This window comes from Gossypium hirsutum, chromosome D07 (assembly GCF_007990345.1).
Source record: "Gossypium hirsutum isolate 1008001.06 chromosome D07, Gossypium_hirsutum_v2.1, whole genome shotgun sequence".
In the NCBI taxonomy this organism is placed as follows: Eukaryota; Viridiplantae; Streptophyta; class Magnoliopsida; order Malvales; family Malvaceae; genus Gossypium; species Gossypium hirsutum.
In genome coordinates this window covers 52,600,709-52,744,887 of record NC_053443.1, presented here as the reverse complement: position 1 = coordinate 52,744,887, position 144,179 = coordinate 52,600,709, and the positions used below count along the sequence as shown (strand labels likewise).

Below are 144,179 nucleotides of genomic sequence, written 5' to 3'. Positions count from 1 at the left end.
TCCAGGTCGAGGCCTCTCAAAAATGGCCAGTAATCAGATATACAAAAGGAATAAAGATGAATGACTAATGTGAGAATGGCGTCGACGTATTCTTCTTCCTCAAAACCAGGTCCACCATCTGCTTTCCCTTCTCCCAAGTATCCTCGTTTAAAGATCAACTTTTTTATCACATTGCAACAATAGTGTCGGGCAACCAGTCTTAAGTCCACTAGGCCACCTTCATCACCATTTTTGCATTGGTTAAGTACGTAACTGTTAAATAAACTTAAATGAAAAGTTAAGAGTTATGTAAGTGAATGGTCAAGAGTTGAAAGGTCAAGAGTTATGTTGTTTTTTTAATGGGTTTAAATTAGTAGTTTTTGTTTAGGAGAATGAAAGGTCAAGAGTCATTGGTTATTATTAGATTTTAATATTTTCAGCTTTTTTGTTTTAAAGGGTTATCTATAATCTATAAATAGTTTGTAAGCATTTTATATGAATGTGAACAATTTTTACAATTTGGTATCTGAGCTATGGAGAGTGTGACTAGTAATGTGCCATTGCCTCGACTAACAAAGGTGAACTATGAGAATTGGAGCATCCAAATGAAAGCTCTGCTCAGGTTTCAAGATGGTTGGGAGGTGGCCCAAGAAGGCTTCGTAGAACCGACAACTACTGCGGGATATACGGCGGGGCAAAACAAGGCGTTGAAAGAAATGCGATCAAAAGGTAAGGTGGCATTGTACATGTTATTCCGAGCTGTTGTCGAGTCGGGGTTTGGGAAGATTGCAAGTGCGACAACTTCAATAGAAGCGTGGGACATTTTAGCAAAGGTGTACAAAGGAACTGACCGAGTTAAACAAGTCCGCATTCAAACTCTTCGTGGCGAGTTGGAAGGCATGAAGATAAAGGAATCGGAAGGTGTCTCTGACTACATCACGCGTGTTCAAACCGTGGTAAACCAACTCAACCTAAACGGAGAAACGTTAACCGATGCACGAGTTGTGGAGAAGATTTTGAGAACATTAACTGACAGTTTCAAAAATGTCGTATGTGCCATAGAAGAGCAAAGGATCTAGCAACACTCACAGTCGATGAACTCGCCGATTCTTTCGAGGCATATGAACAACATAAGAAGAAGAAGAAAGAGGAGACACTCGAGCAAGAACTTCAAACCAAGGCATCAATCAAAGACGAAAAAGTTCTCTATTCTCGGAGCTTTCGAGGTAGAGGTCGTGGTCGTGGAGATCAAGGAAATGGTCGTGGTGGAAGAGGTTGAGGTCAAGAAGGGAATTATGAGGAGAAGGAGCATTCAAACCAAAAAAATTGGCGTGGAGGAAGACGTGGTTGTGGAAGAGGCGGATGGTCGAATTATTCCAATGTCGAGTGCTACAAGTGTGGCAAATATCGTCACTATGCGAAGGATTGTAACTCTGATAAGTGTTACAATTGTGGTAAGGCGGGACACTTTGCGAAAGAATGTCGTGTCTCAAAAAAGGTGGAAGAGACAACCAACCTAACCACGGAAAATGAGGAGGCAAAAGAAGGTTTTCTCTTGATGGCACACAACAAAGTCAACACTAACAACAACAGGTGTGGTACCTTGACACGGGTGCAAGCAACCATATGTGCAGGCTCAAGCACCTATTCAAAGAAATGCGAAAGGTTGAAACGGGTCATGTGTCGTTTGGAGATGCGTCGAAGGTTGAGGTAAAAGGCCAAGGTACCGTTTGTTATTTACAACAAAATGGGTTAGTTGGGTCAATCCAAGATGTGTATTACGTACCAGACCTCAAGAGTAACATTTTGAGTATGGGGCAACTCATGGAAAAAGGTTATTCGGTATTTATGAAAGATCGGGTGTTACACTTGAAAGATAAGGAAGGGCGTTTGGTCGCTCTAGTTGAAATGGAGAGAAATCGCATGTTCAAGTTGAATTTGAAAAGCATTCGAGGAAAATGTTTGCGAGTCGATGTTGAAGACAAGGCGTCGCTGTGGCATCTCCGTTTTGGCCATCTACATTATGGTGGTCTAAACGAGTTGGCGAAGAAGAACATGGTGCATGGGCTACCAGATATGAACTATGGGGGAAAATTTTGTGAAGAATGTGGGCTTGGCAAGCATGCGAGAATTTCATTTCAAAAGAAGGCAGAATATCGGGCTAAGCAACTTCTCGAATTGATTCATACCAACATATGTGGACCAATCACCCCTAAATCTTTTAGCGGTAAAAGGTATCTCATTTCTTTTATCAATGATTTCTCACGAAAAACATGGGTTTATTTTCTTAAAGAAAAATCTGAGGCATTCGAGGTGTTCAAAAAGTTCAAAGTGATGGTGGAAAAAGCAACTGGTAGACACATCAAATCTGTACGATTTGATAGAGGTGGCGAGTATACTTTGACGGCTTTCATGGAGTATTTTGAGGAGCAAGGCATAAGACGATTCCTAACTGCACCGTACTCTCCCCAACAAAATGGTGTGGCCAAGAGGAAGAATCGGACTATTCTCGACATGGTTCGATCAATGCTCAAGAGCAAGAAGATGTCGAAGGAATTTTGGGCGGAAGCCGTGCAATGTGCCATCTATGTGCAAAATCGATGTCCACATGCGAAGTTGGAAGATCAAACACCACAAGAGGCTTGGAGCGGAAAAAAACCATCAGTTTCTCATCTCAAAGTATTCGGTAGTGAGGCCTATGCACTTGTACCGGATCAACGAAGAACGAAGCTCGAAGACAAAAGCAAAAGGTTTATTTTTATTGGGTATGATGAGAAAAAAAAGGATACGAGCTACTCGACCCGATAAGTAAGAAGGTTGTGGTAAGTCGTGATGTACGATTTAATGAAGCAAGCGAGTGGGATTGGAATAACTCAACTGAGGTTATCATCAAAGATGGAGGATCATCAATCGCTACACCAACAATCATACCGACAAATCCTGAAATTACCAATGATGAAGATGAACCGCAACAACGAAAAATGCGAAGTTTGCAAGATTTGTATGATTCAACAAATGAGTTACATATTGTATGTCTTTTGGCAGATTCCGAGAATATAAGTTTTGAAGAGGCGGTGCGAGACAAGAGGTGGCAAACTGCTATGGATGAGGAGATTAAAGTAATTGACCGCAACAACACATGGGAGTTAACAAAATTACCGAAAGGAAGTCAACCCATTGGTGTGAAGTGGGTGTTCAAAAGAAAGATGAATGCTGAAGGCGAGTTAGAACGATACAAGGTGCAACTTGTTGCAAAGGGATATAAGCAAAAGGAGGGGATCGATTATGATGAGGTATTTGCTCCCGTTGTAAGAATAGAGACAATCCGGTTGCTCATTGCACAAGCGGCACAATTTAAATGGTCAATATTTCAAATGGATGCCAAGTCGGCATTCTTGAATGGTGTGCTCAAAGAAGGAGTCTACATCGAACAACCACCCGGATACATAAATTATAGAAAGGAGAAGAAGGTGCTAAAATTAAAGAAGGCACTTTATGAGTTGAAGCAAGCACCGCAGGCGTGGAATACTCGTATCGATACATACTTCAAGGAGAACGGGTTTAAACAATGTCCTTATGAACATGCCCTCTACGTGAAGAAGAATGGAGGTAATATGTTATTTGTTGCTCTTTATGTCGATGACCTCATTTTTATGGGGAACAATGGTGAGATGATACTAGATTTTAAGAACAAAATGACACAAGAATTCGAGATGACAGATTTGGGTTTAATGAAGTTTTTCCTGGTTTGGAGGTTAGACAAGAAGAGACAGGTATTTTTGTGTCACAGGAGGCATATGCAAAGGAAATTTTGAAGAAATACAAGATGGAACATTGCAACCCGGTATCAACACCAATGGAACCAAGTGTAAAACTCTCGAAATTCGATGGAGGAGAACGAGTCGACGCAAGTAAATACCGAAGTTTGGTAGGAAGCCTTCGCTATCTCACTTGCACAAGGCCTGGAATTTCGCTAAGTGTTGGCATTGTAAGTCGGTTCATAGAGGAGCCGATTTATTCACATTGGAAGGCGTTGAAGCGAATCCTACGGTACATTCAAGGAACTGTGTCACTTGGGTTATTTTATTCAAATATGGAAGATTACAAGTTGATTGGGTATTCCAACAGTGATTGGTGTGGAGATTTAGACGATTGAAAAAGTACATCGGGATATGTGTTCTTTTTGGGTAACACAGCATTTTCTTGGCTTTCAAAGAAGCAACCAATCGTGACACTATCGACATCTGAAGCTAAATATGTGGCAGCATCTTGGTGTGTGTGTCATGCTATATGGCTCAGAAATTTGTTGGGTGAGCTGGAGCAACAACAACTCGGTGCAACTGAGATACGAGTTGACAATAAATCAGCGATTGAGTTGGCAAAAAACCCAGTGAATCATGAGAGAAGCAAACACATTGACATTCGTTTTCATTTCATCCGAGATCATGTAAAGGAAGGAAGTGTGAAATTAGTGCACGTGGCAAGTCGAGACCAAGTCGCGGATATCTTCACAAAACCACTACCGATGGTACTCTTCGACAACTACAAGAAATTAATCGGCATGAAGGATGGCAGAAGCATTTAAGTTTACAGGGGAGTTTTGTTAAATAAACTTAAATGAAAATTTAAGAGTTATGTAAGTGAAAGGTCAAGAGTTGAAAGTTTAAGAGTTATGTTGTTTTTTTAATGGGTTTAAATTAGTAGTTTTTGTTTAGGAGAATGAAAGGTCAAGAGTCATTGGTTATTATTAGATTTTAATATTTTTAGTTTTTTTGTTTTAAAGGGTTATCTATAATCTATAAATAGTTTGTAAGCATTTTATATGAATGTGAACAATTTCTACAGTAACGCACGAGGTTATCAGCTTCTTCAACTCTTTTCTCGTGAAGCCATCAATGTCTTTCATGTGAAAGCATCTCGCTGACCATAACTCTCTTCATTTTTCTCCACTGATCTCCTAAGGGTGAAAAAATAGTGGTTAAGTGCCCTTTTGAGAGGACATCAGTGGCCATGGTAAGGGGTCTTGAAGCAAAAATAGCATCCTGTTTTCTCATGAATTGGAGACTGATTTTCAGAACAAGTAACGGGAGAATAGCATTACATTGTTTAGGCTTTTGGGCATTGCGCTGCCATTGAAGCTTAAAGAGGTGACTCAAAGCAAAAGTGATGAAAGCAAGTAAGGTGGAGAAGCTTAGCATTGTTGTAAAAGGAGCGATGAACATAGAGTAGTAGATTTTCCTAGCGATTTGAAAATGAAGACCAATGAAGATACTCATATTAGATTTCCCTGGTAATATATATATTCACATATACATATATCCAATTTTTCATTTGGAGGCTTCGATGAATTTAATTGAAGTAAAATATACAAGAGACAACTTACACCGATATAATTATTACCTTTATAATCTTTTTTTATGAAATAATAACAATTGTATATTAATCATAGTACCCTAAGCTAGAGGAAGAATTCTCTCTTCATAATTTTTCATGTGGACCTTCATAATTTTTATCCTAATGTTATTTTAACAAATTATAAGTACAATTTTTTCAACAAATTATATGTACGACTTAATAAAATAATTCCACCTGTTGTACATCGAAATTAATTTGATATTTTATATCATATAATTTTAGAAAATATCTTTTATAAAAAATTACTGTGATTAACTAGTATAAATAAGTTTTGTGACCAAAGAATGTTAATCAATTTCATAAAAGATAGTTGTGAAGTCTCTTTCGAGATAAAAGATAAAATTATGAAAAGGGCCAGGACCTTTGATAATTGTTATAGTATGTGAAGTGTAATAAGGCAGTTGTCTCTAAGTTAGGATTGTGGCATGAGAAACTTGGTCGCATGCATTACAAAGGACTTCAAATGTTGATCTAGTCCGAGGTTGTCAGGGGTATTCCTATATTAATTGGTGGTGTCCATAAAGTTTTTAGCAGTTGCTTGAAGGGTAAGCAACATAGGGAGAAACATCAAAGAGTCACTCAAGACCAAACATTCGAGCCACTAGAGTTGTTTTATATGGATTTGATTAGTCCTATGTAGATACAGAAAATCAGTGGCAAAAGATATGTGCTAGTCTATGTGGATGACTATTCAAGGTTCACATGGGTGAAATTTCTTAGAGAAAAATCAGACACCCTTGAAGCCTTTAGGAAGCTGTGCAAGTCCTTGATGAATGAAAAGGGGCGTGTCATTGGAATGACTAGAAGAATAAGAAGTGATCATGAAAGGGAATTCAAAAATAAAGATTTTGATGTTTACTATGAGGATGAAGGGATCAAGCATGAGTTTTGACCGCCTCCAAACGTACGAGCATTTAGAGTAAAGATTCTACAAATAAAATATATATAATTATAGTGCGATATATCCAAGTGAATAGGTCAAATTGTAATATAGTTTTCTGTTACAACGAAATACCAGTAAGTATTTCGAGGATTAGACCTAAGAGAGGCTGGATTAAATCTAAAAATATCGTCTATAATAGCAGGTCTAAACAGTAATCACTAAAAATTATATTACATTGATTAATACTAACAATTAAGGTCATAAAGTAAAAATTAAATTACTAAAACAAACTTGAAAAATGAATAACTCTCAAAGAACAAGAAGAATATTAACTTGTTTCAGTGGTTGCAATTAACTTTAGAATTCAAGTTTTATTAGTGAATTAGTTATTAACTAACCAGTATTACCTCTCGACCTCTACTATTTAATTAACTAACTAGTACTCACCTATCTCTCGACCTCACTTTCCTGATTGAGATAAACTCACGATTTACTCGGCAAACTTATGTCTTGACCTCGTTTAACCTAGATACTTCCTACGATCGTTAATCCTAGGGTTTAAGTACACATAAATTTATACCAGCTAATTCGTATGGGATGCCCTTTAATCTCTCTAAAGGACTTAGCTACTCATGAATCCCATTTCCATATTCCCTAGAATCAATTCAATCACGCACAATACACAAATAAATTAAAATGAGAGTGAGATAGAAATTGCTCTGTTTGATAAACTAGATGTGCTCAATTTTACGAAATCCTTTAACAACTAGCGAGATATCACCGTTGACAATCAAGAAGGGAAAGAAAATTATAAAATACTTTAAAACAAAGTCTTGGAATCAAATCAAATAGAAGTTGAAGAACAAAAATAAATAAATTATTTTAAAAAGTAAATGTTTAAAATCTAATTAAAACTAAAATATAAAATGCTTAGCGTAAGCTTGCTATCTATAGGCGAAGTTAGTTGCTTCATAAGATCAATTACAAGCCTTAATTAAGCCAAATATGGGTTGTGTAGATAGAAGCACCCTTTATGAATTTTTTTCCCCACATCGGACTTGTATCGCAACACACGACTTTGAATGTAAATTCTTGAATTGGTTTGGTTGTGTTGCGATCATGGAAGCTTCTGTTGCGACTCAACTATCACTCGTGATGCTTTTTGGCTTAAAAATAGGTGCCATGTACACTCAATTAAATCTTAAAACTATCTTAAGGCCGATATTGGCCCAATGGGTCAACTAACACAAAATATTGCAGAAAAACCCTTATTTTGCAATAATTTAACTCTAAGTTAAGAAAACTTAAAATGCAATAAAATATACTAAAATAGCTAGAGAAAAACATGTTAAGTGTCGAAAGTACATAAACTGGCACTATAATTTGTGGCAGGACAAGTTTTCTACTCCAAATACTCCTTAACAAAATGGAATTGTAGAAAGAAAGAACAAGGTGGACTTAAGGCCAAAGACTCAATTCACCTTGTACGAGTTGTGGAAGGGTAGAAAACCAACTGTGAAATACTTTCATGTCTTTGGAAGTACCCGTTTTATCTTGAAGGATCAAGAGCATCAAGAGAAGTTTGATTCCAAGTCTGATGAAGGTGTGTTTCTAGGGTATGCAAAAAATAATAGAGCCTATAGAGTCTACAATAGGAGGACCCAAAAAGTAATTGAGTCCATCAATGTGGGGATCGATGATGAAGGTTCATGTGGAAGAAATCCGATTGAGTATGATCCGTTGAAATCCTTAATGGAAGTTGTAGTGTTTGTTAGCTCTGGTACCCTAAGTGTAGTATTTTCGTCTAAGTACACTTGTAATTTTTTTAAAAATAGATTGGTTAATAAAATTATTTATGAATTACATTAATACTTTTTACAAATTTCCTTATGTGGTTTTTGCATGCAAAGCAAATTAGAAGCATGTGTCTTACTTGTTGTCTAATGCTTAAACTAATGCTAAGAGGTATTGCGTGGTTAGATTGTAATACGAAAAATACATCTTATATTAGTAGATGAACCTAAACATGTCCTTAGTCTAATTGGAAATGAGCAAACTGATTAAAAGACTAATACGTCATCTATCAAGTCTAATTGGAGAGATGCTTTGTCTTGGGCATCAGAGCAGACGACTCCCAAAAGATAGGACATAGATTTGACTGACTAGACTGACAGTACATCGAACTGGACCCAAAAGGAATAAATCCTAAATCCATTTATTGATTTATTCACTTCTGACATTCATAGTGTGACATACCTAAATCCTGAGTGGATGACAAACTATGTATGCATGACTAGTATACTTTAATGTAAGTAAAATCTTGAGTTCAAATACATAAAGAACCGCAAGCTATTGCCTTGGGTAGACAACTTTTTTAGTATGTAGCGTCATTCACAATAGTGGATTTCATAGCCCAAGACATGGGTAAATAATATCCTCTCATTAGCATTACATGGTTGATGAAAAGTAATTGTGGCAACGGGTCGTTTGTCTTTGTGATGAATGACTTGATTACTATTTGATAGTAATTGACTTTTCATGAAGGAAGATGTAATTTTTTAAGAATAGATTGGTTAATACAATTATTTATGCATTACATTAATACTAAAAAACAACGTATTCTCTGAAAAAATATTGAAAAGGAATTTTTAAAAATGTAAAAAAATTAACTTGTAATTCGTATAATTGATTGCGAGCTTAAAAGGTAATTTATTCAACATGTGAATAAATTTAAGACTTTTAATAATATAGATAATTGAAAAAAAAACGTAAATAGGTTGCTTTTAAATTAAAAATAAAAAGATTATTAAATTAGTCATGAAGCATAGTTGGAAAATGCATGAACATTAAATTCGAAAAATATGGGGATTTCTCTTGTAACTTTGTAAATATAGTTATACTTTGTGAAAAATAAAGCTTAAAAATTAATTCAAAATAAGATTTATCCCGTAGTTAAAAGACTTAGTCAATAGATACAATGAAAGGTTGTTTTAGGAGCCTTGGTGAGTATATTGGCAACTAGGCAGTGGCATAGATATGATGAACATCAAGTTCCTTACTATTAACATATAAAACTAAAAAAGTGAACACCAATTTCAAAATGCTTAATCTTGCTATGCAAAAAACGATGATGACAAGGTAGAGTGTCACTCAAATTGTCACAGAATATTTTAGGTCGATTCAAAAGGTATCTAAAGCTATTTGAGTGGATGTTTGACTCAGAGAGTTTCAAAAGTAGCCACAAGAGCACGATACTCAGCTTCAGTTGAAGATTGTGCAATAGTAACTTTTTTTTATGTCCAACTAATTGAAGTGAAACTATAATTAAAATATAGTCTAATGTGGATACACAATCATCGAGATCACCAGCACAATCGCCATTTTTATATATGTAGAGATTAGAGTCACAACAATCAAATATTCAAAGACTAAGATTTTTTGTTTGTTGCAAGTAACGCAATAATCGTTTGTCTATTCTCTAGTGTAAACCAAATGGATTGTGCATGAATTGTGATAATTTAATGACAAAGTAACAAATATACGACCTTATGAATGTCAAATATTGTAGTTTTCCAAGCACCATCGTAGCTCTGAAGCATCAGTGGAATTAAATCCATCATTTGAGATTAAACTTCTAAAGAACTCATGGGCTTTGAACACATTTTCTCTGATGCATATTTGTCTTACGAATAATAAGTTGTTCTTAAATTTTATTCACAATATTTAGAAAATCATAACCTTAAGTTTCTTGATTAAAACTAAACAAAAGAACTAATGAATAAGAAAGTTCACATATTGAAGTCAAAGAGCTTAGGTTCTTTTGTTGTACATTTCATACATATTTCAACATGGCTAAAAAAACCATCACTAGTTGTTGAGTGTATATGTGTGTGTGAATGTGGAAGGTTTTGGTTTTGTTTTTTGTTTCATTATTGAGTTGTGTGGACGGTTTTCATGGTTCATTCAAATCACATGTTTGATGCAAAAATAGAACTATTAATGGACCTACCTTTTGCCTCATCGTATTCTAGGTTTTTGTTGGATCTTCTTTCTACTTTTTTTCATTACCACTCATTCATGTACCTTTCTCTGATTTGAATAACAGGGGCTTTTGTTCCACTGAATTAAACACATTAAATATGAATTAATATCCTTGAAATATTAAAATAAGAAATTAACATACATAATTGAGAACAAGAATTAAGTATTTATCATGTAAATGAAAAATTAAAAAATAAGATTTATCCTAAGTTACATCATTCCTAGCTATCTAGGGAATTAGTTCATAATCGTAAATAGAAACATCTCAAAATCAGAAAAATCACAAGAAACAAAGAAACTCATAAAAACTTCAGAAGAAATTAAAAGGAGGTCATCGATCTTGATGGAGACCTGCTTCCGATTTGATTCCGATGGTGTTCTTTAAGTGTTTTCTTTGATCTTCTCTTATGGCTCCCTTATGTCTTCTTCTAAGTGGTATTTATAGACTTTAGAATGCTCAGAAGACCTAAAATTTGTGTTTTTCCGCGTATTTGGGAAGCAAGGTGCGAAATCGACATAGACTTGTACATAGGCGTGTGTCCAGTCGGTGTGGAAATGCCCAGCCCGTGTGGCTCTTGAAAACAGCTTTATTTGTCTGATTTTGGCTCATTTTTTGCTGCTTTCACTCCCAAATGCTATCCTAAGTGCAGAAACATGAATTTAAAGGATTAGGAGCATCAAATTCACTAATTTGCAAAAATACTCATCTAAAAATGCATTAAGAATAGGATTAAAATATGTTACTTTTAGAGCTTATCATTTGTGAACCATTTTGAAACTATTTTTAAGGATTTAACCTGAAAGGTTTTTTTAGTCATTTTACCAGTTAAAACTAAACTATCCCAATTTTAATTCTAAATGATTACGAACTTCCTTTTAATCAATTTTGGGAAACCCCTAAAATTCATTTTAATTAACCATTTTCCCCTAATTCATTTACTAATTAATGCTATATTAGCTAAGTTTTATTACTTTAATCATATATATACAATTTTAATTAATCTAATTATAACTAATAAACAACATGTATTCATAATTTAAACATTCAAAATCATGCTTAACAAAGAAAAATAAAATCATACAATACACTTACCTTAGCCACAAAGTTATCCACTGATAACACTCTAGAATAACGTATTTTTATGTATTAATTATGTATTTATTCTGAGTATGATCCTGCTAATTTGAGCTATTTATGATCTTTTATCTCATAGGGACTAAATTTGAGGCAAAAGTAAAATTAAGGACCAAAAGCGTGAATTTAGAGATAAAATGGGCCAATGTGCAACACAAGGAAAAGTTGGTGCCAAAAGTTCAAGCATGGAGGACACAAGGGTTGAAATCCAAAAAGAAGAGATTTTATTCTATTAAACTCTATTTTAATTATATTAGGATAATTAATATTGAGATAATTATTAAGGATTATTTTTAGGATTTTATTTTATCTTTATTTATCTTCAATTAAATGTATTTATCTTTTAGGAATTTAAGTAGGATTAGACTATCTCCCCTAGCACTATAAATAGGGGGTGAAGTAACTAAAAAGGGGATCCCATCTTTTATTTTTTTCTGTAAACACTCTCCCCAAAAGTCTGGGCTTTTTTTCTTCTCATATTTCTTTTCAATAAAATCTTTATTTTTATTTTATTTGTTTTCTTTTCTACCACAACCATGAGCCACTAAACCCATCTAGCCAAAGGTTGTCAAAAATCCCCAAAAGGATTCATGAGGCTTAGAATTCGTACTTAGCCTCCTCGCTGAATATTCATTGCTTCTCCGCACTACGGGGCTGACGCTTCCGTCCATGTCCCTTAAGAAGTAAGCTTTTCAACGTATGCAAAGGCGGCCGCTTTGTATGTTTTGGGAAGGTTGCAGAGTCGGTTCGTTAGCTTACTGCGTCAGAGGTTGGCGAACCCAAGAGACAATGGCGTGGGATTCGCCATTGAGAAGTGTTGATCTAGCATAAGACGATCCCACAGAAGCGATTGTTGGCTAGAGTCAGGTTCCACTAATTCGTAAGTCTAAATCCTTGGAGTTGGTGGTCGTAGGCGTCCTCTTCTACTATAACTGGCTTATTAGGTTTGGGAAGGATCATCTAAAAGCCAAGGATTGAACCCAAGGCGGAACGAGACAACTGGAGGCTAGAATCTCCCATAAGAATTTTCTTCCTCTTAAACTCTATTTTTAATTTCTCAAATTTTCGATTCAATATTCTTAATTCTATTTTTATTTTATATTTTGTTTCCAGATCCAACCTTTTAATTTTGTTATTGTTTTTATTTTCATAAATGCAGGTTTCTTGGGCAAGATTCTGCCTGAGATTTCACGGAACAAGATATTGTGCAAATCCAGTCCTTGAGGATTTGACCCTACTTCTCTTTTACTATTCTTTTTCATTATTTATTAGGGATAGGATATTTTTGGTACTTTCAAAGACCGCATCAAATTATGGCGCAATTGCTGGGGACTGGCAACGTACTAATCTTGTTTTCTGTTTCTTATGAACAGATCTGCTTTAGGTACTCTTGCGTTTTATTCAGAAATTGAGAAGACTGCTAGAGCTAATCGCAAGGAGACAAAGTTATGGAAAAGGCAGTCAGTGGTGGTTGGAACTCAAAGTAATCCACCACTAGAAATCGAAGTCGACAACGAAACTGAATCTAGGGTTAATGAAAACCCTACTCGAACACTTGAAAGCGAAAAAGTAGAAGTCAACTCACCAGAAGAAGTGCTTAATGCTAGGGTTAACGAAAACCCGAATCTAGCACAACAGCCAATGGCTCAAACGATTCTACAATTGGCCGAAGCTTTGATAGAACAACCGCCATTGTGCATCGCATATCCTACTGTGAATACTGATTTTTGAGTTGAAGTCAGGTTTAATCCAGTTACTGCCAACTTTTCGTGGGTTGCAAAATGAAAATCCCCACAAGCATCTGAAAGAGTTTCATATGGTTTGTCTTAGCATGAAACCTCAGGGGGTAACTGAAGATCAGATTAAATTGCGTGCTTTCCCTTTCTCCCTAGCAGATTCCGCTAAGGAATGGTTATTTTATTTACCCTATTGATCTATTAGAACTTGGGCTAATCTATCTCGTTTGTTTCTGAACAGGTTTTTTCCAACATCGCGAATAGCTGAGCTAAGAAGAGAGATCGTTGGAATAAGGCAAAAATAAGCTGAGTCCCTTTATGATTATTGGGAGCGGTTTAAAAAGTTGTGTGCAAGCTGCCAACAACATGGTATAACGGAGCAATCTCTCATTCAATACTTTTACGAAGGTTTGAAGCCCATGGAGATGAATATGGTAGACGTCGCTAGTGGAGGAGCATTGGTCAAAATGACTCCCCAACAAGCAAGAAACTTGATCTCTACGATGGCTGCAAATTTTCAGCAGTTCCGAGCCAATACTGAACCCCCTAGAAGGGTTCACCAGCTAAGTAATTCAACCTTAGAGGATAAAGTTGATAGACTTACTAATGTAATGAACTCTCTTATTGCAGAAAAAGCGAAGACAACTCGATTATGTGGAATATATGCTACACCTGATCACGCAACTGATGCATGTCCCAGTTTATATGATGATACCACGGCCCATCTGGATGATGTGGGAAATTTCCCTAGGCCGCCTCAAAGGCAGTACGACCCCTACGGTAATACCTACAACCCAGGGTGGAGGGACCATCCTAACTTAAGTTGTGGGGAAAATCCACGAAATAACCAGCCATACCAAAATCGGTTTCCGCAATAGCCACAAGGTTCAGGTAATTTTCTAGAAAGCATGGTCAATAAGTTAGCAGCCAATGTTCTTGATTTCCAGCAGCAAAATCTTAATTTCCAAAAAGAGATGAAGGATTTTCAATAGAAAATCGAGGCGTCCATCAGAGAGTTGACCACATCGATTGAGAAATTGATCGTTCAAGGGAAGCTACCGTCACAAACAGAACCAAACCTTAGGCAAAATGCAAATGCAGTGACGTTGCGAAGCGGAAAGGTACTGGAACCAATTCCTGACAGGAATCTTGCCTAAGAAATTGCCCAGGAAAAACCCGAAAAAGATGAACAGGTCCGACCGAAGCCTCCATTGCCTAAAATTCAACCTCCATTTCCAGAATGATTCAACCAATGTCGAAGAGGTAAAGAGGATAAGAAAATTCTTGAAACATTTAGGAATGTCGAGATCAATATTCCGCTGTTGGATGCCATCAAGCAAATACCACGGTATGCTAAATTTCTTAAAGAGCTTTGTACTAACAAGCGAAAATTAACAGGTAATGAAAGGGAGAATGTTGGTGAGAATGTATTTGCAATATTACAGGGAAAAATGCCGGCAAAATGCAAGGATAGGGGCATGTTTGCAATACCATGCAAAATAGGTCATTTGGGAATTAAGAAGGCTATGTGTGATCTAGGGGCTTTTATAAATGTAATGCCATATTCTATTTATGAATCACTTAACGCGGGTTTTTTGACAAAAACAGGTGTTATCATTCAATTAGCGGACAGGTCTGTTGTGCATCCAGAAGGAGTAATTGAGGATGTTCTGGTAAAAGTTAACGAGCTTATTTTCCCTACAGATTTTTATGTGATCAAAATGGAGGAGGATAGCACTCCTGGATCTTCAGATCTCCTGTTGGGTCGACCGTTCCTTAGTACAGCTAGTACTAAAATTGATGTTCGAAGTGGAACTCTCACGATGGAGTTTGATGGGGAGATCGTAAAGTTTAATGTCTACAAAGCCATTAGCCATCCAAGCGAAATCTTGAGCGTAAATCATATCGACATAATTGACTCTTTGGTGGAAGAGAATTTTGAGTCAATTTATGGAGATAATTCTGAACTTAATGAATTTGAATTTGTTAATGAGTTATTATCTTCAAATACTAAACTGCTAGCTTTGGTTATACAGGTACCAGGGTTGGAGTTAGAACCCCCAGGGAAGGCTAGGAAATTAGACATCCAAGAGTTAGAAGAAATTCGCAATGATGCTCACAATTATAAAGATAAGACAAAGTTGTTTCACGATAAGAGAATAGCTCAGAAGCATTTTTCAGTAGGACAAAAAGTTTTACTTTATAACTCCGTGTTAAAGTTATTCCTAGGTAAGCTTCGATCACGATGGCAAGGCCCTTTTATTGTTACTAAAGTGTTCACACATGGAGCGGTTGAAATAGAGAGTGAAGAATCTGGAAAGCGATTCGTAGTCAATAGCAGCTGTTGAAGCCGTTTTATGAGAATTTTCAAGCCCACACAGTTAAGAAAATCCATTTGGAACCACCATAGAACCAATAACGACGTCGAGCTAACAACGTTAAACAAGCTCTTGTTGGGAGGCAACCCAATTTTTATTTTTATTATTTATTATTTTTTCCTTTATTTTATTTTATTATTTATTACTTATTTGGATATTAATAAATTTGTCTTCTTTTGCTTAGATAAAACAGAGCGAAAATGCGAATAAAACCATTAAGCAACTCTTAGAGCGCATTGAGGCCCGACTTGAAACCTTTGGCCAACAATTGACTAAGCTCATTGCCATCATATGCGATCGACAGTAACAACACGGGGAGTTTTCTAAACTTTTCTACCTATTTATTTCTTTTCGTCCACATTGAAGACAATGTGCTTTCAGTAGGGGGAGGTACTCTTCGTTATTACTATCATTTTCTGCTGTGATTTTGGTTATTGGTTCTGGTGTTGCTGCTTGAGGCTTTATTTTGTCCATATTTTTTTTTTGGAATCTCTTGCCTCTTTTCATGCCCAAGATTTTTACCAAGAATTGCCTATTGTTTGACCTACAAGCATGATTCTTGTTTTCTGAGAAAATTATGAATTTTCCATAATTGATGCCATCTCCACTATTTTATTCTTATTAGACTAAAAATAATTGTGATTCATAAAGTTAACTTTATCTTGCTTTTCGTAAAATTGATCAAGTTTAAATACAAAGTGGACACTTAATATGTTTGCATGCTAAAATATGTTGATGACTATTAAGGTAATTACTGAAACTTATTTTTGACACTTGGTTATTATTATTATTTCTCTAAAGTCCTCATAAAAAATTATTATTAAAATGTCGTTTAATGTTTCCGTGGTTATGAGTGCAGCTTAAAAACGTGACTGACTGAGTAACCGGGGTAGGGTGCTTGGGTTGTCATCCTATTTCGCGTCAAAAGGTTGTGTGACGTGTTAGGTAAAACTCCGCTAACCGAAATTAATTTTTAAGAACATGTTGGGCTGAGTAACCGGGGTGGGGTGCTTGGTTGTGATCTCTCTTCGGGTCAAAAGGCTTGATGTGTTCTTAAGAAAAATTATAATAAATTAGGAGTTTGCTGGATTGAGTAACCGGGGTGGGGTGTTTGGCTGTCATCTCTCTTCGCGTCTAAAGGCTCAGTATATTCCTAAAGCATAATAAAAAAAAGAGAAAAAAAAAGAAAAAAATATATAATTTGGAGACTAAAGGAGGAAACAAATAGGGTGTCTTGGTAGGTTTGGTAATTTACCTAATTTTCATTAAATAATTCAAGTCGATTCTAATTTTTGTGTGTATTAATTGGAAAACTTTTTCTATTTTACTTAAAGCAAGCTTAGGGTTCTCTTTATTTTTCATATGCATTTTTGACTGATTTTTATAAAACTTTGGAGTTGTATTTCTTTTATGGCAGAATCTAACTTTCACAGTAGATAGGAACCATACTTGAGGGCAAGCATGAGCTAAGTAGGGGGAATTTGATAACACTCTAGAATAACGTATTTTTATGTATTAATTATATATTTATTCTGAGTATGATCCTGCTAATTTAAGCTATTTATGATATTTTATCTCATAGGGATTAAATTTGAGGCAAAAGTAAAATTAAGGGCCAAAAGCGTGAATTTAGAGATAAAATGGGACAATGTGTGGCACAAGGAAAAGTTGGTGCCAAAAGTGCAAGCATGGAGGACACAAGGGTTGAAATCCAAAAAGAAGAGATTTTATTCTATTAAACTCTATTTTAATTATATTAGGATAATTAATATTGAGATAATTATTAATGATTATTTTTAGGATTTTATTTTATCTTTATTTATCTTCAATTAAATGTATTTATCTTTTAGGAATTTAAGTAGGATTAAACTATCTCCCCTAGCACTATAAATAGGGGGTGAAGTAACTAAAAAGGGGATCCCATCTTTTATTTTTTTCTGTAAACACTCTCCCCAAAAGTCTACGCTTTTGTTCTTCTCATATTTCTTTTCAATAAAATCTTTATTTTTATTTTATTTATTTTCTTTTCTACCACAACCATGAGCCACTAAACCCATCTAGCCGAAGGTTGTCAAAAATCCCCAAAAGGATTTATGAGGCTTAGAATCCATACTTAGCCTCCTCGCTGAGTATTCATCGTTTCTCCGCACTACAGGGCTGACGCTTCCGTCCATATCCCTTAAGAAGTAAGCTTTTCAATGTATGCAAAGGCGGCCGCTTTGTATGTTTTGGGAAGGTTGCACAGTCGGTTCGTTAGCTTACTGCGTCAGATATTGACGAACCCAAGAGACAAAATGGCGTGTGATTCGCCATTGAGAAGCGTTGATCTAGCATAAGACGATCCCACAGAAGCGATTGTTGGCTAGAGTCAGGTTCCACTAATTCGTAAGTCTAAATCCTTGGAGTTGGTGGTCGTAGGCGTCCTCTTCCACTATAACTGACTTATTCGGTTTGGGAAGGATAATCTAAAAGCCAAGGATTGAACCCAAGGCGAAACGAGACAACTGGAGGCTGGAATCTCCCATAAGAATTTTCTTCCTCTTAAACTCTATTTTTAATTTCTAAAATTTTCGATTCAATATTCTTAATTCTATTTTTATTTTAGTTTTCGTTTCCAGATCCAACACTTTAATTCTGTTATTATTTTTATTTTCAGAAACGCAGGTTTCTTGGGAAAGATTCTGCCTGGGATTTCACGGAACAAGATATTGTGTAAATCCAGTCCCTGAGGATTTGACCCTACTTCTTTTTTACTATTCTTTTTCATTATTTATTAGGGATAGGATATTTTTGGTGCTTTCAACGACCGCATCATCCACTCCTTGACAAGCTACAATTAATGTAACACCTCAAAATTTTATGTTTTGATTTACTGGTTGTTGTCGTGTGATTTGGTTTGATTGAGTGGTTAAGTGTTTAATGTATTTGCTTAAGGTTTTATGTTTGAGTCTCTATATGCATAAGAAATATTTTATCTTTTGCATTCATTAGGAAGATGGCGGAGGAGTTTGAATTAGATTTGAACTATAGGAAAAAAAATACAATTAGTTAGTGGGATAGAATTTGATTTCTTTTTGAAGATAAACTGATTGTTAATAAATTAATTAAATTTCTTTTTCCAAAATATCCCATGTTTTCCCTGTTTCAAGTCCATTTTGTTTTTATTTTATTTTTATTCATTTTCTTTTCCTATTTCTCACGTTTCATTAATTGCTTTTCTTTTTCTTTTAATTTTCTTGCTCCCTTCCCACGTTATTCTCCTATTCGTTTCCTTTTTGTTCTTTTGTTTTGTGTTCTTTCTCCTGTTGCCATCACTTTCAATTAGTTTTGGTTCTTTTGTCTTTGTTTAGTCGGGTTCAATTCATAGACGTAAAGTTTTTTTTTTCTCAATTCCCTTGTTACAGTTGTTCGTTCGGCATTTGGCCTTGCTAAAATTTCGAGATTGTAGTGTAAAGATTCATATTTTAGGTTATCTAATTAATTTGATTCGTTTTAGGGGAAGTTCATGAAATGATTTGTGATCCTCTAGTGTCCTAAATTTCATGTGATTGTTATCAGTTAGTGATAAGAATTTCGAATGTGTTTTTGGAGGGTTTTTAAAAAATATTGAATTTTTTTTCTAAATGTAAAAAAAAAAACTAAGTTTTAATTCATATAATTGATTGTGAGCTTAAAAGGAAATTCATTCAAAATGATTTTGAATAAATTTAAGGCTTTGAGTAATATAGATAATTGAAAAAAGAGAGTAAATATGTTGCTTTTAAATTTAAAAATAAAAAGATTATTAAATTAATCATGAAGCATAGTTGGAAAATGCATAAACATTAAATTCGAAAAATATGGGGATTTCTCTTGTAACTTTAAGTATAGTTATACTTTGTGAAAAATAAAGAGACTTCTCTTGTAACTATTTCTAATAATTTGTGCATCAAGATAGAATGTAAGGCGAGGAAGCAACACTGACAAAGTTTTAAAATGAACATTAGTTAATTACTAAGAGAAATAAATGGATCAAATTAAATAAATTTAGCACTGTAAGTCAAGTTTTATGAATTTAAATTATAAAAGGCCAAAGAAAACACAAAGTGACCGATCCACCAAAGTCAAAACAAAAGAAGAAAGGACAAAACATACGACAAAGCTAAAACCAGAGAGTGGAACGTCTCATGGTACTGGAAAAATGGAATGTCATCGTCGGCTTTTATGTACAGACGCGTGGACGTAAACATAGTCCGTTGCTATTTAATGAGAAATGGAAGATTAAATTATACAAGTTTTGAATATGATGAGTACATTGTTATAACTTTATTGATTGACCAGCTTCAATATTTATATACAATAAAAGCTAATAAATCTTAACTAATGAAATTTAAAGAATCTAAACAACAAAATTCTAGAAGATAAAAGGTTAATTCAAAATAAAGCTTAAAAATTAATTCAAAATAAGATTTATCTCGTAATTAAAAGACTTAGTCAATAGATACAATGATAGGTTGTTTTAGGAGCAACGGTGACTATGCTGGCAACTAGGCCGTGGCATAGATATGATGAACATCAAGTTCCTTACGATCAACATAAAAACTAAAAAAGTGAACATCAATTTCGAAATGGTTAATCTTGCTATACAATAAATGATGATTACAAGGTAGAGTGTCACTCAAATTGTCAAAAATATTTTAGGTGGATTCAAAAGGTATCTAAAGCTATTTGAGTAGATGTTTAACCTGGAGAGTTTCAAAAGTAGCCACAAGAGCACGATACTCAGCTTCGGTTGAAGATTGTACAGTAGTAACTTTTTTTTATGTGTAACTGATTGGAGTGAAACTATAAAATAGAATATAGTCTAATGTGGATACACAATCATCGAGATCACCAGCACAATCGCCATCATTATATATGTAGAAATTAGAGTCACAACAATCAAATATTCAAAGACTAAGATTTTTTGTTTGTTGCAAGTAACGCAATAATCGTTTGTCTTTTCTCTAGTGTAATCCAAATGGATTGTGTATGAATTGTGATAATTTCATGACAAAGTAACAAATATATGACCTTGTGAATGTCAAATATTGTAGTTTTCCAAGCACCATTGTGAACTCTAAAACACCAGTGGAATTGAATCCATCATTTGAGACTAAAACTTCTAAAGAACTCATGGGTTTTGAACACATTTTCTCTCATGCATATTTGTCTCGAATAAGTTGTTCTTAAATTTTATTCACAATATTTTGAAAATCATAACCCCAAGTTTCTTGATTAAAACTAAACAAAAGAACTAATGAATAAGAAAGTTCACATATTTAAGACAAAGAGCTTAGGTTGTTTTGTTGTACATTTCATGCATAGTTCAACATGGCTAAAAAAAAACAATCACTAGTTTTTGAGTATATATGTGTGTGTGAATGTGGAAGATTTTGGTTTGTTTTTTGTTTCATTATTGAGTTGTGTGGAGGGTTTTCATGGTTCCTTCAAATCACATGTTTGATGCAAAAATAGAACTGTTAATGGACCTTGCCTCATCGTATTCTAGGTTTTTGTTGGGTCTTCTTTCTACTTTTTTAAATTACCACTCATTCATGTACCTTTCTCCAATATGAATAAATTGTTGTATTATTTACCTTTCTTCGGTTGTTGAGACTCTAATCTCTACATATATATTGATGCCAATTGTGTATGTGACACCCCAAACCAGGCTGATAAGGATCGATCTAAATCCGAAGTGACACATTAGTCAGTGAAGTGACTCTTCAACACAAAACCACCCCAAAACACACCCCAAGCTTATAACACCTCAATTCTAACTAATAACTGTCTAACCTTATTCTAGAAACGATTTATTGATGGTCACTTAACTAACTATAAATACGACAAAGGCAAGCACACCTATCAAACAATAATATAGGCACGGTGAGTAAAGATATTGTATCCACGATGACTAAAAGTATTAGTAATTACCGTTTTCTTATTATTTAGCCGACAAATTGGAGTGATGTGTTTTAATCTAAAATTACTAAACTAATTTAACTAAGAACGCAACAGAGAATAAATCAAGGAAATAATTAAATATTAACCAATAAGAGAGACAATACCCAAGAAAGAATTCACCTAGACTTCACCTATTATTATGGATCTGAATTAAACGATTTATTCACTTGGTGTCTTGATTCGTAGAAATCCCTAAATTATGTTAATATCACTTTCGAGAGTAAGAACAATTGACTCTAGGTTGATTAATTGAAATATCTTCCTAATTAAAACCCTTATCGTCGCATTAACTCGATCTATGGATTCTCCTATTCGATTTGGCTCTAATCCGGTAGATTTATGCCATCTTATTTCTAGGATTGCATGCAACTCCACTCAATTATGCTAGATCTACTCTTAAATAAGGACTTTTGTTCCATTGAATTAAGCACATTAAACATGAATTAATGTCCTGGAAATATTAAAACAAGAAATTAGCACACATAATTAAGAACAAGAATCAAATATTTATCATGTAAATCATAAATCAAAAAATAAGATTCAGCATAGGCATTCTCTTTTCTAGGTATCTAGGGAATCAGTTCATAATCGTAAATAGAAACATCTCAAAGTTAGAAAAACCACAAGAAACAAAGAAACTCATAAACTTTAGAATAAATTAAAAGAAGGTCTTCTATCTTGATGGAGATCCGCTTCCGAGTTGATTCCGATGGTGTTATTCAAGTGTTTTCTTTGATCTTGTCTTATGGCTCCTTTATGTCTTCTTCTAAGTGGTATTTATAGACTTTAGAATGTTCAAAAAGCCTAAAAATTGTGTTTTTCCGCGTATTTGGGAAGCAAGGTGCGAAATCGACATGAACTTACACATGGGCATGTGCTCAGCCCGTGTGGAAATGCCCAGGCCATGTGGCTCTTGAAGACAACTCTATTTGTCTGATTTTGGCTCATTTTTTGCTCCTTTCACTCCCAAATCCTCTCATATGTATAGAAACATGAATTTAAAGGATTATGAGCATCAAATTCACTAATTTGCATAAATATTCATCCAAAAATGCATTAAGAATAGGATTAAAATATGTTACTTTTATATCTTATCATTTGTGAACCATTTTAAAACTATTTTTAAGGATTTAACCCTAAGGGTATTTTAATTATTTTACCACTTAAAACTAAACTATCCCAATTTTAATTCTAAATGATTACCAACTTCCTTTTAATCAATTTTGGGAAAATCCTAAAATTCATTTGAATTAACCATTTTTCCCTAATTCATTTACTAATTAATGCTATATTAACTAAGTTGTATTACTTTAATCATATATATACAATTTTAAATAATCTAATTACAACTAATAAACAACATGTATTCATAATTTAAACATTCAAAATCATGCTTAACAAACAACAATTAAATCATATAATGGACTTCCCTTAGCCACAAAGCTATCCACTCCATGACAAGCTACAATTAATGTAACACCCCAAAAATTTAAGTTTTGATTTGTTGGTTGTTGTCATGTGATTTAGTCTGGTTGAGTGGTTAAGTGCTTAGCGTATCTGCTTAAGGTTCTATGTTTGAGTCTCTATATGCGTAAAAAAAATCTGATTAGTTAGTAGGATAGGATTTGATTTCTTTTGAAGATAAATTAATTGTGAATAAATTAATTAAATTTCATTTTCCAAAATGTAATGCCCCAGAATTTGTATTTTTGTCCTTGAGAAGGTGTGACACAACTGTGTATCTACTTTAGTGGTTAAGTGTTCTGGGCGTGTGAGAGGTCCCAAGTTCAAGCCAGGACTTGGGAAAATTTTGGTATTTTTATGAATAAGCCCTATCTTTGGTCAGTAGGCTTTTAAGTAAAAGTTGACAAATAATTAACAAAATGGGCTTGCTGGTCTAGTGGATAAGTGGAGTGTTGGTGTGAAGCAGGTCATGTGTTCAATTCTCTGTGATGGTGTGAAGATAGTATTTTTGCTCCAATTTCGGCTAAGAGTTGTATTGAGGCAAAATTCTGAGTAGTTGTGTTTTATCGGGTTAATAGGGAGTGATTTTAGAAGATAATGGGGGAGAGATTATCAGAAAATAATCTGATTATCGTTTTTTGCAGAAAAAAGTAGAGTTTCAGTTTTCTCTCCAATTACCAAAACTTTTTTTGACGTTTTCATCTTTTTTTTCCCCTCATCTGCTGATTCTTTCCCCTAGTTGCTGCCGAAATTTCCATTTCTTTTTTTCCCTTCTGTTTCTTTCTTTATTTTCCAATTGATTTGGTTGTTCATCATTGGTTGCGTGTGTTTGGTAAGCAACGGTTTTGTCTATTGTTAATCGTTCTTGGTTAATCTCTGAAAGGGTGATTCCTTTTTGGTTTTTAGGAGTTAATCAAGGGGCTAAAGGGTTTGAATCAACGCTTGGATTGTACGGAGTCGTGGTTGCTCAAGCAAGGTAAAGGTTTTGTTAGGTTTTTAGTCGAGTTCCTTCCAAAATTGGTTGATTAAAATGAATTAAGTGATTAATCTGAAGATTTTTTGGTCAATTTTTACGCATCAGAAATGATACCAGGTGTGTACCTGAAATGCAGAAAATGGGAAAATGATGCGAAAAGTTGTAGAGAAAGGAAATAATGGTGTTATAAACTTGGAAATCAACATTTTGCACTAAAATAGTTTTGGACAGCAGTAGTAGTCTAGTTTATTGAGTTAGAGGTTGAATAAAATATGAAATTAAAGTTTATTGAGTCTAGTTTTTCATGGAAGAAACAGTGTTAGTAATGAAAGTGTAAGTTATGAGATATAATGAATTTTATGAGATAATGTCAGAATGGGTTTGGGTTCCCCTGTTCCGTATTTGGAAAAATCATTCAAAATTGTAAAACAATAATTAGGGGCTTAATTTTATGTGTTTAAATCTTTAACGAGTCTATTTTCAAGAGAAACAAACGGAAACATCATCCGAATTCCATAATAAGAGATAAATAATTTTTAGTAAGGAAAGGTTGAAGCTGTCAAACAACAGAATCAAGATAGATTTGAAGATTTTACTGTACTTATTTTATGAACTATAAAATCTAAAAATTTTATGGTAGAAATTTATTTGAATCTTGTTTCAAAAACATAAAGCATATCTTAATTTGGAATTCTATAGGTCAAGATATAAATAATTTAGTGACAATGACTCAAACAGATAGCTTTGAATGAACATATAAGTAAATAGTGAAAACATATAGGAATATTTAGCTAGCATGGGATACATTAAAAATGGATCACATGGCCAAGGCCAATTTGGGACGAGTGGGCCACACGGGCACACGCAGGCGTGTGGGCCTATTTTTACTGAAATGTTTCTATGGTTGTACGGGTCACCCAAGTCGACTGTGAACCTACTATAAGGTCAATAAGCGCTATTTAGACCCCTAAATGGGTGAAATTGACTGAATGGTATATGTACTAAGCATGTTAATATCTGAACCAAATATATGTACTAAAATTGCATAATAGCATATCATCCATTGTATGTTGCATTACATTGGGTTGGGGGTTGTTATTCAGAGAAAGTGTACTGAAAGGCTTTAAGCCTAATTTACTAGCAGCTTAGCTGTAAACTACTGTTTTGTGCCGCATATGGTACTACTTGGAGTGAAGGGATGGGTGGGTTGATTATATCCCCACATAGAGTGTAGGGTTGGACGGAGATGGTGTGTAAAGGCTGGATGGGTAGGATTTTACTGCTGCATAAATGTTACTACTACTGATAGTATGATGGGCTAAGGTCCTACTGCATTTTTGACACTGACGAAGATAGGCTAAGGCCCAAACTGTCACTGATACTGAAAAAGGCTTAGGCCCAATACTGTTCAACTATGCACAGTGAATACTAATTGTTTGTTTGTTTCTGTGAGATTACACACTGAGTTTACGTAAACTCACCCTTTTTGTTTAATGTGCACAAGTAATCCCTAGACTTAGACGGATCAGTGCAACTGAGGACGTAGGAGTGACCACAATAATTTTTGGACTTCATGGTTTTCAATTTACGTTTTATGATTTAATTATTATTGATTGTTTGGGTTGTAATTTAAGGACCCTTTGGGACTTTGGTTTTAAATTTGGGGCGTTTATTTATTTATTTTACTCTATGGATTTATACCTGCTGGTCATAGGAAATTCGATTTTTAAAATGTTAAAGTAGTTTCTAAACGCATAATTACTTAGACTATTTTATTAAAGCTTTTGCAACGAGGGATGTTTCAAAACAAATGTTTTAAATGAATAAAGACGACTTCCTAAGTTCTAACAAATGTTTACTAAAGATAAGAACATGGAATGTTTTCAACGTAACAACGAGGTTTCAAAAACACTATCCTGTGACATTGCCAGATATGGCCATAACTTCTAGGCTGGGTTTGGGGTGTTACATTTAGTGGTATTACGGCCAGGTTGTAAAACTCGGCTGTGGATTATGGGTTTTAAATTTTTCTTTCAAAAATTAGTTTTTAAATGATATGAAATATTGCTACTGGGTATGTGGTGCACCAAGTCTCCGAACCCCATCCTGTAAGTGTTCTGAAACTAATACATGCTATGATGTTCTGAAACTGATATATGTTATGATATTCTAAAACTACTGTAGGTAGTATACTGTGAAAACACTCTAGATGGTGTATATTGAGACTGTAGCAAAGTTGACAGAGACTGTAGTTTACGAAAATCACTCTGAATTACTGAAACTGTTAACATAAAACATTTGCTCGTAAATACTGAAACTGAAACTGATGCATAAAAATTTGTAATCACTCTGAATAGACATGAGCGCACGAGGTATTCGTAGACGTGATACTTAAGGCCGAGGTAGAGGCCATATGGGGTTCGATCTGAGTCTTCTTCCCTGGGTAATATACCGAATTTGGACACGAGTGAGAATCCAGTGTCGCCTGCTATTCAGACTGAGTTTCATGATCGCATGGCTGGGGACGATGTATTGTCCCATGCTATGTTGAGGATATTTGAGAGGGTTGTTGGGCCTAATACTAGATTTGGGAGCTATGGGTCAGTTATGGAATGACTTCAGTTCAATAGAACTGAGCTCTTTAGGGGTGTCACTAGGGTCGCCCCTAATATGGCCGAGTACTGGATTGAGGCTATGGAGAGGATCGTGGATGACCTGGATTGCACCTCTGAGCAGAAATGAAAGGGTGTAGTCTCGCTGCTGCGTGATAAGGCTTATCAGTGGTGACTTATTGTTAAGGAGGGCACTAAGCCCGAAAGTCTAACTTGGGAGCTCTTTAAAACCGCCTTCTAGGAGAAGTATGTGAGAGCTAGTTATGTAGACGCTTGTAGGAAGGAGTTATTGAATCTAACACAGGGAGATCGATCAATGGCCGAGTATGAGGCCAAATTCCTGCGACTGAGCCGCTGAGCGCGAGGTATAGTGGCGACTAAGTATGAGCGTTGTGTTTGCTTTAAGGATGGCTTCAGAGATAATTTGGGAGTCTTGATAGCTCTATAGAGGGAGCGTGATTTTTCTTTACTGATTGAGAAGGCGAAAATCACTGAGGACGTTAAGCGCGTTGAGCGCCTAAACCGCGATAGGGAGAGAGGTAGGAGGAAGAGGGATTCGGAGCCCTTGAGTTCTGTGCAGAGGCATAAAGAAATGGCCAGAGTTGATAGGCTAGTTAGAGCTGGGCCTCTTGTTACTGCTATTAGACTGCAGCCATGTGTCGATTATGGTAGACGCCATTAGGACGAGTGTTGGAGAAAGACTAGGGCGTGTCTAAGGTGTGGATCATTGGATCATCTCATTAGGGAGTGTCCGTTGAGGGCCGATCAGATGCAAGCTCAGGATACTGGTACTGCACAGCTATAGAGGGTAGCACAATAGCCATATAGAGGCCGTGGTCAGGTTAGGGGTGGTAATGGCATGGGTCGTAGATAGAGAACACTGGGCAGAGGTGTTGGACAAACTAAGGTGAGGTAACCTGCTTTAGTTTATGCTGCACGTCGCCGAAAGGACAAAGATGCTCTGGATGTCATCACGGGTACATTTCTTATTTATGATGTACCTTACGCTGCATTAATAGATTTAGGATCTATGCATTCCTATGTTGCCTGTTCTGTGTCCAAAAACCTAGGGATTCCAGTTGAGAGTACTTCTAGTGAGGTGATTGTGTTGAGCCCGCTGAGGCAATCTGTTAGAGTTAGCAAACTGTATAGGGATGTTTCTTTAGAGGGTCAAGGGACGGTATTTCTAGTTGATTTGATGGAGCTTCCATTTGGGGAGTTTGATATGATATTGGGGATGGACTGGTTGGTCAAGCATCGTGTCAGTTTGGACTGTGTGACTAAGAGGGTCGTATTAAGAACTGAGGAGGGTAATGAAGTCGTTGTGGTTGGGGAATGTCGACATTGCTTGGCTAACGTGATCTTTGCACTAGTAGCTGAGAAATTGGTTCGCAAGGGATGTGAGGTGTATTTGGCCTACGTAAGTGTTTCTGCTTCTGGGGACTCTACTGTAAAGAACATCAGAACTGTGAGGGATTTTCTGGATGTGTTTCTTGAGTAGCTACCGGGTTTATTCTGAATCAAGAAGTGGAGTTTGGGATTGAGCTTTTCCCTGGTACAGCTCCGGTGTCTATCGCTCCCTATCGAATGGCACCGAAGGAGTTTATGGAGCTTAAGGCTTAAATTTAGGAGTTATTGGATCGTGGGTTCATCCGCCCTAGTGTGTCCCCGTGGGGAGCACTGATACTGTTTGTTATGAAAAAGGATGGATGCATGAGGATGTGTATCGTCTACTAACAACTAAATAAGTTGACTATTAAGAACAAGTATCCACTTCCGAGGATTGATGATTTGTTTGACCAATTCCGAGGGGCTTCTGTGTTCTCCAAAATTGACTTGCGTTCTGGGTATCATCAGTTGAGGGTTAAGGAGACTGATGTGCATAAGATGACATTTAAGACTTGTTATGGTAACTACGAGTTCTTAGTGATGCCATTTGGACTGACTAATACACCGACAGCTTTCATGGATCTGATGAACCGAGTGTTTCAGCCCTACCTGGATTGGTTTGTAGTGGTTTTCATCAATGACATATTGGTTCATTCGAGGACTGAGGATGAGCATGATGAGCACCTTAGGATTGTTCTTCAGATTTTGAGGGAAAATAGCTCTATGCTAAGTTCAGCAAGTGAAAGTTCTAGTTACATGAAGTAACATTTCTAGGTCATGTGGTGTCTACTAAGGGGATTCGAGTCGATCCTCAAAAAATTGAGGCTATATTGGATTGCAAGCAGCCTAAGAATGTGTTTGAGATCCGCAGCTTTTTGGGGCTGTAGGTTACTACCGAAGATTTGTGGAAGGATTTTCACTGATTGCAGCACCCTTGACTAAGCTACTACAGAAAGTCGTACCATTTGACTGGACTAATGCGTTGCAAGAGAGCTTTGATAAGCTTAAGACTGTATTGATTGAGGCTCCTGTTTTGGTACAGTCTGAACCTGAAAAGAAGTTCATGGTTTATAGTGATGCATCATATGTCAGTTTGGGATGTGTGTTGATACAAGATGGTAAGGTGGTTGCATATGCGTCTCGTTAGCTTAAGACATACAAGGTGAACTATCCGACGCATGATTTAGAGTTGGCTGTCGTAGCCTTTGCATTAAAAATCTAGAGGCATTATCTGTATGGTGAGAAGTGTATCATCTACACTGATCACAACAACCTTAAGTATCTTCTTACTCAGAAGGAGCTAAATATAAGGCAACGAAGATGGGTTGAGCTGTTAAGGATTACGACTGTACCGTTAAGTACCATCCTGGCAAGGCCAATGTGGTGGCCGGTGCATTGAGCCCTAGGGCCATGACTGATATGAGAGCGATGTTTGCTCGACTTAGCTTGTTCGATGATGGGAGTTTATTGGCTAAGCTTCAAGTCAAGCCAACTTGGATTGAGTGGATTAAGGGTAGATAGTTGAAGGATGAGTCTTTGGGTCTTCGGTTCCTACAGATTGAGAGTGGTAGCACTACGGACTTTGGGTTGAACTCTGAGGGTGTGTTGTATTTTCGAGGTCGAATTGTGTGTCGAATGATTCAGACTTGAGATAGTCTATTTTGAGAGAGGCGCATAGTAGTCCTTATGCTATGCACCCTGGCGAAAATAAGATGTATCAAGATCTTCGAGAGGTGACGAATTTTGTGGGTAGATGCCTGACTTACCAGCAGGTTAAGGCTGAGCATCAGTTGCCTTTGGGATTGCTGCAGCCGATTAAGATTCCACTATGGATGTGAGAGTGAGTAACGATGGATTTCGTTACTGGGTTTCCTTTAACACCCACTAAGAAAGATTCAATATGGGTTATCGTGTATCGATTGACTAAGTCTGCACACTTTATCTCAGTTTGGACAAATTATTCTTTGCAGAAGCTGGTAAAGCTCTATATTTCAGAGATAGTGAGACTGCATGAGGTACCAGTTTCGATCATCTTTGATAGGGATCCTCATTTCACGTTTCGATTTTGGAAAAAGGTGCTTGAGACTATGGGTTCAAGGTTGGACTTCAGTACTACGTTCCATCCTCAAACCGATGGTTAGTCAAAGAGGGTGATTCAGGTACTGGAGGATATGTTGAGGAGCTATGCTATTGATTTCTGAGGCAGCTGAGAGAATTATCTGTCGTTAGTGGAGTTTTCCTATAACAATAGCTTCCATTCTAGTATCCAGATGGCACCTTACGAGGCACTGTACGGTCGTAAGTGTCGCACTCCTTTATGTTGGACTGAGTTGGGCGAGCGACATGTTTTGGGTCCTGAGTTGGTCTTTGAGACAGAGGATAAGGTTAGATTGATTCGGGACCGTTTGAAAGGGGCTTCTGACAGGCAAAAATCTTATGTGGATTTGAATAGCCGTGAGATCGAGTATTCTATGGGGGATTTGGTTTTTTTCATGGTCTCACCATGGAAGAAGGTACTAAAGTTTGGTTGTAAGGGCAAGTTGAGCCCTAGGTTTATGGGACCTTACCATATTCTAAAGCGAGTAGGACTAGTTTCTTATCATTTGGAGCTACCTCCCGCATTGGATCATATCCATGATGTGTTCCATGTCTCTATGTTTAGGCATTATCGCTCTGATCCTACTCATATTATCCCTGTTGAGGAGATTGAGGTTAGGCCAGACTTGACCTATGAGGAGGAGCCTACCCAGATTCTGGATCGTGACGTAAAGTTTCTGAGGAGGAAGTCTATTCCTTTGGTGAAGGTTCTATGGTGTAATCATAGCACTAAGGAGGGCACGTGGGAGCCTGAGGATGCGATGTTTAATAGTATCATTATTTGTTCTGGTCAGGTAAATTGCGAGGCAGAAATTTTCTTTTAGAGGGGTAGAGTTGTAACGCCCCAGAATTTTTATTTTTGTTGCGAAGGTGTGACACAATTGTGTATCTGTTTCAGTGGTTAAGTGTTTTAGGTGTGTGAGAGGTCCCAAGTTTAAGCCAGGACTTGGGCAAATTTTGGTATTTTTATGAATAATTCGTATCTTTGGTCAGTAGGCTTTTAAGTAAAACTTGGCAAATAATTAACAGAATGGGCTTGCTAGTTTGGTGGATAAGTGGAGTGTTGGTGTGAAGGAGGTTCTGTGTTCAATTCTCTGTGATGGCATGGAGACAGTATTTTTGCTCCAATTTCGGCTAAGAGTTGCGTTGGGGCAAAATTCTGAGCAATTGTGTTTTAGTGAGTTAATAGGGAGTGATTTTAGGAGATAATAGGGGAGAGGTTATCAAAAATAATCTGATTATCCTTTTGTTGCAAAAAAAAAAGTAGAGTTTTGGTTTTCTTTTTAATTACCCAAACTTTTTCTGATGTTTTCTTTTTCTTTTTTTCCATCCTCTACCGATTCTTACCCCTAGTTGCTGCCGAAATTTCCATTAATTTTCCCTTTCCGTTTCTTTCTTTATTTTCCAATTGATTTAGTTTTTCATCGTTGGTTGCGTGTGTTCGGTAAGTAACGGTTTTGTCTATTGTTAATCATTCTTTGTTAATCTCTGAAAGAGTGATTCTTTTTTGGTGTTTAGGAGTTAATCAAGGGGCTGGTGATTTTGAATCGACCTGTGATTGTGCAAAGTCGTGGTTACTCAAGCGAGGTAAGGGTTTTTTTAGGTTTTTAGTCAAGTTCGTTCCAAAAATGGTTGATTAAAAATGAATTCAGTGATTAATTTGGAGATTTGTTGGTAGATTTTTAGGTTCTGAAGGCTTAGCAGTGCTTATGCATCAGAAACGATACCAGTTCTGTACCCAAAACAAGGAAAATGGGATTCGGCTAAAATCCAAAATTGCTTGCTGTTGAGAAATAAGAGAAAATGATGCGAAAAATTGTAGAGAAAGGAAATAAGGGTGATATAAACTTGGAAATCATCATTTTGCACTAAAATAGTTTTAGACAGCAACAGTAGTCTAACTTTGAGAAATCATCAAAAATAGTGGAAATTGAGTTAGAGGTTGAATAAAATACGAAATTAAATTTTATTGAGTCTAGGTTTTCATGGAAGAAATAGTGTAAGCAATGAAATTGTAAGTTATGAGATATAATGAATTTTGTGAGACAAGGTCAGAATGGGTTCAGGTTCCCCTGTTTTGACTTTGGAAAAATCATCAAAAATTGTAAAAAAGAATTAGGGGCTTAAATTTATATGTTTAAATCCTTAACGAGTCTATTTTCAAGAGAAGCAAACGAAAATATCATCCAAATTTCGTACTAAGAGATAAATAATTTTTAGCAAGGAATGGTTGAAGCTATCAAACAGCAGAATCGAGATAGATTAGAAGATTTTACTGTACTTATTTGATAAACTATAAAATCTAAAAATTTTATTATAGAAAGGTATTTGAGCCTAGTTTCGAAAACATATAAGTAAATAGTGACAATGACTCAAGTAGACAGCCTTGAATGAACATATAAGTAAATAGTGAAAACATATATGAATATTTAGCTAGCATGGGTTAAATTAAAAATGGATCACACAGCCAAGACCAATTTGGGCCGAGTGGACTTGTGTGCGCCCATTTTTACTGAAATGTTTCTAAGGTTGCACGGGTCGTCCAAGTCGTCAGTGAACCTACTGTAAGGTCGGTAAGCATTACATAGACCCTTTAATGTGTGAAATTGACTTAATGATATCTTTACTGAGCATGTTAATATCTGAACCAAATATATGTACTTAAATTGCATAATACCATATCATCCATTGTATGTTGCATTGTATTGGGTTGGGGGTTGTTATTCGTAGAAAGTGTACTGAAAGGCTTTAAGCCTAATTTACTAGCAGCTCAGCTGCAAACTACTATTTTGTGCCGCATTCGGTACTACTTGGAGTGAAGGGATGGGTGGGTTGATTATATCCCCACATAGAGTGTAGGGTTGGATGGAGATGGTGTGTAGAGGCTGGATGGGTAGGATTTTGCTACTGCATAACTGTTACTGCTACTGATACTGTGATAGGCTAAGGCCCTATTTCATTTTTGACAATGTACGGAGATGGGCTAAGGCCCAAACTGTCACTGATACTGAAAAGGGCTTAGGCCCAAGACTGTTCAACTATGCACTGTGAGTATTGATTGTTTGTTTGTTTTTGTAGGATTACACATAGAGTTTACGTAAACTCACCTTTTTGTTTAATTTGCCTAGGTAATCCCCAGACTTGGACAGATCGGTGCGACAGAAGACTTAGCGGTGACCACAGTAATTTTTGGACTTCATGGTTTTCAATTTACGTTTTATGATTTAATTATTATTGATTATTTGGGTTGTAATTTAATGACCCTCTGGGACTTTGGTTTTAAATTTTGGGTTTTTATTTATTTATTTTACTTTATGGATTTATACCTACTGGTCGTAGGAAATTCAGTTTTCAAAAAGTTAAAGTACTTTCTAAACGCATGATCACTTAGACTGTTTTATTTAAGCTTCCGCAATGAGGGATGTTTCAAAAGAAATGTTTTAAATGAATAAAGACAACTACCTAAGTTCTAACAAATGTTTACTGAAGATAATAACATGGAAAGTTTTCAACGTAACAATGAGGTTTCAAAAACACTATCATGTGACATAGCGAGATACGGCCATAACGTCTAGACTGGGTTTAGGGTGTTATACAAAATATCCCATGTTTTCCTTGTTTCAAGCCTATTTTATTTTATATTATTTTTATTCATTTTCTTTCCCTATTTCTGACATTTCATTAATTGCTTTTCTTTTTCTTTTAATTTTCTTTCTCCCTTCCCACATTTTTCTCCTATTCGTTTCTTTTTTGTTCTTTTTTTTGTGTTCTTTCTCCTGTTGCCATGACTTTCAATTAGTTTTGGTTCTTTTGCCTTTGTTTAGTCGAGTTCAATTTGTAGAGGTAAGGTTTTTTCTCAATTCCTTTGATACAATTGTTCATTGGGCCTTTGGCTTTGCTAAAATTTCGAGATTATGGTGTAAAGATTCATATTTTAGGTAATCTAATTAATTTGATTTGTTTTAGGGGAAGTTCGTGAGATGATTTGTGATCCTCTAGCGTCCTAAATTTCATTTGATTGTTATCTGTCACTGGTAAGAGTTTCGAATGTGTTTTTGGAGGGTTTTTAAAAAATATTGAAAAGGAATTTTTTAAAAATGTAAAAAAAAATAAAAAGAAATTGTAATTCATATAATTAATTGTGAGCTTAAAAGGTAATTCATTCAAAATGATTTTGAAAAAATTTAATACTTTGAGTAATATAGATAATTGAAAAAAAAGAGTGAATATGTTGCTTTAATTCTTAATTTTGATTTTCATGTTCTTTTTTGTCCATGTTTCAATACAAGGACGTAAATTACAGTAAAATAGGTTTTTAGCGTAGTTTTTTTCCCTTTAACTGTTGCTAAAAAAATTTGCAACATTTTGATAAGCGCCGCAAAAAACGCCACTATAGATAACGCCATTAAATTTTGCGGGGTTTATGTGGGAAAATGCCGCTATAGAACATGACCTTTAGCGGCGTTTGTAGGAAAAGCACTGGTAAATAACATGATCTTTAGCGGTGTTTTTAATAAAAGCGTCACTAAAGGTCATGTTCTTTAGCAGCATTTGTAGGAAAAGCCTTGATAAAGATCATGTTTTTTAGCGGCGTTTGTGGAAAAAGCGTCGCTAAAGATCATGTTCTTTAGTGGCGTTTTAGGTAAAAGCGCAACTAAAGGTCATGTTCTTTAGCGACGTTTGTGGGAGAATGCCACTAGCTTTAGTAGATTTTACCAAACTATTTTAATTCATATAAAACCTGAATTTTCAACATAATTTCCTATAACATCAAATCCAACCAAAAACTTCAAACCTAAATGATATTATCACGAAAGGAATATGTATATGATCTAAATTAATAAATGAAATAACAAAATATATTATATTCAAAAGTTATATTGTTAATATATTCTCAAAATAAGAAAACATCTTCATCATATTCTGAAGCTGTAACTGGAGTTCGTTGTATTTTCTTGTTATCTCTGCTTCCCTCGTTGCTGCCTCTACTTTAAGTTTTAGCTGGAGCTCATCATATTTTCTTTGAGCCTCTACTTCTCTCGATTCTACCTCCGCTTTAAGTTGAGAAATTTGCTCAATTGTGCTTGCTTACATTTGATCCATCTGGTATCTTAACCTCTGAACTTCAGCTTGAGTCTGATTCACCGAATACATGTATTGCTGCGGGTTGGATCCAAAATATTGGATTGGGTTAATAAAAGATCCTTGAAATCGAACCCGAACATACCATTTAGGACCCAAAACTTTTGTAATAATTCGGTTATCAATGTCGTCCAGATTAATAGAACTATCACTTGAAGAAATCACTTCATACTTATCCCTTTTATCCTTTAGTTTCTCCTAATAAATCAATCAATGAGTTAGAAACGAAATATATAGTCAAACAAATGCAACATAACTTAGCATTATTTGCATTACAAACGACGAATTAAACCATTATAATTAAACATGATAAATATTTAAAATAATTCAAATTTTATTAAGTAAATATACCATAATTTCTACAACTTCAGTAGTCATAGGAGATCTATCTTTCTTTCTATGTGTAATGTCAAAAAATTGAAGGCGTCCAACTTTTTGACCAGACGACAATTCCTACAATATAGTAGGAAAATATTATTTAGTAGAAAGTAATTAATAATTGACACAATTAACAAATTCAAAATATCTTGTCATCAGCTACACAAGCAAAACTTTTCGACCCAACTGTGTGCGTGAATTTTTGTTTTTGCCTACTTGTAGTTCCAACTCGCTCACAATCCTACATTATGAAATTATTATTACGTATATAGTAAAAACTATAAACCGAAATAATTATAAGAGTTTGGAAGTACGTAATACCTCTCCTTTCTTTGAATTCCAAAATCTAACTGCTTCTTCCCATCGGTACCTTAGAATTCCCGGTGGGACATTTTGCAATTTCTTTTTGAGGCTTATATTTTTCTTAAAATATTCATTCTTTAAAGTACTTTTATGGTCTCTCCATTTCTTTCCTAATGCCTTCTTCACATAATTATCTAAGACCTCTAAAGTAAATCTCTCATGCAAATAACACAAGTTTAGAAAGTAAATATAAATGAAATTTAAACCAAAGTATTATAAATTACATTCACGTTATTACCTTAATATTATCGAGAGCTTGATTTTTGTTACTATCGGGCATATGATGCCATGACTCGTACTTGATTGGCAGTAGATTGGTATTTCATGCTATAATGCCCAAGTATCCTGCTAAAATTCGAGCTTCTGATCCAATAGGCTGACCATGACTGTTTCTAGCTACTTTGACATGCTCGAAAAAATTTAGATCGTATAAATCTCTTAATAGCGTACGTCATCGAGTTTTGCGCCTTCCACCACTTTCAGCTAAAAAATGGTATATGATAATATAAGAATTTGAAACAAAAATCAATAAAAAAGTCAACATGCATGAAAATTAAAGTTAACATTACTTTGAATTTCTACAGGATCGTCCGCTGTATTCGGAACATTTGAAGATCCAATAGCAGTCTGTTGTTAACTATTTGTTTTTTTCTAAATTTGGAGGATTTTCAATAATACTTTGATCTCTCAATCTTCTTCTAGGCATATTATCTGAGATAATGAGACTACATTGAGTACCGATTTCGAGAACCTCTGATAGGGATCCTTGTTTCGTGTCCTGATTTTGGAGGAAGTTACATGAGGCTCTAGGTTCAAGGTTGGACTTCAGAACTACTTTCCATCCTCAGACAGATAGTCAATTAGAGAGGGTGATTAAGATACTGGAGGACATGTTGAGGAGCTGTGTTATTGATTTTCGAGGCAGCTGGGAGAAGTACTTGCCGTTAGCAGAGTTTTCCTACAATAATAGCTTCCAGTCTAGCATCCAGATGGTACCTTACGAGGCACTGTACGGTCGTAAGTGTCGTACTCCTTTATGTTGGACGGAGTTGGGCGAGCGACGTGTTCTGGGTCCTGAGTTGGTCTCTGAGACAGAGGATAAGGTTAAATCGATTCAGGATCATTTGAAAGTGGCTTCTGATAGGCAAAAATCGTATGCGATTTTGAAGAGGCGTGAGATCGAGTATTTTGTGGGGGACTAAGTTCTTTTCAGGGTTCCGCCATGGAAAAAGGTTCTGAAGTTCGGTCGCAAGGGCAAGCTGAGCCTTTGATTTACTGGACCTTACCGCATTCTGAAACGTGTGAGACCTGTAGCTTATCAGTTGGAGTTACCTCCACATTTGGACCGTATTCATTATGTTTTCATGTCTTGATGTTGAGGTGCTACCACTCTAATCCCACGCATGTTGTTTCTGTTGAGGAGATTGAGGTTAGGCCAGACTTAACCTTCGAGGAGGAGCCGGTTCAGATTCTAAAGTGTGATGTAAAGGTCTTTCGAAAAAGTCTATTCCCGTAGTGAAGGTTCTATGGCATAATCATAGCACTGATGAGGCCACGTGGGAGCCTGAGGATGCGATGCGTCAGCAATATCCTCATTTGTTCTGATTAGGTAAATTTCGAGGACGAAATTTTCTTTAGGGGGTAGAATTGTAACGCCACAAAAATGTATATTTTTGTTTGTAAAAATATGACACAAATATCTATCTGCTTCAGTGGTTAAGTGTATAGGTGTGTGTATGAGGTCCTAAGTTCAAGCCATGCCTTTGGCAAAATTTTGGAATTTTTTCTGATTAAAGCCTTATCCTTGTTCACTGGGCTTAAGTTTAATTATTTTTAAAACCATATCAGAATGAGCTTTCTGGTTCAAGTGGTAAGGGAGTTGGAGTGTTGGAGGTTCTGTGTTTGAATCTCCGTGCGAGCAAGAATGTTAATCTTTTTACTCGATTTCCTGGAAGAGTTGTGCAGAAGATGGATTCTGAGTAGTGGATTGCTAGTGGGTAATTAATTGAGAGAAGATAGGGGAGTTGGGATTTCAGATTTGGGGAGTTATCAGGATTATTTTTGTTCTTTTTTATTTTATTCTTTTAAAAATTCATTTCTCTCTATTTCTCTCCAAAATTCAAATGTCGACTTTCTTCTTCACTTTTCTTCTTTGATTTTTCGTGGCTTCCTGTTGGATTTTTCGCAGTCAATCACCGCTCTTGCATTCGTGGCCCTTTTCATCTAGTAAATGATCTCTTTTGGCCTTCTTCCTTTGGTTTGGGGTATAGCAACATTAGTGTATGGTAGTTAATTGATGTATCCTGTGTTTATGAGAAGATCAAGGTGCCCCAGTCGGCACTTTAAACGTGCGGATTAACGTTGCTCGACCTAAGGTAAGATTTTAATCAATTTAAGTGGGTTGTCCATCACTTTTGGTTCGATTTAATGTCATTCTAAGTGTTTAATTCTGGGTTCGTTTGGTCAATTTTAGGTATTGGAGTGCTCGGGAGTGTTTTTACAATAAAACAAATCCAGGTGTGTACCCGAAACACAAAAATAAGGGATTCGGCGAAAAGCCAAAATTGCTTGCTATTTGGACAACAACAGTAGACTAAATTTGAAAAATCATAATAAATTGTGGAAATTGAATTAGAGGCTGAAAAAAGTATAAGATTAAAGATATCTAAGTCTAGTTTGTCATATAAGAAACGAATTAAGTAAATGAATTTCATATTATTAGATATTTAAATTTTAGTGAGATAGGGTTAGAATGATTTTGGAATCCCCTATATTGAGTTTGAAAAATTATTAAAAATTGTATAAAAAGAATTATGGGTTATAATTTATATGTTTAAAATTTTGAATGCATCTACTTTCAAGAGAAATAAACGGGAACATCATCCAAATTTTGTACGAGAAGATAATTAATTTTTAGTGCAAAAGGTCAAAACTGTCATATAGCAGAACATGGGAAACTTTAAAGAATAAATTGTACTTATTGCCTAAACCAATAATTTTGAAAATTTTATGGAAAGAAGATATGTGAGTCTAGTTTTAGGGAAAATTTTCAAATCTTAACTTGGAATTTTGTAGCTTAAGATAAAAATAATTTAGTAACAGTGAATCAAGTAGACAGCTTTGAAGGATCATATGATTAAATAGTGGAAACACATGAAGAATTAACTAGCACGGGTTACATTAAAATGGATCACAAGGCCAAGGCCAATTTGGGTCATGTGGGCCAGGTGAACATCATGGGCGTGTAGGCTCATTTTCACTATTTGTCTAATAAGGTTGCACGGGTCGCCCAAGTCGACTGTGAACCTACTGTAGAGTCGGTAAACTTACCTAGACCCCTAATTGACTGAAATGACTGTATGACTGATATGATTAAGCCCAATGATATCCCACTGATTTGATACTGTATGCCATGTTTACATGCATGATATTATGTTATAGCATTTATATTTGTATATTGTATTGCATTGGGTTGGGGGATTGTAATGTTCAGAGGAAGTGTACTGAAAGGCCTCGAGCCTAATTTACTAGCAACTCAGCTGCAAACTACTTTCTTGTGCCACATTCGGTACTACTTGGAGTGTAGGGATAGGTGGGTTTATTATATCCCCACATAGAGTGTAGGGTTGGAGGGAGATGATGTGTAGAGGTTGGATGGGTAGGATTTTTGTGACTGCATATCTGTTACTGCTACTGATAATGTGATGGGCTAAAGCCCTATTGCATGACTGTTTTTGTACTGAGATGGGCTAAGGCCCAAACTGGACTGATACTGATACTGAAAAGGGCTTAAGCCCAAACTGTGATTATCTGCTTACTGTCTGTTCATTTGTATGGGGATTACACATTGAGTTTACGTAAACTTACGCCTTCTGTTTAATATGTACAGGTAATCCATAGATTTAGGCAGATCTGTGCGGCAGAGGACTCAGTGGTGGCCACACGACTTCTTTTACACTGTTTATTACCTATTTATGATTTTACTTTTATTTGGGATTATTTTGTTGTAATTATGATCTTTACAAATCTCGGTTTAAAATTTAAATTTTATACGGTTTTATGATTTAAATTTACTAGTGTTAGGTAAAACTCGAGTTTTTAATTGAAATTAATATTTTATCAAAAATAACTCAAATAAGCAAATTGTTTAAAAGGTTCCACAATAAAAAGAAAAAAATGTTTTAAAATTGAATAACGATTTGTAAATGAATAATATTTTTGAAACGAACGACACAATTTGAAATTAAAATAAGAAAATGAAAAAAATGGTTAAATAGAAAAGGGGATTTAGCGATGACATATTTTTTTGAAAATGGGATTCAGCCATAACGTCTAGGCCAGGTTTGGGGTGTTATATTACTACTCTATTCGGACCTTGGGAAAGCCATTTAATTTCATTATTGACATCCTTTCCACTCCAAACCTATTGAATTGAATGTAAATTGATTAATTATAACTATTATACGAAAACATTATTTTTTGTCAATGAAAGCTTCAGTTGCGTACCGTTTGCACTATTATATGAAAAGATGCTGTGAATAACTTATGAATCTCTCGATGTTGTAATCTTCGGGAGCATGAACGAGATCTCAAGACTTGTTTGTACTTACAATGTTAAAAAGTGGATTACTTGGTTAGAAGATAAACAAATTAAAAAGATAAATATTTACCAAATTCTAAAACTTGCTTGCGTAATGGTTCAATTGAATCATGGTAAAAAAGAACATATCGGTGCTTGTACCCAAGATCTATCATCTAAGTGTGCAATTTCAACTTTATCGATTGGTTGTCCATAACTTCGAAATAGATAAGTTTCAGCTAAGTTATGATTAGTGAGCCCAACATTTCTACTTGGTCTATTAAGTCTTGTTTCAACATCTTCTAAATATCTAGAGCAGAAAGTCATACACTCATCTGCCAAGTAACCTTCAGCAATTGATCCTTCTGGATAACCTTATTACAACAATAAGACTTCAAATTGCAGAGGAACCTAAACATAATATACAACATTATCAAAAGTTGTAATTAAAGGTATTTTCATGAATGAATGCAAACTTTGCAAATAAATTATCACCTCTCTATAGGATACATCCACCGATAGAAAATTAGTCTACCAAGTTTTGCTTCATGAGGGAGATGGATTAGCAAGTGCACCATAATAGTGAAAAACGATGGTGGAAAGATCTTCTCCAAGTTGCATAAAGTCAAGGCGGTTTGATCTTGTACTTTCTCAAGTTCTTCAACAATCAAAACTTTTCCACAAATAGCTTTTATTATATTGGATAGTTCAATTATACAAGACGTCACATTTTTTTACTTACAACACCGTAAAACAACTGGCAGTAAATCTTGCATCAAGATGTGATAATCATGTGATTTTAGGGAATATAGTCTTCGATTTTTAAGATTCACACATCTAGATATATTTGTTGCATACGCATCTGGGACCTTTATATCCTTCAACACCGTGCAAAACACTTCTTTTTCTTTCTTCGACATTGCAATAATAGAAGGTGGCAACCAAGATTATCCATTTGAAAGTAATTGGGGATGAAGATTATGCTGAATTCCCATGTCAACTAGATCAAGTTGACTTTGAATATTGTCTATCGATTTTCTATTGACATTCAAAATTGTCCCAATGATGTTCTCGCAAACATTCTTTTCAATATGCATAACATCAAGATTGTGTCATAAAATGTGATGCTCCCAATAAGACAACTCAAAAAAATTACTTCTTTTTTTTCACAAGTCTGCCTCATTAGGATCATCCTTTTCATTAGATTCATCATCACTTTGCTAGTCAACACCGCCAACATACGCCTCCCTCGGTCTTCTCTTTGTTTGTGTGTTGGGTGGTTGATTCATCTTCCCATAACTGAAATTAATATCTTTTAACATGAGCAAGATTTCAGATCCAATGGTCTGCTCATGAGTTTCTCTGAACTCTTCAGTACCGTAAAATAGAGTCCTCTAAAATCTAAATCTATGATTTCCATCTAACAACCGATGATGCCCTATTTAAGAGAACTTCTTCCCATTATATAAAAACTTTGAACATGTTTGCACCGTACAATAAGGCCAAGCATAACATTCTTTGGTACTCCAACCAGATAAATTGGCATAAGCCAAGAAATCATTAATAGTCCACAACAAAGCTGCATATAAATAAAAGTTCTCCTTTCTCAAGATATCATATGTTTCAACACCCACCCATAATTGTTTCAACTCTTCAATAAGTGGCTGTATATAAATGTCAATATCATTCCCAGGACCTTTCTCTGTAGGGATAATCATAGATAAGATAAAAGAAGATTTCTTCATGCAAATCCAAAGAGGCAAATTGTAAGGAATAAGCACTACACTGTATGAACTACGCATGATTTTAAAAGGATTAAATCCATCAAATGCTAGCTCAAGCCTTACATTCCGAGGATTGCTTGCAAAGCTTGGAAATTTACTGTCAAATGATTTCCAGGCTAAAGAATCAGCAAGATGCCTTAATAATCCATCATCGGTTTGTTGATCATGATGCCACCTCATAGACTTGGTTGTCTTTGATGACATGAAAAGCCTTTGAAGCCTTGGTATTAGTGGAAAGTATCACAAAATCTTTACTGACTTCTTTCTTGACTGTGCCTCACCTTCATCCTTGTTCACATATTCTACATTCCTATTCATCCAACGAGATTTATCGTAAACATGAGAAGACAATTTGTATTTTCAATTACCCCAATACAACATGCAATAATTTGGGAAACTATGAATTTTTTCGTACCCAAGGTCTAAATCCTTTACCAATTTCTTCATATCTTTGCATAAATGAAGGATTTTTTTTGCAAATAGAAACATATCTCTCAAAAGCTCTAGCAACAGTGTAAAAGAGTTTCCAGTCCACCCCCCAAACATTTTAAGTGAAAAAGACGAATGTAGAAGGACAGTTTTGAAAATTTCGATCCCTTATAAAGTTCTTCATTCATTTCATTAAGTAACTTGTAGAACTTTGCCGGTTCTCCATTTGGCTCTTCACTAGGTGCACTTCTTCCTGTTTCGGTAAAAGCATTTTCACCAATATCAGAATCATCGGATGCAATAATTTTAGGTGGAAACGATTGCAAACCATGGCTATGCATATTAAATGGATCCTGCAACATACATTCCATGTTATCTTCTCTAACAAACTGATGGTAAGGATTATGAGGATAAGTCAAATTAATCGTTGAAGAGGTTCTACAAAGTGTACACTCTCCATGGAAAATCCATTTTTTATACCCCAGAATAAAGCCATCAATAATTAGAAATGCAAAATTTAGAAAAGTTTGTACTCCATTCCGATAATCGTTGCTTACCCTTGACAAATCCATCCAACTCTTATCCATTTCGTAGTTCTTGAAGTCTAAAGTTGACAATAAATTACGGTTACTTAAATGTTCTAAATATATTTAAATCATGTCATTGTACTAAAATAGATAATATATATCAAGTATCAAGTATCTAATTATTTAAAAGATATATATTAGTGACAACATTTTACGTTTTGATACTCCAAATTCGCTATAAAAAATTTACCTTGAAGATTTAATGCATTGTATTTTAATAGGTGTAAACTAATTCAGGTAAGTTGTTTATTTATAAGTACAATTAAAATTAGGAAAAACAATAGTGTTGCCCTAATTTCTGTGATTTTTATATATTTTGATCCAAAGTTTTATGTAAGTTATGATATGATATATATTTTTTATATTCTTTAAATGTTAGAAATTACATTTTTTTTATATTGTTTAAACGTTTATGTAAGTTATGGTTATCATATTTAAATATTAACTTTAAATATTGACTCTTTTAATTATACTCTTTTAATTTTTAAATTTGTGTTTTTTATCACCTTTATGTTTACTATACTAAACATTAAAATGGACCAATTTAAATTTTGAGTTTAAAACAAAAAAATATTAAAATTAAAATTGTGTTATGGATTTTATGAAAGGATAAATAAATTTTAAATATATAGATAAATAATATTTATCTTTATGATAATTAAATATATTTATATTTATGATAACATTTATGAAAAATATTAAACTAATTTTAACATTAAGATAAATATTATTTTCCTTTAAAAAATTTATTTTAATTAAATAATATATATTTCTATGATAAATATTATATTATGTTTTATTTTTGAAATTTGAACTTTAAGCTATATACTTTTAAGGATAAATAAAAAATAATATTTAAATTAAATTTTTCATGAAAATTTTAACTTTAAAACTAAATATAAAAATTAATGAATTGAAATTTAGAATTTAAAATAATAAATTAATAACACAATTAAAATCCAAAAGTTAGAACTCAAGTTATCTTAAATTTTAAAATAAAAATAAAAATTTAGAATCAAAACTAAAATAAATAATAAAAATGGATTAAATATAAAGATATCAATAAAATAAGATATTATAATGAAGTTACTTAAATGAAATAAGGACTTAAGTCATAACCATGTAAAATATAAGATGATCTAAAATAAAATTAACCCAAATGAAATATTTGAATATCCATTCCCATGTGAAATATCAACATTGATTATTTAAATTGATTATTTTGTTTTTTATTAAAGATATTAAAGATTTGTTATTTCTTTTGTTTATTTCCTTTAATTTTGTTGAAAATAATAGCCCACAATAAGGGAAAGAATTAAATTCATGGACAAAAAAAAAGGGGGATCATCTATACAGAGATGAGCCAAGCAATATCGTTTTTTATAATTTACAAGTATAAAATAGTAGCCCGCAGATGACATAGACAAGGACTAAGTAAAGACTCTTCATATTATCCAGCCAAGAGGAAACCCTAGTTAAAAGTAGTCAATATGAAGTAGCATGCCATTGCAATCCTAAGGAGCAAAAGATATCACATACATCTTCCACGAGCATACAGGTTAAACAAATAAAAACCTGCTATATGTTTACTTGAAATGGTACCCAAAACATTCAAGCAAACAGTTTGCAAGTATAGGACAATGAAGGCTTTAACAGTTTTCAAGTAGCATATCCAGAGAAAGACAATAGCATGCTCAATGTAATTGTTGTCACTCATCTTCAATTTCATGAAATGGAAAAGCATGCAAAAAGGTTTACAACTAAACAACCTATTGAAATTCAACTCCATTCTCAAAGTACCTACCAGATAAAATGTAAGGTATTTAGCATATTGCAATATTTTCAAGCATTAAATATCAAGCGAAGAGAAAGCAGCAGTTTTAAATATAAGGGTGAAATTCATTGCTATTACCTTTACAAACTTTGGCCTGCTTAATTTGGTTTGACCAAAAAAGAGAAAGAAATAGAAAATTTGGAGCTCAGTAACTGCCCGGCAAAACCGTGCTTTATATCAAGAACTTGTTGATGTAAAAACTCAACTATACTAGCCTTAATCAACAAGGGAAAATGATTGTCTACACTGATATGGACTAAACACAATTGTAAAACACATATTTATACATGGGAAGCCCCTAATAACTTAAAAGCATATCTGAGTTTCGGTAGGTAAAAATTAAAAAAATGATTGTCCACCAAGAAATCAAATCAAAGAAATAAACAAAAGAAATATAAGACTAACGAAAAAATAAAAAAAATTCACAAATATATCTATATGTCGCTATTTTAATCACATAAGAAACTAAATAAGTGAACTGAAAGCCAGTTACACCAAAGTTGTCACCACATTTGCTTGTTCCACAAGATAAACCGAAATCAAACATTATTAAATTACTAATTTTTGTTTGAAGAATAACAAAAAGAGTGAGGATGACACAAGATTCCACTTATGTCAGACTACTCCATTGAATTTGTACCATTACTTAATCTCAAAATTCAAATTTTCAAAAACATTTCAACACTCAACACTCGAGGATAAAAAGCATGAATCAGATTCCCACGGGACGAACCACAATTAATTTTCTAAAAAAATTGTTCAAATTATAAAATACTAAACAAGGATTCGTTTACATCATATATCAGGCATCAATCAAGAATTTGCAGGAAAATGGAAAAAAGAAAAAGAAACAGTGCTACTAAAAAATTTAGTAAATCAAACACTTATGTTCCTATTACACCAATTTTCTAAGCATCGAACCAGCATAATAATACAATGTACTTAATTGAAACATCAATGAAAACCCAAAATTCAGAAGAAAAGAGAAAATGAATTACAGCAGATAACCAGATTAAAGAAAAACATAAAAATAAAAACCTAATAGGAAAACTAAAAACAAACAAAGAAAGAAAGTAGAACTGTCTTACTTGAGACAATGTGGATTGAAGCAATGCAAACACACCAAAAAGCTATCTTCTCAATGTCAAGAGCAACTAAAATAGAATAACAAGGTCAGCGAAAAAACTGAGAAAGAAAAGGGACAGGATTTTATTAAATGAAATAATAAAAAATAATTGTTAAATGAAATAATAAAAATTGAGCTAATAGAGACAAAATCAGAAAATAAAGGATTTCTAAATGCAAGAACAAATGAGATGAGAAATGAAATAAAACCTGCTTATCATTCTTTTTTCCCATCAAAATCAGATAATGAAGATAACTAAAATTCATTACTAGCTTGTTACTGGATCATATAGAAATTAAATAAAATAAGATAAAATAAGTGAGAAACTAAGCGAGAAAGCCTTCCTAAATGGAGTAAAAATAATGCTTAAAACCCTAAAATGCAAATTCACAAAACTACTTAGTTCATAACATAAAATTTGTAGATGAAAGTAAAGTAAATAATCGTTCAATTTCTCACTTGTAACACTTCCTGGTTTTCTAAACAAATTTTGATATTGCACAGTCGATTTTCACTAAAAACCTGAAACAAAACAAGAATCTGAATATTTATCCACTTGATATTCAAGTTGATTTCAATTCTATCAGTCAAGTAAACAAATCTGCAATCTTATATATACAATAAAAAAATCAAAGAACAGACGAAAATGCTCAACTTCTTTTTAATTTTTCTCGAGAAAGAAACAGAAATAAAAAATAGAATGGAAAAAAGAAAAAAAAGGATAAATTTTCCTAAGACTCACGGAGGCTGGTGAGTGAGTTGGCTACTGGGTAAAGTGGCTAGGTGTCGGTTGCTCGGTTATAGACTCTGAAGAAATAGGGCACAATGGATTTTTAGGGTTTCAAGAAATCAAATAATGTGGATGGGAGATGATATTGTGGGAGCAGATATAGAGCAAAGAAAAAGGATATTGAAGTAGAAAGCAAACTGAGAAAGAAAAAACATGAGAAAGAAAGAAAAGGGATCAAGAGACTGAGAAAGAAAGCAGGTAAGTCGTGGGAGATGATATCGAAGAAGAAAGGATCTTTGATATCTTTGTGAAAACGGCACCATTTCAATAAAAAGTAAATAAATTCACGGTATTTATGGAAAAAACGCCACTATTGCCTTACCTTTTACGGTGTTTATGGGAAACAAGTTGCTATTGCCTTACCTTTGGCGGCATTTATGGGAAAAACACTGCTATTGCCTTTTGCGGCTTTTATGAGAAAATGCCACTAATGGTATATATTTGCAGCGTTTTCGGTCCAAACGCCACTAAAAACGCCGCTAAAAGCTTAATTTGCTGTAGTAGTAACATGGTATTGGAAAAATGTAATGTCATCGTTGGCTTTTATGTACAGACACGTGGACGTAAACATAGTCCCTTACTATTTCATGAGACTTAAATGAATTCCTTTAAAATATAATAGTTTCTTTTTTCTTTTAAATAGTTGAAATGGAAGATTAAATTATATAGGTTTTGAATATAATAAGTACATTGTTATAACTTTATTGATTGATTAGCTTTAATATTTATACACAACAAAAGCTAATAAATCTTAAGTAATGAAATTTAAATAATCTCAACAAGAAAATTCTAAAAGATAAAAGGTTAATTCAAAATAAAGCTTAAAAATTAATTCAAAATAAGATTTATCCCGTAATTAAAAGACTTAGTCAATAGATACAATGAAAGGTTGTTTTAGGAGCCTTGGTGAATATATTGGCAACTAGGCAGTGGCATAGATATGGTGAACATCAAGTTCCTTACGATCAACATAGAAACTAAAAAAATGAACATCAATTTCGAAATGCTTAATCTTGCTATGCAACAAATGATGATGACAAGGTAGAGTGTCGCTCAAATTGTCACAGACTATTTTAGGTGCATTCAAAAGGTATCTAAAGCTATTTGAGTAGATGTTTGACTCGAAGCATTTCAAAAGTAGCCACAAGAGTATGATACTCAGCTTCGGTTGAATATTGTGCAATAGTAACTCTTTTTTGATGTCCAACTGATTGGGGTGAAACCATAAAATAGAATATAGTCTAAATACACAATCATTGAGATCACCAGCACAATCGCCATCATTATACATGTAGACATTAGAGTCACAACAATCAAATATTCAAAGACTAAGAGTTTTTATTTGTTGCAAGTAGCACATTAATCGTTTGACTATTCTCTAGTGTAATCCAAATGGATTGTGTATGAATTGTGATAATTTATTGACAAAGTAACAAATATACGACCTTGTGAATGTCAAATATTGTACTTTTCCAAGCAGCATTGTGAGCTCTGAAGCATTAGTGAAATTAAATCCATCATTTGAGACTAAAAATTTTAAACAACTCATGGGTTTTGAACACATTTTCTCTCATGCATATTTGTCTCATGAATAATAAGTTGTTCTTAAATTTTATTCACAATATTTAGAAAAACCATAACCCTAAGTTTCTTGATTAAGACTAAAGAAAAAAAAACTAATGAATAAGAAAGTTCACATATTGAAGGCAAAGAGCTTAGGTTATTTTGTTGTCCATTTCTTACATATTTCAACATGGCCAAAAAAAAAATGACTAGTTGTCGAGTGTATATGTGTCTCTGAATGTGGAAGGTTTTGGTTTGTTATTTTTTTTTATTGAGTTGTGTGGAGGGTTTTCATGGTTCATTCAAACTACATGTTTGATGCAAAAATAGAACTATCAATGGACCTACCTTTTGCCTCATCGTATTTTAGGTTTTTGTTGGGTATTCTTTCTAATTTTTTTTATTACCATTCATTCACTTTCTCCAATTTGAATAAATTATTGTATTATTTACCTTTCTCTGATTTTTGTGACTCTAATCTCTACATATATATCGATTTTGATTTTGTACGTGACACCCCAAACCCAACCGAAACAGACCGACCCGAATCTGAAGTGACACATTAACCATCAAAGTGGCTCTTTAGCACAAAACCACCCCAAAACACACCCCAAATTTATAACACCTCAATTCTAACTAATATCTGTCTAATCGTATTGTGGGAACGATTTGTGAACCATTTTAAAACTATTTTTAAGGATTTAACCCTAAGGGTATTTTAGTTATTTTACCACTTAAAACTAAATGATCTCGATTTTAATTCTAAATGATTACTAACTTCATTTTAATTAATTTTGGGAAACACCTAAAATTCATTTTAATTAACCATTTTTCTTGAATTCATTTACTAATTAAGGTTATATTAGCTATGTTTTATTAATTTAATCATATAAATACAATTTTAATTCATCTAATTACAACAAATAAACAATTTGTATTCATAATTTAAACATTCAAAATCATGCTTAACAAACAACAATTAAATCATACGATGGATTTACCTTAGCCACTAAACTATCCAATCGTTGACAAGCTACAATTAATAAAAATGCCCCAAAAATTTAAGTTTTGATTTGTTGTAGGTTGTTGTGTGATTTGGTCTAATTGAGTTGTTAAGTGCTTAGCGTATCAGCTTAAGGTTTTGTATTCGAGTCTCTATATGCATAAGAAATATTTTATCTTTTTCATTCCCTAGCAAGCTAATGGAGGAGATTGGATGAGATTTAGACTTTAGGAAAAAATATTGATTAGTTAGTGGGATAGGATTTGATTTCTTTTGAAGATAAATTGGTTGTTAATAAATTAATTAAATTTCTTTTTCCAAAATATCCCACGTTTTCCCCTATTTCAAGTCCATTTTGTTTTTTATTTTTTATTTTATTTTTATTCATTTTCTTTCATTAGTTGCTTTTCTTTTTCTTTTAGTTTTCTTTCTCCCTTCCTACATTTTTCTCCTGTTCGTTTCTTTTTGGTTATTTTTTTTTGTGTTCTTTCTCCTGTTGTCATCACTTTCAATTATTTTTTGTTCTTTTGTCTTCGTTTAGTTGGGTTCAATTCACAGAGGTAAGGTTTTACTATTATTTTTTCTTAATTCCTTTGTTATAATTGTTCGTTTGGCATTTGGCTTTGCTGAAATTTCGAGATTGTGGTGTAAAGATTCGTATTTTGGGTTACCTAATTAATTTGATTCATCTTAGGGGAAGTTCATGAGACGATTGGGGATCCTCCAGCATCCTAAATTTCATGTGATTGTTGTTCGTTAGTGGTAAGAGTTTCGAATGTGTTTTTGGAGGGTTTTAATTAGTTCATTTGAGAAACTTTCGTTTAAATTCGTTAACCGTTACTGATTTGGGTTGTGATTAACTGCTGGTTTAAGTGTAGGATTATTCATTTTTAGGATCTACATTGGAAAATAAGAAATTGTGTATCAAAAACATGAAAAAAATAGCAATCGACGAAAGTCAAAAAAGTTTACTGTCGACCCTACACGGCAATGGGCTGTGTGATAGAGGGTGTGCTAGATTGTGTGTGACACATGGTCTAGGCTATTTGGGCCGTGTGGACCACATGAGCATGTGGGCCGCACAGGCTACACTTCTTGGGCCATGTGGGCCACACGAGCGTGTAGACCCAAAATTTTGAAATTTCCTCTAGGGCCATACACGAACCTCGATCGACCGTGGGTGTTCCATAGGGGCGATATGTGAGTTATGTACTGTAAAACATGACATCTGGACATTTGTTAGTATAGTTTCTGTTATCTGTAAGAGTAATTAAGGTGCCAAATGATTAATAAATCTAAACATTTATGATAAGCATGTGATATTTATCTGATACGTTGTGCATGTAAAACTGTGACATGTATAATTTATGCTCTCAATTTATATTATATTTATTGTTTTTTGTATCTACATCTGGGTTGGGTTGTAAAGGTTGTATGGAGGAAGTGATTCTATAAAAAGGTGATAAATCACCTATTGATCCGGCAACTCAGTTGCAATTGTTCTGTATAGTATCTTATTAACACTAAGTGGTGTGTAAGGATGGATAGGTGTTTTATACCCATATAATGTGTTGGGATGGTTGAAAATGGTGTGTAGCGATTGGGGGTAGGATTATATGTCATATTTGGTCTGTTTTATTTTAAATCTGTCTTATATGCATCTAACTGCTTTTAGTTATTCAATGTACACTGAGTTTCAAAAACTCACTCTTTGTTTGACTAATATTTTCAGGTAATCCTCAGACTTAAGCGGGTCAGTGCGATGGGAGCTGGTTATATTGGCATTTCGTTCTTTTTAACTATATTAAATTAAGTGTTTTGTAGAATTTGGATAGTTTTGGGACTGTCTTGGTTTTGGATTTTATTTTTTATTTTCACATGATATTGTTAAAACGATTTACCGAATATGACTTTTTCTGCAAACAACGATTTTGAGAAAACAAACTTAGTTTTCCAATTTATAACGATCTAAGAATTTCTGCATCAAAGTATCTGTTTTATTTAAAAAAAAGTACACAAACAACGTTTTCAAATAAATAATTATGTCAAATACGTTTTCTAATAAAAAAAATTTAGTAACAAAAGTTTATGAGGTATTTCAAAATATACGAAAACCAGATTTACAATTGTTTTATGTACCATCTCCAAATCTAGCCATAATGTCCAGGCCGAGTTTAGGGTGTTACATTTAATGATATTAGAGTCAGGTTACAAAACTCAGGTTGTGAAATTTTGGGTTCAAAATTATTTTTGTGAAAATTGTTTGTTCGGGTATAGTTTATTTTTGCCTGAATTTGAAAAAATATAATAATTTCATGAAATATTGAGTCTCCAGTGCCGCGCCGATCCTGTAAGTACTTCTGACTTAGAAATACTTTAGTTTAGGAAACTTTGAAATGATTGGAATTGTACTGTGATAATTAGAGATTGAAATATTTATGAAACTTCTTTTGGTAACTTTTAAGCATAAATTATCTGCTAATAAATGTTGGAACTGATACATAAAATTTTTAATGTAGACATTATATACAATGAGCATTCGTAGATCTTGTGGTCATGGTACTCGTGGGCGCGGCGGGCGTTGTAGAGGAGCTCCAGCTGAGTTATCCTCGATGGGTAGTATGCCCAATCTAAACATGAGTGAGACACTGGCTACACCCACTGTTGAGACCGGGTCTCAAAGTCGCTTGACTGGGGACAACGTATTGTCCCAAGCAAGGTTAAGAGTTCTGGAGAGGATCGTTGGGCCCCATTCTTCTTCTGAGAGCCGTAGGTCAGTAACTGATCTCGGGTAATTGAGTAGAGTTGCATGTAATCATAGAAATAGGACGACATAAATCTATTAGATTAGAGTCAAATCTAATAGGGGAATCCATAGCACGAGTTAATGCGATAATAGAGGTTTTAATTAGAAATAAATTTCAATTAATCAACCTAAAGTCAGTTGCTCTTACTTTCGAAAGAGATATTAGCATAATATATGGATTTCTATGGATTAAGATAGTAAGTAAAGAAATGCGTAATTTAGATTGATAGTGACAGATGAAATCTAGGTGAATTATTTCGTGTGTATTGTTTCGCTTCTTGGTTTTTACTTGATTATTTTCCTTAATTGTTCTTTTTGTGTTTGTTAGTAATGAATTTAGTTAATTTTATTTTTTAATCAATCACTCGATTTATTTGGTTAAATAATAAAAATATAGTAATTACTAGTACTTCTAGTCTTCGTGAGAAGAATATCTTTGCTCATTATAGTTTCATTATTAATTAATAGGTGCAGTTGCCTTAATAAATTTTTTTGTTAGTTTTACGACGCAATCAAGTTTTTGGCGCTGTTGTCGGGGACTAGAATATTAGGAAAATTTTAGTTCTATTAATTTAGCCATTTTTTAATTTAATTTTTACATTATAACTTTTTTTTGTTTGATTTTGACTGGTTCTTTTGGTTTATGACTAGGGGTAACCCATTGAAACCATTAATTTTTTTATAGTGAGATCGAAAAAACTACTCTAAAAAATTTAAGAGAAGTTAGAGAAGCAAGACAAGGTCAACAGATTTTAATAGACGATCAAGAGAAAAAGGATATTACTATGGAGGTGGATGATAATCCAAATAATCAACAACTTCCTACACTTTTTGCTTCTCGGGCTACGTATGACTATTTAAGCACACTCTGATTGGGGTTGAACCGAGTATTGTCAGACCGACTATTGCTGTAAATAATTTTGAGATTATGTCAAACATAATTTAGATGGTGTAGTAGTATGTTCCGTTTTATGGGTAGTATGTTCCGTTTTATGGGTTGTAAGTTGAAGATTCAAATACTCATTTAACTAACTTTCTAGAGATTTGTGACACATTTAAGATTAATGGCATTATTAATGATGCCATACGCTTACGGTTGTTCCCATACTCTTTGAGGAGCAAGGAAAAATAGTGGTTGGATTCACTTCCACGGGGTTCCATCACAACTTGGGCTCAAATGATTGAGAATTTTTTGTTGAAATATTTCCCATCGGCTAAAACAGGTAGGTTGAGGAATGCCATCTCTTCTTTTGTTCAATTTGACATTTAGACACTTTATGATACATTGGAGAGATATAACGATTTGTTGATATGGTGTCATCATGGAATACCTTTATGTCTCCAAGTTCAAACTTTTTACAATGGCTTGAACCCCTTGACTAGACAGATGATTGATGCAATAGTTGGCGGAACATTGAATAACAAAACACCTGAGGCAGCCCAAGATTTTATTGAGGAGATGACACTGACTAATTATCATGGCAAGTTGTGAGAGTAAAACCTGCCAAGGCAAGTGGATTTTTGGATATTGATGCAGTTTCTATCTTGGCGAATCAAGTTAAAGCTCTTAGTAAGAAAATTGATAGTCCAAAATTTTCTAAGTAGGTGAATTCAATAATGCAATGTGATGCGATTGGAGCGGGGATGATTAATCCGAAACGTTTGCCCTTTAAGTCTAACATGGAGCATGAACAAGTCGACTTTATAGGTAGACCTCAGAATAACCATTATAGCAATAACTATAATCTAGGATGGAGGAATCATCAGGATTTTTCTTGGGGTGGTCAATGAAATCAAATGTCACAACCCCCTCTAGGTTTTCAGCAACTTTATTAGCTAGAAAAAAAGCTAAATCTAGAAGAGATGTTAGCAAAATTTATTTCAGTGTCAAAAACTAGATTCCAAAACATTGAAATGGCTTTGAAGAATCAGTAGGCATTATTCAGGGACTTTTGAATCAGATTAGTCAGCTTGCCAAATTCGTTTTGAAGAGCCAACAAGTTAGTTTATCGAGTAACACTAAAACCAACCAGAAATAGCAAGTCCATACAATCACTATACGAAATGTGAATATGTTAGTCGAGCATAAAAAGAAGTTGAAATTAGTTGCTAATGAGAAAATTTATGGGGTTAAGGAAAGCAAGAAAGAGCATAAGTCAGTGGTCAGAGAATACAAACCATCAATTCTATATCTGGCAAAAGTTAAGAATGACCGCATGAACGAACAATATGGTAAGTTTCTTAAACTTTTAAAAAATTACATATTAACTTATATTTTGTTGAAGCCCTTTCATAGATGCCAAAGTATAAAAAAAATTTTAATTGGGTTGTTAATGAATAAAAGGAACTTAGATGACCTATCTACTATGGAGCTCAATGAGGAGTGTTCGGTCATTCTCCAAAACAAACTACTCACCAAGCTTCAAGATCTAGGGAGTTTTACTATTCCTTGTTTTATTGGTAGCCTAAATGTAGAAAAAAACTTTGACTGATTTGGGTGTTAGTATAAATTTAATGCCTTATAAAATGTTCAAGTAACTTGGTCTTGTAGAACCAAAACCCACTAGGATGAGTATTCAATTAGCTGATAGATCTGTTAAATATCTTAGGGGCATTATTGAAGATGTACTTATGAAAGTAGATAAATTCATATTCCCTGTATTTTTATAATTGACACGAATGAAGATATTGAGATACCCATTTTCTTAGTTCGACCCTTTTTAGCCACTGCTAGAACTATTATTAATGTGGGTAATGGTGAACTTGTACTGTGGGTAGGTGATGAAGAGGTTACTCTTCAAACACATGATGTTATGAGAGTTTCTAATGAGTGAGACGCTATTAATGTTAGTAATCATACAGCTCGACATTCTTTGCAGGAAATCACTCATGAATATGTGTTAAAACTGTATCCCTTTAAAAGTGATAAAAATTAAGGGACGAGTGGAGAACAAATGGTGCAGCTTGATGAATTAGATGAATGGCCGAAAAATGTTGATGAGAACCCAAAAACGCACAAAAAATAAAGCAATGCCATGGTGTGCATGTAAAGAGGATGAACCAAATCAGAGTTGTAGACAAAGTGCTGTTGAACAATTTAGAGCCACGAAAGTTCCCTGCAGAGCTTAAGTCAAGATGGTCGAATCCATTTGTGGTACATAACATATTCTCAAACAGAACCTTTGAGGTAACACACCCTGCTTACAACACATTCAAGGTAAATGTCCATTGTCTCAAACTTTATTTTGGTGCTGATACTGATAACGAGAGAAAAGAGCTCGACTCCAAAATCTGGCTTAACTATGAGTTTAAAAAGAGAAATCAAGCTTAGACTTTAAATAAGTACTCCTTGGGAGGCAACTCAAGTGTGTGTTTTATTTTATTTTAATTATGTTACGTGTTTAGTACACTTATTTTTTATTATTATTTAAAATATTCAAAAAAATTGAAAAGAAATAAAAAAATAAAAAATTTGAAAACAAAAGTGGTCTACATGGTCTAGGGGTAGACCACACAACTTAGACATACAAGCATGTCATAGACTGTGTGTCTACTCAAGCCAATTTTTCAAAAAGAACATTTTGGCACACATGGTCCAAATGGATTCACACGGTCTGGCGACACGGCTGTGTGACCCACACACCCATGTACATGGTCGTGGGAGAAGCGAATCACAATAGCACACAGTCTAGGTGATGACACACGACCATGTAGGACACACGGGAAGTTTTATAATAGGCCATACAACCTCGGAGAGATACACGGCCGTGTGGCTCACAAGGCCTGGCACATGGACGTGTACCCTCTTTTCATACTTAGGGGTTTTCATTTTGTTTTCCTTCGCCCCACACCCAACCACTTACCCTCTCTTTTTGTTTATTTTATTTATTATTTTATTAGTTTTATTATATTACTATTAGTAGTATTATTATTATTTCTAATTTTATTCTACTAAGTTGGTTATTAAAATAGCATTAGATTTTTTGTTCTTTTATTTTGAATTATTTATATTTTATTTAGCTTTATGGTTTATTTATTTATTTTTTCTTTTTTTCATTTATTTTATTTGTTAGTTGTTTTTATTTTATTTTTCAGACTTATATAAATTTTTATTTTATTATGCATTTTATTTTTATTATTTTGTCGATTGTTTTTCTATTTTGTTATATCTTTATCTTATTTTATTTTTGTCTATTTTCTTATTAGTGTGCTCGGAACCATGTACTTAATTTAGGCTCTCCTACGATTTCGGATTTCACTATTCTGACAAAATCATCCAAATTTAGGGCAGTTTCAGTTGTCTTCCTCCCTTATGATATTGTTCTTATTGGTTTATATTTGTTTGTACATTGAGGGTAATGTACATCTTAAGTGTGGGGAGGATTTTATATGCTTATGCGATATAGTCTCTAAATTATTGTTTGTGTTTAAGTAATATTCTCACACCTACCATTAAAGTTATTTTTTTTAAATTTGGAGTTTTTATTGATTTTTTAGGTAATAATTTGTGGATTTTTTTGTATTGTGTGATTTATACTTTAAGATACAAAAGAGTCAAACATGATAAGTTGTTCTTTTAGAAATTATTGTTTTAAGTTGTCTCCTTGAACTAAAGAATTATTTTGAAATTTTAAATTTGCAAGTTTGACATCAAAACTATAATTTTTTGTGAGCTTTTAAGCCTATATAGCATATATTTTTTGTGCTCATTTTATTTTTGGTTGAGTATGTCAACTTGATTTGTTATTTTAGAACTTACTTCGGTTATACATGTCGAGACCACATTATTGATTTGATATACTGAGATTATAAAGGCACTTAGGATTTTTAACCCGTTTAACATTAAAACATCTTACCTGTTGTATTATCCCTTAGTAAACTCATTTATCCTAACATGTTTTTTTAACAATCGTTCATGTTAACCTAAAACCACATTCATGTTGTAAAATTATCATTTTTATTGACTCCCTTTTTGTTGAAGATTTGATTTGGTTAGTTGCTTACATATGTTTCATCATTTGCATTGTTGAATTTTCTCTTTGTTTTCAAAAAAGAAAAAAATTTGATTGAGATTGAATTGTTAGTCTCATATTATGTATAAAAGCTCATATTCATACTTTATTTCTTGTTGATGTAAATTCTTTTAATTCAACAACTGATTTTTTCTTGTTTGGTAACTTATCAACTCGATCAAGTGTAACCAACTTTCCTGATATTTTTCCATACCCTTAACTTAAGCCGCATTACAACCTTGTAAAGAACTCTTGATTAGTGTGTCATCCCATTCTATAGTGGAGAAGATATGATTTTCAAGCAAGCATATAGTAATAATATTTCTAGTTTGACTATTGAGTGCACATTACTTAAACCTTAAACACTTCAAGTGCTTTAAGTGAATCTTAGTGAGGGTGTTAATTCTTTTTGAGTTTGGATTTCATGTAATTGTTGAGATAGGAGACATGCCTATGTTTTTTTTTGTGCTTTAAAATTTTCTGCTTAAATTGCTTTAATTCTTTAGTGTCATTTTACTTTGAATTTTTAATGCATGATTATCTTTGGATTATCCTAGGACATTATTGGTGAAAAGAATAAATTGCGGAAAGTTAAATTGAATGTGGGTTGAAAATTTTGCTTGAGTACAACCAAATGCTTAAGCGTGGGGGTATTTGATAAGTGTCAACAGTAACATATTTTAACCTTGTTCTTAGTGCATTTTTGGGTGATTATTCGATGTTAATTGTGAATTTTATTCTTCTAGTGCTTTAAATTCATTTTCTATGCTTAATAGAGCACTTGGGATCAAAATGATAAAAAAACGAGCGAAAATCAAAAAATCAAAGCAAGCTACAATAGCCACACAGGCTAACCCATTCCACACAGTCTACCCACACGGCTGTGTAACCCACATAGCCTACCACACGGCCATATGGTAAGGTTTTCATGGTTTTCAGGCATTCTAAGATGTATATATGATAAAAATAAGAATATAGGAGTGAGCCATCATAGAATACTCAAGAAAACAACTCAAAAAACACCATTGAAGCTGATTCTGAAGCAAATTTCCATTAAGATTGAAGATTTCTAGTTGATTTCTTAGGAGATTATTATGAGTTTCCTTATTTCTTTCGGTTATATTATTTCTTGGTTGTTTTTATCTACAAGCATAAACTAATTTTCTAAATACCTAGAGGAGATGAACTCAATTATGGATTCAATATTTTGATTTTTATTTTATATAATAAATACTTAGTTTCTTGTTCTCAATTATGTGTGTTTTATTTTTTGTTTAATATTTCTAGATTAGTAATCTGTGTTTCATTTGCTTAAATAAGAGAAGGAATAGACCTTATTTAAGAGTAGATATTGCGTAATTGAGTGGACTTGCATGTAATCCTAGAAATAGGACAACATAAATCTACCAGATTAGAGTCAAACCTAATAAGGGAATCCATAGCATGAGTTAATGTGATAATAGGGGTTTTAATTAGAAAGAAATTTCAATTAATCAACCTAGAGTTAGTTGCTCTTACTCTCGAAAGAGATATTAACATAATTTAGGGATTTTTACGGATCATGATACTAACTAAAGAGATGCGTAATTTAGATTGATAGTGACAGATGAAATCTAGGTGAATTATTTCCTATATATTGTTTCACTTATTGGTTTTTACTCGATTATTTTTCTTAATTGTTCTTTTTCGTGTTCCTTAGTAATTAGTTAATTTTAGTTTTTAATCAATCACTCAATTTATTCGGTTAAATAATAGAATGACAGTAATTACTAGTACTTCTAGTCTTCGTGGGAACGATACATTTGCTCACTGTAGCTATACTATTAATTGATAGGTGCACTTGCCTTAGTTAAATTTTTAGTTAGTTTCGCAACGCAATCAGGCATCGCATAGTTGCACAAAGTTCTTTGCTCCATGTGTAGTTGTGGTGGTTGTTGAATATCTCATTGCGAATTTTCAATATGTTGCTCTCTCGGTGGAAATGGCATGTCTTTCGGATGTTGCACCCTCCTTGCGTATTTGATGATACATTTTAGTTCTGGCTCAAATGGTAAGACACCATTACCGGTTCAAGTCATACAATGTTCCTACAAGCACGAGGGTTTGAACAAAATTAATTAAGCTTGGAAACAAAATAAAAATAAATAGAAAATAAAGTCCTATCTATAAATCATATTTTTTCTACTTATCTCTACTTAAATGTGTACACTAAAAATTACTCAATCTTACACCATCTTCCTTAGCAACGGCGCCAACAACTTGACCGGATGCGCGCGTGGACATTAAAACAATGAATTAATATAACAATTCTTAAAGCCCGATTTTACTGCAAACGTACAGTGTCAGTTGTAATATTTATAGTTTCGATGGAACACAAACTATTCCAAGGGGTCAAACCCAAAGGAAGAGGTGATTGAGTAAGAACTAGCATACACAATAAAGTCTAAGTGGCTACTAATACGATTTTATAGTACGACAATTCATAAAAGATGATTTTGTAAGAAAATTAAATATTCTACCCTAAAGACTAAATTGCAAGAAATGTAAAACTAGAGGGAATATCCAATAAATAACTAATAGGGGTTGGTTGACTTTGATGTGGTTCACCAAATCTCAAGTTCGGGACATAAATCGCTTTAATTACTAAGTTGCTCCATTTTATCTTCGATCTCAATTTTATCGAGTTAAACGAATTAGGTCTGATTTATCTTTTGATATCACTAGTTAATCCGGTACTAACGGAAGGGTGCACCACAAGATTACCTCCCAGCCTCACTTTATCTTGATATTCTTTTAGGGGAATCACTACCTAAGTTATTAGTTCTATTAAAATTATACCAATTTCTTATGATTTAGTCTTTTTTTCCAAAGATTTTAGTTTATCAATATCTCCATCAACCAACCTCTTCAAAAATTTAGCTACTCATGCTCAAAGTGAAAAAAAAATAAACATAACAATAGAAAACATGGCAGTCATGAAAGTAAAGTCTAAGAAAAAGAAGAAAGATAAGATTATTATGCAAGAAATCATAAATAACATGAAACCTACAGCATTTAGCAAGAAAATCTAAGACAAAAAAAACATAAAAGGAGTAAGTTGAAATACATTGAAATACATTAAACTAAAGTTTAAAGAGTCTTGAAAACAAAGTACAAGGACTGGAAATATAAATAAATATTAGCTACAATGTTAACTAACATTAAGAACATCAAGAATAAAAAGTAAAATCAGAAAAATAAACTCTAATCTAAGGTAGAAGAAGGGAAAAATAAAAACCCTAAAAAAGTGCAAAGAAAACTAAAGAAAACCTAAAGAAAACTTAAAGAAAACTAAACCTAAAACTAAGCTAATAATGTGTCTCTCTCCTCCTCAGCATTTTTTGGCTATTTTGAAGTGTACTCTAATGAATTTTTTATGCTAAAAATTCCCTTACACAGGCCTTGTGTGATTGGTGGGCCGGGTAGACAAAGGTTGCCCTTTTTGTCCAAGTTTGTCCCCCTGACGAAAGCTATATCATGATACCCAGAAGAGGATATCGTGATATCCCAGGCAGAATAGAAACTTGAGGACTTCCTTGGGAGGTGGATATCGCAATGGCCAAAAGGGATATCACGATACCACTGAAAGGTCTTCTTGGTTTTCTACACTGTCAGAGGTATCATGATTCGAGGGGTTGGATATCGCAATATCTCAGGCAGAATAGAAACTTGGGGTCTTCCTTGGGAGGTGGATATCACGATAGCCAAAGGGGATATCATGATACGACTGAAGGGTCTCATTGGTCTTCACATTTTCAAAGGTATCGCGATTCGAGGTGTTAGATATTGCGATATCTTGGGCAGAATAGAAACTTAGGGTCATCCTTGCAAGGTGGATATCGTGATACCGAAAGGGAATATCATGATACCACTGAATGGTCTCCTAGGTCTTCTAGACTGTTGGATATATCGCGATATCTAGGGTAGAATAGAAACTTAAGGTCTTCCTTGAGAGGTGGATATCGTGATACCCAAAAGGGATATCATGATACCATTGAAGGGTCTCCTTGGTCTTCTACATTGTCGAAGGTATCGCGATTCCAAGGGTTGGATATCGCGATACCCTTTCCCTAGATGTTGTTATTGCTCATTTTCAGCCTCCAACACGTCCCTACAGCACTCAAACACAAGTTAGGCCTCCAAATGACACTATCGACCAATTTGGGTAAAAAAACGAGACATTTTCACTTATTACCCAAAAATATGAAAATAATGAAAAACTGCTAAAAAACTCTATGTTGCTCGAGAAAAAGCTCCTCAAGTGTGTTAGAAAAAGCCTAATTTGTCACATCATTTTGTGGCAGAACAAGTATTTATTTATAATTAATTATTATTAATTATGTTTATATAAAGTTATTAGTATTTATTTATAAGTCTTCCATTATTATCATATTATTATTCATCGATAAGGTATGCAACTTATATACTAACAATGCATCAAATATTCTCCCATATATTTTTAAAATTTTGATAGCTTAAATATTTTTATTCAATCACCTACAACTCCTCTCTTCCTAACATTTGCTCGATGCCTTCTCAACTCTCTCGCTTTTCACATTGGTTTGAAGACCGAACTTGGGCCTAAGTTAGTTCTCTTCCTTTTAATTTTTTTCATACACAACAATTATTTTTTAACTAAGAAAAAACAATTTTAATGTCCTATTCAAACTCGTTTACCTAAATTAATTAAACAAACAAATTCAAACTCGTTTACCTAAATTAATTAAACAAACAAAGGATAAATCTCAAAATTATACATGAACTTTAATTTAATGTGTAATTGTATAAATAAATTTAATTTGGTGCAATTATACATGTAAAACTCTAATTGTGGTTCAAATGTATACTTGAAATTAACATTAATTTTGATTTAATCATACACATTTAAAAAAATAAATACATCAATTTATTATTATATTGGATAAATATAATTATTTATATATGCAATATAAAAACATAAAATGATGTTATATCAATAATTGTGTTAATGATTTACAAAAATTGGAACAAATCAAAATTTCATATATAGAATTACACAAAATCAAAATTTATGTGTACAATTATACATTAAACCATAATTCATGTATAATTTTAGAATTTATCCGAACAAACAAGCTTAAAACAAATGTGTGATTTCTTTATATATTGTCAAACCAATAATATTTAAAATTCATTTATTTCAATATAAATCTTAGATGGAAAAGGTGACTAATTTACCTATAAATGCTCATTTCCAGGTATATTTACAGAAATGAGACAATTTATGCATTATTTACCGAAAAGAGTCGATTTTGGTAAAACACGTCCACGTAATAGCGTTTTAGGGTGAAATTTCAGCAAAACATGCCCCTAGGGGAGCGATTTTGCCATGTCAGCACAAAATGCGCTGACATGGACGTGTTTTGCTGATGTGGCAAAATCGCTCCCCTAGGGGCGCATTTTGCTTTGTGGTTTTTCTAAGTTAGGGTTTTTTCCATGTTTAGTCCCTAGGGTTTTTTCGTTTAGGGTTTTTAGAGTGTTTAGGGTTAGGATTTTGTTAAAATAATTTAAGCTTAGGTTTGTAGGGTTTTGGGTTTTAAGAATTTTAAAAAATAAATCAAGATTTAGTGTTCTTTTTTAAAATTAATTAAATTAGGGTTTAGGGGTTTTAAATAAATTAACTAAATTAAGGTTTTGTGTTTTTAAGAAAATTAATTAAATCAGGGTTTAGTTTTTTTAAAAATAATAATGTGTTTAGGTTTAGGGTTTAGGGAAAATTAAATTGACAATAGGGATTTTGTTTGTTTTCTACAGTAGTTCTTGAAAAAATAATTTAGAGAATATGGTTCTAAACAAATAATGCAAAAAACGTTTCAAACAGGATGCACTGTCAGCAAAATTACTGAAAAAAGCTCCCACGTGGACGCTCTTTTTCTACAGTAGTTCCTGAAAAAATAATTTTGAGAAGACGGTTCTGAACAAATAGTGTCCAAAACACTTCAAGCAGGATGCATTGTCAGCAAAATTGATGAAAAAAAGCTCTCACGTCGACGCTCTTTTTCTACAGTAGTTCATGTTTGGCGTTAGGCTATAAATGAGCCAAATTTCATTATCAGGTTGCATAAGTTAGAGGAAGAATAATTAGAGAGGCTAAGCAAAATTGAAGGTGAGTGAACGTATTAGTGTTGTTATTTACTATGATGGTGAGGTCTGTGACACTGAGAACGGCGTTGTTTTTTTTATCGGAGAACATAACACAACTGGTTTTTAACCAAACTACAAATTTGACAGAATTTCGTAAAAAAATTAGGCGCAAAATCTTTGGAACAATGCCAATAAGAATTTTTTCTATTAAGTATCGATTTTGTACTTCGATTGATCCCGTGACATATGACTCATTTGATATCAAAGGTGGTCGTAGCTCTAAGGCGGTGGTGCAGACTCATCTCGTTAGTGGATCATCCTATCTTGAGTTATATGTACAATTTTCATCGCCAAATGAAACATTTGCAACTTCAACATCTACTACTGTTTGAGAGGAATACACGAACTCTACCCAACACTCTGTTAGTGGGAGGCAGAACATGGAAGTGCACGTGTTTGGTAGCAGTATGGAATACACAACTTCTGCATGACACTAGGTTAGTGGATGGGACATGCACATCGGTGGGTCGATGTTCGATGCTGGAAATACGTATTGGGGAATGACATCAACTTTTAGTGGTTGGCAATCCACATCTGATTAGGGACATTACGAAACGTCCATAATAAGGGATGATGTACTCCTGACGACGTCCACCGGCGAGGGGACCTTGTACGTTGCAGATGATGGTGGGTTGGATGATGAGTCCGATGTGGATCCACCTGGAGAGCCTTACCCCGATGGTGCAAAAGTTGCATTATTTTCTAAACCGAAGCCTGTTCCATTCAAACCTGAAGACATTAAAAGGGGTTCAGATGAATAAAAAGAAGATTCGCGATTCAGGGCGTACTCGCCTCCAGCTCACATGCATAATGTCGATATATCGACAGATGATGCGTTGGAGTTTCCAAATCTACCACACAGAAGGCGTGACCGTACAAGGTTCTAATCCCAGGGACAACCCCACCAATCCTGTGGTCCCTGATCTCGATGATATGGCGGAAATGGAAAAAGCAAGAATAGACCTACCAAAACAACTTGAGGACCGGTGTAGATGGCTAGAGGAAAAATTTAGAGCCATGGAGAACACCGACCACCATTATGGAATCGACGCCAAGGACCTGATTTTGGTCCCTGATTTAGTGCTCCCGCCTAAGTTCAAGATGCCAGAGTTCAAAAAATATAACAAGACTAGTTGTCCTGAAGATCATATCACTATGTTCTGTCGAAGAATGACAGGATACGTTAATAAAGATCAACTGTTAATTCACTGCTTTCAGGACAGTCTAATCGGGTCTGCAGCCAAATGGTACAACCAACTAAGTCGTGCCAACATCCACTCATGGAAGGACTTGGCACGAGCTTTCATGAAACAATACAACCATGTAACAGACATGACGCCTGACAGAATCACACTGCAGAACATAGAAAAGAAGCAAAGTGAGAGCTTCAGGCAATATGCTCAAAGATGGAGAGAAGTGGCAACGCAAGTCCAACCCCCACTCCTGGAGAAAGAGATAACCATGCTTTTCATCAATACTTTGAAGGCTCCATTCATTAACCACATGTTGGGAAGTGCTACTATGAGCTTCTCAGATATGGTAATGTCTGGCGAGATGATTGAAAACGCCATAAGAAGTGGAAAGATAGACACGGGGGAAGGTGCTAAAAGATCAACCCTAAAGCATAAAGAAAATGAAGTGAGCAACCTGAGCTTGTATAATAAAGGGCATTCAAAATCGGTCACTGTGGGCCGGCCAAAGATAGTAGCAGCAAGCTATCAAGGCCCTTCGAAGCAAGAATCCAACTCGAGGCTGAACACAGAAAGACTCTAGTTCACACCTATCCCGGTGACGTATAAGGAGTTATATCAGAAATTGTTTGATGCACATGTAGTAGCTCCATTCTACTCAAAACCCATGCAACCTCCATACCCCAAGTGCTACGACGCAAATGCCAAATGCAAGTATCATGCAGGAACTACGAGACACTCGATTGAAAACTGCACTACATTTAAAAAGTTAGTTGAAGGTTCATTAATATGGGGATCGTAAAGTTTGATGATCCATCGGGACCTAATGTGGCAGGAAATCCGTTACCCAGTCATCCAGACCCAAGAGTAAATGTGATAGTCGAGAATGGAGGAAAAAGAACCAAAACCAATGTTGTAGAAGTAAAAACCCCACTGAAATGGGTTTTGAAACAAATGATGGACATGGGATTAATCATTCAGAATTTGAGGAAGAGACCAAAAGGGATGAGGAGCTATTGTGAGTTTCATGCTGAAGAAGGCCATGAAATCCAAGAGTGTGCTGAATTCAAAGCCTTGGTGCAAAGTCTAAAGGATAATAAAGAGTTGGAATTCTTTGAAGAAGTCAAAGGCCCGGAAGGAATATTGGAAATTTGAATGTTAACGCCGTATTTGAAGAAAGAGCTGGGGAGGATAATTTATAAGGCATCTGCCCTTAGCACACTTGGGAGTGTTTTGAACAATAGGACTGTGGAAGAGATCCCTGTATTTTTTAGAGCTAATTCGGAGTAATGTCCAAAACACACTTATTGCTCTAAGCCTAGGAGCAATAAGAATCCTTTTGTGAGATAGGCTTATGTTCAATATCTTTATTTCAATAAAAATCATCTTTGTTTCTCACTTCGAGCAAATATTCTTTTATTGTTTTCATTTCATTCATAATCATACTATACAGATAAATATTCTTATATTCTTTTATTCTTTGGATCTGGCTTCGTCCCTATAATAGGTTTCCAGATATCAATGATATGAGTGACACTGCTACTGACTCAGAATCTTCTTTTGAGTAAGATATGTGTCCAAATGAGCCTCAGGACTTTGAAGATAACTGAGACTATAGTTTATCCCCTGATTTGTTAAGGTTGGTAGAACAAGACCCTACCTTACAAAGAATCTATGGAAGTCATGGCCTTTCTCTATGCGGGGCACAGATGTCAGTGAGCCAATCTCACCAAAAACTTCTGACTGTCATCGATTCATCTGTGGCCATCTATTACTTTACTAGGTGGGTGGAAGCTGCTTCATATGCCATTGTCACGAAGGCAGCAGTTAGCAAATTCTTGAAAATCATATGTCAGTATAGAATGCCAAAAAAGGATCATATTAGACCATGTATTAAATTTGAACAACGGCACGACATTAGAAGTTTGCAGTCTGTTCAAGATTAACACCATGTCGCTCCAAAATGAACAGTATAGTGGAGGAAAAAAAAAGAAGGCAAAAAAGTAAAAAGCAGAAAAACAAAAACAAAAAATAAGAAAATAAAAAACAAAAAAACAAAAAACTCTACTAGGGCAGCTCATTTCTCATTAGTATATGGAATAGAGGCAGTTTTACCCATCGAAGTTGATATTCCAACCCTTCGATTCTTGTCAGAGCTGAAGTTGGATGAAGTAGAAATAATCCAGGCCCGATATGATCAGTTAAATTTGATTGATTAGAAAGGGTTGAAAGCTATCCGTCATGGTCAAACGTACCAAAAGCGAATGATGCGAGCTCACCAAAAAAAGTTTGCCCCAGAGAATTCCATGAGGGGGACCTGATATCAAATAAGATCATTCTCATACAAAAGGATTTCAAAAGAAAATGAATGCTAAACTGGGAAGGACCTTATATGGAATGCCTTATCTAGGAGAACGTCAGTATTGACCGAGACAGACGGCAAGAACCTGCCTAATCTTGAGAATTTTGATTCAAGCAATAAATAGTTCACTTGAAAAAAGAAACGAAAAAGAAAAGAAAAGAAAATGAGAGGAGAGGCCAAGGTGAAAATCCGCAAAGGGCGCCTTGAGACCAAAGGGGTTTTGAATTGAAAACCCAGGAATGGGTAGTTCAAATTTTGATTGAAGGTGGGGCATGTAGTAGTCTGTCTTCTCCAAATTAATAAGAAAGGAGAGATGCTACATCTTGGGGCATCAACAAAGTCTTCTAGGACTTCTAAACACATATCAAGTTCAAAAGGGTCCTCAAGAAGTTTGGGGCAGAGAAGCTCATACTACAATATCTGGGGCACCTGTTTCCATTTTATTCATTTTTTGTATTTTTGACAAAATACACCATCTTCATTAATTTATTCTCATTTTGTATTCTAGCAAAATTTGCTATCCCGATTGATTCATTCATTTCGAGCTTTGCTCTCAGCAAAATTTCATCTTGTCCATTTTGATAATCTTTTTCAAGCATTTTCCATTGAAATAACAATTACTGGACTGTTAATATTCAAGCAAAAGGAGTTTTGCGTATTATTCTGGAAGTTTCTAAATAATACAGGAACCTGAAACAGGACTATTGTTTAGAACAGACCAGGTTTAAAGGTTGAAATGTCTAAGAAGGGAGTCTAAATTAAGACTATCCCTTCGGATTTTGTTGTCCAAACATGGATTGAACAAAATGACAAAATGTCATGTTGGTGACAAAGCTTCAATGAACAAACAAGCAATGATCACCGGGTGATAAGAAGAGGTTTCTCAGAAGAGAAAGTTATACAATTGTGCATAAACATTTGGTACGACACCTTGAGAATGGTGTAGGAGACCAAAGAGATTCAGATCCTGTATCCCCGAATGGCAGTGGGAGAGGATTGAGAAAGAGCCAGATCTTATACTCAGCAGGAGGAAGAGGGTTCAAATTTTTATGTCCCTAAATTACAGTGGACTGAACCTTGAAGATTATAGTGGATTAAACTTTGAAGATTACAGTGAGGGAAGTCCGGTTAAACAAGAGAAGAGTGTTACCAGCTGAGCATGATAGCATTCTGACGTGTTGGCAATAAAGCCTTATTAAACAATGAGCAATACCAACTCGAACATTGAAGGATCATTTCTCACGACATTTCTGCATTCATGCAAATATCATTCATACACATCTAGTTAGGAGCATTTGATTCATTTTGATCATGGCATCCTAATCACTAGGCATAAGTAGGTCCATGAAATGGATTCAACAGGTCATGTTCCCCAGAGAACAGATCAATGAAGTTACCTTCCCTGGCAGTGCAATGGAGCAGATTGAAGCTACAATGGCGAATCTCACTTCCCTGGCAGTACAGTGGAGCAAATTAAATCTACGACGGTGAATCTTGCTTCCCTGATATTGCAATTTAAAAGATTGAAGCTGCAATGGCGAATCTTACTTTCCAGGCGATGCAGTGGATCAGATTGAAGCTACAACGACGAATCTTGTCCCCCGGCATTGCAATTTAAAAGAGATTGAAGCCACAACGGCAAATCTCACTTCCCTGGCAGTATAATGGAGCAGATTAAAGCTACGACGGCAAATCTTGCTTCCCTGATATTGCAATTTAAAAGAGATTGAAGCCACAACGGCAAATCTCACTTCCCTGGCAGTACAGTGGAGCAAATTAAAGCTACGATGGCGAATCTTGCTTTCCTGATATTGCAATTTAAAAGATTGAAGCCGCAACGGCGAATCTTACTTTCCTGGCGGTGTAGTGGAACAGATTGAAGCTACAACAACGAATCTTGCTTCCCCGACATTGCAGTTAATTAGACAGAAAAAAATCAATCCTATCTCCCTAAAGTTGCAGTGAAGCAGATTGAAACCATAAATCTTATCTCCCTAAGCAGTAGTGGAGCAGATCACATCAAGTCTTATCTCCCTAAGCAGTAGTGGAGCAGACAGAACCACAGATCTTATCTCCCTAAGCAGTAGTGGAGCATATCGCCTCAAGTCTTATCTCCCTAAGCAGTAGTGGAGCAGGTTGAAGATACAAGTCTTATCTCCCTGAAGTTACAGTAGAGTAGACTAAAACCAAATCTCATCCCCATGAAGTCGCAGCAGAGTAGATTGAAGCCATATCTCTTTAAAGATGCCGTGAAGTGGATCAAAGCAACAGGACACAGTGGATTGGACTAAGGCTACTTGAAGAAGAGAAGCACCCAAAAGTCAAGACTTGGTACGATCGGGCAAAATTAGCCCTTTTAAAGTCTTTGCTTCATTCTCGTTACACGAGAATAAGCAAAGAGGGGCAGCTGTAGGGCCCAATTTTGACCCGGGCCCAATACCAATATCAAATAAAACAAATTAAACCCAAACAACAACTCAAGCCCAAATCTAGCCTATGGCCCAAAACAAAAATAAACCCTAGCCCAACAAGCCCATAAACCTTAACAAGTTTTCAGCAAAAAAAAACCTAGGTGCGCCGCACCTAGGTCTATCTTCTGCCGCCCTTAGGCCTGCCTCCAGTAGCCTCGCACGCCGCCGCCGCCCGCTCACCTATCACCGGGCATTCACGTGTCTGACACCACCTGCAATAAACATGATAGAGCAAACAAATAGCAAATAGACAAAAAATAGATATTAAGAAGTTGCGTGGATCGGCTATAAAAGCCTAGAATATCACCCTTGTAGGCTTCTTCAATTTTCTTTGTAAAAAAAGCGCATCAGATAATCAAAAAGAGAATAAGGATTTTAAAGGTTGAAAAAAATCTAATCGTTTCTTTTCTTTTTGTTTCTCCGTTCTCTGTTTTCCTTTGTATTTTGTTTTGTTCATTTCTTTTACAAATCTTTTTAATAATAATAATGGAATAGAGAAAAGAGGAAGAAAATACCTGGGGCACCCCTGGGCCGTGTCATCGGAGGCCTCTCCGTTGCCGAAATCGACACTAAAAGGCGGGGCAAAAGGTCCTTCCTCTTGGTATTCGGGCCAAAAAAGCTCGGCCTCCAAACGGGGTTTGGGCCTTTATACACTCTTTAAACGGCGTCGTTTAGGGCTTGCCACCATAGCCCTAAAACGATGTTGTTTTGCCTTTGGGCCAGCGCATGCGACCCGACCCAGTAGCAGATCCGCGTGTTTTTGCTTGAAGGGGCTAATTGCACGTTTAGCCCCTCCGCTTTCATAGCATAATGCAATCTGATTTTTTTCCTTTTTGATTTTGGCCACGAATTTTAGCTGCCTATTCAATTCGGTCCTTGGACCATGCGCAGCTCCCCCGGTTAAATGCCGCGTTTTAGGGCCGGGGAATATTTCCCGATAAGTCTCTCACGCTTTAGGCGCGTCCCAATTCAGTCTCGAACCACACTCTTTTATTTATTTGCGATTTAAACCCTGAATTTTGGGCCCGATTTCAATTTCATCCTTATTCCATTTAATTAATTTATTATTCTTTATTTATTTTAAGTTTTACATATATTATTTATTTTAAATGTTCCACCTAATATTTATTTAAACTTTTTATTTACATTATTTGCTTTTTAAACCACCATATATATATTGTCCTTTAACCTTTTTTAATTTTTTTATCTTTTATTTTATAATAAAGAAAAAGATATTGTTTTGTGTCTTTTTGTTTATTTATTTTATTTATTCATTTTAAACTATGTTAGTATTATTCATTCTTGGTTTCATATATTGTTTGTTTGGAGTATTTTTATCATTCATTTCGAATTGATCTCATAAATTACTTGTTTTAGACTTTAGTTATAAAGTTGTCTTCTATTATTTCGTTTCGTTTACTTGGATTATTAACATTGATGTATTAAAATGATGTATGTGATGTAATCGATTTATTCGTTTATTTGTTTGTTTGTTTGTTTGTTTATTCAATTATTTTGTTTCGTTTATTTGTTTATTAAAATGTGGTGTGGTACGTTATAATTTGTTTATTTGCTTTCGTATTATTGTCAATCATTAACATAACATTTTGCTCATAAATTATTATTCATGTTTTATATCATCGTTAGCCACGTATGATCCTTCCACGTATGATCCTTTCAAAGTTTTCCAACGATTTCTTTTAAGGAATAATCAAAAACACGCGTATTATTTTTAGATATTTCATCGACTTTCACCCATTCTTCAAAGGGATAATTTTAAAATAAGGCAATATTTTGCGTTTGGAAAATCAAGAAAACATGCCCTAACGTGCTGGGTTTCGATTTTTCGTTCGACCAAATGGCCAAATATCCTTTTAAACTTTCAAAATAATAAAGGCAATATTCTGTATTTGGAAATTAGGGAAAGTCGTGCCCTAACTTACTGGGTTTCGATTTTTCTCGCATTGAATCTAAATAATCGAATATCCTTTTAAAATTGAAAAAAATGAGGTTTAAAGAAAATAAAATGCAAGCTTACTCTAAAAAATACGAGGTGCCGTGTCCTAACTTACTGGATGTGACATCTTGTTACTTCGAGATAAGGAGGCATTTTCCATTTTGATTTATTCAAGTAATTTTAAAAATAACACAATATAAAGAGGGATCGTATTTTTTAAATTCTTTTCGAGTTTTTAATTTTCGACATCAAGACATTAAGTAATCAACTAGGTACCAATTTTGGGCGTTACGAGGGTGCTAATCCTTCCTCGTACGTAACCGACTTCCGAACCTATTTCTTTGATTTTCGCAGACCAAATGCATTGTTTTAATAAATCTAAATCGTTTATTAAAAACAACCGTTTTACGAGGTGACCCGATCACACCTCATCAAAAAAGATTGGTGGCGACTCCTGTTTTCGTTTTTATTTTCAAAATCCAAGTCGACCCCGTTTTAACAAAAAAATGGTGTCAACATGTTTATTTTAAACCAATTTTTATTAAATTTACTTCTTTTAAAATTTACTAGTCTACCTTACCTACTCTATTTTTTATGTATGCTAGTATATATGTATCATTACTATTATATTTTTATATACATTATCCATGTTAAACTAATAAATGTATATTGTTTATTTCAAATACTAATTATTCAATATTTTTCGAGTCTGTTTTGAAGTCATGTATGTAACTTATTTTAAAACTTTTATATATAGGATATATTGATTATAATTTTTCTTTTCATTATCTTGGTGTATCTTTTAGAAAATTGTTAATTAATTTATTTGATGTTTAATTGTTAATATTGATATTTGCATAATAGAATTAAAATTATTGTTGCTATTCTTGTTAACATTTATCTATTGCTTGTTCATTATTTCTTAGTGTGTGTTTGGATTACCAATTATCTTTTACTTTACACGTTACTATTCATCACGCTACATTTGTTTTAAAAAATTTTGTTTCATTAAAGCATTAAAATCATCTTGTTTCGTAAATTTTTAAAATACTCAGTATTCACGATTCTCGAGAAGATTGTGCCCTAACTTACTGGGATTCAATTTTTTTTGATGAATTAAGATAGACAAGTATTTCTTTTGCAATAAAACTATACAAATTTTAAATAAAAGTTTTTTGGGATTTCAAAATGTTGGATCCTAACTCACTGGATATGACATTTTGCTACCTCGAATTAAGAATTTTTAAAAATAAAGGCAATATTCGATATTTAAGAAATTTGGGAAATTGAACCCTAATTTACTGGGTTTTAATTTTTCATTTGGTCCAAATAACCAGATATCCTTCTCAAAATGCATAGGTTTTAAAAAGTCAAAAGATAAACTTAATTTTGAATATTAAAAATGTTGCGTCCCAACTCACTGGGTGTGACATTTTATTTCTTTGAAATAAGAGTGTTTTATTATTTAATTCAATTTATTCAAGTCAAAAGGATCGTATTTTAAAATCTTTTCAAAATTTTGACACTAAGATATTAAACAATCAATTCGGTACCAATTTTGGGCGTTACGAGGGTGCTAACCCTTCCTCGTGTGTAACCGATTCCTGAACCTATTTTTTTTAAATTCGTAGACCCAAAATCGTTTTCAAGGTGATCCGATCACACCTCAATAAAAGATCGATGGCGACTCCAATTTTCGTTTTTTGAAGTCGACAACTAAATTTTTGTTTTCAAAAAGTGGTTTCAACAATATTTATAGGAAACCTAAAATGTTGTATTATAGTTTGATTAAGAAATTTTAGCATTTAGTTAGGTAATTAAGTAAAAAGGACTAAAGTGTAAAAGTTGTAAAATTTTGTGGTTATTAGTTAAAAGTATTAAATGGTTAAAGTAATTAGAATCTATGGACTTAAATGGTAATTATACCATGAAGATAATTAATGGACGATTATGGGCTTGAAATGGTTAAAATTGATGTTAATTAGTAAGTGTAATAAGTAAATAAATAATGAAATAATAACAAATGAAGAAAAAAGGCAATTATCGTCATCTTTGTTAGTTTGCCGAAAATTAAAGAAGAAAAACATCCATATTTTAAGCTTCAACATTTGGTTGGAGTGCTTGCATGTAAGTGATTTTCAATTCCTTTTTTAGTAAATTTTATGTTTTTTAGATCGTTGTATCTATATCCTGCAAACCCGAGTGTTAATTCATTGAATTTATGAGACTTTTGAAGTTGTATAATGGTTTTGTGAGCTTGACATTTAAACAATATTAATTTGTGAAGTAGTTGCTTGTGATTTTGATGATTAGAGATTTAAATGTTACAATTGTAAAAGTTCATAGAATTTTGTCAAATTATGAAAATTATGAGTTGATATAGAATTATAGAAATTTTTGGTTAGATGAGAATTTGGCTTATGAATGTTAATTGATTAAATTTTGAGGAAAGGATTAAATTGTATAAAAGTTAATTGTTGGGGGTAAATGCGAAAAAAATTAAAATTTAAGAGTGAAAGGTTTGAATCTAAGTAACGTATGGTGTTGAATTAGTTAATTGAACTAATTTATTATGTTTAGATCAAATATTAAAATAATAAAAAATTAAACTCTTTAATCTAGTGATATTTAAAAATATCAAAAGATAAAATATTAAAAAATAAAATATTTTCTTAATGAAAAATTAAAAGTATTATTGTTATAAATACATCTAAAAGTTTTCAATAGTTTTTTTTAAACAAATTTTTACCACAATTTGACTTCCAGATTTAATTTTGCACTTAATAAAAAATTAAATAATAAATTTAAAACTAGTGGCATTTGATTCAAGAATCACTACACCAAATTAAGGTTTTAGAGGCATTTTTAGTGGCATTTGAATCGAAAATGTCGCAAATATATACCATTATAGTGATGTTTTCCTATAAACGCTGCAAAAGGTTAGGCAATAGCGGCGTTTTCCCATGAACGCCGCAAAAAGTAAGGCAATAGCGGCATTTTTCCCATAAACGCCACAAAAGGTATGGCAATAGCGGTGTTTTTTTCATAAATGCCACGAATTTATTTACTTTTTATTGAAACAACGTCGTTTTCACAAAGAAATCAAAGATCCTTTTTCTTCTTCGATATCATCTCCAACGAGTTACCTGCTTTCTTTCTCAGTTCGTTGATCCCTTTTCTTTCTTTCTCATGTTTTTCCTTTCTCAGTCTGCTTTCTTTCTTCAATAGCCTTTTTCTTTGCTCTATATCATCTCCCATCTACATTATTTGATTTCTTGAAACCCTAAACATCTACTATGCCTCCCTTTCCTTAGAGTCAGTAATCGAGCAACCGATGCCTAGCTACTTTACCCATCAGCCAACTCACTCGCCAGCCTCCATGAGTCTTAGGAAAATTTATCTTTTTTCTTTCTTTTTTCCATTCTACATTTTTGTTATTTCCGTTTGTTTCTCGAGAAAAATTAAAAAAAAAAAGTCGAACGTTTTTAGTTCACTTATTTAGTTTCTTGTGGAACAAGCATATGTGGTGACAACTTTGGTGTAATTGGTTTTTAGTTCACTTATTTAGTTTCTTATGTGATTAAAATAGTGATATATAGATATGTTTGTGAATTTTTTTATTGTTTCGTTAGTCCTGTATTTATTTTGTTTATTTTCTTGATTTGATTTCTTGGTGGACAATCATTTTTTATTTTTTTTAATTTTTACCTACCAAAACTCGGATAGGCTTTTATGTTATTAGGGGCTTCCCATGTATAAATATTTGCTTTACAATGGTGTTTAGTCCATATCAGTGTAGACAATCATTTTCCCTTATTTACTTTTTTCTTCTTCATGAAAAAAAAATTGAATTGTAGAAGAGAAGGAGAAATAAAACTTTCAATTGATGCAAGTGTGAATAGAGAAGGTCATACAAAAACAATTTTAACAACCCAATACTTGAATCTTTAAATTAGTTCAATGATTATTTTATAATTTTTTAGAACCAATTACCAAAACTTCTACTTATTCATATCTTAATGACTTTCGGTATAGTTTACCCATTTTTATTAATGAAAAAACAATACATAAGAAGGTGCGTAAGTGACTACATCCCATACCAACACCGAAATAAGCTACAACAGGAAATGCATATTATGGATAAAAACAATTTCATTAGAACCAAGCCACAAGCAGGTCTCCCTTGTCAAACCCAATCTTCGTCAAGGAGTTAATCACTGTATTTCAATTTCAGTCTGACAAGAGTAGACATGGGGTGGCAATTATGACTTTTGCAACAGCAAGCAGTGGTTTAGCCAGAAAGGGAACTCCCCTTCCTTGACATAGATCAATAGTTTCAAGGTTAGTTGGGATGTTCCGATTGAATCCTTGCAATAGCCTCGCAAACATCATGATAGTCATTAAGCTTCCAAGAAGCACTCCGGGGCACCCTTCCTTCCTCTACTGAATGTAAACAACCGCAAATCTGGCCCTGCAAGCACCACTTTGCCTTTATTACAGTCCTGGAGGTGATGTTCTAGCTTGAACTCTCATGGCTCGTCCCAAACTTTAGGGTTTCAACCAAGCCCAACCTGACTAAAGGTTAGCTTAGAAATGCTTTTGAAAAGTAAAAAAAAATGTCATAGAAAAATGCTTTTGAAAAGTTTAGTTTAAGATTGAAGTGTTTAACATTGTTGTCAAAAAGTGCTTTTGAGAAATAAAATGATCATTTTAGACATTTTATTATCAAGTAACAAATATGCATTTAAATAATGTTCAAATTAATTAATATTATTAGATTTTAGTAAGAATATAACAAATAATTTATTATAACTTGTTTTAATATATTAATATTTGGAATATAAATTTAATTAGAATATATAAATTATATTTTAAATATTTAAATAAAACCAGTAAATATTTGTAATTAGATATTAACACAATTGTATTATTTTTAAAAAATATTTTTTTTATTTTTAATTAATGATTTTAACATATTTATAATTAAGCATCAAGAAAAAAAAACAAAAGTATTATGTTGTTAGAGGGATAAAAAAGTAACTAAGTATCAAAAGTGCTTTTGAGGTAGGAAAAATTAAAAATTTTAACTTCTCTTTTTTAAAAATACTTTTCAAAAGTGCTTTTAGAAAATTAAAAATTTCAATAAAAAATAATTTATTTAGGAAAGCTTTTCTAAAAAAAAAAGTATTTTCCAAGTCAAAATAATTAAAAAACCCTAACTATCACATGGTTACCCTTAGGGATGAAGTAGTGACCCACTGTCGTATCAGTCACGGACACGTGAGGAGGGCTAAATGGTACAATGGGATGGAGTCTAAAGGCTTCTCTGGCGCATGCCTTAATACGGTTAAGTTGTGGGAAATCGGATTCTTGTACTAACCTATCTTTTCCAACCACATTATCTAATTCTTCTTTAGCCTTTTTTAGCATTTTTGGATTATTCAACATCTCTGCAAATGCTCATGCTAAGACATTTGACGAATTATCCACTGCTGCAATCATAATTTCCTGAAAATTAAGTTGAAAAAAAAGAGATTATCAATATATAGGGGTGATTTTTTATGATAACACGTGTATGTTATGTTATTTTCATGTCTTAGTAATCCATTTTTAATAAAGTTTAACATGTTGGTGGCTTATATTTTGTTCAGAACAATTAGAGAAAAGGAAATGTTGGATATTTGATGAAGGAATGTATTGAGATAGAAAGTAATACAACATAGAAGTATATGGATTATAAAATTTTAATTTTTTATTGTCTTATATCAGTTTACATGAAGATCTATATTTAAATAAGCATAAAATAATAATAAAATATTATAACATGACAAATCTTGGAACTTGATTAATTAAACTTATTTCTTCATTGGTTAATTTCAATTTAACCAACAACTGAAAATATTTTATAAATAATTATTACTGTTTCACTGTAAGTTGGCTACTTGCAAAATAAAGAGTTCACAGATTTGGGTTACCCTGACAGAGCTCGCACCTTTAGTGATCTCACAGATTTGGTGAGATTTTACTATTAGAGAGCTCGCGAATTTGGGGACCTCGTAGGTTTTGGTGAGCTTGCAATTTTGTAAAGTTCGCACATTTGATGAGCTCACAGTTTTGTAGAGCTTATAATCTTAATGAGCTTGCAATTGTGCAAATTGAGTTCCCCGATGCATCTATTGTCATTCTGCAATAGGAAAGATGCACATTAACTTCTGCTTTGATCTCGTTCGCTGACAGTAGTGGGGCATCATCATCATCAGTCAAAGAAACCAAAACATCAAGCAAGTCTTGAGGTTCATGTTTATTGCCAACTCTCCATTGTTGAATCCTGCCATCAATAATGGGATTTTTATATTTCTCTAGAACACTAGTTGTGTCCTCCACGATTTTCTCATGCCCTTACAGGTTGAGGTATCTCAAAAATGGCAAGTAATCGGATATACAAAAGGAATAAATATGAATGACACAAGCGAAAATGACGTCGACGTATTCTTCTTCCTCAAAACCAGGTCCACCATCTGCTTTCCCTTCTCCCAAGTATCTTCGATTAAAGATCAACTTCCTCGACACATTGCAACAATTGTGTTGGGCAACCAGTCTTAAGTCTACAAGGCCGCCTTCATCACCATTTTTCCATTGGTTAAGTATGTAACGCACGAGGTCATCAGCTTCTTCAAATCTTTTCTCATGAAGCCATCGATGTCTTTTGTAACACCCCAAACCCAGCCTGGACATTATGGTCGAATCTGACGATGTCACATGATAGTGTGTTTGAAAACTAATGCCCGTGTTAAAAATTCATAACTTTGCTTAAAACATTTTCCATTTAGATCTCGTCGTTATCTTTTATTAATCTTAAAATAGTGATTTTCTGTTCAGTCGTTAGTTTACAAAATATTGTACATTGCAGTAGCTTTTTAAAACAGTTTGCATATTTGTGCGTATTTTGTTAAAATGTTTGATTGGTTTTGACAACTCGATTATCTCTACTACTAGCAGTTGTAAGTCAAAACAATATAAAAACCCCAATTTAAAAGTAAAAATCCAAAGAGGCCATTATTACAGTAAAATACCCCCAAAATAAAAGTAAAATTATTATTAAGTACTAAGTCGAATAAAATAGGTCGTCTGGCCACCTCTGAGTCCTCTGTCGCACTGAACCGCCTATATCTGGGGATTACATGTACAAATTAAACAGAAGGGGTGAGTTTACGTAATATCAATATGTAATTCCCCATGCAAACAAACAGACAATAACGGATAATCTCAGTTTGGACCTAAGCCCATTTCAGTATCAGTAAGCATTAGGGCCTTGACCCATTACAGTACAGTAACAATGACAGTTATGCAGTTATAAAATCCTACCCAACCAGCCTTTACACTATATCTTCGTCCAACCCTACACTCCATGTGAGGATATAATCAACCCACCCAACCCTACACTCCAAGTAGTACCGAATGCGGCACTAGACAGTAGTTGCAGCTGAGTTACCAGTAAGTTAGGCTAAAAACCTTTCAGTACATTTCCTCCAATCAATATCAATCCCTAACCCAATGCAGTGCATCATACAATCATGTCACGGTATCATGCATAATCAGAATAGTATATATATCATACTTAACATACAGACATACATATCTATCTCATATAGGCATATAACAATCTTTCAATCATTTCAGTCAATTAGGGGTCTAGGTAACCTTATCGACCATTCAGTAGGTTCACAGTCGACTTGGGCGACCCATGCAACCTTAGTAGTCAAACAGTGAAAATGGGCTCACAGGCCTATGTTGCATGCCCATGTGGGCCCACACGCTCGTGTAGCCCACATGGCTCAAAATGGCCTTGGCCGTGTGGATCACACGGCCTGGCCCAAAATTCCAACACACCTGTGTGGTTCACCCGTGTGGGGCTCACACCCCCGTGTAGCCCACATGGCCCAATTCGACTCGACCCATGAATTGGTCACGGCCAGCCTTGTCGATCACACGCCCATGTTCGATCACACGGCCTACCACACGACGGCCGCATGCCGGTGTGGCGACGACAATCACTTCTTTTCGACTTTTTACCGATTTATGCTTCCAAAGTTGTGTTTACACATCTGTATTACTTCCGACATGTAAACATTCCCAAGCGCATCAAAGCCTAAAAAAATCATTGTACACAACCTCGATTACCCATTAAAAGATTTAAAACTAACTAATTCATCGATTAAGGAATTTCCCAAAACTTGACTTACCGCTGACAGAGGACCTTTCTAACCACTTCTCAATCCAAGAACGAACTTACTGCTCCACGACCTTCGCCTAAACCATCAATTCCAGAGAAAACTTTAGATTCTCAGTCACATGACATACAAATACGAGAGAAGGAAAAGAATTACCTATCGAAACCGCACCAACGCAAGGCTTGTTGCAAGAAGGGAACGATAATTACAATAAAACGGAAAAAGAAAAAGAATAGGGAGGATTCAAGGAGAATATTGACAAGAATGAAAGAAAAACAAAAACAAGGCCGAAGAGGAAGAACAGAGAATTTCGGCAATGTGCAAGATGAAACTGAAAAAAATCAGAATTTTAGATTTGGGGAGAGAAAAACAAATTTTCAAAAAGAGAAAAAATTTGAACTAAATTAGATAACCCCTCAATCTGCTCCCACACTCCCCCATTACAACTCAAACACCCTAAAATCATCCACCACTCTCTCTCCCTATCCAAAATCCCTTATTATCTCCATCAACCTCTCCACTATCAGAATTTTAGTCCATCACAAACTCACACAAACTGCACAGACAGCAAAATAAAACCCCTTGTTTGCACAGAAATTCGAACTCAAGACCCTCAGCACATTGACACTCCACTTAACCACCAAACTAGCAAGCCCATTATGATATAAATTTACAAACTTCAAAATATAAGCCTATTGAACCCAGTTAAGGCTTTATTCATAAAAATACCAAATATTTTCCCCAAATAAGGCTTGAACTTAGGACCTCCCAAACACTCCCAGAATACATAACCACTAAAACTGACAACTATTTGTGTCACAAAAACACAAAAATAAATATAAGAGATTTTTGGGGCGTTACATCTTTCCTGTGAAAGCATCTCCCTAACCATAACTCTCTTTATTTTTCTCCACTGATCTCCTAAGGGTGAAAAAATAGTAGTTAAGTGCCCTTTTTAGAGGACATCAGTGGCCATGGTAAAGGGTCTTGAAGCAAAACTAGCATCCTGTTTTCTCAAGAATTGGAGACTGATTTCAGTACAAGTGACGAGAACCTTATGAACGTTTCCTAGACGAATACAAGCAATTTCGGTGTTCATTTCTTTCATGACACTGAATCTAATGAGACACCGAAGTTTTCTTCTTGTTTATGATTAATTCAGGGAGGTTTCCCACAATAGGCCAAGGTTTAGGGCCTAGCGGAAGATCGGGCTACTTAGGTTTTTGGGCATTGCGCTGCCATTGAAGCTTAAAGAGGTAACACAAAGCAATAGTGATGAAAACAAGTAAGGTGGAGAAGCTTAGCATTGTTGTAAAAGGAGCATTGAACATAGAGTAACAGATTTCCATGGTAATTTGAAAATAAAGACCAAAGAGGATATCCATATTAGATTTCCCTCGCAATATATATACACATATATGGATATAATTGTCTTATTTATATGTAACATGATTAAAACTTTTATTAAATACTCATGAGAATTTAAATCATGTTAATTTCATCTTTACCCTTAATATTGTATAAGAAAAAAGCTTATATAATAATTATTCATAAAAGTGTAGAGGAAGCAAGCATTGTACTCGTAAAGCATGAAATTCACTAGTCTCTTTATTTTATTTTTGTCTACAAATTATTTTTATTTAGTTGAAATTTAATACATTGTCTACATAAACATATGATTTATATTTAAGTTACTTCAAATGTATGCTTTTGCAAATAAAAAATTGATTAATTGAATTTATTTGTGAGATATTTTAATAAGGTGTCAATGTTTTTTAATCAAATGCCATTATCTTTTATGGTTAATTAAAGGTACGTTATATATAAACTCTTGAACAAAATATACAAAATATATACTAATGTAATATAAGTTCTCCCTAAAAAAGAAATTGTATATATGAGTTAGATTTAGACATTGTTGGCCGAAAAAAAATAATTAAAAATTAATATTATATTATTCTTTATCAAATAATTTAAATACATTTAATAAATAATTTTAAATTGTACAAATATATTTTATAATTTAAATTCAATACTTATTCTTTTTAATATATAAATTTTCAGTTCAAACAGAACATTAAAAATCTTGGTCTTAACTTAAAAGGAATAATTTTTTTATTATAACTTGAAGAATAATTAATTGAGAAATAAGTAATTAGAACAAATCTAGAATAACCAAATATTAACAAATTATGATATGAGATCAGGTTATGTGATGTTATATGTAAGCTTTAATTTTTCCTCTTCTTGAAAAATAGTAAACACTGTCCTCATAATGTTTCCAACCCCTTCTTAGTAAACAAAGATATCGGCATAATAAAACAACTATGAAATTATATATAATGAAAGACTGATCAGCTTAACTTTCATATAAAATTAATCAAACACTTAAAGAATTAGTATAGATTTAAATCCAGAAGTTCCTTATAGAACAAAATTAGTTGTTTGTTGTCTACACAACAAAAATAACAATTAATCAATGAAATTTTATAAGCACAACGCCGTTCTTTGCCCCCTCTAGTGTCGCCTGCTTATGTTATTGGTGAAAAAAAATATAATAAACTTATAGAAAGATTATATGAAAATTAAATGTGATTTTAATTAAAATTATAAAATTGAAATAGTGAAATTCATGATATATATTAGATTTACCAAAATAAAAAATAATATTAATATTCAAACTAATATTTATTACTCTATAAAACAAATCAAATACATCAACTCACGTAGTAATATTTATTGTTAAATGAAGTTGTAGTTGATAATGTTTTTTACCAAAAAAATACTTGATTCTTAACCAAAGAAAAAAAGGAAAATTCAGATTTTAATAATAATTTCACATTTAAAGAATTTACTAATAATTGTTCTGTTCACATTCTTTGAAAAAAGCAATAATTCTAATTTGAATATCTGTAACATCTACTTTTTGACTATGTCTTCTTTTCTTAACATGTATGAAACTGACTATTTCTTCTTAATTTGCAAACAAATTGATAGTTGTAATTTCGTAACAAGTTTGAAACTAGTCAATAAAATTTTATAAACAACAACTTGACAATTTGATATTTATTAAACACTTGTATCTATCATATATTTGTCATTTTATATGTAACAAATTTTTTTATACAATATTAAAATATAGGATGGGATCACCTGATTTGAACTAATGTCTAACCAATATTTAACTAAAGCTTCAACCATCAGACCAAAATGACAACTTAATTCTAGAGAAAATTCCCCTTATTAAAATATGCACATATTTATTAAATGACATATTTTATTTTTTCATTGGAATTGAATGTTTTCAAAAATTGGGTCTTTTGAATCACTTTTAACTTTAGTTCGTGTCTCAGAAATGATGTGCTTGTGTGATTTAATGCAGGAAGTGAGGTCATCAACCATTTGTTGCCTAAAACCTACAGGGATGATCTTGGTTCTTGTAAAAGTTGGGCATTTCATCGATTTCCTGAATAGGTTCTTCTTCAAGATATTCCTCCTCCACATCATCAAATTGCTCCCTAGGCTCACCATGTTTTCTCTTAAGCAATTTGTGAGAGAATTTCAATTCAACAACTGTTCTCTCACCTTGCTCAGTGGCTCAAACCTACCCATGAATATACTTTAAGAGAACCTGGTAGATGAGGGAAGGAAATGACAGAAGACACCTTTTGTGGACTCTTTCAGCGTGTTTTAAAATTTCTTCATAAACCATGAGTCTTACGTCAAATTCTACCTTTTCAACTACCTTTCTAAGTAGAGCAACAACCTTCTTGCTTATTTCATCTCTCTGACTATTGGGAAGCCAATTTCTAGGGGCAATGACATAGAAAGCAACATAAGTTGTAGACAAAGAAGAGGCATGAATGTTACCTTCGGCAAGCCAAAAAAATTAACATTATTTGTGATGATTGTAGCAATTTGATTTAGGGATTCGTCCAACTTTACCATATTCTAGAAAGAATAGCTCATCACTTTCCTTATTGCCTCAAGGCTAGTTTTTGGGTGATAAAAATGGCTTGAAAATGACCTATTTGTCATCCACACGGCTAGAGACATAGGCGTGTGTCTCGGCCGTATGTGACACATGGCTAGGCAACACGGTCGTGTGTCTCCTGTAACTTATTTGAAAATGAAGACCAAGGAAGATACTCATAATAGATTTCCCTAGTAATATATATATACACATATACATATATCCAATTATTCATATGGAGGCTTCGACGAATTTAAGTGAAGTAAAATATACAAGAGACAACTTACAGCGATATAATTATTACCTTTATAATCTTTTTTTATGAAATAATAACAATTATATATTAATCATAGTACCCTAAACTAGAGGAGGAATTCTTTCTTCATAATTTTCCATGTGGACCTTTATAATTTTTATCCTAATGCTATTTTAACAAATTATAAGTACAATTTTTTCAACAAATTATATGTACGACTTAATAAAATAATTCCACCTGTTGTACATCGGAATTAAGATGATTTTTTATAACATATAATTTTAGAAAATATCTTTTTATAAAAAATTATAGTGATTAACTAGTATAAATAAGTTTTGTGACCAAAGAATGTTAATCAATTTCACAAAAAAATAGTTGTGAAGTCTCTTTCTAAGATAAAAGATAAGATTATGAAAAGGGCCATGACCTTTGATAATTGTTATAAAGTTCTACAGTATGTGAAGTGTAATAAGGCAACTGTCTTTGAGTTAGGATTGTGGCATGAAAAACTTGGTTGCATGCATTACAAAGGACTTCAAATGTTGAACTAGTTCGAGGTTGTCAGAGGTATTCCTATATTAATTGGTGATGTCCATAAAGTTTTTAGTAGTTGCTTGAAGGGTAAGCAACATAGGGAGAAAAATCAAAGAGTCACTCAAGACCAAACATTTAAGCCACTAGAGCTGCTTCATATGGATTTGATTAGTCCTATATAGATATAGAAAATCAGTGGCAAAAGATATGTGCTAGTCTGTGTGGATGACTTTTCAAGGTTCACATGGGTGAAATTTATGAGAGACAAATCAGACACCTTTGAAGCCATCAGGAAGCTGTGCAAGACCTTGATGAATGAAAAGGGTCGTGTCTTTGGAATGACCAGAAGAATAAGAAGTGGTCATGGAAGGGAATTAAAAAATAAAAATTTTGATGTTTACTATGAGGATGAAGGGATCAAGCATGAGTTTTGACCGCCTCTAAACGTGCGAGCATTTAGAGTAAAAATTCTGCAAATAAAATATATATAATTACAGTGCGATATCTCCAAGTGAATAGGTCAAATTGCAATATAGTTTTCTGTTACAACGAAACACCAGTAAGTATTCTGAGGATTATACCCAAGAGAGGCTGGATTAAATCTAAAAATATCGTCTATAATAGTAGGTCTAAACAGTAATCACTAAAAAATTTATTACAATGATTAATACTAACAATTAAGGTCATAAAGTAAAAATTAAATTACTGAAACAAAGTTGAAAAATGAATAACTTTAGAAGAACAAGAAGAATATTAACTTGTTTCAGTGGTTGCAATTAACTTCAGAATTCAGGTTTTATTAGTGAATTAGTTATTAACTAACTAGTATTACCTTTTGACCTCTACTAATTAATTAACTAACTAGGACTCAACTATTTCTCGACCTCACTTTTCTGATTAGGATAAACTCACGATTTACTCAGCAAACTTATCTCTCGATCTTGTTTAACCTAGATACTTCCTACGATCCTCAATTTTAGGGTTTAAGCACACATAAATTTATACCAGCTAATTCGTATGGGAATCCCTTTAATCTCTCTAAAGGACTTAGCTACTCATGAATCCCATTTGCATATTCCCTTGAATCAATTGAATCATGCACAACACACAAATAAATTAAAATGAGAGTGAGATAGAAATTACTCCGTTTGATAAACTGGATGTGCTCGGTATCGCGAAATCCCTTAACAACTAGCGAGATTCATCATTGACAATCAAGAAAGGAAAGAAAATTATAAAAATACTTAAAAACAAAGTCTTGGAATCAAATCAAATCGAAGTTGAAGAACAAAAAAATTAATTATTTTGAAAAGAAAATAAAACCTAGTTTAAAATCCAATTAAAACTAAAATATAAAATACTTGCATAAGCTTGGTATTTATAGGCAAAGTTAGTTTCTTCATAAGGTCAATTATAAGCCTTAATTAAGCCAAATATGGGTTGTGCAGACAGAAGAACCCTTTATGAAATTTTTTACCTACATCAGACTTGTGCCACAACACACGACTTCGCATGTAAATTCTTGAATTGGCTTGGTTGTGTTGCGACCACAGAAGCTTGTGTTGTGACTCGACTACCATTCCTGATGCTTTTTGGCTTAAAAATAGGTGTCATGTACACTCAATTAAAGTATTAAAACTATCTTAAGGCCGATATTGGCCCAATGGGTCAACAAACTCAAAATATTGCGGAAAAACCCTTATTTTGCAATAATTTAACTCTAAGCTAAGAAAACTTAAAATGCAATAAAAGATATTAAAATAGCTAGAAACAAAATTGTTAAGTGTAGAAAAGTACCTAAACTGCCACTCCAATTTGTGGCAGAACAAGTTTTCTACTCCAAATATTCCTCAATACAATAGAATCGTAAAAAGAAAGAACAAGGTAAACTTAAGAACAAAGACTAAATTCACCTTCTACGAGTTGTGGAAGGGTAGAAAACCAACTATGAAATACTTTCATGTCTTTGGAAATACCTGTTTTATCTTGAAGGATCGAGAGCATTAAGAGAAGTTTGATTCCAAGTCTGATGAAGGTGTGTTTCTGGGGTATGCCACAAATAATAGAGCCTATAGAGTCTACAATAGGAGAACCCAAAAGGTAATTGAGTCAATCAATTTGGGGATCGATGATGAAGGTTCATGTGAAAGGAATCCGATTAAGTATGATCCTTTGAAATCCTTAATGGAAGTTGTAGTGTTTGTTGGCTCTGGTGCCCTAAGTGTAGTATTTTCGTCTAAGTACGCTTGTAATTTTTTAAAAATAGATTGGTTAATAAAATTATTTATGAATTACATTAATACTTTTTAAAATTGTACTTATGTGGTTTTTGCATGCAAAGCAAATTAGAAGCATGTTTCTCAAAGGTTGTCTAATGTTTAAACCAATATTGAAAGGTATTACTTGGTTAGATTGTAATATGAAAAAGATATACCTAAACATGTCCTTAGTCTAATTGGAAATGAGCAAACTGGTTAAAAGACTAATATGTCATCTATCAAGTCCAATTGGACAGATGCTTTGTCTTGGGCATCGAAGCGGACGACTCCCAAAAGGTAGGACATAGATGTGACTGACTAGACTTACAGTACATCGAACTGGACCCAAAAAGAATAGATCCTAAATCCGTTTATTGATTTATTCACTTGTGACATTCATAGTGTGAAATACCTAAATCCTGAGTGGAGGACAGACTATGTATACTTGACTTGTATACTTTAATGTAAGTAAAATCCCGAGTTCAAATAGATAAGGAACCGAAAGCTATTGCCTTGGGTATATGTAACGCGTAGGTTTTTGCAAGTGTACACAGTCATTATCAAGTAATAAGTAAGTATCGAGTTATCATCTCCAAAGGGACTGCATTTGTGCTAAGTCACTTAATTTGTAAAATTATATTAACAATTTGGTAAATAAAAACACAATATAGTTGAGAAGTGGTGATTAAAATATATTAAACTAAATGCAATAATCCCTAATGCAAATTATCGTAAGTATGCAAACTATATGAATGAAATAGATTTTAGTAAAATTAATTTGCAACAATTATAACATAAATAAACTAGGATAATTAGTTTAGTTAAACTCAATTTATTATCAACATGCTTAATAACATTCAGAAAAACATTCCATGGCAACTCGATCTTTCATGAATTTGGAAACCACATTAGGTCCTTTCAGAATCCTTTACTTAGTAAATACGCATTTTACTAATCCTTATTTACTAAGGGCTTCTTAGCATTCGTGTGAGGTAATAGGGACGTTTCAGGTTTGAAACAATTTAATCACACAAATCTAAAAACTATGCAGATAACAGAGCTTGGTCAGAGTTGTTATGCAACCTTCAATTTAATCGGGTCAGGATCTAAATTGAGCATGCACATTTCAATTATGTGTCTATTAGCCGTCATCTGGCCAGGATCGCTCAACTAATTCAGGTGCATTTCAATCACGTATGAACGAAATATAAACTTGATTTTAATTGAAAACATGATTCATACTTGCATACAAACTATCTTAGTAACAAAAAAATATCTCTAAACATTCATTTATTAAAACATACTTATGAAAGGAATAATTGAAGCATACTTGAAAATAAATTTTAAAAGTTTGAGAAATTTATTTGCCTTAGCCCCCTTTAAAAATAAGCAATGTCCTCAATGTAAGAACAAAGTAATGAATGAAAACTGAACACCAGGTAGGGTTGTAAAGAAGGAGAGGTGAGTCATTAAGACTGCTTAAATACCAAGTCTTCCCTAATAACCTAATCCTAGACATGTTCATTCCCATTATCACATCACTTAGTCTTATTCTTTCTAAAGAAGTGTTAAGTTTGCTCATGCTAGCTATGTTTTATTCTGTAGAAATTAAATCCTAATTATGAAAGAAATAAATTCCTAAGGACCTAAAAATAATTAAATAAATAACAGGACAAGAATCCCCCTTTTGTTTTACTGACTTATTCCCCCTGTCTTCTTTAGCTCCAACTCCGCTTGCATCGTCAGTATCTTCAGTCCATGTCTCAAAGATAGCATCTGGGAACTCAAGAACAAAAGTATTAGAGATATTCTTAAAAGTATTTTGAATTGAGTCATCTCTAATTTTTTCATATTTCCAGTAAGTTTGTTGTTGATTGTTCATGAACTTGCACATATCCATCAAAATTAACAACTCTGATTTCCTTGAAATCGGCATGGGAGTTGTATATTTAGGTTCAACACTTAGCTTGACTGGTTCTTCTTCTGGCTCAACCCTTGGTTCAGGAATGTTCAGTTCCTTATCAAATTATTCCTCTTAAGTGTCTATGACTAAATTAGCTTTAGTTTCAGTTCCATCTGTTGACTCATCTGTATCCAACTCAGTTGGCTCTTCTTGCTCGCCTTGATTTAGTTCATGCACCCTCTCTACTAATCTTTCAAGATCATAATTTGTAATGCATCATTGAACATATCGCCCCTTCAAATTTGCTTGTGTTTTAACACGTGCCTTTAAGCAAAGTGAAGTGATTAATGATGGGAAATAAGAACTTTTTGCCTTCTTTTTAGCACAATCATGAATCTCCTTGAGGATAATTTTCCAAACATTAATGGAATTTTCTGTCAAAATTGCATATAGCAAAAGCATCCGTTCTATCGAGATGGTGGAACTATGTGAGATAGGCATCAAACTGTAGTGAACGGAATAAAACCATACCTTTGCAACTCATTTTAAGTATTCTCTTCGACAAGAATGGCTCCCATACTTTCTTATAATCCATTGGGATCCCGGATTTGTCACAACATCAAACACTTGTTGAAGAAAATCCCAATTGATATTGTTCATCATAGGGTAGTACTCATCTTTTTCAACATCAAGTAAATTAAACAAATCATTGATGGACTTAGAAGTAAGATGTACCTTTTTCTTTCGAATGATCACTTCAGTAGCATCTTGCGTAGTCAAACTAGCATAGAATTCTCGAACTAATTCATCATCGGGAAGTGAACGAGCATCACAAAATTGTTCCCATTTGAGAGCATTGATTTTCTTTCTAATCAGTATAGGAACAACCATCAAATCATTACTCTCCAAGTCAAAACCTTTTCCCGGCATCATAGGTTAATGCTTGAAGATTGAATCAAATATCTCTTTCACTTCTTCATCTATCAAAATCGGGTTTTCAGAAGTAGTCTTTGAAGATCTGGTTCTTTTGCGAGAAATGGTATCTTTTCCCAAAAATTCGGCAAAGTTTCTGCGCAAAAGAGAAAAGAGAAATCAGCGAAGTGGGTAGAACTTGTGATGGCAATAGGGAATTTTGGCAAAAAGGGAAGAGGACTAGGGTTTCTTTCGAGATTTGAGGTTGACTGCACAAATAGGAGATTTAGGGATTTTTAGGGTGTAAGCAAATTGCTTTGAGGGATATGAACAGTAGTAGAATGGAGAGGGGTTTATATAGGGAAAAATTAGGGCAACAAGTAGCAAAAAATTAGCTACATTAGGGTTACTTGGGCGACAAGCAATGAGTGTGACAGCAAGGCATGGATTTTTCCCTCCTTTTTGTTGTCTTGGGCCTCAAACTCAGACTGTATCTTACTAAAAAAACTGATTAGTACTTGGGCCAAATTTGACCCCCTTTATTAACATAAAATTTTAAAATTTAAATAGAACAAATGAAATTTTTTTAAAAAAAATTAAGTCTTAATTAGTAAATTTCTTCTTAACAAATTACATTAAATTAATTCCCAAGAAAGGTTTGAGGGGTCAGAGCGATCCCGCTTAAGTTCCTATCTCCTTAGACAGAATTAATTAAATGTAATAAGTTAAGAAAATAAGTTCTAATTATTTATTTACAAAATGAGTTCATGAAAATTTAAAGGTCTATTAATTTGAGCGAGGATTCAACTCGCTCAACTTCACCATCCAAGTAGTGTTTGAGACGTTGACCATTAACATTAAACGTACCTCCGTAATTGTTGTATAATTCAATAGCTCCATAAGGATAAACTCAGTAGATGGTATAAGGTCCTTTCCATCAGGATTTAAAGCTTCCCAGGAAATAACTTCAACCTTGAATTAAACAACAAAACCTTCTGACCTTCTTTAAACTCACGAGGTTGTATATGACTATCATGCCATCTCTTTGATCTTTCTTTACATATTCTGGCATTCTCATAGGAAAAAAACCTCAACTCTTTCAACTCATCAAGTTGTAACATCCTTCTCTCATTGGCTTGCTTAAGATCAAAGTTCAACTGCTTCAAAGCCCAGTGAGCTTTATTCTCCAACTCTAATGGCAAATGGCATGCCTTTCCAAAGACTAACTGATAAGGAGTCATTCCTAATGGAGTCTTAAATGTTTTTTGATAGGCCCATAATGCATCATCGAGCCTTTGAAACCAATCTTTTCCGCTTGGGCATACTACCTTTTCAAGGATACCTTTGATTTCGAGATTCACTCTTTTAACTTGCCCATTAAACTGGGGGTGATAGGAAGTAGCAATCTTGTGCTTCACATCATATTTTCCAAGCAACCACTTAAGCCATTTGTTCACAAAGTGAGAACCTTCATCACTAATAATAGCTCTTGGTGTCCCAAATCGTGTAAACACATGTTTATGTAGGAATCGCATGACTACCTTAGCATCATTTGTTGGGTATGCTTCAGCTTCAACCCACTTGGATACATATTCCACAACAACTAAGATGTATTTGTTCCCATACGAAGAAGGAACCGGGCCTAAGAAGTAATTGCCCCATACATCGAACAATTCAACCTCCAAAATGTTTGTCAAGGGCAACTCATTCCTCCTTGATATATTTCCAGTCCTTTGGCATTTATCATAGTTCTTCACATAAGCATAAGTATCTTTAAATAGTGTAGGCCAAAAGAAACCTGCTTGCAAAATCTTTGTTGTAGTACGTGAACCACCAAAGTGTCCCCCACTTGGAGATGAATGGAAATGATACAAGATCTCAGCAATCTCGCTTTCAGCTACACACGTTTGGATTATATTATCTGCACATTGTTTAAACAAAAACGAATCCTCCCAAAGATAATGCCGACTATCATGAAGGAATTTTTTCCTTTGTTGGTATGTCATTTCTCAAGGAATTATTCCACATGCAAGATAATTGGAAAAATCAGCAAACCAGGGTATTTCATGAATTCGATTTACCTCAAATAAGTGTTCATCTAGGAAATTCTCGTTGATAGGCACACATGATTGAGTTACCTCATCTTGCTCCAACCTCGACAGATGATCAGCTATTTGATTTTCGACATCTTTTTTGTCTTAGATCTCAAGGTCAAATTCTTGGAGTAAAAGTATCCAACGAATTAGCCTTGGTTTTGCATCTTTCTTCGTGAGCAAGTATTTAATGGCCGTATGGTTAATAAATACTGCAACTTTGGTACCTCTAAGATATGAGCGAAATTTGTCAAAAGAAAAAAATATAGAGAAGAGTTCCTTTTTGGTTACCGTATAATTGCGTTGGGCTCCCGTCAAAGTTCTAGTTGCATAGTAAATAGGGTGAAACACTTTATTTCTTCCTTGACCCATCACAACTCCAACAACATAGTCACTTGCATTGCACATCAACTCAAGAGGTGAGTTCCAATCAGATGTAACGATTATTGGGGCTAAGATTAACCACTTCTTTAGCTCTTCAAAAGCTTCCAAACATGTTTTCTGCAATCAAACACTGTATCTTTCTCTATTAACAAACACAACGGTTTAAATTTTTTTAGAAATCTTTGATAAACCTTCGATAAAAACTGGCATGGCCTAAGAAACTTCTGACTCCTTTCACATTCATTGGGGCTGGTAATCTTTCAATTACATCCACCTTTGCTTTATCGACTTCAATTCCTTTTTTTGAGATCTTATGACCTAAGACAACCCCTTCATTGACCATAAAATGGCATTTTTCCCAATTAAGGGCAAGATCCGTCTCTTCAGATCTCTTCAGTACCTTAACCAAATTACTCAAATAAATATCATAAGTGTTACCAAAAACAAAAAAAATCATCCATGAAAACTGCAACAAAATTTTCAACCATATCAGTAAATATTGCCATCATGCATCGTTGAAAAGTTACAGGTGCATTGCATAAACCAAAAGGCATTCGTCTAAAAGCAAACGTACCATATGGACAAGTAAGGTTGTTTTATATTGGTCCTCTGGGGCTACAACTATTTGGTTATATCCTAAATAGCCATCTAAAAAACAATAGAATTCATTACCTGCCAATCAATCTAACATTTGATCCATAAAAGGCAACGTAAAATGGTCCTTCCGAGTGACTTTGTTCAAGTTTCTGTAATCAATACAGATTCTCCAACTGGTAATAGTTCTTTTTGGAATTAACTCGTTACACTTATTTTCAACAATTGTGGTTCCACCTTTCTTCGGTACATGCTGCACCAGACTTACCCACAAACTATTTGAAATAGGATAGATGATTCTTGCATCTAACCATTTGATCACTTCCTTTCTCACAACTTTTTTCATAATAAGATTGAGCCTCCTTTGGCCATCAATTTGAGCTCTTTCACTTTCTTTTAAAATGATTTTATACATGCAAAGAGAAGGGCTTATACCTCGAATATCAGCTATGGTCCAACCAATTGCTTTCTTTAATTTCTTTAGAATAGCAATTAGTTGCTCCTCTTGATCTTTTGTCAGTTCCGTTGAAATAATCACCTAAATAAACATATTTCAAATGGGAAGGAAGTACCTTTAGTTCCAGTTTAGGTGGTTTTTCAATTGACAACTTAGGTTGCACAAATTCTCTGACTTCCAACTCCAACGGTTCAAACCGTGTGGATTGAATAAAATTTCCCGAATTGGCTTCCATCAAAGCCATGTTTTCTTCACCTTCTTCATCCTCCAAAGGGTCAATATTTAAGGCTTTCTCCAATGAATCTTCTTCAAAATTGCTTTCCATAGAAACCAAGGTTTCTATCTCTTCCATAATTGAACACTCCTCTGCCGGATTGAAAAATTTCATCGCTTTAAGAATGTTTAAGGTTACCTAATCGTTTTAAACTCGCATGGTGAGTTCTCCTTTCTGCGCATCAATTAACATTCTTCCCATGGCTAAGAAAGGTCTCCCAAGGATGATCGACAGTTTCTTCTCTGCATCAAAATCTAAGACAATGAAATCAGCAGGAAAAATAAATTTATCGACTCTTGCCAAAACATCCTTGATCTTTCTTTCGGGATATGCTAAAGATCGATCCGCTAGCTGAAGCGTCACAGTTGTAGGTTTTACTTCACCTATCCCTAACATCTTGAAAATAGACTTAGGCATCAAGTTGATACTCGCTCCTAAGTCACACAAAGCTTAACCACAATAGGATTCACCAATGTTACAGGGTATAGTAAAACTTCCTGGGTCTTTCAATTTTGATGGCAATTTGTTCTGCAGGAACGCACGACACTCCTTTGTCAAGGCAACAGTCTCATACTCACTCAGTCGTTTCTTCTTGGACAGTATATCATTCATAAACATCACATAATTCAACATTTGTTCTAAAGCCTCCACCAACAGAATATTAATGTGTAACTGCTTCAGAACATCCAAAAATTTCTTGAATTGCTCTTCCTATTTTTGCTTGTTTTGCTGCAGTCTTTACGGTTATGGAGGTAATGGAACTTTCGGTTGAACCGAAAAACTTTTCTGAGTAGGTAAATCTCCATCCAAAGAAGATGTTAAAATATCTAAATTCATTAAGTCAGGGTTTACCTTGTCAGACTTTGTAGATTCTGATTCCTTTGGTGTAGGAACTTCAACAGCTGATTGATTCTACGGGCTTATCTTCAACATCAATCAATCGGGGTTCTTGAATTTTACCACTTCATAATGCCACTGCCTATATATGTTCTTTACCCAAATTTCTTGGATTTTCGGTATCGCTCGGCAAGGTTCTTTGTGGTCTATTACGTAGCTCTGTAGCTAACAGATCCATTTGGTTTTCCAAATTTTTCAGTGTTGCTACTAGGCTTTAGATCAAAGCGTCATTCTTTTCAAACGCTTTCAACAAATTCCCCAAGTTTTTTGATGCCTCAGCTTGAGGTGGTTTTGGTGCTTGCTGGTTAAACCATTGAGATTGGTTGGGTCTTTACTCCAACAAGTTGTTGTTCGGTCCATTTTGGTTGCTCCAAGAAAATTTAGGATGATTACGTCATAAAGGATTGTAGAAATTGGACTGAGGTCCTTGTCCACTCCTATTTTGCTATTGGTTCCCCATATAGTACACTGTGTAACACCCCCTTACCTGTATTTGACACTAGAATAGGGTACGAGGCATTACCAGACTTAAACATAATCAAACACACAAATCCAGACCATAAAATTTCATTCCAATTAAAAACATTCAATCATATGCTTAACATTTGTTATACGGGCCTATGAAGCTCAAAACATACATTGGGAATGGTTCGGGACTAAACCGAGAACTTTCAAAACTTTTGGGAAACTTAGAAAAATTTCATTATCTAACACTACCACCACATTCAAATTACTTTACATACTTAACCATTCATACTATTACATTATCACTTCAAGTCCTATACATGCCATATAAATCAAAAAGTTATTTAATAAAATCTACCAGGGTAAATCTGGATAGTGTGATCCTCGATGTAGATTCGATCCTCCGAATGTATAAACATCAATCTAAAAAAATTAATACGCATACACAAGTAAGCTTATAGAAGCTGAGTAAGTTCATTGGCATAGAAAGTAAATCTTACCGAACATTTAATAACAATTATATATTATACAATTTCACTAATTCCTCCTGTCAACCATAAAATCAATGATAAGTTCACTTGATTGAATTCAATATCACTTATTAACAAATTTTAATCTCTTAGGCTCGTTCATCATTTACCTCTTTTAATTAAATTAGGGGACGATTTCGGAATTGAGTACTTTGTTTTCAAAATGCCATAGTAAAACTATGGTCTTGCACATTGTCACATATCGCACACCGAAGCCATAGCCCAACCATGGTCTTATACATATCACATATCACACTGATGTCATATCCTAGATATGGTCTTACATAGTAGCACATATCACACCAAGCCATATCCCAGATATGGTCTTACATAGTAGCACATATCACACCGATGCTATATCCCAGTTATGGTCTTATACGGAAACTCATAATCACATCACACCGATGTCATAGCCCAGCTATGGTCTTATACGAAAATTACATAACACATGTTGTCATGGTCCAACCACGGTCTTTTCCGTCAATTCGTCTTGGCCTCTGGAAGAAAGTACTCAAATCCATCGTTCCAACTAATTTGTACTTTTACTTAAGCATTATAATAATCAAAATTTTACTTAAGCATTATTTTACAATAATCAAAATTTTATAACATTCATATACAATAATATACCATAATATTCATGAAATTTTCATAACAAAATATTGAATTTAGCTATATGAACTTACATGGCTAATTTGCAAAAGTTGTAGAAATTTGAGGGACTATTTTGGCTATTTTTTCACAATTTTAAGATCATTAAACTAGTCATTAAATTATTAGAATTTATCACAATTTTACTCTATTTCATACTTTATGACCTTTAATTTCCAAAATTACACTTTTACCCCAAATTTTGCAATTTTTACAAATTAGTCCCTGCACAATTATTCCATCAATTGACCTAAATCTTCCTAATGAGTAATTTATCTAAAAATTATGAAATATTTCATAGCCTTTGACATTCAAAATTTCAACACAAAACCCTAATTCTAAATTCTACCACAATTTAGTCCTAAATATCAATTTCTATTTAACTATCTCCATAAAATCATCACAAAAATGAAATTAAAGCTTCAATTCCATGCTAAATCATCATAAACTTCCAGAACTTATTCATGGCAACTTTCTAAATCATTCATAAAAGCAAAAAGTAATGAATTAGATAATAGGACCTAGCTGTAAAATTCTCAAAATCACAAAAAGTACAAGAAATAATCAAGAATTGAGCTTACATGTAGTAAAATATGAGAAACTAGCTCAAGAAAACCCTTCAGTGGTGTTTTTGGCTGGAGAGGATGAAGAAAAATGAAGAGATATCTAGATATTCTAATTTAATCCAATTTTTAACTATTCAATTTCAACTTAATTACAATTTTGCCATCAGTTCACACTGTTTCTCAGCTTTTTCCTTACCTAACTGTCCAGCCCATTTTATTTTGGGTCAAATTGCTCTTTAAGCCCTTCTTATTTATTATTTAAGCCACTTAACCCATTTCCACCATTTTACATCTTATTCAATTTAGTCATTATCATTCAATTACTACCAAAATGTTAAAATTTCCTAACAAAACTTTAATACTAACTTATTTACACTTCTTAAATATTCATAAAAATATTTATGATTCGATTTTTAATTTTGAGGCCTCGATATCTCATTTTTATCTCAATTTATCTAATAATTTTCTTTAATACGCAAAATTCACTAATTCGAAAATATTTCTAAAATCACACCTAACTTTTAGTTATTAATATCTAAACTCATATGTCAAATTTAGTGCTCTAAAATCACTATTCTACAACCATTGAAATTTAGGCCGTTACAAATCCCCCTCCCGTAGACACTTCTGTTTCCCAGGTTGCCTCATCCAATCCATGTCGATTCCATAACACTTTAACTAATGATACTTGTTTGTTCCGTTGTTCTTTAACTTTTCGAGCTAAATTTTTCACTAGTTCCTCCGAATAAGTCATGTCTGATTGTTCCTTTATCTTGGTATGAGGAATCACATGTGAAGGGTCTGATCTATATTGTCTCAACATAGATACATGAAACACATTATGGATCTTCTCAAGTTCCAGAGGCAAAGCCAATCTATAAGCTACCAGACCAATTCTTTCTATGACTTCAAACGACCCGATAAATCATAGACTAAGTTTTCGCTTTCTACCAAACCGTAAAATTTTCTTCCACGAAAAAACTTTCAAGAACACACGATCGCCCACTGTGAACTCTATATCTCTTCTCTTCAGATCTGCATACGACTTCTGACGATCGGAAGCAACTTTCAAACTGTTTAGAATAATCCAGACTTTCTCTTTAGTTTCCCTAATAAAATCCACTCCCACTAAACTCGATTCACTTAATTCAAACCAATACAATAAGGTTTTACATTTCATTCCATACAGAGCTTCAAACGGTGCCATTTTAATACTAGTTTGATAGCTATTATTATAAGCAAATTCAGATAAAGGTAAATACCTTTCCCAGCTACCATCGAACTCAAGTATACAACACCTCAACAAATATTCTAAAACCTGAATCACTCATTCAGATTGCTCGTCGGTCTAAGGATGAAAAGCTGTACTAAATTTTAACTTCGTACCTAAAGCTTCCTGTAATTTACTTCAAAATCTCGATGTAAATCTCAGATCCCGATCTGAAATAATGGATGTCGAAACCCCATGTAACTTCACAATCTCTGATATATACAATTCCGCTAACCTTTCAAGTGAACAATCTGTTCTGACTAGGATAAAATGTGCCGATTTAGTCAATCTATCAACAATCACCTAGATTGAATCTTTCTTTCTCGGAGTCACAGGTAATCTAGATACAAAATCTATCGTGACATGCTCCCATTTCCACTTAGGAGTCATTACCGGTTGTAACAAACCTATGGGCACTTGATGTTCTACTTTTACCTGCTGACAAATAACGCATTTCGCCACAAATTCACAAATTCCTTGTTTCATGCCAGGCCACCAATACATTTTCTTCAAATCACAATACATTTTTGTACTACTCGGATGAATGCAATACATGATACTGTGAGCTTTAGAAAGAATGTCATTTTTCAAATCTGAATTATTTGGAACACAAATTCTATTGCGATAATGCAACATACCATTATCATCAATGCTATACTTTGAACTCAGATTGTCCTGAACCATCCGTCGTTTTAGCACCAATTTCGGATCATCATCTTGCAACTCCTATATCCGTTGGAGGAATGCAGGTTTCATTATCAATTTTGCTAATACAGAATCGTCTTTATTAAAAGACAAATAGCATTCATCGCTCGAAGTGCAAACAATGACGACTTTCGACTAAGTGCATCTGCAACTACATTAGCCTTTGTCGGGTGGTAGTCAATAACTAGGTCATAATCTTTTAGTATCTCTAACCACCATCTCTGTCTCAAATTCAACTCTTTCTGTGTCATCAAGTATTTCAAACTTTTTTTATCTGTAAACACATAACACTTCTTGCCGTATAAATAGCGTCTCCAAATTTTCCAAGCAAACACAATTGCAACCAACTCAAGATCATGTGTGGGATAATTCCTCTCATATGGTTTTAACTACTGAGAAGCATATGCCACTACTTTTCAGACTACATCAGTACACAACCCAATCCATTTAAAGACGCATCACTATAAACAACATACAGTATACCTGATTCTGGTTGACTCAAGACCAGAGCTTTTGTTAGCATTTTCTTCAATTGATCAAAACTCTGTTGACACTCATCAGACCAAACAAATTCAACATTCTTCTATAGTAATCGAGTCATCGGTGAAGCAATCATTGAAAAGTCTTTCACAAATCGGCGGTAATAATCGACTAATCCTATAAAACTTTGTACTTCTGTAACATTCTTCGGAGTTTTCCAATTAATCACCGCTGACACTTTGTTCAGATCTACTTGTATACCATCAGCCGACACAATGTCGCCCAAGAATCCAACCTCGTGAAGCCAAAATTCACATTTGTTGAATTTTGCATAAAACTGTTTTTCCTTCAAAATCTGTAACACAACTCTCAAATACTAAACATGCTCGGATTCTATATGTGAATAGATCAGTATATCATCAATGAACACAACCACAAATTTATCCAAATAAGGCTGGAAAATTTGATTCATTAAATCAATCCATAAAAGCAGCAGCATTGGTCAAACCAAATGGCATTACCAGAAACTCATAGTGACTATACAGAGTTTTGAAAGCAGTCTTCGACACATCACATTCTTTAACCTTCAACTGACAATACCCGGATCTGAGATCTACCTTTGAAAATACTGCAGCACCCTTTAACTGATCGAATAAATCCTCAAGATAGGGTAAAAGATGTTTATTTTTAGTCGTTACCTTATTCAACTGGCTGTAATCTATGCACAGTCTCAGTGAACTGTCCTTCCTTTTCACAAATAAAACAGGTGCACCCCATGGCGACATACTTGGTCTGATAAACCCTTTGTCTAACAACTCTTGTAAATGTGTCTTTAATTCTTTTAATTCTGCTGAGGCTATTCTATACAGCGTCACTGAAATAGGAGCTGTTCCAGAAAGTACATCTATGACAAATTCGACTTCTTTATCAAGTGGTAAACTTGGTAATGCCTTAGGAAACACGTCAGTAAATTCATTCACAACATGCAATTGGTCTAACTTGGATTCAGAACCTCAAGTATCAAGAATATAGGCTAAATATGCCTCATTTCCTTTACGCAACAATTTCTGAGCAAAAAAAGATGAAATCATTCAACTGTATCACTCAAATTCTCATACTCAACCAAAATTATATCTCCTGTCTGACATTTCAAACTAATTTGTTTTTCTCGACAATTCACTACCGTATCATGTTTCATTAGCCAATCCATACCCAAGATAATATCAAATTCCCGAAAGGGTAACAACATCAAATCAGCGGGGAAATCACAGCCCTTTACTTTCAGTGGACAGTTTCGACATATAAAATTAACTACCACACTTTGGCCTAACGGACTAGTGACTTGTACATCATAATCAGTAGGTCAATAGATAAATTCTTTTCAGATGCTAACATAGTGCAAATATATGAATGTGTAAAGCCATGGTCTATTAATGCATACACAAGAACATCATAAAGATAGAAAGTACCAGCAATTACGTCTGGAGTTCACTTCTTCTCTTGCTCGAATGACATAGGTACGAGCAGGTGCCCTAGCCTCTGATCGACTAGCAATATCTTTCATACCTGAACAAGTAGCCCCTATAGCACTATTCTAACCCGAATGTCTACCTTTTTGAGGGGTAGTTTTCTATTTCTCTTTCTGTTCCACTTCTTCTATTTGTAGTTGGAGACAATCTTGAATAAAGTGATCTGTAGCCCCACATTTATAAAAAGCCCCTAATTTACCCTTACATTCACCGGGGTGATTTCTTCCACAATGTTGGTATTTAGGAATTGGGATGTTTTGCACACTACCCACACTAACAGCAAGTCTGTCAGATACCCTAAAATCAGATTGTCTTGATCTACTTTTACTCGATCTTTCCGGCACTGAAGTGGCTCGACTAAATTCTTCTTTAGATTTCTTCACCAGTAAAGCTGAAAATAACTTAGATGCACTTCTTGTGAAGGATTCTTTACTCTTTCTATCTCGTTGCATCTTTCTATTATATACTTCTTCAAGTTTCTGAGCACGATCTGATAGAACAATGAATTCTCATATCTCAGTGCCTCCTATCATCATTCTGATCTCATCATTTAGTCCTTCTTCAAATCTGATGCACATTTCTTCCTCACTGGGTACAATATCTCGAGCATATTTGCTAAGATAAACAAATTCTCTTTCATATTCAGCGACTGGCTTATTTTCTTGTCGTAAATCGAGGAATTCTCTTTTCTTCTTATCTAAATATTTTCTACCGACATATTTCTTCTTAAATTCATTCTAGAAAAATTTCGAAGTTATTTTCTCAGCCGATACCATAGCTTCTATTATTTACCACCAATTATAAGCTTCTTCTTTCAATAATGACACAACACATCTCAAGTAATCATCTGTTGGACATGCCATTTGTTTAAAACCCTCACTATACTTTGCAACCAATACTCGACTTTAACGGGGTCATCATCTGTTCTTCCCCAAAATTCTTCAGCCCTATGTTTTCTAAGTTTTTCAAACAAAGAACGTTTACTGGATTTAGTCGTTGGAGGAGGTGGAGGAGCAACCAGGGGTACTACTGGTGTTGTAGTAGGGGGAGGAGGTTGTTGAGTTTGAATTCTTCCTTACATTAAATCAGTAAACCACTGATTCATCACTCCATATATCATATTTTTAAGATCTTGTTCTTGAACTAGAGAAATTGGAACATTACTGCTTGTTCCTTGTTCAGAGGTTTGTACTCTACTGTTAACTTTTTCTTATTCAGTTCGTTCAAGTCTTTACGACATTTTTGCAAGTCGAAGATAATCTATAATAAAAAATAAGTATTAGATTGCATCATACACATCACACTATCACAGATTTATATCGCATGTATTTCTAAGTACTTTACACATCTCACATATTCCGAGAATCGGCTAAACTAAAGCTCTGATATCATTAAATGTAACACCCCTTACCAATATTTGACACTAGAACAGGGTACGAGGCATTACCGAACTTAAACATAATCAAACACACAAATCCGAACCATAAAATTTCATTCCAATTAAAAACATTCAATCATATCCTTAACGTCCCTTATACGAGACTACAAGGCCAAAAACATACATTGGGAATGGTTTGGGACTAAACTGAGAACTTTTGAAACTTTTGGGAAACTTAGAAAAATTTCATTATCTAACACTACCACCACATTCAAATTACTTTACAAACTTAATCATTCATACTATTACATTATCACTTCAAGTCCTATACATGCCATATAAATCAAAAAATTGTTTAATAAAATCTACCGGGGTAAATCTGGATAGTGTGATCCTTGATGTAGATTCGATCCTCCGAATGCATATACGTCAATCTAAAAAAATTAATAAGTATACACAAGTAAGCTTATAGAAGCTTAGTAAGTTCATTGGCATAGAAAGTAAATCTTATAGAACATTTAATAACAATCATATATTATACAATTTCACTAATTCCTCCTGTCAATCATAAAATCAGTGATAAGTTCACTTGATTGAATTCAATATCACTTATTAACAAATTTTAATCTCTTAGGCCCGTTCATCATTTACCTCTCTTAATTAAATTAGGGGACGATTTCAGAATTAAGTACTTCGTTTTCACAATGCCATAGTAAAACTATGGTCTTGCACATTGTCACATATCACACACCAAAGCCATAGCTCAGCCATGGTCTTATACGGATCACATATCACATTGATGCCATATCCCAGATATGGTCTTACATAGTAGCACATATTACACCGATGCCATATCCCAGATATGGTCTTATATGGAAGCTCATAATCACATCACACTGATGCCATACCCTTGCTATGGTCTTATACAGAAATTACATATCACATGTTGCCATGGTCCAACGATGGTCTTTTCCGTCAAATCGTCTTGGCCTTTAAACTAAAGTACTCAAATCCATCGTTCCAACTAATTTGTACTTTTACTTAAGCATTATTTTAAAATAATCAAAATTTTATAACATTCATATACAATAATATACCATAATAATCATGAACTTTTCGTAACAAAATATTGAATTTAGCCATATGAACTTACCTGGCTAGTTTGCAAAAGTTGTACAAATTTCAGAGACTATTCTGGCAATTTTTCCTTTCCACAATTCGCTTCGAGTTCTTGATCTATAATTATAAGATCATTCAATTATTAGCATTTATCACAATTTTACTATATTTCGTACTTTATGCCATTTAATTTTTGAAATTACACTTCTACCCTAAATTTTGCAATTTTTACAAATTAGTCCCTGGTCAATTCCATGCTAAATCATCATAAACTTCCAGCACTTATTCATGGCAACTTTCTAAATCATTCATAAAAGAAAAAAACTAATGAATTAGAGAATAGGACCTAGTTGTAAAAGTCTCAAAATCACAAAAACTACAAGAAATAATCAAGAATTGAGCTTACATGTAGTAAAATATGAAAAACTAGCTGAATAAAACCCTTCAATGGTGTTTTTGGTTGGAGAGGATGAAGAAAGATGAAGAGAAATCTAGATATTCTAATTTAATCCAATTTTTAACTATTTAATTTCAACTTAATTACAATTTTGCCATTAGTTCACATTATTTCTCAGCTTTTTCCTTACATAACCGTCCAACCCATTTTATTTTGGGTCAAATTGCTCTTTAAGCCCCTCTTATTTATTATTTAAGCCACTTAACCCATTTCCACGATTTTACATCTTATTCAATTTAGTCCTTATCATTCAATTGACTACCAAAATGTTAAAATTTTCCAACGAAATTTTAATACTAACTTATTCACACTCCTTAAATATTCATAAAAATGGTTATGACTCAATTTTTAATTCTGAGGTCTTGATACCTCGTTTTTATCTCAATTTATCTAATAATTTCCTTTAATACGCAAAATTCACTAATTCGAAAATATTTCTAAAATCACACCTAAATTTTACTTATTAATATCTAAACTCACATGTCAGATTTAGTGATCTCAAATCACTATTCTGACACCACTAAAATTTGGGCCGTTACACACTAACTCGGGAGTTGATGGACAATTCTCAAAAGAATGACCTTCCCTACAGTACACACAAGAAACTACTTCAAACGAGCTTGGTGGCTGAGTTGCAGAGTTATTAGTAGTATTAGCGGATAACTATTTTATCATAGAGGAAATAGACGATACCTGAGCTGATAACGAAGTGAGGGCGTCAACTTCATGAACTCTGGCTACACGTCTTCCTGAAGCTATTCGATTTGTTGGCCATTGATAGTTATTAATCGCGATCCTTTCAATGATCTCATAAGCCTCATTATAAGACTTAAACAAAATTGCACCATTCACGGAAGCATTTACCATCAATCTTGTATTTGCATTGAGACCATTATAGAATGTCTCCAACTAGATACAATGAGGAATCCCATGATAAGGACACTTACGAAGTAACTCCTTGAATCACTCCCAAGCCTCATACAAAGACTCGTCATCCAATTATTTTAAAGTTGTGATCTCGTTCCTTAACTTAGCGTTTTTACTAGGTGGGAAATACTTAACCAAAAATCTCTCTACTAATTCTTTCCACGTAGATATAGAACTTAGTGGAAATGAATTGAGCTATGCTTGTGCTCGATCTCACAACGACGAAAACAACTTCAACCTCAGCGTGTCTTCAGTCACACCGGCTATCTTGAATGAATCACTCACCTCCATAAACAATCGAAGGTGGAGATGTGGATCTTTCGTGGGCATACCACTAAATTGGCCCACCGTTTGTAGCATTTGAAACATCACTGGTTTCGATTCCAACTGAGTTGCCTCAATATCTGGCCTTCTAATTCCTGGATTTAACTCACTGAAAAGTGGCACAGCATATTGTCTAATGCTTCGATCCCTATTATTGGCAATGAGGATAGGATTTCGTACAGGATCAGCTTCATTACCTTGGTCTTGATTCTGATTTCCAAGGTCTATCTCGACTTGTCTTTAAGTTTTTTGTTCATGTCTTCTTTGTCTGAAAGTTTGCTCAATTTCAGGGTCTATAGGGAGTAAATCGATAATTCGATCTATGCTCATAAACACCTGAAAAGAAAATCACAAAAATTAAAAAGAATAAGTTAGTAATGTTAGAAATAAATCAAATTGAAAAGAAATAATTTCATGAAAAAAATAACTATGGCAACAGTTGACAATCCCTGGAAACGGCGCCAAAAACTTGTAATGCGTAGGTTTGTGCAAGTGTACACAATCGTTATCAAGTTATAAGTACCGAATTTTCGTCTCCAAAGGGATTGTATTTGAGCTAAGTCACTTAATTTGTAAAATTATATTAACAATTTGGTAAATAAAAACACAATATAGTTGAGAAGTGGTGATTAAAATATATTAAACTAAATGCAATGATCCCTAATGCAAATTATCCTAAGTATGCAAACTATATGAATGAAATAGATTTTAGTAAAATTAAACACAATTTGCAACAATTATAACATAAATAAACTAGGATAATTACTTTAGTTAAACTCAATTTATTATCAACATGATTAATAATATTCGAAAAAACATTTCATGACCCTTTATGAAATTTTTTCCCTACATCAGACTTGTGTCGCAACACACCACTTCGAATGTAAATTCTTGAATTGGCTTGGTTGTGTTGCGACCACAGAAGCTTATTTTGCGACCACGAAAGCTTGTGTTGCGACTCGACTATCATTCCTGATGATTCTTGGCTTAAAAATAGGTGTCATGTACACTCAATTAAAGCATTAAAACTATCTTAGGGCCGATATAGGCCCAATGGGTCAACTAACTCAAAATATTACGGAAAAACCCTTATTTTGGAATAATTTAACTCTAAGCTAAGAAAACTTAAAATGCAATAAAAGATACTAAAATAGCTAGAAACAAACTTGTTTAGTGTCAAAAAGTACCTAAATTGCCACTACAATTTGTGGATGGAGAAGTTTTCTACTCCAAATACTCCTCAATAGAATCGAATCGTAGAAAGAAAGAACAAGGTAGAATTAAGGCTAAAGACTCAATTCACCTTCTACGAGTTGTGGAAGGGTAGAAAACCAATTGTGAAATACTTTCATGTCTTTTGAGGTACTTGCTTTATCTTGAAGGATCGAGAGCATCAAGAGAAGTTTGATTCCAAGTCTGATGAAGCTGTGTTTCTAGGGTATGCCACAAATAATAGAGCCTATAGAGTCTAAATAGGAGGACCCAAGTAATTGAGTCCATCAATGTGGGGATCGATGATGAAGGTTCATGTGGAAGAAATCCGATTAAGTATGATTCTTTGAAATCCTTAATGGAAGTTGTAGTTTTTGTTGGCTCTGGTGCCCTAAGTGTAGTATTTTCGTCTAAGTACACTTGTAAATTTTTTAAAAATAGATTCGTTAATAAAATTATTTATGAATTACATTAATACTTTTTAAAATTGTACCTATGTGGTTTTTGCATGCAAAGCAAATTAGAAGCATGTTTCTCACAAGTTGTCTAATGTTTAAACTAATACTGAGAGGTATTACGTGGTCAAACTGTAATAGGGAAAAGACATCTTGTATTAGTAGACGGACCTAAACATGTCCTTAGTCTAATTGGAAATGAGCAAACTGATTAAAAGACTAATATGTCATCTATCAAGTCCAATTAGGGAGATGCTTTGTCTTGGGCATCGAAGCAAAAGATAGGACATAGATGTGATGACTAGACTGACAATACATCGAACTGGACCAAAAAGGAATAGATGCTGAATCCATTTATTGATTTATTCACTTGTGACATTCATAGTGTGACATACCTAAATCCTGAGTGGATGACAGACTATGTATGCGTGACTCGTATACTTCAATGTAAGTAAAATCCTGAGTTCAAATAGATAAGGAACCGAAAGCTATTGCCTTGGGTATATATAACGCGTAGGTTTGTTCAAGTGTACACAATCATTATCAAGTAATAAGTAAGTATCGAGTTATTGTCTCCACAGGGATTGTAAGTCACTTAATTTGTAAAATTATATTAACAATTTTGTAAATAAAAACACAATATAGTTGAAAAGTGGTGATTAAAATATATTAAACTAAATACAATTATCCCTAATGCAAATTATCCTTAGTATGCAAACTATATGAATGAAATAGATTTTAGTAAAATTAAACACAATTTGCAAAAATTATAACATAAATAAACTAGGATAATTACTTTTGTTAAACTCAATTTATTATCAACATGCTTAATAACATTCGAAAAAACATTCCATGGCAACTCGATCTTTCATGATTTTGGAAACCACATTAGGTCATTTCTGAATCCTTTACTTAGTAAATATGCATTTTAGTGTGAGATAACAGGGACGTGTCAGGTTTGAAACAATTTAATCACATAAATTTAAAAACTATGCAAATAATAGAGCTTGGTCAGAGTTGTTATGCAACCTTCAATTTAATCGGGTCAGGATCTAAATTGAGAATGCACATTTCAAATATGTGTCCATTAGCCATCATTTGGTCAAGATCGCTCAACTAATCCAGGTGCATTTCAATCACGTATGAACGGAATACAGACTTGATTTTAATTGAAAACATGATTGATTGAGGAAAAAACATTATAAGCATGAATCAAATAAATATTATTTAATCAAAGCAATCATCCTAGCTTAAATAAAATTAAGTTAACATTGTTGTAAACAAGAACAAAGAACACATAGCAAACATCTTTATATTAAATTAAAGAAAAGGAAGATTAAACCCAATTCAGAGTGGTTGTCTCCCAAGACTCTGACTGACGAGGCTCTTTCGTTCCTTTGCTTAGCTCCTTTGCTGATAGCTCTCCAAGGTGGCCGACCAAGGGTTCTTTAAGAGGCTTAATTGCTAAAATCTCTATGAAGAGATGATGCTAGGCATGGGAATGGAAAAGGCTAAGAGAATTTGGATAAAAGAGAGAATGATGAATTATGAGAATGAATGAGGAATGATTGAGGGATGCTTGAGGGATGATGAATGAAGGAATGAGAGGGTCTTATTTATAGGTGAGGAGAGGGAGATAGTTTGCTAAAAATAGTGGATGTTAACCTCTTCAAATCTCCTTAAATTGTGGCTGGCCATGCTTAGAGGCTTTTGACTTGATTTTTTGCTTGATATTTAAGCAAATTTGGATGCCACATAACTCAGGACTGAGACTCGGTCAATCGTAAATCTTCAAGCAAATCTCTAATTTCTTCAACATTGTAAGGACCTTGTGTAACTAAACCAAAGAATGGTTTAAATGGACAGCCATTTGTAGCCGGATATTGGGTTGACTTGGTCTCCAATTTGGATGGTTTTGTAATTCAGCAAAGCTATCAGACCTATCCGGAATAAATCAACTAGTTAGAGGACCAAAGAATAAAATTTATCCAATTTAATTAATTAATTTAAAACCCAAATTATTTATGAAATATTTTAAAATGAATTATTCAATATAATTTTATATTTTATTATTTAATTTAATCATGCATGGCCTACTTTATGTCTTAAAAATATAATATATTGAAATTAATATAAAATAAGTCATTTATTGCATGAAAACTATATAATAAAGCATAAAATCACATTTTAATAATTTCTATGTCTTAATTTCATATTTTCACATATTTCATTAATTTATTAAATAGTTACTTAGTTTTAACAGAGGATTTAAGTAAAAAGGTGATAAATTACATAGGAAAAATCCTATATATTTTTCCATTTACAGTATACAACTTTTGTCGTATGTAGCGTCATTCACAATAGTGGATTTCATAGCCTAAGACATGGGAAAATTATATTCTCTCATTAGCATTATATGGTTGATGAAAAGTAAATGCAGTCACGGGTCGTTTGTCTTCGTGATGATTGACTTGATTACTATTTTATAGTAATTGACTTTTCATGAAGGAAGATGTAATTTTTTAAGAATAGATTGGTTAGTACAATTATTTATGCATTACATTAATACTGAAAAACAACGTGTTCTTTGAAAAAATATTAGAAAATTATTTTTTTAAAAATGTAAAAAATTAAGTTGTAATTCGTATAATTGATTGTGAGCTTAAAAGGTAATTTATTCAAAATGTGAATAAATTTAAGACTTTGAGTAATATAGATAATTGAAAAAAAAAGAGTAAATATGTTACTTTTAAATTAAAAAATAAAAAGATTATTAAATTAATCATGAAGCATAGTTGGAAAATGCATGAACATTAAATTTGAATCAATTTTCATTCTAAATTATTACCATATTCCTTTTAATCAATTTTGGGAAACCGCTACAATTAATGTAACGCCCTAAAAATAAGATTTATCATAGGTTTCATCTTTCCTAGGTATCTAGGGAATTAGTTCATAATCGAAATAAAAAACATATCAAGATCAGAAAAACCATAAGAAACAATGAAACTCGTAAAAACTTCAGAAGAAATTAAAAGGAAGTCTTCGATCTTGATGGAAACCCGCTTTCGAGTTGATTCCGATGGTGTTCTGCAAGTGTTTTCTTTGATCTTTTCTTATGGCTCCCTTATTTCTTCTTCTAAGTGGTATTTATAGACTTTAGAATGCTCAAAAAGTTTAAATTTTTTTTTTGTGTATTTGTGAAGCAAGGTGCGAAATCAACACGGACTTGCACATAGGCGTGTGTCCAGCCCCGTGTGGAAATGCCTAGGCTGTGTGGCTCTTGAAAACAACTTTATTTGTCCGATTTTGGCTCTTTTTTGCTTCTTTCACTCCCAAATGCTCTCCTAAATATAAAACATGAATTTAAAAGATTCGGAACATCAAGTTCACTAATTTGCATAAATATTCATTTGTGAACCATTTTAAAACTATTTTTAAGGATTTAACCCTTAGGGCATTTTAGCCATTTTACCATTTAAAACTAAACTTATCCCAATTTTAATTCTAAATTATTACCAACTTCCATTTAATCAATTTTGGAAAACCCTTAAAATTCATTTTAATTAACCATTTTTCCCTAATTCATTTACTAATTAATGTTATATTAGCTAAGTTTTATTACTTTAATCATATATATACAATTTTAATTAATCTAATTACAACTAATAAGCAACATGTATTCATAATTTAAACATTCAAAATCATGCTTAACAAACAACAATTAAATCATACAATGGACTTACTTTAGCCACAAAGCTATTCACTCCTTGACAAGCTACAATTAATGTAATGCCCCAAAAATTGAAGTTTTGATTTGTTGGTTGTTGTCGTGTGATTTGGTTTGGTTGAGTGGTTAAGTGTGTAGCGTATTTGCTTAAGGTTTTGTGTTTGAGTCTCTATATGCGTAAGAAATATTTTATCCTTTTTCATTCTCTAGCAATTGTTCGTTGGGCATTTGGCCTTGCTAAAATTTTGAGATTGTGTTGTAAAGATTCATATTTTGGGTTATCCAATTAACTTGATTCATTTTAGGGGAAGTTCGTGAAATGATTTGTGATCCTCTAGTGTCCTAAATTTCATGTGATTGTTATCAGTTAGTGTAAGAGTTTCGAATGTGTTTTTGGAGGGTTTTTAAAAAATATTGAAAAGAAATTTTGAAAAAACGTAAAAATAAAAACTAAGTTGTAATTCATATAATTGATTGTGAGCTTAAAAGGTAATTCATTCAAAATGATTTTGAATAAATTTAAGACTTTGAGTAATATAGATAATTGAAAAAAAAGAGTAAAAATACTATCACCACGCCATCACATAGAATTAAACATAGGACCTCCTTCTCACCAACATTCCACTTATCCACTACACCAACAAACTCATTCTATTAATTATTTGCCAACTTTTACTTAAAAGCCGACTAACCAAAGATTATTCATAAAAATACTAAAATTTTCCAAGGTCCTGGCTTGAACTTGGGACCTCTCAAACACCCAGAACACTTAACCACTAAAATAGATACACAGTTGTGTCACATTTTCGCAAGAACAAAAATAAAAATTCTGGGGCATTACATAGAGAGTTTCAAAAGTAGCCATAAGAGCACGATACTCAGCTTCGGTTGAAGATTGTGCAATAGTAACAGTTTTTTATGTCCAACTGATTGGAGTGCAACTATAAAATAAAATATAGTCTAATGTGGATACACAATCATCGAGATTACCAGCACAATCGCCATCATTATATATGTAGAGATTAGAGTCACAACAATCAAATATTCAAAGACTAAGATCTTTTGTTTGTTGCAAGTAACGCAATAATCGTTTGTCTATTCTCTAGTGTAATCCAAATGGATTGTGTATGAATTGCGATAATTTATTGAAAAAGTAACAAATATACGACCTTGTGAATGTCAAATATTATAGTTTTCCAAGCACCATCTTGAACTCTAAAGCATCAGTGGAATTAAATCCATCATTGAGACTAAAACTTCTAAAGAACTCATGGGCTTTGAACACATTTTCTCTCAAGCATATTTGTCTTATGAATAATAAGTTGTTCTTAAATTTTATTCACAATGTAATCATTGAATTTTGTCCGGGTCAAATTTTATTTTTTTAATTACATTTTGACTCCACAACTTTTTAAAATTATATTTGACCTCTTAATTTTTAAAAAACTATAATTTGACCCCTTAACTTTCCAAAAATTACATTTTGACCCTTTAACTTTAAAAAAAAATTATATTTTGACCCCTTAAAATTTTAAAAAATTACATTTTGACCCATTAACTTTCTAGAAATTACACTTTAGCGCAATAAGTTTTGTTTTATTTGCAATTTGGTCCTTCTGGCAGCCGCTAATGCAAGTTGTGCACCTACACGGCGGCGGCTGACCTAGGCTCATCATGGCCTCCCTAGCCACCTACCACTTGCAAAAAGAAGCAAAAATCAACTATAAAAGGGGTAATTTTCCCCTAAAATAAAAAAACCCCCGAAATATAACAAAAAAAGAGAAAAGCTTCGAAAAAAAAAGAGAAAAGAGGAAGGAAAGGAGAAGAGAGAAGGAAGAAGAGGGGGAGCGTCAGCACTGTCGCACCACGGACAGAGGAAACAACGACACAATGGCGGCGGCGTGAAAGAGGCGCAAGCTAGGGTTTTGAAGAAGAAAAGGAAGAAGAAGAAAGGAAAAATAAAAATAAAAAATTTTAAAGCAGTCAGGTCGACCCGAACCGACCTGTGCGACCCGTACCCAGCTAGCCAGCAGCCAGTCAACAGGGCAGGAAACAGGCCTAACCCAGTAGGCCAGCACACCTAGGCTCAAGCAATAGAGAAGGAGAAGAAAAAAAAAAGAAAGAAAAAGTAAAAAAGACAACTAGCAGGCCTACAGCAGGCCCACTTTGTGCAGCCCAGCAGCGCAGGCCCAACGCAGGCAGCCTAGCAACGCAAGCCCAATGCAGGCAGCCCGGTAGAAAAAAAGAAAAAAAGAAACAAGCTTGACCCAACAACAGGCCCAATTCAGCGCGGGACCAGCAGGCAGGACAACAACAGGCCCATAGTAGCAGCCCAATAGCAGCAGGCCCAAAAAAAGAAAAAAAACAAAAAGATAGGAAGAAACAAAAAAAGAGCCCGAGTCGTGTATCCCGTTCTTCAAGCCCATAATTTCAGGCTTTTCGGTTATTTCTTTTTTTACCCACTTTTAATTTAATTCGTGTATTTTGATGACATCCCTTTTTTTAATATTATTGGTATTTTTTAGGCATTTTTTATTTTTTATTTATATTTTTAATTTAAATAATTTTAATAAACAAGGCAACGAATCAATTTGATCTTAAGTCGTTGATTTCATCGCTATGTTGGGTGAATATCATCTGTTCGTGTTAAATACGATACGTCATTTTAAAAAATCAAAAACATTAAAAAAATTCTCGGGTTTTAAAATAAAATATTTGTTTTTAAGGTTATTTTTAAATTATCAAAATTTTATTTTTAAAATGTATATAATACAATAATATGTAATTTATCAAAATTCTCTTTTATTTAAAAAAATAGGTTCGCGATTAAATATTAAATTGAACTTGTATTTTTGAAAATTAAGACAATGCACATTTAACGAGATACCAATGTTGAGCATCGCGAGGATACTAATACATTCCTCGCGCGTAATCGACTCCCAAACCCTAATTTTCTTTGGATTTTTAACGCAGACCGAAGATTGACTCTGCTTTTAGAAAATTAAAAAAAATTGTTTTAAAAAGAGAATTTAATAGGTATACGATCACACCTAGAAAAAAGATTGGTGGCAACTGTCTTTTTTAAATAAAATCACTCTGTTTTCAAATTTTCAATAATCACTTCAACTCGCGCCCGTGCAAAAATTTTTAGGTCGCTACAGCTGGCGACTCCACTGGGGAACTTTTTTTAGAGTCGAGCCTAATGTGAAATGCATGTTGTCAAACTTTTCAAAATTCCCTGTTCAAATTAATTTTTAATCGTGATCCTTGAATTTTATTTTTGAAAAGTCATGCATCTGCATTTGATTTTTAAATTAATATTTTTCTAACTTGTTTTATTTTTCTATTTTTTTCAGCTCTAAGTTTTATTGTTTTAGTTTGTTTTTAGAGAAAAAAAAAACAAAAAAGGTTTGTGAGTTTCTCCCCACACACCGTGCACTTGCATTCTTGCATAACATGAGCTCTCTACCCGGGCTTCGTCCTTTTAAGTGGAAGTAAACGCTACGCCTTCGTGAGTTAACTCGTCCCTTCGCACAGGCTAGTGAAATACTTCTGGGTTACATATGACTTATGCTTTCGTGAGTTAACTTGTCCCTCCGTATAGGCATAAGTAAATGTAGTCCCTCGAATTGAGCTCGCAAGCCTGTGATGGGTGAAGACTGAGACTCCGTACTAGCCTTAGTAGGTGATAGTACAGACAATTTGAGTACCTTCCTAGAATCGAAAGCACTTACAGTGAACCATACGAGCCACCCAATTAGAGCCATGCCGAGCCTTCGTTCGTTGAATAGTCAAAAAAATAAGTACACGGGATAATTATCCTCTACCTTGTATTTCTTTTACATTTACATATTTTGCAAAGGAATCAGATCCGTGTAATAGATTTGGATCGGGTAGATTATTTGATGAGCACGTGGGGTAGGTTTATTTCACAAAGCATGATGGGGTAAAAATGTGGGTTAGTTCCTAAAAAGATGCACGTTTAGATAGCTTAATTTGTTAGATTTATCGTGGTTTTTCCTCTGTTCATATTTATTGTGATTACTAAACAAGGTTATTTGTCTTCATTTTATTTCTCATAATGCATCATAGGCATCCTATTAGGATGGTGTTGATTAGAGATTGGTTGCCAAAAATAGGTTTCTAATGGAGGGGTCAATTACACAAGTAACCGAGAAAAATGCTGTAGTCCAAGACTAGTCTTTGAGGACCCAGAAAGTAAAACGGGACTCAGACTTCGAATGCTTGTCAGAATAACCTCGAAGACTTGACTAGGATCTGAAAACAATGGGACTCAGACACTAGGAGCTTTTTCATTGGAAAAATATTTTGTAATGGACTCTTTTGATTAATGAAATGGGTAAATATGGGGTTATCTTGAAATCAACACCTACTTTTTACATATTTATGCATGACATTCATTCATTCATTGCATGTACATATCACCCTAACCATTCACTAAGGCTAAAACTGCATAATCCACAGTTGCGGCACTAAAAGTCTGAAATCACGTCATTCTTATAGGACGCGTCTAAGAGCTAGAGCTATGGATGTTGAACTCAATGAGAGAATTGAAAGAATGGAAAGGACCCAAAGAGAGTTGCAAGAGCAGTTGGCTAAATCACAGCAAGAGGCAAGAGATCTGATGGTAAGATCTCGAGAGGAGTCACTCGAGCAAAAGGAACAAATGGCCAAAATGATAGAGATGATGATAGCTTTGGTCAAAAGAAAGGGACCCATACAGAGCCCTGATATCATGGAGCCCCAGTCAGGAGCTAATAAGGATCCACTCTATACCCCAAGATTCACTCCACCTCTCGCACATACAATGCAAAGAGGATATCCCCAAGGGGAACCCACAGTCTTAGAGCAACGTCTTGCACCAACTACTCATCTAGGGCAAGGTATATTCGTATCGAACCCCGGAGCTAATCCTGTCACTCCAATTATTCTAGATCTGGACGATCCGATAGAAATAGCAAGGTTGAAAATGGATGAGCATGATACTCAAGATAGGTATAAGATCCTAGAAGAAAGGCTCAAGGCAATAGAAGGTATTGAAGTCTTCTCGGTGTTGAGTGCCAAAGAGCTTAGTTTGGTACCTGATCTAGTTCTACCCCCAAAATTCAAGACGCCAAAGTTTGAAAAATATGATAGGACAAGTTTCCCAAAAGCGCATCTTATCATGTTTTGCCAGAAGATGACTGACTACGTGAATGAGGGAAAAGAAGCCGACGGAGACTTTCAAACAATATGCATAAAGATGGAGGGATATTTCAGCTCAGGTGTAACCCCTATTAACTAAAACAGAGATAACAGTCCTCCTCATCAACACTCTGAAAGCGTTTTTTTATGATAAGTTGGTAGGAAGCGCTTCAAAGGACTTCACAGACATTGTAATATCCGGGGAGCTTATAGAGAACGCCATCAAGAGTGGGAGGATGGAAGCCCTAAGAGTTCAAAAAGGGAAGTACCCGCAAGGAAAACGGAGGCAGAAACCCATATATTCAGAACTAACAGCCACTATACCTCCAATTCGTACCTAGCCCAACCACGACCTCGTTATCGCCCACCTTCAAACTTCTACTTTCCTCACCAGGTTCCTTATTGTCAAGCACCTTCTCCTTACCCCGTTTACACCGTGAATAACCAAAGACCATTCACCATGTTCCCACCAAACACTATGCCCACACAAAGCCAACCCAAAAATGACCAAAGACCGGTGAGACCTAGTTCTGAAAAGCCTCAGTTCGCCCAAATTTCCGTGTCATACGAAGAGCTATACCAAAAATTTTTGGAGAAGCAATTAATATCCCCACTTTATATGGCACCCCTAAAGCCCCCATACCTAAAATGGTATGATTCTAACGCTAGTTGCATGTACCACGCTAGAAATCAAGGGCATTCTACAGAAAACTACATTGCCTTTAAAAGGAGGGTTCAAGATCTCATCGATGCCGTCATTTTGCGATTTGATGGCATTAGTAATGTGGCTAAAAATTCTCTTCCTAACCATGCTAGTGGGAATGTGAATGTGGTAACAAATGAAGACGAGGGGCAAGACAATCCGCGAAGCGCTTTGATTGAAAAATGTCTTCAAAACATCAGCATAAATGTTGTTGACAACGAGGGTGGAGCAGTTGAAGATGTTTCAATGATACGCCATTGTCCTTCAGGATATGTTTTGAACAATTGGACTGCTGTGGACCTTCTTGTAGTTTCTAAGTCATTTCCAGAGTAATGCCCAATGATTATTCTCTATTTTGTGTGTCCCTAAGTAATGGGATTCCTTTTGTAATAGCTTATGTTTGCTCTTTATCATTTCAATGAACATTAATAAAGAAGCATTTTGTCATGGTTTTTTTATTTCCATTAGCTTCGTAGTTATCCCCTCTCTTCGTATCATTTCCCTACACGTATCTCATATCATTCCATAACATTGTGTTTCTTGATTCCAATACTTTGATGCTCCTCTATAGTTTTCATTTCCATTCGCCTTTCAGGTGCTCAGATATAAATGGCATGAACAATCTCGTTACAAGTCCTGAAATCGATTTCAAGAAAGTTGTTTATTTAGGAGAAGTCGAAGTCGAGAAAAATGCTAAAGATTATGTCTTGTCTCCCAACTTACTGAGAATGGTAGAACAAGAAGAGAAATAGATTCTACCCCATCAAGAATCTATTGAGATAGTGAACTTGGGAAAGGAAGAAAAGAAACAAGAAGTGAAGATTGGCACTTCCATTTCAGAGAACACCAAACAGAATTTGATAGCCTTGCTCTGTGAGTACAAAGACATATTTGCATGGTCTTATCAGGAGATGCTAGGGTTGAACGAAGATGTAATGGTCCATAGATTCCCACTGAAACCAGAATGCAAACCCATTCAACAGAAGCTAAGATGGATGAGACCTAAAATGCTATTAAAAATAAAAGAAAAAGTGAAGAAACAATTTGATGTTGGCTTCCTACAAGTTTCTAAATATCTAGAATGGGTAGCTAACATAGTCTCGGTACCGAAGAAAGACGGCAAGGTGCGAATGTGCATAGATTATCACGATCTGAATTGAGTAAGCCTTAAGGATAATTTTCCTTTACCACACATCGATACATTGATGGATAATACAGCAAAACATTCTTTATTTTCTTTCATATATGGTTTCTCAGGTTATAATCAGATAAAGATGGCTCCTGAAGATATAGAGAAAACCACATTCGTGACAATGTAGGGAACGTTCTGTTATAAAGTGATGCCATTCGGATTGAAGAATGCTGGGGCAACGTATCAGAGAGCCATGGTGATGTTGTTCCATGACATGACGCACAAAGAAATAGAAGTTTATGTCGATGATATGATTGCCAAATCCCAGGAAGGAAAAGAGCATGTTGGGAATCTCAGGAAGCTATTCGAAAGATTAAGAAAGTTCCAGCTGAAGCTTAACCCAGCCAAGTGTACGTTTAGGGCTACCTCGATAAAATTACTAGGTTTCATTATTAGCAAGAGAGGTATTGAGGTTGATTCAGATAAGATAAAAGCCATACAAGAACTGCCGCCTCCACGCACACAAAAAGAAGTCAGAGGATTTTTAGGAAGGTTGAATTACATCGCTTGATTCATTGCTCAACTTACCAACCAGTGTGATCTAATTTTTCGACTCCTTCGAAAACATAATCCAGGAGAATGGAACGAGGAGTGTCAAGTGGCCTTCGACAAGATAAAACAGTATTTTTCTATTCCTCCAGTACTAGTGCCGTCAATCCCTGGAAAACCTTTAATTTTGTATCTGACCATGTTTGAAAACTCAATGGTTTATGTACTGGGCAACATGATGAGTCGGGGAAAAGAAAAAAGGCGATTTACTACCTTAGCAAAAAGTTCACAGCGTATGAGGCAAAGTACCCGTCAATTGAAAAATTCTGTTGTGCATTGGTCTGGGTAGTTCGAAGGCTTAGACAATATATGTTGTATCATAGGACATGGTTAATTTTGAAGCTGGATCCATTAAAGTACATGATGGAATCACCTAGACTCTCGTGAAGAATGGCACGATGGCAGATCCTATTGTCTGAGTATGACATCACGTATGTGAACCAAAAGTCGATAAACGGTAGCGCGATAGCTTACTTCTTGGCAGGTCGAGCAATGGAAGAATATGAGCTGTTGAGATTCGGTTTTCTAGATGAAGACTTGATGTGCATTTTCGAAAAGGAAGGTGAATCATCAGAAGATCAATCATGGAAAATGAGCTTTGATGGTGCATCAAACGCATTAGGGCATGGGATATGAGCAGTCTTAGTGTCACCGGCAGGGAACCATTACCCGCTCACTACCAGATTGAATTTCTTCTATACCAATAATATAGCGGAATATGAAGCTTACATCATGGGACTTCATGTAGCTATTGAACGGAAAATCAAAATTCTAAAGGTATATAGGGACTCAGCATTAGTGATTTATCAAATTCGTGGAGATTGGGAAGTGAAGGATTCAAAATTAGTCAAGTATCACGATCTCATTGTGAAGCTAGTCAAATAATTTAAAGAAGTGACTTTTAACTAGCTCCCACGAGAAGAAAACCAATTGGTTGACGCCTTGCCCACCTTGGCTTCAATGTTCAAAGCAAACAGAGAAACTGAACTAATGCCTCTCCAAATGAGCATATATGAGGTCCCCGTACACTGTTTTAGCATTGAGAAGGAGTCAGATGGATGACCATGGTTCCATGATATTTTGGAGTATATCAAATATCAAAGGTATCCCGAGAAAGTAAATGAGAATGACAAAAGAACAATCAGGAGAATGGCTGTTGGATTTGTTCTTAACGGGGATATCCTATACAAGTGAGGAAAAGATCAAATGTTCCTGAGATGCGTGGACGCTGTTGAAGCCAGAAAATACTTGAAGAGGTCCATGAAGGAATTTGTAGAACGCATGCCAATGGTTTCACTATGGCTAGGTAGATTATGAGACTTGATTATTTTTTGCTGACGATGGAAAGGGATTGCATTAGCTATGCACGAAAGTGCCACAAGTGTCAAATTTACGAGGATAAAATTCATGCAGCTCATTCGCCTATTCATGTCATGACTTCTCCGTGGCCTTTTCCTATATGGGGCATGGATATTATAGGGCCAATTTCCCCGAAGGCTTCTAATGGACACCGATTCATCTTTGTGGTTATAGATTACTTTACAAAATGGGTAAAAGCAACTTCATTTGTTAATGTGACAAAGACCGCAGTCTGTAGATTCCTAAAAAAAGAGATCATATGTCGATATGGTTTGCCTGAGAGGATCATTTCAGATAATGCTTTGAATCTAAACAACAAGATGATGAAAGAAGTGTGTGAGCAATTTCAAATAAAGCATCATAATTCCTCACCTTATCACCCAAAAATGAATGGAGCTGTTGAAGTGACCAACAAAAATATTAAGAGAATTATCGAGAAGATGAATGAGACATATAAAGGTTGGCACGAGAAGCTACCATTCACTTTGTACGCATACCGCACCTCTGTGCGAACATCTACGGGTGCAATTCCTTTCTCTCTAGTCTACGAGATAGAATCTGTTTTGCCTATCGAAGTGGAAATCTCATCCCTACTCGTCTTGATGGAGTCAAAACTAGAAGAATCAGAATGGGTTCAAGCTCGATATGATCAGTTAAACCTTATCAAAGGGAAACTCTTGAAGGCAATTTGTCGTGGACAGATGTACCAGAAGAGAATGATCACGGTCCATGATAAAAAGGTGCGGCCAAGAGAATTTCACGAGGAGAAACTTGTACTAAGAAAGATCCTCCCGATACAAAAGACTTTTGAGGACAATGATCACCAAATTGGGAAGGGCCATACGTTGTAAAAAAGGCATTCTCGGGAGGGGCTCTAATTCTCACTGAGATGGAGGGGAAAGAATTACCTAATCCAGTGAACTCAGTGTTGTGAAGAAATATTATGCCTAAAAAAACCAAGATCAAGATGAAAACCCGAAAAGGGCATCTTGATAAACAAAAAGGATTAGGATGAAAACCGGAAAAGGTGTCCTAATGAAGCAGGTTCAGACTTAAGGAGCAAGACGACTTGAACAGGGAGTCGAAGGAAAAAGTTACAATATTTGAAGCATTTTTAGAAGCTCGAAATCTTTTACATAAGCAGCCGTGCTCGAAAAGATATAGGATGAAGAAACATGATGAAGTTCATGCGTTTGATATCTAGAGCATTTGTGGCAATTGAATTCGCTCTCCTTTCTTTATGACACTTTCTTTATTGAACTATTCCTTTCGTACCTAGTGTGCCATTTTCAAGCATCTCATGTTTGGTTCATTTAAATGATAAATAGTAAAATGACATACTCTAAACAAAAGGAATGTTGAGCATTACCTAGATGAGAATTTGCGAAGTACAAGGACCCTGAAGTAAGAACAAAGTTCAACGGGGGCACGAAGGTGATGTACGAAGAAATCACAGAATTTAAGGAGAAGTACGAAATCTGAGAGAAAAGTTAAGGATTGAGGAAATGAATGCGGGGCCCTCACGAAAATAAAAAAAGGGGGCATATGACAAACAACCCAGGGTGCATGGCATAATCATGTAGGCATAAAAACATTTAGGACAAACACGTGCATATCATTATAACATCATGCATGACATATACAGGTATACCAGTAGAACAAGGAATTTTAGGAGAAAGCTGCACAGAATCAATAAAAAAAGGCTTTTAGTTTCACCTGATTTTTTTTCAAACCCTGATTCTTTCAAGAATTGTTTTTCAATTTCTATTTTTTTCAAAAATCTACTCATAATGCGAGAGGTGAGATGAGCCTCGGGTCACACGCCGAGGTATTTTCAATTTCTAATTTTTCAAAACTCAACTCATAATGCGAGATGTGAGTTGAGCCTCGGGCACATGCCGTGGTATTTTTCAATTTCTATTTTTTCAAAAATCAAATCATAATGCGAGAGGTGAGTTGAGCCTCGAACACATGCCAAGGTATTTTTTAAATTTCTATTTTTCAAAAACCAACTCATAATGCGAGAGGTGAGTTGAGACTCGGGTCACATGCTGAGGAATTTTCAATTTCTATTTTTTCAAAAATCAACTCATAATTAGAGAGGTGAGTTGTGTCTCGGGTCACACGCCGAGGTATTTTCAATTTCTGTTTTTCTAAAAAATCAACTCATAATGCGAGAGGTTATTCGACCCTCCGGTCACACGCCGAGTTATTTTCAATTTCTATTTTTTCAAAAATCAACTCATAATGCGAGAGGTGAGTTGAGCCTCGGGCACACGCCAATGTATTTTTCAATTTTTGTTTTTTCAAAAATCAACTAATAATGCGAGAGGTGAGTTGAGCCTAGAACACAAGCCGAGGTATTTTTTAAATTTCTGTTTTTCAAAAATCAACTCATAATACGATAGGTGAGTTGAGCCTTGGGTTGGACGCTGAGGTATTTTTAATTAATGATTTTCAAAAAAACCAACTCATAATACGAGAGGTGATTTGAGCCTCAGGTCACACGTCGAGTTATTTTCAGTTTCTATTTTTTCACATATCAACTCATAACGTGAGAGGTAAGTTGAACCTCGGGCACACGCCGAGGTATTTTTTCAATTTCTGTTTTTTCAAAAATCAACTCATAATGTGAGAGGTGAGTTGAGCCTCGTAGACATGCCGAGGAATTTTCAATTTCTATTTTTTCAAAAATCAACTCATAATGCCAGAGGTGAGTTCAGCCCCAGGTCACACACCGACGTATTTTCAATTTCTATTATTTCAAAAGTCAACTCATAATGCGAGAGGTGAGTTGAGCCTCGGGCACACGCCATGTTATTTTTTAATTTCTATTTTTTCAAAAATCAACTCATAATGCGAGAGGTGAGTTGAGCCTCGAACACATGCCAAGGTATTTTTTAAATTTCTGTTTTTCAAAAATCAACTCATAAAGCAAGAGGTGAGTTGAGCCTCAATTCGCACACTGAGGTATTTTCAATTTATAATTTTCAAAAAATCAACTCTTAATGCGAGAGGTGAGTTGAGCATCGGGCACATGTCAAGGTATTTTTCAATTTTTGTTATTTTAAAAATCAAATCATAATGCGAGAGGTGAGTTGAGTCGTGAACACATGTCGAGGTATTTTTTAAATTGTTGTTTTACAAAAATCAACTCATAATGCAATAGGAGATTTGAGCCTCGGGTCAAATGCTGAGGAATTTTAAATTTATGATTTTAAAAAAATCAACTCATAATGCGAGAGGTGAGTTGACCCTCGGGTCACACGTCGAGGAATTTTCAATTTCTATTTTTTGAAAAATCAACTCATAATGCGAGAGGTGAGTTGAGCCTCGGGTCACACGCCGAGGTATTTTCAATTTCTATTTTTTCAAAAGTCAACTCATAAAGCGAGAGGTGAGTTGAGCCTCAGGCACACGCCGAGGTATTTTTCAATTTCTTTTTTTTCAAAAATCAACTAATAATGCGAGAGGTGAGTTGAGCCTAGAACCCATGCAGAGGTACTTTTTAAATTTCTATTTTTCAAAAATCAACTCATAATACGTGAGGTGAGTAAAGCCTTGAGTCGCACGCTGAGGTATTTTTAATTTATGATTTTCAAAAAAAATAACTCAAAATACGTGAGGTGAGTTGAGCTTCGGTCACACGTCGAATTAGTTTCAATTTCTATTTTTTCAAAAATCAACTCATAATGCGAGAGGTGAGTTGAGCCTCGGGCACACACTGAGGTAATTTTTCAGTTTCTATTTTTTCAAAAATCAACTTATATTGCGAGAGGTGAGTTGAGCCTCGAACACATGCCGAGGTAATTTTTAAATTTCTGTTTTTCAAAAATCAACTCATAATGCGACTGCTGAGTTGAGCCTCGGGTCGCACGCTGAGTTATTTTCAATTTATGATTTTCAACAAATCAACTCATAATGCAAGACGTAAGTTGAGCCCCGGGTCACACGCCGAGGTATTTTTCAATTTATGTTTTTCAAAAAAGTCAACTCATAATGCGAGAGGTGAGTTGAGCCTCGGGTCACACGTCGAGGTTTTTTTCTATTTCTATTTTTTCAAAATACAACTCATAATGCGATAGGTGAGTTGAGCCTCAGTCACACTCCGTGCTATTTTCAATTTTTATTTTTTAAAAAATCAACTCATAATGCGAGACATGAGTTGAGCCTCGAACACGTGCCAAGCTATTTTTTAAATTTCTAGTTTTCAAAAATCAACTCATCATGCGAGAGCTGAGTTGAGCCTCAGGTCGCACACTGAGGTATCTTCAATTTATGATTTTCAAAAAATCAACTAATAATACGAGAGGTGAGTTGAGCCTCGGGCACACGCCGAGGTGTTTTTTCAATTTCTCTTTTTTCAAAAATCAACTTATAATGCGAAAGGTGAGTTGAGCCTCGAACACATGCCGAGGTAATTTTTAAATTTTTGTTTTTCAAAAATCAACTCATAATGCGAGAGCTGAGTTGAACCTCGGGTCGCACGTTGAGGTATTTTCAATTTACGATTTTCAACAAATCAACTCATAATTCGAGACGTGAGTTGAGCCTCGGGTCACACGCCGAGGTATTTTTCAATTTATGTCGTTCAAAAAAAAAAAACTCATAATGCGAGAAGTGAGTTGACCTCGGGTCACATGCCGAGGTATTTTCAATTTTTGTTTTTTCAAATGTCAACTCATAATGTGAGAGGTGAGTTGAGCCTCGGGCACACTCTATGGTATTTTTCAATTTCTATTTTTTTAGAAATCAACTCTTAATGCGAGAGGTGAGTTGAGCCTCGAACACGTGCCAAGGTATTTATAAATTTTTATTTTTCAAAAATCAACTCATCAGGCGAGAGGTGAGTTGAGCCTCACGTCGTACACTGAGGTACTTTCAATTTACGATTTCCAAAAACTCAATTGATAATGCGAGAGCTGAATTGACACTCACGTCACACGCCGAGGTATTTTCAATTTCTATTTTTTTAAAAATAAACTAATAATGCGAGAGGTGAGTTGAGCATCGGGCACACGCCAAGGTATTTTTCAATTTCTGTTATTTTAAAAATCAAATCATAATGCGATAGGTGAGTTGAGCCGCGAACACCTGCCGAGGTATTTCCAATTTTTGTTTTTTAAAAAGTCAACTCTTTTGAGAGGTGATGTTTTTTCAAAAATCAACTCATAATACGAGAAATGAGTTGAGCGTTGAACACATGCCGTGGTATTTTTTAAATATATATTTTTCAAAAAGCAATTCATAATGCGACAGGTGAGTTGAGCCTCAGGTCACACGCCGAGGTATTTTCAATTTCTGTTTTTTCTAAAGTAAACTCATAATGCAAGATGTGAGTTCAGCCTAAAACACATGCCGAGGTATTTGTTAAATTTTTGTTTTTCAAATATCAACTCATAATGCGAGAGGTGAGTTGAACATCGGGTCGCATGCTGAGGTATTTTCAATTTATGATTTTCCTAAAATGAACTTATAATGCGAGAGGTGAGTTGAGCCTCGGGTCACAAGCCGAGGTATTTTTAATTTCTATTTTTTTCAATAGTCAACTCATAATGCGAGAGGTGAGTTGAGCATCGGGCACACGCCGTGGTATTTTTCAATTTCTATTTTTTCAAAAATCAACTCATAATGCGAGAGGTGAGTTGAGGCTCGAACACATGCCAAAGTATGTTTTAAATTTCTTTTTTTCAAAAATCAACTCATAATGCGAGAGGTGAGTTGAGCCTCGGGTCGCACTCTGTGGTATTTTCGATTTACGATTTTCAAAAAATCAACTTATAATGTGATATGTTAGTTGACCCTCAGGCCACACACTGAAGTATTTTTCAAGTTATGTTTTTCAAAAAAAATCAACTCATAATGCGAGAGGTGAGTTGAGCCTTGGGTCACACGCCGAGGTATTTTCAATTTCTATTTTTTCAAAAATGAACTCATAATGCGAGAGGTGAGTTGAGCATCGAACACATGCCGAGGTATTTTTCAATTTCTATTTTTTCAAAAATCAACTCATAATGCGAGATGTGAGTTGAGCCTCGAACACATGCCGAGGTATTTTTTAAATTTCTATTTTCAAAAATCAACTCATAATGCGAGAGGTGAGTTAAGCCTCAGGTCGCACGCTGAGGTATTTTCAATTTATGATTTTTAAAAGATCTACTCATAATGCGAGAGCTGAGTTCAGCCTCGGGTCACATGCTAAGGTATTTTCAATTTCGTTGTCTTCAAAAATCAACTCATAATGCGAGAGGTGTGTTGAGCTTCGGGCACACGCCGAGGTATTTTTCAATTTCTATGTTTTCCAAAATCATCTCATAATGCGAGAGGTCAGTTGAGCCTCGGGCACACGCCGAGGTATTTTTTCAATTTTTGTTTATTCAAAAATCAACTTGTAATGCGAGAGGTGAGTTGAGCCTCGAACACATGCCGAAGTATTTTTTAAATTTTTGTTTGTGAAAAATCAACTCATAATGCGAGAGGTAAGTTGAGCCTCAGGTCGTACGCTAAGCTATTTTCAGTTTATGATTTTAAAAAAATCTACTCATAATGCGAGAGCTAAGTTGAGCCTTGAGTCACAAGCTGAGTTATTTTTAGTTTCGTTTTTTTGAAAATCAACTCATAATACGAGAGTGAGTTGAGCCTCGGGCACACGCTGAGGTATTTTTTAATTTCAGTGTTTTCAAAAATCAACCCATAATGCTAGAGGTGAATTGAGGCTCGAACACATGCCGAGGTATTTTTTAAATTTATGTTTTTCAAAAATCAACTCATAATGCGAGAGATGAGTTGAACCTCGGGTCGCACGTTGAGGTATTATCAATTTATGATTTTCCTAAAATGAACTTATAATGCGAGAGGTGAGTTGAGCCTCGAGTCACAAGCCGAGGTATTTTTAATTTCTGTTTTTCAAAAGTCAACTCATAATGCGGAGGTGAGTTGAGCATCGGGCACACGCCATGGTAGTTTTCAATTTCTATTTTTTCAAAAATCAACTCATAATGCGAGAGGTGAGTTGAGGATCGAACACATGCCGAAGTATGTTTTAAATTTCTTTTTTTTCAAAAATCAACTCATAATGCGATAGGTGAGTTGTGCCTCGGGTCGCACGCTGTGGTATTTTCAATTTACGATTTTCAAAAAATCAACTCATAATGCGAGCGCTAGGTTGAGCCTTGAGTCACACGCTGAGTTATTTTTAGTTTAGTTTTTTTTAAATCAACTCATAATAAGAGAGGTGAGTTGAGCCTCGGGCACACGCCGAGGTATTTTTTAATTTCAGTGTTTTCAAAAATCAACTCATAATGCGAGAGGTGAGTTGAGGCTCGAACACATGTCGAGGTATTTTTTAAATTTATGTTTTTCAAATATCAACTCATAATGCGAGAGGTGAGTTGAGTCTTGGGTCTCACGCCAAGGTATTTTTAATTTCTTGTTTTCCAAAAATGAACTCGTAATGCGAGAGGTGAGTTGAGCGTCGAACACATGCCGAGGTATGTTTTAAATATCTTTTTTTCAAAAATCAATTCCTAATGCAAGAGGTGAGTTGAGCATCGGGTCGCACGCTGAGATATTTTGAATTTATGATGTTAAAAAATCAACTCATAATACGAGCAGTGAGTCGAGCCTCGGGTGGCACGCCAAGGTATTTTTCAATTTATGTTTTTCAAAAAATTCAACTCATAATGTGAGAGGTGAGTTAAGCCTCGGGTCACACGTCGAGGTATTTTTAATTTCTATTTTTCAAAAGTCAACTTACAATGTGAGAGGTAAGTTGTGCCTCGGGCAGACGACGTGGTATTTTTCAATTTCTATTTTTCAAAAATCAGCTCATAATGCGAGAGGTAAGTTGAGCCTTGAACACATGCCATGGTATTTTTTAAATTTCTCTTTTTCAAAAATCAACTCATAATGCGAGAGGTGAGTTGAGCCTCAGGTCGAACGTTGAGGTATTTTCAATTTATGATTTTAAAAAGATCTACTCATAATGCGAGAGTTGAGTTCAGCCTCGGGTCACACGTTGAGGTATTTTCAATTTCGTTGTTTTCAAACATCAACTCATAATGCGAGAGGTGTGTTGAGCTTCGGGCACACGCCGACGTATTTTTCAATTTCTATGTTTTCAAAAATCACCTCATAATTCGAGAGGTCAGTTGAGCCTCGGGCACACGCCGATGTATTTTTTCAATTTATATTCTATTAAAAATCAACTTATAATGCGAGAAGTGAGTTGAGCCTCGAACACATGCCGAGGTATTTTTTAAATTCTTTTTTTCAAAAATCAACTCATAATGCGAAAGTTGAGTTGAGCCTCAGGTCGAAAGCTGAGGTATTTTCAATTTATGATTTTCAACAAACCAAATCGTAACGCGAGACGTGAGTTGAGCATCGGGTCACACGCCGATGTCTTTTTCAATTTATGTTTTGAAAAAAAATCAACTCTTAATGTGAGAGGTGAGTTGAGCCTTGGGTCACACGCCGAGGTATTTTCAATTTCTGTTTTTTCAAAAGTCAACTCAAAATGTTAGAGGTGAGTCGAGCCTTGAGCACACACCGTGGTATTTTTCAATTTCTATTGTTTCAAAAATCAACTCATAATGCGAGAGGTGAGTTGAGCCTCGAACACGTGCCAATCTATTTTTTAAATTTCTATTTGTCAAAAATCAACCCATCATGCTAGAGCTGAGTTGAGCCTCAGGTCGCACACTGAGGTATTTTCAATTTATGATTTTCAAAAAATCAACTCATAATGCGAGAGGTGAGTTGAGCCTCAAACACATGCCAAGGTAATTTTTAAATTTCTGTTTTTCAAAAATCAACTCATAATGCGAGAGCTGAGTTGAGCCTCGGGTCGTACGCTGAGATATTTTCAATTTACGATTTTCAACAAATCAACTCATAATGTGAGACGTGAGTTGAGCCTCGGGTCACACGCCGAGGTATTTTTCAATTTATGTCTTTCAAAAAAATCAACTCATAATGAAAGAGGTGAGTTAAGCCTCGGGTCACACGCTGAGATATTTTCAATTTCTATTTTTTCAAAAGTCAACTCATAATGTGAGAGGTGAGTTGAGCCTCGGGCACACTCCGTGGTATTTTTCAATTTCTATTTTTTAGAAATCAACTCTTAATGCGAGAGGTGAGTTGAGCCTCGAACACGTGCCAAGGTATTTATAAATTTTTATTTTTCAAAAATCAACTCATCAGGCGAGAGGTGAGTTGAGCCTCACGTCGTACACTGAGGTACTTTCAATTTACGATTTCCAAAAACTCAATTGATAATGCGAGAGCTGAATTGACACTCACGTCACACGCCGAGGTATTTTCAATTTCTATTTTTTTAAAAATAAACTAATAATGCGAGAGGTGAGTTGAGCATCGGGCACACGCCAAGGTATTTTTCAATTTCTGTTATTTTAAAAATCAAATCATAATGCGATAGGTGAGTTGAGCCGCGAACACCTGCCGAGGTATTTCCAATTTTTGTTTTTTAAAAAGTCAACTCTTTTGAGAGGTGATGTTTTTTCAAAAATCAACTCATAATACGAGAAATGAGTTGAGCGTTGAACACATGCCGTGGTATTTTTTAAATATATATTTTTCAAAAAGCAATTCATAATGCGACAGGTGAGTTGAGCCTCAGGTCACACGCCGAGGTATTTTCAATTTCTGTTTTTTCTAAAGTAAACTCATAATGCAAGATGTGAGTTCAGCCTAAAACACATGCCGAGGTATTTGTTAAATTTTTGTTTTTCAAATATCAACTCATAATGCGAGAGGTGAGTTGAACATCGGGTCGCATGCTGAGGTATTTTCAATTTATGATTTTCCTAAAATGAACTTATAATGCGAGAGGTGAGTTGAGCCTCGGGTCACAAGCCGAGGTATTTTTAATTTCTATTTTTTCAATAGTCAACTCATAATGCGAGAGGTGAGTTGAGCATCGGGCACACGCCGTGGTATTTTTCAATTTCTATTTTTTCAAAAATCAACTCATAATGCGAGAGGTGAGTTGAGGCTCGAACACATGCCAAAGTATGTTTTAAATTTCTTTTTTTCAAAAATCAACTCATAATGCGAGAGGTGAGTTGAGCCTCGGGTCGCACTCTGTGGTATTTTCGATTTACGATTTTCAAAAAATCAACTTATAATGTGATATGTTAGTTGACCCTCAGGCCACACACTGAAGTATTTTTCAAGTTATGTTTTTCAAAAAAAATCAACTCATAATGCGAGAGGTGAGTTGAGCCTTGGGTCACACGCCGAGGTATTTTCAATTTCTATTTTTTCAAAAAATGAACTCATAATGCGAGAGGTGAGTTGAGCATCGAACACATGTCGAGGTATTTTTCAATTTCTATTTTTTCAAAAATCAACTCATAATGCGAGATGTGAGTTGAGCCTCGAACACATGCCGAGGTATTTTTTAAATTTCTATTTTTCAAAAATCAACTCATAATGCGAGAGGTGAGTTAAGCCTCAGGTCGCACGCTGAGGTATTTCCAATTTATGATTTTAAAAAGATCTACTCATAATGCGAGAGCTGAGTTCAGCCTCGGGTCACATGCTAAGGTATTTTCAATTTCGTTGTCTTCAAAAATCAACTCATAATGCGAGAGGTGTGTTGAGCTTCGGGCACACGCCGAGGTATTTTTCAATTTCTATGTTTTCCAAAATCATCTCATAATGCGAGAGGTCAGTTGAGCCTCGGGCACACGCCGAGGTATTTTTTCAATTTTTGTTTATTCAAAAATCAACTTGTAATGCGAGAGGTGAGTTGAGCCTCGAACACATGCCGAAGTATTTTTTAAATTTTTGTTTGTGAAAAATCAACTCATAATGCGAGAGGTAAGTTGAGCCTCAGGTCGTACGCTAAGCTATTTTCAGTTTATGATTTTAAAAAAATCTACTCATAATGCGAGAGCTAAGTTGAGCCTTGAGTCACAAGCTGAGTTATTTTTAGTTTCGTTTTTTTGAAATCAACTCATAATACGAGAGTGAGTTGAGCCTCGGGCACACGCTGAGGTATTTTTAATTTCAGTGTTTTCAAAAATCAACCCATAATGCTAGAGGTGAATTGAGGCTCGAACACATGCCGAGGTATTTTTAAATTTATGTTTTTCAAAAATCAACTCATAATGCGAGAGGTGAGTTGAACCTCGGGTCGCACGTTGAGGTATTATCAATTTATGATTTTCCTAAAATGAACTTATAATGCGAGAGGTGAGTTGAGCCTCGAGTCACAAGCCGAGGTATTTTTAATTTCTGTTTTTCAAAAGTCAACTCATAATGCGAAGGTGAGTTGAGCATCGGGCACACGCCATGGTAGTTTTCAATTTCTATTTTTTCAAAAATCAACTCATAATGCGAGAGGTGAGTTGAGGATCGAACACATGCCGAAGTATGTTTTAAATTTCTTTTTTTTCAAAAATCAACTCATAATGCGATAGGTGAGTTGTGCCTCGGGTCGCACGCTGTGGTATTTTCAATTTACGATTTTCAAAAAATCAACTCATAATGCGAGCGCTAGGTTGAGCCTTGAGTCACACGCTGAGTTATTTTTAGTTTCGTTTTTTTTAAATCAACTCATAATAAGAGAGGTGAGTTGAGCCTCGGGCACACGCCGAGGTATTTTTTAATTTCAGTGTTTTCAAAAATCAACTCATAATGCGAGAGGTGAGTTGAGGCTCGAACACATGTCGAGGTATTTTTTAAATTTATGTTTTTCAAATATCAACTCATAATGCGAGAGGTGAGTTGAGTCTTGGGTCTCACGCCAAGGTATTTTTAATTTCTTGTTTTCCAAAAATGAACTCATAATGCGAGAGGTGAGTTGAGCGTCGAACACATGCCGAGGTATGTTTTAAATATCTTTTTTTCAAAAATCAATTCCTAATGCAAGAGGTGAGTTGAGCATCGGGTCGCACGCTGAGATATTTTGAATTTATGATGTTCAAAAAATCAACTCATAATACGAGCAGTGAGTCGAGCCTCGGGTGGCACGCCAAGGTATTTTTCAATTTATGTTTTTCAAAAAAATCAACTCATAATGTGAGAGGTGAGTTAAGCCTCGGGTCACACGTCGAGGTATTTTTAATTTCTATTTTTTCAAAAGTCAACTTACAATGTGAGAGGTAAGTTGTGCCTCGGGCAGACGACGTGGTATTTTTCAATTTCTATTTTTTCAAAAATCAGCTCATAATGCGAGAGGTAAGTTGAGCCTTGAACACATGCCGTGGTATTTTTTAAATTTCTCTTTTTCAAAAATCAACTCATAATGCGAGAGGTGAGTTGAGCCTCAGGTCGAACGTTGAGGTATTTTCAATTTATGATTTTAAAAAGATCTACTCATAATGCGAGAGCTGAGTTCAGCCTCGGGTCACACGTTGAGGTATTTTCAATTTCGTTGTTTTCAAACATCAACTCATAATGCGAGAGGTGTGTTGAGCTTCGGGCACACGCCGACGTATTTTTCAATTTCTATGTTTTCAAAAATCACCTCATAATGCGAGAGGTCAGTTGAGCCTCGGGCACACGCCGATGTATTTTTTCAATTTATATTCTATTAAAAATCAACTTATAATGCGAGAAGTGAGTTGAGCCTTGAACACATGCCGAGGTATTTTTTAAATTCTTTTTTTCAAAAATCAACTCATAATGCGAAAGTTGAGTTGAGCCTCAGGTCGGAAGCTGAGGTATTTTCAATTTATGATTTTCAACAAATCAAATCGTAACGCGAGACGTGAGTTGAGCATCGGGCACACGCCAAGGTATTTTTCAATTTCTGTTATTTTAAAAATCAAATCATAATGCGATAGGTGGGTTGAGCCGCGAACACCTGCCGAGGTATTTCCAATTTTTGTTTTTTAAAAAGTCAACTCTTTTGAGAGGTGATGTTTTTTCAAAAATCAACTCATAATACGAGAAATGAGTTGAGCGTTGAACACATGCCGTGGTATTTTTTAAATATATATTTTTCAAAAAGCAATTCATAATGCGACAGGTGAGTTGAGCCTCAGGTCACACGCCGAGGTATTTTCAATTTCTGTTTTTTCTAAAGTAAACTCATAATGCAAGATGTGAGTTCAGCCTAAAACACATGCCGAGGTATTTGTTAAATTTTTGTTTTTCAAATATCAACTCATAATGCGAGAGGTGAGTTGAACATCGGGTCGCATGCTGAGGTATTTTCAATTTATGATTTTCCTAAAATGAACTTATAATGCGAGAGGTGAGTTGAGCCTCGGGTCACAAGCCGAGGTATTTTTAATTTCTATTTTTTCAATAGTCAACTCATAATGCGAGAGGTGAGTTGAGCATCGGGCACACGCCGTGGTATTTTTCAATTTCTATTTTTCAAAAATCAACTCATAATGCGAGAGGTGAGTTGAGGCTCGAACACATGCCAAAGTATGTTTTAAATTTCTTTTTTTCAAAATCAACTCATAATGCGAGAGGTGAGTTGAGCCTCGGTCGCACTCTGTGGTATTTTCGATTTACGATTTTCAAAAAATCAACTTATAATGTGATATGTTAGTTGACCCTCAGGCCACACACTGAAGTATTTTTCAAGTTATGTTTTTCAAAAAAAATCAACTCATAATGCGAGAGGTGAGTTGAGCCTTGGGTCACACGCCGAGGTATTTTCAATTTCTATTTTTCAAAAATGAACTCATAATGCGAGAGGTGAGTTGAGCATCGAACACATGCCGAGGTATTTTTCAATTTCTATTTTTTCAAAAATCAACTCATAATGCGAGATGTGAGTTGAGCCTCGAACACATGCCGAGGTATTTTTTAAATTTCTATTTTTCAAAAATCAACTCATAATGCGAGAGGTGAGTTAAGCCTCAGGTCGCACGCTGAGGTATTTCCAATTTATGATTTTAAAAAGATCTACTCATAATGCGAGAGCTGAGTTCAGCCTCGGGTCACATGCTAAGGTATTTTCAATTTCGTTGTCTTCAAAATCAACTCATAATGCGAGAGGTGTGTTGAGCTTCGGGCACACGCCGAGGTATTTTTCAATTTCTATGTTTTCCAAAATCATCTCATAATGCGAGAGGTCAGTTGAGCCTCGGGCACACGCCGAGGTATTTTTCAATTTTTGTTTATTCAAAAATCAACTTGTAATGCGAGAGGTGAGTTGAGCCTCGAACACATGCCGAAGTATTTTTAAATTTTTGTTTGTGAAAAATCAACTCATAATGCGAGAGGTAAGTTGAGCCTCAGGTCGTACGCTAAGCTATTTTCAGTTTATGATTTTAAAAAAATCTACTCATAATGCGAGAGCTAAGTTGAGCCTTGAGTCACAAGCTGAGTTATTTTTAGTTTCGTTTTTTTGAAAATCAACTCATAATACGAGAGTGAGTTGAGCCTCGGGCACACGCTGAGGTATTTTTTAATTTCAGTGTTTTCAAAAATCAACCCATAATGCTAGAGGTGAATTGAGGCTCGAACACATGCCGAGGTATTTTTTAAATTTATGTTTTTCAAAAATCAACTCATAATGCGAGAGGTGAGTTGAACCTCGGGTCGCACGTTGAGGTATTATCAATTTATGATTTTCCTAAAATGAACTTATAATGCGAGAGGTGAGTTGAGCCTCGAGTCACAAGCCGAGGTATTTTTAATTTCTGTTTTTCAAAAGTCAACTCATAATGCGGAGGTGAGTTGAGCATCGGGCACACGCCATGGTAGTTTTCAATTTCTATTTTTTCAAAAATCAACTCATAATGCGAGAGGTGAGTTGAGGATCGAACACATGCCGAAGTATGTTTTAAATTTCTTTTTTTTCAAAAATCAACTCATAATGCGATAGGTGAGTTGTGCCTCGGGTCGCACGCTGTGGTATTTTCAATTTACGATTTTCAAAAAATCAACTCATAATGCGAGCGCTAGGTTGAGCCTTGAGTCACACGCTGAGTTATTTTTAGTTTAGTTTTTTTTAAATCAACTCATAATAAGAGAGGTGAGTTGAGCCTCGGGCACACGCCGAGGTATTTTTTAATTTCAGTGTTTTCAAAAATCAACTCATAATGCGAGAGGTGAGTTGAGGCTCGAACACATGTCGAGGTATTTTTTAAATTTATGTTTTTCAAATATCAACTCATAATGCGAGAGGTGAGTTGAGTCTTGGGTCTCACGCCAAGGTATTTTTAATTTCTTGTTTTCCAAAAATGAACTCATAATGCGAGAGGTGAGTTGAGCGTCGAACACATGCCGAGGTATGTTTTAAATTCTTTTTTTCAAAAATCAATTCCTAATGCAAGAGGTGAGTTGAGCATCGGGTCGCACGCTGAGATATTTTGAATTTATGATGTTCAAAAAATCAACTCATAATACGAGCAGTGAGTCGAGCCTCGGGTGGCACGCCAAGGTATTTTTCAATTTATGTTTTTCAAAAAAATCAACTCATAATGTGAGAGGTGAGTTAAGCCTCGGGTCACACGTCGAGGTATTTTTAATTTCTATTTTTTCAAAAGTCAACTTACAATGTGAGAGGTAAGTTGTGCCTCGGGCAGACGACGTGGTATTTTTCAATTTCTATTTTTTCAAAAATCAGCTCATAATGCGAGAGGTAAGTTGAGCCTTGAACACATGCCGTGGTATTTTTTAAATTTCTCTTTTTCAAAAATCAACTCATAATGCGAGAGGTGAGTTGAGCCTCAGGTCGAACGTTGAGGTATTTTCAATTTATGATTTTAAAAAGATCTACTCATAATGCGAGAGCTGAGTTCAGCCTCGGGTCACACGTTGAGGTATTTTCAATTTCGTTGTTTTCAAACATCAACTCATAATGCGAGAGGTGTGTTGAGCTTCGGGCACACGCCGACGTATTTTTCAATTTCTATGTTTTCAAAAATCACCTCATAATGCGAGAGGTCAGTTGAGCCTCGGGCACACGCCGATGTATTTTTTCAATTTATATTCTATTAAAAATCAACTTATAATGCGAGAAGTGAGTTGAGCCTCGAACACATGCCGAGGTATTTTTTAAATTCTTTTTTTCAAAAATCAACTCATAATGCGAAAGTTGAGTTGAGCCTCAGGTCGGAAGCTGAGGTATTTTCAATTTATGATTTTCAACAAACCAAATCGTAACGCGAGACGTGAGTTGAGCATCGGGTCACACGCCGATGTCTTTTTCAATTTATGTTTTTGAAAAAAATCAACTCTTAATGTGAGAGGTGAGTTGAGCCTTGGGTCACACGCCGAGGTATTTTCAATTTCTGTTTTTTCAAAAGTCAACTCAAAATGTTAGAGGTGAGTCGAGCCTTGAGCACACACCGTGGTATTTTTCAATTTCTATTGTTTCAAAAATCAACTCATAATGCGAGAGGTGAGTTGAGCCTCGAACACGTGCCAATCTATTTTTTAAATTTCTATTTGTCAAAAATCAACCTATCATGCTAGAGCTGAGTTGAGCCTCAGGTCGCACACTGAGGTATTTTCAATTTATGATTTTCAAAAAATCAACTCATAATGCGAGAGGTGAGTTGAGCCTCAAACACATGCCAAGGTAATTTTTAAATTTCTGTTTTTCAAAAATCAACTCATAATGCGAGAGCTGAGTTGAGCCTCGGGTCGTACGCTGAGATATTTTCAATTTACGATTTTCAACAAATCAACTCATAATGTGAGACGTGAGTTGAGCCTCGGGTCACACGCCGAGGTATTTTTCAATTTATGTCTTTCAAAAAATCAACTCATAATGAAAGAGGTGAGTTAAGCCTCGGGTCACACGCTGAGATATTTTCAATTTCTATTTTTTCAAAAGTCAACTCATAATGTGAGAGGTGAGTTGAGCCTCGGGCACACTCCGTGGTATTTTTCAATTTCTATTTTTTCAAAAATCAACTCATAATGCGAGAGGTGAGTTGAGCCTCGAACACGTGCCAAGGTATCTATAAATTTCTATTTTTCAAAAATCTACTCATCATGCGAGAGGTGATTTGAGCTCAGGCCGCACACTGATGTATTTTCAATTTATGATTTCCAAAAAGTCAACTCATAATGCGAGAGCTGAGTTGAGCCTCAGGTCACACGCCGAGGTATTTTCAATTTCTACTTTTTCAAAAATCAACTAATAATGCGAGAGGTGAGTTGAGCATCGGGCACACGCCAAGGTATTTTTCAATTTCTGTTATTTTAAAAATCAAATCATAATGCGAGAGGTGAGTTGAGCCGCGAACACCTGCCTAGGTATTTTCAATTTTTGCTTTTTAAAAAGTCAACTCTTTTGAGAGGTGATGTTTTTTCAAAAATCAACTCATAATACGAGAGGTGAGTTGAGCGTCGAACACATGCCGTGGTATTTTTTAAATATATATTTTTCAAAAACCAATTTATAATGCGAGAGGTGAGTTGAGCCTCGGGTCACACGCCGAGGTATTTTCAATTTCTGTTTTTTCTAAAGTCAACTCATAATGCAAGATGTGAGTTGAGCCTCGGGCACACGCTGGGGTATTTTTCAATTTCTAGTTTTTCAAAAATCAACTCATAATGCGAGAGATGAGTTGAGCCTAAAACACATGTCGAGGTATTTTTTAAATTTTTGTTTTTCAAAAATCAACTCATAATGTGAGAGGTGAGTTGAACCTTGGGTCGCACGCTGAGGTATTTTCACTTTATGATTTTCCTAAAATGAACTTATAATGCGAGAGGTGAGTTGAGTCTCGGGTCACAAGCCGAGGTATTTTTAATTTCTATTTTTTCAAAAGTCAACTCATAATGCGAGAGGTGAGTTGAGCATTGGGCACACGCCGTGGCATTTTTCAATTTCTATTTTTTTTAAAAATCAACTCATAATGCGTGAGGTCAGTTGAGCCTAGAACACATGCTGAAGTATGCATTCAATTTCTTTTTTTCAAAAATCAACTCATAATGCGAGAGGTGAGTTGAGCCTCAGGTCGCACGCTGTGGTATTTTCAATTTACGCTTTTCAAAAAATGAACTTATAATGTGATATGTGAGTTGAGCCTCAGGCCACACACTAAAGTATTTTTCAAGTTGTGTTTTTCAAAAAAATCAACTCATAATGTGAGAGGTGAGTTGAGCCTTGGGTCACACGCCGAGGTATTTTCATTTTCTGTTTTGTCAAAAATGAACTCATAATGCGAGAGGTGAGTTGAGTGTCGAACACATGCCGAGGTATTTTTTAATTATCTGTTTTTCAAAAATCAATTCTTAATGCGAGAGGTGAGTTGAGGCTCAGGTCGTATGCTGAGATATTTTCAATTTATGATTTTCAAAAAATCAACTCATAATGCGAGCGGTGAGTCGAGCTTTGGGTCATATGCCGAGATATTTTTCAATTTATGTTTTTGGAAAAAAATCAACTCATAAAAAGAGGAGTGAGTTGGGCCTCGGATCACACACCGAGGTATTTTCAGTTTCTATTTTTTCAAAAGTCAACTCATAATGCGTGAGTTGAGTTGGGCCTCGGGAACACGGCGTGGTATTTTTCAATTTCTATTTTTTTCAAAAATCAACTCATAATGCGAGAGATGAGTTGAGCCTCGAACACATGCCGAAGTATTTTTAAATTTTTGTTTGTGAAAAATCAACTCATAATGCTAGAGGTGAGTTAAGCCTCAGGGCGCACGCTAAGCTATTTTCAATTTATGATTTAAAAAAATCTACTCATAATGCGAGAGATAAGTTGAGCCTCGAGTCACACGCTGAGTTATTTTTAGTTTCGTTTTTTTCAAAAATCAACTCATAATACGAGAGGTGAGTTGAGCCTCGGGCACATGCCGAGGTATTTTTTAATTTCTGTGTTTTCAAAAATCAACTCATAATGCGAGAGGTGAGTTGAGGCTCGAACACATGCCGAGGTATTTTTTAATTTTAATTTTTTTCAACAATCAACTCATAATGCGAGAGGTGAGTTGAGCCTCAGGTCGCACGCTGTGGTATTTTCAATTTATGATTTTCAAAAAATCAACTCATAATGCGAGATGTGACTTGAGCCTCGGGTCACACGCTGAAGTCTTTTTCATGTTATAATTTTTTAGAAAAATCAACTCATAATGCAAGATGTGAGTTGAGCCTTGGGTCACACGCCGGGGTATTTTCAATTTTTGGTTTTCCAAAAATGAACTCATAATGTGAGAGGTGAGTTGAGCGTCGAACACATGCCGAGGTATTTTTTTAGATATCTATTTTTCAAAAATGAATTCTTAATGCAAGAGGTGAGTTGAGCATCAGGTCGCACGCTGAGATATTTTGAATTGATGATTTTCAAAAAATCAACTCATAATGCGAGCGGTGGGTCGAGCCTCGGGTCGCACGCCAAGGTATTTTTCAATTTATGTTTTTCAAAGAAATCAAGTCATATTGCGAGAGGTGAGTTGAGCCTCAGGTCACACGTCGAGGTATTTTCAATTTCTATTTTTTCAAAAGTCAACTTATAATGCGAGAGGTAAGTTGTGCCTCGGGCACACGCCGTGGTATTTTTCAATTTTTATTTTTTCAAAAATCAACTCATAATGCGAGATGTGAGTTGAGCCTTGAAGACATGCCGATGTATTTTTTAAATTTCTCTTTTTCAAAAATCAACTTATAATGCGAGAGGTGAGTTGAGCCTCAGGTCTCACACTAAGGTATTTTCAATTTATGATTTTAAAAAGGTCTACTCATAATGCGAGAGCTGAGTTCAGCCTCGGGTCACACGCTAAGGTATTTTCAATTTCGTTGTTTTCAAAAATCAACTCATAATGCGAGAGGTGTGTTGAGCTTCGGGCACACGCCGAGGTATTTTTCAATTTCTATGTTTTCAAAAATCAACTCATAATGCGAGAGGTCAGTTGAGCCTCGGGCACACGCCGAGGTATTTTTTCAATTTCTATTTTTTCAAAAATCAACTTATAATGCGAGAGGTGAGTTGAGCCTTCAACACATGCCAAGGTATTTTTTAAATTTCGGTTTTCCAAAAATCAACTCATAATGCGAAAGTTGAGTTGAGCCTCAGGTCGCACGCTGAGGTATTTTCAATTTATGATTTTCAACAAATCAACTCGTAATGCAAGACGTGAGTTGAGCATTGGGTCACACGCCGAGGTCTTTTTCAATTTATGTTGTTCAAAAAAATTAACTCATAATGTGAGAGGTGAGTTGAGCCTTAGGTCACACACCGAGGAATTTTCAATTTCTATTTTTTCAAAAGTCAACTCATAATGTTAGAGGTGAGTTGAGCCTCGGGCACACGCCGTGGTATTTTTCAATTTCTATTTTTCCAAAAATCAACTCATAATCCGAGAGGTGAGTTGAGCCTCGAACACGTGCAAGGTATATTTTAAATTTCTATTTTTAAAAGATCAACTCAGCATGCGAGAGATGAGTTGAGCCTCAGGTTGCACACTAAGGTATTTTCAGTTTATGATTTAGAAAAAACCAACTCATAATCCGAGAGCTGAGTTGAGCCTCGTGTCACACGCCGAAGTATTTTCAATTTCTGTTTTTGCAAAAATCAACTAATAATGCGAGAGGTGAGTTGAGATCGGGCACACGCCAAGGTATTTTTCAATTTCTGTTATTTTAAAAATCAAATCATAATGCGAGAGGTGAGTTGAGCCGCGAACACATGCCGAGGTATTTTTTAAATTTCTGTTTTTCAAAAATCAACTCATAATGCAAGAGGTGAGTTGAGCCTCGGGTCGCACGCTGAGGAATTTTCAATTTATGATTTTCAAACAATCAACTCATAATGCGAGAGGTGAGTTGAGCCTCGGGTCACTCCGAGGAATTTTCAATTTCTATTTTTTCAAAAATCAACTCATAATGCGAGAGGTAAGTTGAACCTCAGGTCACACGCCGAGGTATTTTCAATTTCTATTTTTTTTCAAAAGTCAACTCATAATGCTAGAGGTGAGTTGAGCCTCAGGCACATGCCGAGGTATTTTTTGAATTTTTGTTTTTTCAAAAATTAATTAATAATAAGAGAGGTGAGTTGGACCTAGAACACATGCTGAGGTATTTTTTAAATATATATTTTTCAAAATTCAACTCATAATGCGAGAGGTGAGTTGAGCCTCGGGTTGCACGTTGACATATTTTTTATTTATGATTTTAAAAAAATCAACTCATAGTGCGAGATGTGAGTTGAGGTGCCGGTCACACGCCGAGGTATTTTTCAATTTATATTTTCAAACAAATCAACTCATAATTCGATAGGAGAGTTGAGCCTCGGGTCACACGCCAAGGTATTTTGAATTTCTGTTTTTTCAAAATTAAACTCTTAATGTGAGAGGTGAGTTGAGCCTCGGGCACACGCCGATCTATTTGTTCAAATTTTGTCTTTTCAAAAATCAACACATAATGCGAGAGGTGAGTTGAGCCTCAAGTCGCACGCTGAGGTATTTTCAATTTATGATTTTCAAAAAATCAACTCATAATGCGAGAGTTGAGTTGAGCCTCGGGTCACACGTCGACGGATTTTCAATTTATGTTTTTCAAATAAATCAACTCATAATGCGAGAGGTTAGTTAAGCCTCGGGTCAGACGCCGAAGTATTTTCAATTTCTATTTGTTCAAAAGTCAACTCATAATACGAGAGGTGAGTTGAGCCTCGGGCACACGTCGAGATATTTTTCAATTTTTGTTTTTTCAAAAATCAACTCATAATGCGAGAGGTGAGTTGAACCTCGAACACCTACCGAAGTAATTTATAAATTTTTGTTTTTCAAAAATCAACTTATAATGCAAGAGGTGAGTTGAGCCTCGGGCACACGCCGTGGGTTTTTTCAATTTTTGTTTTTTCTAAAATCAACTCATAATGTGAGAGGTGATTTGAGCCTCGAACACATGCAGAGGTATTTTTTAAATTTCTGTTTTTCAAAAATCAACTCATAATGCGAGTGGTGAATTGAGCCTCAGGTCGCACGCTGAGGTATTTTCAATTAATGATTTTCAAAAAATCAACTCATAATGCGAGAGATGAGTTGAGCCTTGGGTCACACGCCGAGGTATTTTCAATTTCTATTTTTTCCAAATCAACTCATAATGCAGGAGGTGAGTTGAGCGTCGTGCACACGGCGAGGTATTTTTCAATTTCAGTTTTTCCAAAAATCAAATCATAATGCGATAGGTGAGTTCAGGCTCGAACACATGCCGAGGTATTTTTTAATTTCTACTTTTCAAAAATCAACTCATAAAGTGAGAGGTGAGTTGAGCCTCGGGTCGAACGCAGAGGTATTTTCAATTTATGAGTTTTAAAAATCAACTCATAATGCGAGATGTGAGTTGAGTCTCGGGTCACACGCCGAGGTAATTTTCAATTTATGTTTTTCAAAAAAATCAACTCATAATGCGAGAGGCTAGTTGCGCCTCGAGTCACACGCATAGGTATTTTCAATTTTTTTTCAAAAGTCAACTCCTTTGAGTGGTGAGTTGAGCCTCGGGCACACGCCGAGGTGTTTTTCAATTTCTGTTTTTTCAAAAATCAACTCATAATACGAGAGGTGAGTTGAGCTTCGAACACATGCCGTGGTATTTTTTAAATATATATTTTTAAAAAATCAATTCATAATGCGAGAGGTGAGTTGAGCCTCGGGTTGCACGCTGAGATATTTTTAATTTATGATTTTAAAAAAATCAACTCATAGTGCGAGATGTGAGTTAAGGTGCCGATCACACGCCGAGGTATTTTTCAATTTATAATTTTCAAACAAATCAACTCATAATTCGATAGGAGATTTGAGCCTCGGGTCACACGCCAAGGTATTTTCAAATTTCTGTTTTTTCAAAATTCAACTTTTAATGTGAAAGGTGAGTTGAGCCTCGGGCACACGCCGAGGTATTTTTTCAATTTTAGTCTTTTCAAAAATCAACACATAATGCGAGAGGTGAGTTGAGCCTCAGGTCGCACGCTGAGGTATTTTCAATTTATGATTTTCAAAAATCAACTCATAATGCGAGAGTTGAGTTGAGCCTCGGGTCACACGCCGACGGATTTTCAATTTATGTTTTTCAAATAAATCAACTCATAATGCGAGAGGTTAGTTAAGCCTCGGGTTAGATGCCGAAGTATTTTCAATTTCTATTTGTTCAAAAGTCAACTCATAATACGAGAGGTGAGTTGAGCCTCGGGCACACGCCGAGATATTTTTCCATTTCTATTTTTTCAAAATCAACTCATAATTCGAGAGGTGAGTTGAGCCTCAACACCTACCGAAGTAATTTATAAATTTTTGTTTTTCAAAAATTAACTTATAATGCAAGAGGTGAGTTGAGCCTCGGGCACACGCCATGAGTTTTTTCAATTTTTGTTTTTTCTAAAATCAACTCATAATGCAAGAGGTGATTTGAGGCTCGAACACATGCAGAGGTATTTTTTAAATTTCTGTTTTTCAAAAATCAACTCATAGTGCGAGTGGTGAGTTGAGCCTCAGGTCGCAAGCTGAGGTATTTTCAATTAATGATTTTCAAAAAATCAACTCATAATGCGAGAGATTAGTTGTGCCTTGGGTCACACGCCGAGGTATTTTCAATTTCTATTTTTCCCAAAATCAACTCATAATGCGGGAGGTGAGTTGAGCGTCGTGCACACAGCGAGGTATTTTTCAATTTCAGTTTTTCCAAAATCAAATCATAATGCGAGAGGTGAGTTCAGGCTCGAACACATGCCGAGGTATTTTTTAAATTTCTACTTTTCAAAAATCAACTCATAAAGCGAGAGGTGAGTTGAGCCTCGGGTCGAACGCAGAGGTATTTTCAATTTATGAGTTTTAAAAAATCAACTCATAATGCGAGATGTGAGTTGAGTCTCGGGTCACACGCCGAGGTACTTTTCAATTTATGTTTTTCAAAAAATCAACTCATAATGCAAGAGGCTAGTTGAGCCTCGAGTCACACGCACAGGAATTTTCAATTTTTTTTCAAAAGTCAACTCCTTTGAGTGGTGAGTTGAGCCTCGGGCACGCGCCGAGGTGTTTTTCAATTTCTGTTTTTTCAAAAGTCAACTCATAATACGAGAGGTGAGTTGAGCGTCGAACACATGCCATGGTATTTTTTAAATATATATTTTTTAAAAATCAATTCATAATGCGAGAGGTGAGTTGAGCCTCGGGTTGCACGCTGAGATATTTTTAATTTATGATTTTAAAAAATCAACTCATAGTGCGAGATGTGAGTTAAGGTGCCGATCACACGCCGAGGTATTTTTCAATTTATATTTTTCAAACAAATCAACTCATAATTCGATAGGAGAGTTGAACCTCGGGTCACACGCCAAGGTATTTTGAATTTCTGTTTTTTCAAAATTCAACTTTTAATGTGAGAGGTGAGTTGAGCCTCGGCCACACGCCGAGGTATTTTTTCAATTTTAGTCTTTTCAAAAATCAACACATAATGCGAGAGGTGAGTTGAGCCTCAGGTCGCACGCTGAGGTATTTTCAATTTATGATTTTCAAAAAATCAACTCATAATGCGAGAGTTGAGTTGAGCCTCGGGTCACACGCCGACGGATTTTCAATTTATGTTTTTCAAATAAATCAACTCATAATGCGAGAGGTTAGTTAAGCCTCAGGTCAGATGCCGAAGTATTTTTAATTTCTATTTGTTCAAAAGTCAACTCATAATACGAGAGGTGAGTTGAGCCTCGGGCACACGCCGAGATATTTTTCAATTTCTGGTTTTTCAAAAATCAACTCATAATGCGAGAGGGGAGTTGAGCCTCGAACACCTACCGAAGTAATTTATAAATTTTTGTTTTTCAAAAATCAACTTCTAATGCAAGAGGTGAGTTGAGCCTCGGGCACACGCCGTGGGTTTTTTCAATTTTTGTTTTTTCTAAAATCAACTCATAATGTGAGAGGTGATTTGAGCCTCGAACACATGCAGAGGTATTTTTTAAATTTCTGTTTTTCAAAAATCAACTCATAATGCGAGTGGTGAATTGAGCCTCAGGTCGCACGCTGAG

At 34.7% G+C, this 144,179-nt stretch overlaps 1 non-coding gene and 2 pseudogenes across 1 annotated transcript; 1 reads left to right on the top strand and 2 right to left on the bottom strand.

Annotated features, from left to right (window-relative positions):
* LOC107956248 (phenylalanine N-monooxygenase CYP79D16-like) overlaps positions 1 to 5,177 on the bottom strand; it is a 6,209-nt pseudogene extending 1,032 nt beyond the window's left edge.
* Positions 5,178 to 69,849: 64,672 nt separating this feature from the next.
* On the bottom strand, positions 69,850 to 101,102 carry LOC107956247 (phenylalanine N-monooxygenase CYP79D16-like; annotated as a pseudogene).
* A 3,427-nt stretch (positions 101,103 to 104,529) lies between these two features.
* On the top strand, positions 104,530 to 104,636 carry LOC121219656 (small nucleolar RNA R71). Its single transcript, XR_005916546.1, has one exon. It is a non-coding gene; the product is annotated as a small nucleolar RNA R71 (small nucleolar RNA).
* Positions 104,637 to 144,179: the final 39,543 nt, after the last annotated feature.